The sequence below is a fragment of the Vigna unguiculata genome, chromosome 9 (assembly GCF_037176805.1).
Source record: "Vigna unguiculata cultivar grain cowpea cultivar isolate G323 ecotype 2 chromosome 9, ASM3717680v1, whole genome shotgun sequence".
In the NCBI taxonomy this organism is placed as follows: Eukaryota; Viridiplantae; Streptophyta; class Magnoliopsida; order Fabales; family Fabaceae; genus Vigna; species Vigna unguiculata.
In genome coordinates this window covers 30,440,249-30,584,427 of record NC_140800.1, presented here as the reverse complement: position 1 = coordinate 30,584,427, position 144,179 = coordinate 30,440,249, and the positions used below count along the sequence as shown (strand labels likewise).

Sequence of the window (144,179 nt, the reverse complement as noted above, 5' to 3'; positions counted from 1 at the left end):
TATAAGTAATTCAAATAGTATTTCAATTTTTTTAAATTGTTAAAATCCTAAATCTAAACTATGTCCGACCATGTAATTCCAGAAATATTATCTAAAAAAATACATATACATAATCTCAACAAATTATTTTAAAAAACAATTTTTTTTTTCTATTTGATTCTTTTCACACTTTTAAATGGATGAGTTAAATCTAGACTTAAAAAAATACGAATTTAATAAATATTTAAATTTTCAATAATGATAAATTTATGAAATATTAAGTTGAAGTATAAAAAAGGTATATAGTTTTAAAAATCTATAATACTTATTTATTTATTTGAAACATGAAAAACCAAGTTGATAAAATGCATAAAACTTAAAAAGACATTTTTTTTCCGAAGGGTATTTAGATGGAAGTGAATAGAAAGAAAAAAAAATAGTGGAAAGAGTAGCAAAAGTAGTATATCTCTTTTATTAATTAAATGTTATAAAAAAGGTTTAAATATACATTTGATCCCTATCTTTATTGTTTTCATTTGATTTGGTTCCTATTTTTGTTTATGTGTTTAATTAGGTCCTCATTTTCGTTAAATTGTAATCAATTTGGTCATTTTCACTAATGATATTTAAATAGTTAACGTTTTTAACAGTACATGCCACGTGTCAGCTCCTGGTTTTTTTGATTTTTTTTTTAAATTTTTAATTTTTTTTAAATTTTTTTTATTTCAAAAAATTTGTCCACGTGTCAAATCACAATTGTGCCACGTGTCAATGCTAGTGCCACGTGTCAGTTTGTGGTAGTATTATTATTTTTTGTTCAATTTAGTTCATATATTCATTATTTTTGTTCAATTTAGTCCCAATTTTTGTTATAATAAATTAATTTTGTCCCTTTCAAATATATACTAAATTTAATATCTTTTATACAAATTATATTAATATTTTTTTTAAAATTGACATTTGAATTTATTATTTTTTAAATTCAATTATAAATTATTAAATGTATTTATAAATTGAATAATTATTTAAAATATTATAAGAATATAGTTATTAAATTTTTCTTCTTCTAATATTTATATTCTAAATACTTTTAAAATTGATATATAAAAATATTTTAAATATTCAAAATATTTTAGAAAAGTAAATTAATATTTGTAAAATTAACATTTAAATATAAAATATTTTAGACTTTAATATCTAAAATACAATAAAAATATTAAATATTTTAAATTTGAATGTGAATTTTACAAATGTTAATATATATATATATATATATATATATATATATATATATATATATATATTTAAAATTTTAATAATTATACTTTAATAATATTTAAATAATTATATTCTATTTAACAATTGAATCTAAGAATTATATTCAATTTATAATTAAATATTATAATTTATAATTAAATTTAAAAAATAACTAATAATAATGTCAATTTTAAAAATTAAATGGTTCTATTTTAACAAAATTTGGGACTAAATTAAATAAAAATAACGAATATAGGGACTGAATTAAACAAAAATAATGAATATCGAGACTAAATTAAACAAAAAAATAATACAACCACAAACTAACACGTGTCACTAGCATTGATACGTGACACAATTATGACTTGACACGTGGACAATTTTTTTGAAATTAAAAAAATTTAATAAAATTAAAAAAATTTAAAAAAAATTAAAAAAATTTAAAAAATAAAAAAATAAAAAAAACCACGAACTGACACGTGACATGTACTGTTTGAAAACATTAACTATTTAAATACCGTTAGTGAAAATGACCAAATTGACCATAATTTGATGAAAATGAAGACCTAATTGAACACAAAACGAAAATAAAGACTAAATTAAATAAAAATAACAAAAATAAGAACCAAATGTATATTTAAGCATATAAAAAATTATAAAACCCAGACAAGAGATTAAGTAAATAAGTTTGAGATACATTATATTTTGTAACTTTTTTAATACATTTTAATTAATACAAATATGTTAAAAAGGTACTATGAAAGTAATTTAATCTCTTTCTAAATGAAATTTTTAAGGAAAAAAATAGACATATAAATCTCTTTCTAAATGAAATTTTTAAGGAGAAAAAATAGATATATGTCTTTTTCTTACAAAAATAAAATAGATGAGTTATATGTTATGATGCTCTCCAATTAAATTTATCGTTTGAGAGAAATATAATGTGATAACATTTTAGAAAACTCTTTTGTTACAAAGATTACCAAATTAATACTTGAATTAAGTATAACTGGATAATAGCAAAATAAAACCCACTTAAATTACTCCTTTTAAGTATCGTGTATTTTTAAACTGCATTTCTGAAAGAAAATGGTCCACACTCCCCTTAATGTAACGACCACTTGGTACAGTATATTTAATATTGAGAGAATAGTTCATAAAATTAAAGGTAAGAAAGTAAAAATAGAAAAATAAAAATCAAATCCCGCAGATATTTGCAGAGGAAAGAGAAGCCAAGCGAAGCTCATTTTCTTTCTCTCGCAGCTTAGACATAGCACAATCACAAGCTCCACTCTAGGGTTTCGCTCTTTACGTTCTCTTCACCACTAACTCGTGAGTTTTCTCTCAACCTTACTATGCTTTTACCTTTACGCTTCTTATTTAGGGTTTAATTCGTCTCCTGTAATTTCAATTTGGAGCTTGCTTGAAACCTAATTTATGTTGTTTTTCTTTGTTTTTCGAGCCTCAGTGCTTGAATTTGCATGTGTGATGTTCGATCTTATTTTTCTTTTCTTTTTTATATATATATTATGATTAATAGTGTTATCAATGTCGTTTACGCGAAAACTACCGGTTAGTAAAACAGAAACGGAAGCTAGAAAATGGAATTGTACTTGCGTAGCCTTTATTTAATATGAAGTATGATACCTGCCAGAGAAATAACTATTGCCAGTTAGGGAAAGAAACACTAGGAAAGAGAGAAAATACGGAGAAGAGTACTCATGATAACTCGGCTCTCCTTCTCGCTCTTACAATACTATTAATCACTCTTCTTGTATTGGAGTAAATAACTTCCTCATGTGGTTATTTTTGCGCTAGCCTCTGTGGTCAATCGTTGTGAGGCAATATGACAGTATCCTAGTTAGCGACTCACCCTTTGGCATTGAAAGAATTTTGGAGACATGAGAATGGGGAATCATTATAGTTACGCTGATAGTGTATTCTTAAATCTTAATAGGTAATCTTTTCTTAGTGGGGAATAACTAAAGCTATGCTTTGGTTCAGACTAACAATGCATAAGAAAGGCCTTTTTATCATTGCATCTTCTTGTGTTGAACTATCTGCTTGGTTGTCTCTGTTCCATTTTATAATGAGCATTCTGGTGCTTGATTTTGGATAAGATTTACTTGGTTTTAGTATTGAGCTGGGCCTTGATCGTGGTATTTGTTTTCTATTTTAGCATTGTGTCCTTGCCTCCACTATAGTGTGAAATTAATTTCGTATGCTACACTTGCCTAAAACATGTTTAACTGATATTATTGGAAAGAAACTTATTTGGTCACTCCTACATGTTGCTGTACCATTACATCTTTAGACCCTTTTTTTATCCCTGAAGCAGGAGTCTTTTTTAGGCGTTCACCCATAGAACTAGCTGGATTACATAGATCCGAGACATTAGGTGGTTGTGTAGTTGGGTTGGGAGTCTCCTCTGTGCTTTAGTTCTGTGTCTCAGTAAGAGTACATTATTCCAAGTGCTAATATTAGATACAATTTTTCTGCAGTAATTTGATGTGACCAATGCGTGGAGGTGTTACCAAGTTCAGTCAAACTGTCAAAGTAGCTGGTGTAAATGGGTTTCCAATGGCATTTGATCCTTCCACAGGAGCAATATGAGATATTTAGCACACTAATAATCAATTCCATATTGAATAGTTTTGAAGTGGAGGAATTTTCAATATATTCTGGGATAGCAGAGGAATAAGTAAACCATTGACTAGTTCAAGAAAGGGAAAGGATGTTCCACCTCATGTATTGTGTTTTACTAGATACACCAGTGCCCATTTGACATCAAGAACAAATATTGAAGAAAATCAATGCAATACACACTGTAGCTTTGATCTACTTTTTGAGTGGCCAATGGTTGAGTGTTTTGAAATATTTATGAGATGAACTAAATCTTATAAATTTGGTTATATTTCTAGTCAGTGTGGGATTTCCAAGAGTTGTAAAGATGCTATACGATTTCCATCTTCATGGCTTTTGGAGAATAGACATAGCCTCTGGAAGATTCTTTGGAAGAGCAAGAGTCTTATATTTGCTTATTTGAAGATTGAAATCTGTTGAAATAGATTTGACATCAATTTTAAGGCCTTGGCAGATGTTCTCCCTAATTATTGAACCAGTTAGTTACAGATGACCAAGTAGACTATCTCTAAAAGATTACTGGATCATTAACAAATGGTCAGGAGGCTGTATCTGACATATTACACAAGGAAAACTTGATGGTATAAGCAAACATTATAGAGCCTTACTAGGTGTTTGTCACATCTAAGTGATAGTTAGTCGAACATGGTTGAAATTTTTTTCTCAATGCAACCATATAAGTGTATCTTTTCCTTAGAATTTTGACATAACCCAATAGGTAATTCATTTAACCTCGATGCAACTTCCACACCATCAATTATCCTGATATCATTGCTTCTTGACTTTGACCACCACTGTGAATGTTTGATCTTTAAATTTTTCGTTATCGTTAATTTTGTGTCACTGGGTAGGCTTACACTTTCGAGTTACAGGACTGCAGTTAAAAGGTTACTTTCAAGTATTTGTGACCCTCTTCAGTGGAAGAAGTTTGCCCCACCTTCTATTAATTTTTATATAATCATTGGGTTATTTTAATTTCAATTTTCTAAGTATATTTGAATGATTATTTAAAATGATTTTGGGAATTACAGAGGCAACTATTATACCACATACCAAGTAGCCTATTTGCATTGTAATATATATAGTAAATAGGGTTAGCATTATTGATTGATTATACTATTAAGCCTTATCTTATCAGCAGGCGTTATACCCAATTGGCATTTAGTCATAATCAAATCTTTTCATGGACCTAAAATAGTTTTTATGTTTGCGTGTGGATATGTTGAGTCAGTAAATTTTTCTCTATTTATGATTACAAGTCCAGCTGGTTCTTGCTTTGAAAAAGGTGGTATATCTCCCAATTTTTGATTTTATCTTTGGAACTCACCTGAAATGAACTTGGTAAATAAAATGTGAAAGTTGTGAGAACGAGTGAAAGGTTGAAATTTTAATTTTCGCATTGCTAGTCAGAGAAGATGGACAACCAAAGGAGCTTCAATTTACTAGTGCTTATTAGGTTGAAATTCAAAAGGACTCGAAATATCTACAACTTGTCTCCATTTATTATAATTTTTAAAGCAAAACATGAAGGTGTAAACAAAACTTATTTTTCCCATCTTTTTTAATATAATTTGTTTTTTTTATAGAAATGGATTAGTTCTAACTCAATTCCTTAATGTGGGGCTTAGGAGCGGAGTATCACGTTAGGTTTACAGGGACTTTTTGGCTTGGTACGAGACATGTTCTGTTTTGATTGGCTAAACTACATGAGACAACACAACACCAAATTACTTGTTACCCGTTTGGTTTAAAAAATTCGTGAGATGGCACAATCCAGGGATTGAGGACAGAACAAAATTATTAAAAGTTATAACTCACTAAACCAATAGAAAACTATTTGTTCAGTGGATAACTAAACTTCTGCATGAGATGATCTTAACAAAATCTTTATGTGGTTTTGTAATAATATTCTATTTGTAATCGTGATTACCATTGATAATGATTTGGACCATTGGCATTACATTTACATCAAAACAATACCTGAGTTTTTATATGAAACTGAAGGTGATAAAATGCTTGGAACTACTGTACCTCTTGACCAAGATATCATATATTGATTCATCCTCTGAAAAAATTCTAATAAAGTCATTTTCAACCCTTACCTTTCATATATACCAAGCACATGTTACTATGTGATTTGAAAAACACCTATACCTTCATTTTTGGTGCTGGTAAAAAATGGTTTGGCTGTTCCTTTGGTTTATTAATCTAATCTGGGTATGGCACTTTGGAGGTCTTGGTCCAAAGCTTAACAGATAATACCTTACATCCTCGAAAATGATATGCTGTTTTTTGTAATCTTTATTTAGAAGATAGAAAGAAAATATCAGAGCAACTTGTGGGGAATTTCCAATTCCATGTCAGATCAAGTGGGTTTGACTATACAACTGAATTGTTTCTGTAGTCAATTATATCCAGATGAAGGGCTGGAATTTTCAGCAAGTGGTTTCTGTCTCACTCTTTGGGATAAATAATTTTGCTTTTCTTTGATTGATGCTTCTTACGTTTCCTTTTTCCATGTTTGTTGGAGGATTTGGATCCTCTCGTCTTATACTCCTCTTCTCTATTGATTCATTTCTGTTGAAAATGGTCACTTATACATGTCTTGAACGGTTTATTTGAAGTTAGATTAAGACTCTTATTAACTCTTCCACCACTTAGATGGACCTATGGAAACCCCCTTAAGGGGCCTGGGGCAGATGGAGGAGAGTTAGATTAGGACTCTCATTAACTCTTCCAACTGAACACGTTGGTACAATATATGCTTTGTCAACTGAAGTCACATGCTCTAGCTTGATACTTACTGTTTTACATGCAATGGAAGTCTTTCATTTACTTTATAATTTCTGTCTTTCATGTCTCCTAGCATGTTGTAGTACTTTAATGAAGACAAACATAGTAGAAGATTGAGGATATAATCTTAGGACTCTCGTGATTTATATGTTTTGTTAATTCAGAGAACACTGCATTTGTCAAAGTGAAGCATTACAGTTTTGGCACGTGAAATGAGTGGAAGTGGCAAAAAGCGGTCTTCAAAGTGGGATTTGAGAGTTGATCCTGAATTTTCACCTGATGATAGTAAGCAATTACGGCCTGGGTGGTCCTCTGCAGATGTTGCTGGTAGCAATAGTTCGAAGTGGTCCTATTTGGAAGGAAGTGATAAATTAAAGCCTGATATGGGATTTTCATCCAAGGAACCTTTTTCTGGAGGCAGAGGTTCACATAAGGATGATGTTATGAATAAAGACTATGGAGGTTTGGATGCAACAATGGAATGGGATGAGGATGGTTACAGCAAGAAAATTTCCCCTGGATCTGAGGAATGGAAACCTAAGAGACACAGTCAATCTCCTAAAAATGGTTGGAGCAGGTCAGTCAGGTTTGTTTCTCTTGGCTTGTCTGTGCTGATTTGCTGAATATTGTTTGAAACATTATATTTAAGTGTTCATATGACGTTTTGTAAAGAGCATACTGTAAATAACCTTGTTTGTGCATACTATAAGTTGCACATATTCAAAAGGTCCTACAGTATATGTTTGTTGTGTCCTCTGAAGCGCTGTGCTTTAATGTAGGAGCTGTATACACAGAGGAGAAAGCTGTGACACCTCTGAGCCCTCCTCGGCAATGTTGTCGGGACAATAATATTTCTGTACTTAGCTATCTAAGATATTCTATATTGTCTTAATACTTGAAAATTTTTCCCTGATACTCTGTTATATTTGTTAGACACATTGTGAAAGACATCATGGTCACTTGGTTTCACATTATTGGCCGTTTTATGACATCTAGTTTTTCTTTAATCCCAACCATTTATATGTAATATCTAATAGCCTTTTATCTATTTATTTTCTCATCAACTAATGTTCGGAAGGGGCAGTTTTAAGATTTTGTAGAAGAGCTTTTTGTACTAAAGTCACTCTTTCCTTGTTCTTATACCATTTTCTGTTCCTTTCTTTAAGATGGGGCCAATGTTTGTATTTCTGAAGAGCCTTGTTTCTTATTATTTGCTTTAAGTTAAAGCATCCTAGAACTTTCTGATTGCGTTATATTTTAGATCTTTACCAAAAAAGTAGTCTTTATTTTCAAATGTTCACACTTTCCCTAATAAATTTCATGTTAAAAGATATTAGTGATAATACCATGGGCATTGTTTTGGTGGAGCATAATATTTCTAGCTGTTGTTTGTTTTGTTAATTGTCTACATTTGGATTATACCAATTACTAGGAGTCGAAGCAGGAGCCCTCCTCATGGTTTTAGGTGGGATTCAGGAATCAATGACAGAAATAGAATGCGGGCTGGAGGATCAACACAACCATGTAGAGACTTTGCTGCTGGTAAATGCAGAAGGGGTAGCCATTGCCACTTTCTTCATGATAGTCAAAATCATGAGGATAGTTGGGAAAATAAGAGTAGGGAAGATGGAGCTCCTAGATATTCTGTTCCCCAAGAGGGTAGAGACTATTCTCTTAAGAGTGGCAGATCTAATGAAGCTTGTACTAATTTTGCAAAGGGAAGGTGTAGAATGGGAGCATCATGCAAGTTTGGGCATCATGACAATTCTGATGGACATGGTAAAGTTTCTGTGGATGAATTAAATAGAGAGAGGGAAATTGATAGAAGGCACAGAGATAGTTCTTTTGAGCAGGGAGGCGGACATGGACCAAACCGTAGTAGTGATACTCTTTGCAAGTTTTTTGCCAATGGAAATTGTCGTAATGGTAAATATTGTAGGTTTTCTCATGATAGGCAAGCATGTAGGAGCCCTAATAGAAGATTAAGAGATGATAGGTGGCCAAGCAATCCTGGGGGAGATCACCATAGGATGGATAGACCAAAATTGAGTGATTCAGATAGTCCTAATAGAAGGCCAAGGGATGATAGGTGGGGTTCAGATGGTAACAAGGCTGATGCAGATAAAATTTGGGACAGTCCAAAGTGGAATGATACAGTTGCTGTCTCTGATTCAGCAAAGCTGGTTGAGGGCAAAAGTGAAAATGTTGGTGCCACAGAGCCAGGATTCACATCGTTACCTACAAGTTATGGATGGAGTCATAGTTTGGATAAGAGCCGAGTGCATGGCGAGCAGCCTTTTTCAAGTGATAAGAAGGAAGTTAACAGTTGGGTATCAGGAAGTACTGCCACCAACATTCATGCTTCCCAGTCAATAGGTACAGACATTTGGTTGGGTGATACAAAAATGTCTCCTGATTGGCATTACAGGGTGGGATCTTCCAACACCATTGAAGAAAAGCATGAGCAAAATAAGCGTGGGATAAAACAAGGTGGTACGTATTTAGCCACCTCTGAACGTGACAGAGTACAAATTGCTGCAGGTACTCATCTATTTGATGTTCATTTGATTGTCATTCCTTGTAAATTGAAAAATCTTTTATCCTGCCAGTGAAACCCAAAATATAAAATTGTATGATGTTATTTCATTGATAAACAAATCTACTGGTTCATGCATATATTTAAACTTTTCAACTTATGTTTCTTTCAGGACAAGGCACTAATCAGAATGCAGAGAGTTTGAATCCTTTGCATTCTTCAGGCTTGCAAGCGGTTGGACAAAGTCAGGTCCCAGTTCCTATTCTACCTTCAAAGGGAGGAATTGTCGATGGTATGCCAAACCAGGAAGTCTCCATTGAGAAAAAATACACTGCTGAACCAAATATCATGGATGCTGGCTTATCACAAGTTAGTTCAAGAAATCCTCCTCCCACTGAGAATCTGGTAGGCCAAGAACAGCTTGCTCAGCTTACCAATCTCTCAGCCTCTCTGGCCCATATCCTTGGGACAGGGCAACAGCTACCGGAACTTTATGCTGCTTTAAATTCTCACTATGCCAAGGACACATCCTCCCTAGCAAAGGCTGAGGTGTCTGCTGTGCCTGTTTCCAATACATTCATCCGCTCTGATCTTGCTGTGCCTGTTTCCAATACATTCATCCACCCTGATCCTGCTGTTGGACTCCCGAAGCAGTACGATCCAATGAGTGATAGTGTTGAGCCAAAGAGTGCTGTTGCAAGTGGGGTATCCTCATCCATTCCTCCTCCAAGTAAAAGAGTTGCAGAAGATGTACTTGAAATTCCATCACAGTTGTCCAACACATCAAGACAAAATCATGGTGATTCTTCCAAGGCTGCTGGTCCAGAAGAACTAGTAAAGAGTGATCCTCTAGTTCAGTTGCAGCCAGGTCAAAACACTGAAGTTGGTAAAGATGATAACAAGGAAATGTTACCCGAGGAAAGACACAAATCTCGAGATGATCCTAAAAGTACCAAAGAGAATGGTCCTTTGGAAAACATGGAGCAAACTGGAGGTCCTGATGAGTCCAAGAAAACAAAGGATTTAAAGGGGATTCGTGCATTTAAATTTGCACTGGTTGAGTTTGTTAAGGAGCTTCTGAAACCAACATGGAAAGAAGGTCAAATCACCAAAGATGATTATAAAACAATCGTGAAGAAAGTTGTTGATAAAGTAACTGGTTCCATGCAGGGGGCCAATATTCCTCAGACTCAAGAGAAAATTGACAACTATTTGTCATTTTCAAAACCAAAGCTTAATAAACTTGTACAGGTTAGTGTTGGTTGGCTTGCAGATTCCCTTAATGCTTTGAAGGATTCCAGTCTTCTCCCCCATTTTTCTTCTTTTGATGAAAGCAAATATTGATGAAGCTAATCATTTAATTTTTTTGGTAGGCTTGGATGTTTTTTGGAAGTTGCTAAAAAATTATGGGATTTAAATTTTGCTTCTCGAAAACTTGTGTTGCCAAATTTCATCATTAAGAATACTGTCTAATCTTTAATCAAACTTAGTTTAAGGACCTGTTTTTAAAATTGTTTTTTTTTTTTTCTGTCAATCTAACAAAATTTAATGGTATTCTATTTTTTATACTAAGAATGAACAAGTATTTCAAATAAACCTTTCACGTCTATCCATCAAATTCTTCCTGGATTTATCAGATGGGTACCACTTATTAATTGATCTATGCACGATTCTGAACTCTGATCGTGATTGTTGCTGATGGTCTATTTATGCTATTATGCGAGACGGAGATCTATGTTGGCCTGAGTCTACATCTGCCTCATGTCAATTTGTTTAGCTGTGGCTTTTACAACTGGTCTCACAATTTTTCTCTCTGTTTGCAGGCGTATGTGGAAAAGGTTCAGAAGGCTTAGTGCAACTATTTAAATTTGACTGTCAACTCTTTCGTTTATATTTGACTCAGAATTGTTGTCTGAAATATGTATACTGCTTCTTTACCTCAGGATATTTTGTCTTAGCCATTTGTTTGCTTACTTTAGCTCCTCTGCAGCTCTTCCGTACACAATCTGGGAGCATTTTTTAGGCCTTTAATTTTATTTTGGGGAAAAATTGTTGGGTGTTTGTGCCGTAAGAAGTTGGTTCGTAACTCAATAGTTAGACAGTCATGTGGGATTCAATTTATTTTGCTGGTTTAATGTAATTTACAAGAGACAGTTGTATGCTTTTAAGAACAATAGTGAGAAAGACGAGAACCGTTAGATGCTAAAGTCCAATTGTTGATTAATTCAACCTGGACTATGAAGGTTTCAACTGCTCAACCATTTTGAACTAAAACTTCTGATTTATGTAGTTTGCGTCAAAATTATAACGAAAACAATTAGGTAGTCAAAGTTTTTATGAAGATAAATTGGGGGATTTTGTCTCTACCAAACTGATGTCATTTGCAAATCTGGATTATTCTCATTTACTGCGGTAACATTGCTTAAGTTTGATGTAAATATACAGTTGAATTAAATGTAATAACTATCATTCATGATTCACAGATCAAACAATTCACTTGTGCAAGGTCCTTTTAATTTGTGCTAGATCCTAACAATCCAAGGAGAGATTGTTTTTACTGGTGGAAGTGTTTTTTCTTCTTCACATTTATCTCTCATAAGGGTAGGTAGCCACATGTTAGTCTCAATCATTTAGGAGTAGAAAAAATGGGTTGGACTTGAAGGTTATTCTATTAGTCCATGTTAAAAGGGACAGTCTATTAGTCCATGTTAAAAAGGATAGATTGAGATGAAAATTTTAATTTCTTAAGTTATTCTATTTTGGTTAATTTAGTTTGTCAATTTAATGGACCAAATTGGATCGACATGTTGGTCTATATTTTTTTTTGAATTAAACATTAAAATAAAAATTTATTTTTTATAATATATATTTAAAAAATGTGAGTATATAATTGTATTGTAATTTAAATCATTAATACTTACAAATTAAATTTCAAATTAGTTATAATAGAGTAATATAAAATATAAATGTAATAGTTATTTTATTTAATTAAAAATATTAATTAATCAATTAAAAATTTAAAAAATATTTTATATGATTAAATTTCCTTTTAATATTACTTTATATGTATATATGAACAAATTTAAAAATAAAAAAATTAAAAAACTTGAAAACAAATTAAAAAAAAAGTTGACGAGCCGGCCTAACCCCGTCCTTAGCCCGTCCTATATGGGACAGGTAGACATGTCAAAGTGAGCTAGTCTGACTCACACGGGTTGACTCATCATGAGTTGGGTTGAAAATGAGTGAACCTAACTTGGTTTACTTTATGGTGAATCAGAAATTTTGTAGTCCGGCTCAATCCATCACAAGTTGGTGGATTAAGTGAGATGGTTCACCAACCCACATAAAAAAATATTTATTTATTTATTTTTAAGTATTCAAATATTTAAATAATTTTTTAAGCAACCCATGGAATGACAATCACAGTAAATTAAGAACCAATGTCTTCATCATGCTTACCACCAATATATGATGAATTATTTTCAAGAAAGTATCCATATAGTCTAAGAAAACATGGTTAATAATACACATTTTCTGTCATGCTATTCAACAAAATATAAATAAAAAAATTACACATTTTTGTCATGCGAATTTAGAAAGATTTGTTTATAAGACGATTGCTTAGTAATTTACTATAAAGGTTATAGTTAAAGATTAAAGTATTAGAGTATATAACTTGACAATCAAATTAATTAAACATTCAAACTATTCTAATATTATTGAGCAACATTCTAGCATTTAAAAATATGAAATTGTGAACCTATATAATTAGGAGTAGTAAATAATTATTAAAAAAATTTAGAAAAATGTAAAAAAATGTTGGTGGGTTAAGTGCGTCAACCCACCTTCAACCCGGCTCTAGTGGCAGAGCCACGATGGGGCAGGCGGGGGGCACGACCTCCCCTAAACTTTTTAAAAATTATATATATTTTAAAATTTTAAATTATATATATTTTAAATTTTTTAAATTATAATTATCACTTTAAATTAGATAATAGTACACCAAAAATTAAATTAGGTATTTTTTATTTCTTTTATAAAGTACAACATTTAATATTAATAAATAATACAATATAAAATTGAATATAATAAAATAAAATTGTTAAGATAATTTTTATTTTCTCTTCACATTATTTTTTGAGTTTTTTTACGTGCTGTACTCATCTCTCATCCTTACATGATTTCTTTTGTTATTGAATAAAAAAAAGTTAAACAGAAACTCATTATTTCTGTCCTCATTTTTTTTCATATCTTCTCTCATTCTTAAAGAAAACAAAATTATCTTGTCTCACTTGGTAGTGCAATAATTGTTTAATATTTAGCCTTATTTTTTTATATCTCATTACCCTTTTGTATATTCATTTTTTATGAATATAGAAGAGCAAGTAACGTATTATGTGATTTTTTATAGAGGATTTTTAATTGTAACTCGATTATCATACTTTTTTTTAGTAATTATGTCTCTCAAATTTTGATTATATTATAATAAAAAAAATTTGGTCTTAAACTTGTTTTATAGATAGGTATATTGACAAAAAAAAAAGAATAAATTCATTTTTTAAAATTGATGAAAAAGAATGGAAGATGAGAACAAGACAATAAGGTTGCTCATTGCATAAGCATAACAATGATGAAATGAAAGTTTGTGATGACTTTTGAATTGATATGTGCACATTAGTAAAATGGAAAATGAATTTTTTTACATATAATATGATTATTTACATTGAACAAAAAATAGCTGAAAAATTTAGTTATGATTCAATTATTTGATAAGTTTAAGAATATGAAAAAACGAATGACAATCATTTAGATATGTGCATTTTCTGTTATAGTTATAACTATATTAAATTATGTATTAATTTTAAGTGAATGAGTGACAAAAATGTTAAATATATAAATTTTAAGTATATTATTTTGGCTCCGCCAAAAATCTTAGTCAAGATTCGCCACTGCCCGGCTCGAACCCGTTTAACGCGTGGGTTAAGTGAGCCGGGTTGAGTTCAATCCACTTTCGAAAAACCTGAATTTTTCTCAACCCAACCCGGCTCGAACCCGTGGTGAGCCGGGTTGTCTTACGTGTTGAAACCCATTTTAACATCTCTAGGGACAAATTACCCGGCTCGAACTCGTTTAACGCGTGGGTTAAGTGAGCCGGGTTGAGTTCAATCCACTTTCGAAAAACCTGAATTTTTCTCAACCCAACCCGGCTCGAACCCGTGGTGAGCCGGGTTGGCTTACGGGTTGAAACCCATTTTAACATCTCTAGGCACAAATTACCTTTATTGACCCGTTTTTATTGACGGGCCAACCCAGTCTAACCTATTTTTAATGGGCCACGGGCGGGTCAGGCCAAAATAGACAAGACTGTCCCGTTTTGCCATCTTTACAATCATTTCACTTGGACTTATTCCTGTCTACAAGGTTTGACCCTAGCCTATATAGGTTGAAGTAAAAAGAGTCCACAAGATCAAAAGATTAACATAATGAAAAGTTTAAAGGGTGCAAATAGGAATAAAAGTTTTATGGGCCACAATAAACCTATGGATCAGTTTGTACGAGTTAATATCAAGTCATGATATAGTAGGTTGGGTTGAGTTCAACTCAAGTAAATCTTTTGGATTAGATCTCGATTAAGATACGTTTAGGTCAGGCCAAGTTGATAGAGTCTACATTATGATGAGTTGAATTGAGTCTATATTATGATGAGTTGAATTGAGTCTACATTGGACAACGTTGAGACTAACCTATGTTTGGCAGACAAAGTTGGACACATAAAAGATTGAGTTGAGTAGGGTTAACTCAAGCCCAATCAAGTCAAGTCAAGTAGGACCAATGTCAAACTTAATAGAGTTGGGTCCACATTAAGCAAAATAGAGTTGGATTGAGTCAAGCTAAGCCACATTAAGCCCATGTCAAGCTATGCGTTCACCTTAGGCTTTGTTTAGTCAGGTATATCTCCACCCAAGTCAATTTGGGTCCACTTCTAGCACAATTGAGTTGGGCACACCTCCAACCAAGTCGAGTCAGGCCCACCTTGAGCTGAGGCAAGTCGGGTTCACGTTGGGTCGAGTTGACTCAAATCAAGTTAGACATATGTCTGGCTGAGTCGTGCCAAAGCCATATTGAGTTGTATAGAGTCAGGCCCACCTTTAGTTAAGTCGACTTGGGACCACCTCGAGCCTACATCGAGATGAGTTGAGTCAGGCCTACCTCGAGCCAAGTTAGGTCAGACCAACCTGGAGTATAAATGGTTTGGCTTCACCTTGGACTGAATCGATTTGACCCCACCTCGGGCTAAATCGGTTCAACCCCACCTTTTGGCTTAGTAGAGTCCGACCCACCCCAGGTATAATCAAGTTAGGTTCACCTTGGCCAAGTCAAGTTAAGCTCACCTTTAACCAAGTTGGGTTGGGCCTAACTCGATCAAGTCAAGTTAAGTTCAACCTCGAGCTGGATCGAGTCATATTCATCTCGAATTGGATCGAGTTAGATCTACCTCGAGCTAGATTGAGTTAGATCCACCTCATGCAAAGTAAAGTCAGGCTCATTTTTGGTCGAGTCATGTCAACCCTACCTCTGATCATGTCATGTCAAGCCCACATTTAACTAAGTCAAGTTGAGTTAGGTCCACCTCATGCTAAGTTGAGTCAGGCTTTAGCCCACCTCTAATCAAATTGATTGAGCCTCTCATTGGGCCTAGGTTTTTCAGGACATTGTCAAATTAAATGGAGTTATGTTCATGTTAGGCCGATTAGAGTTTGGCCACATCAGATTGAATCACTCAGGTCGTTGTTGGGTCAAGCCTAGTGGCTCGCATAATACTGAGTAGATTCGGCCCATTTAAGTCAAGTTGAGTTGGACTCACCTTTTGTTGAGTCAAGTCAAATTGACCCTTTGGCTGAGTCTAGTCGGCCACATCAAGTCAAGTTGAGCCAGGTTAACATTAGGTTGAGTTGATTTGGACCCATGTCGAGTATATGGCAAGCCATGTTTAGACCATACCATACTAATTCAAGTGGAAACAAGCTTGAAAAAATTCGGACCCATGTCAGACAATGTTAAATCTGGCCAAACCTAGGTTGGGTTTGTTTGGCCTAGTTGGATAAGTTAGTTAGGTTCGACCCTAACTTTCCCGTTGAGTTGCAAATAGTAAAGATTAAATAAGAATCAATATATAAATAATGTCAAAATAGTCGAGGATCAACTTAAAATTTAATATATTTTAAAGACTCGTGCTATTATAAAAAATATTTAGAAGCTAACTAAAGTGATATATTGAAATCAAACTCACTTTGACCACGATCATAACCACTTTAAGATGACATTTTGGAAGTTGAGGCTTTTTTGACCCATTCATTTAATAGGCCAATAAAAGAAGAACTTATTTAAAAATAGATTAAACTAACCCAAAAACCATTGATAAATTAACATCTTTAATTTCAGCTAATAGACATGCTCAACATCAAATGAACATCTCTAATTTTAGCTAATAGAAATGCTAGAAAAAAGAGATTTAAATATAAAAAAAAAGGATAATAACAACTGATTTAACTTATAGCATAAGTTAGTAGTATGTAAATTTTCCCTGTCCTCGTCAAATACTTGTTCTCTTTTTATTTATTTAGGTTGTATTTGCTTCTACAAATTTACTGTTTACGAGCATGGATAAGCGGGAGGCATTTGTGCTTGATTCCAATAATTTGCAACAATTTGCAAGAGAAGAAATGTTAGAGATTAGTATAAAAGGGTAGGATGCATGCATGCAAATTAATTAAAATTATTTTAATTTTAATATTTAACTTAAATTATTCTCAACCAATGACATTTTATTTTCAAATTAATTACACCTATTATATTTTTTATTAAAATACTAAACATTCACTTTATTTTAAATTAATTTTAACTAAATAAATTTTATTTTATATTTATTTTAATCATAAGGAAAACATTTTAATCTTATATTTTAATCCATTAAAATATTTTTTTTATCTATCACATTCATCACCTCATTCACAAACTAATAAGGAATCTTGAAGTAGTACAAATTTGAGGACAAATTCTCTTTAAGAAGGAGGGTATGACAGAATACTATCTCCTAAACTTTAAGTAATAGGAATTTGAGGACAAATTCTCCTCAAGAAAGAGGGCATGATAAAGGTTTATCTCCCGATCCAATACAAAGGAGAAGGAATCTTCAAGTGGTATAAATTTGAGGACAAATTCTCTTTAAGAAGGAGGATATGATAGATGACTATCTCCTGATTCAATACAAGAAGGACTTGAGAAGGAGCCTTTGCAATTCAAAAGACATGAAGACATTAAGATCATGGCTTGAAACACAATTATAGAATAAATTTTAAGCATTTAAAGTGGCTGTAATTTGTTTTATTTTTGTAAGTTTGTTGGGCAAACAGTTCGTTTCTGTTTTTAATTTTCATGTTATTTTGGACCTAATACCTTTGGGCTTTCTCCTAGAAATTAGTTTATGTTTCTATGTTTTTGGGCTTTGGGCTTTCTTTTACGGTTTCTAGGTTTTCTTAAACTTATGTGCCTATATATAGATGTACCAAAAGTTGATGTAGAAATTTTTGAGTCATATTATTTACATTTACATTCTTTGAGAGAGAATTCTCTTAGTTATTGGATTAAAATTCTAATTCTTATCAAAGATTAACATTTTTGTAGTGATCTTTACTTGACTTACCAATTTCCCAGATTGTGGCGTCCCCTATCCCTATCTTATTCCACATTCTTCTAGAATATTTTGTTGTGCCTATTGAGGATTAAATTCAGAAATGATCATACTCTTTTCTAGATAGGATCATACCATGTAGTATTAGAACAAGGTTCTAGTTTGAATTCCCTTTTTTATCTTATCTTTTTGTCATATGAAAAAAAAAGCCTAATTTTTTTAATGTCTGTGTTATGTGCCTTGTTTTGAAATTTTGTTTGGTTCATTATTATTAGACTTTTGTAAGGAGTAAAACCCCTAAGGTTTTATCTAATTTCGTTGAGTTTTTGATTTATCGTGTTTTTCATGTTCTTCATTTAAATTGTGTATTTCTACATTTTAATTCATGAAAATTATTTGTTTTTGTGTTTTTCTGTTAGTTATAGTCTCAATTAACCGTTTCCAAGTGCAATTACATATATTTACATAAGTTTTGGGGCTTGAAGGCAACATGTTTAGTTTTATTTGTTTGTGTGTTGTGTTGCAAAATTGAAAAGAAAAAAAAGGAATAGTGTATCCAAGTAAAAGAAACAAATATATAATGAAATAAAAATAAAAGAAAAGTAAGGATCAAAGAGCGAAAAAAAGAAGAAAAGAGTTCAATACAAATTTTTGCTACAATTTATTTTTTGTGGTTTATTGATCTATTGAATTGCAATCAATCTTCTTCGTTGAGTTTCCGTGTTGTCTCCTTTAACTCCTTTTGGTAGTCTTATTATTTTCTAATTTTATTGTTTTGCATCTTTTAAAATTCCTTAAAGTTTTGTATTTTCTTTGACCTCTTGACTCAAGTTTAGATCTAGTAACATTTTTCGCATTGTTTGTTCACTTTTTGCTTACACTATTTCATTTCTTTGCTAAGTACTAAAGGGAATTTGAGTGGTAAAACACAAGAGAGTTCATTTAAGAAAAGAAAAACTATAAGTGTGATGCACGCGTGGCCTTTTGAGTGAAACACTTAGACGAGCGGTGAGGATCTAAATATATTTTGTTATTTTGTATTTCTAACCTCTTGTAGGATTTATCAATATTGAACAATGCAACATGTTCCCACAGAGGCATCCTTCTGGAATTTATATGTTCGTGAGGCCTTGGTGGAAAATGTCAATCTCTTGGAGTCCATAATTGTAAAGTTGAATGGCAAAATTGCTAGTATTAAAAGGAAGCACAAGCATGGCAAAAATATTTTGCCAAAGGGTTAAATCAAGTGCTATAAAATGTTCGAAATATGAAGGCTATGGACATGAAACTCATTAGTGTCCTAATTAGAATGCAAGTCCCATGACTAATGAAGACCTAAAAAACTACATTCTATATTTGAACAAGGAAGAAGAAAGGACATTGCAAAAATTAGATGTGTTGAAAAGAAGAAAAGAACAAAAGCTTAAAGGAGCATAAGAGAAAGAAACACTTATAGAAATGGAAGAAAGAGAAAATACAGAGAAATAAAAGAAGGAAAAGAGAGCGAGAGAAGAGAAAGAAAATAAAGAAAGAAAGGAAAGAAAGGAAATAGAGAGAAGAGAAAGAAGAAAAAGAGAGAAAAGAGAAAGAAAGAAGGGAAAGAAAAGAGAGAAAAAGAGAAAGAAAGAAGATAACATCCTGATTTGTCATTAAAAGAAAATACTAACTGACCTCTTTTTGTTTTGTTGTGTAGGGAAGATTTGTTTATCAATGAACAATGACATCAACAATGGAAGGAAGACATGATGACAGAAAAGGAAGACATAAACTCTAAACTCAAAGAACTTGTATTTGATAACCTGTTAGCTTGTATGTAGGGTGGCAATGTAGGTTGACCCGACCCATTTAAGCCTGCCCAACACTTGGCCCAAAAAATGTGAACCGGGATGGCCCACCTCGCTTGTAAAAGTGGGCTCAATATGATGGCCCGCCCTGCATCCTTCATGGCCTACAAGCTTGCGGGCTGACTCGCATCACTTTGGCAAAATGCAGACCCTTCTTTCTATGTTACATTCTCCTTTAACTCCACACCTTCCAAACTTCACACCGAGGCCAAAGTTCCTTTATTTTTTTATTTCTTTCTTTATTGGTTATTCTTTAAACTCTTGATTTTTCTTGATTGCAATGCACTGATGATTGTGTATTAGGTTCTAAAAGTACATCCATTTTCAACAACAGTTGTGGGAAGTTTGCAAAAGGGGAAAAAACTTGTAATGTCAATTTATTTTTGGTGGATGTGAAAAGGCTGAGTGCGAGATGAAAAAGAAGAGTCAGATTCTAAACAATGAAATCTCATTTATGTACACAGCTGAGAAAGTAAAGCACTTTCCTCATCACAAACATAAAAAAAGAACATAAAAAAATTTCCTTAAGATTCTTGCTTGATCAATAGTGAACAAAAAATATCCACTATCTATGGTAGAAACAAAAAACCAAGTACAATAAATTGCACATCAACACCAAACTCACCTAAAAAAAATCTTTTGCACCACTTCCACTAAAAATAACAAATCAAATAGAATCTTAAAGCCCTAAATGATTTTTCAGGTAATGAAGTCAAATCACCCAAAAGCAATTTAGTAAACACCCAGTTGAACAAATCGCCAATAAAATGATAAAAAGAGAGAAACCTAGATCGAGAGATAGAAAGAGAAAGAAAGAAGAGACTCATCGAGAAGAGAAACTCTCTTTGGTGGTGGGGGATGCAAGTGAAAGAAGAAAGAAAAAGGCTCTACGACTACGAGAAAGATGAATGAGAACAAAGGAAATAAGCTAAGTGAGGTTACTTTATGTTGAAAAAAAAAGGTTTCAAATGTGGAGATTGATTGCAAGCCAGTGGGCTTAGGATCTAAGCCCACCCCACACGTTTCACTACGGGTGAGCCTGCCTGGATCGTCCCGTATTGTCACCCCTACTTTTATGTTAATTCATTTGGATATTCAAAGTCATTCTTTTAGTATGAAACAAGCTTAGAATTATATGCACGAGTTAGCTTGTTTGACCATTTCTAAGCAACTTACAGATAATCAAAGTCATAGTTATAATTTGATTGTTTACTTTGGCTTTTGATTTTCTTTAAGCATTTCATATTTAATATAAAATTGTTTGATGAGTTTCACAGGTCGGTATTTGAGCCTGGAGGCATACCTCCAAACCTTTTATAATAAGAGATTAACATCTTCTAGGATCCAAATATCATTTTAGTAGAATTTATATTTTTTGATTATTTTAGATTTATGTCTTTGATTTATGTTTGTATTTGTGCGTAAGATGTTCTAGAATTCGAGTCAAATTCTCTCAAAATAGGGGAGAATGATAAGGAATCTTCAAATGGTACAAATTTGAGGACAAATTCTTTTTCAAGAAGGATGGTATGATAGAGGACTATCTCTTGAACTTTAAGTGGTACGAATTGGAGGACAAATTCTCTTCAAGAATGAGTGTATGATAAAGGTCTATCTCCTGATCCAGTACAAAGGAGAAGGAATCTTCAAGTGGTATGAATTTGAGAAGGAGGGTATAATATAGGACTATCTACTGGTTCAATACAAGAAGAACTTTGGATGAGCCTTTGCAATTCAAAGGACATGAAGACATGATGATCATGACTTAAAACACATAGAATAAGTCCGCCAGGCGAACAATTAGTTTATGTTTTTAATTTTCAAGTTATTTTGGTACCAATATCTTTGGACTTTCTCAAAGAAATTGCTTTATGTTTCTATGTTTTTGAGTTTTTGGCTTTCTTTTAGGGTTTCTAGGTTTTCTTAAACTTATGTGGCTATATATAGAGGTTTTGAGTCATATTATATGCATTTGCATTCTTTGAGAGATGATTCTTGGTTCTTGGATTAAAATGCTGATTATTATTAAAGATTAACATCTTTGTCGCGAATTTTCACTTGACTTATCAATCTGCTAGATTGTGGCGTCTCTCATCCTTGGTTTATTCCGCTTTCATATTTGATTTAATATTTTGTTGTGCCTCTTACGAATTCAAATTTAGAAACGATTATAATTTTTCTTTGATAGGATCATATCACAAACTTTAACAATTTATTTTTTCAAATATCTTCACTTTCACTTCTCTGTCCTTAAAAAAAACAATACCACTAATTCTCCCTCAAATATATCCTTCTAAACAAATTTGTGAAAAAACAAAGTCTTACTAATTTTAAGGGCTGCCCATTTATTTTTATGGATACATTTGATAAACACGATTGTAACATTTTAAAAAAATTATATATAAATTTTAATTAGGGATGGTAAAGCGGGCCAGCCCGACCTGTTTTGACCCATCCTGCATTTTGGCCCACAAAATGCGGGTCGGGTTGGCCCGCCCTGCAATTTAATATCGGGTTCACTTTTCTGGCCCGCCTCGCCCCGTGGACTGGCTCGCATTTATGATGAGCGTTTTTTTTTTGTGTTGAGGAAAATAAAAACTTTTTATATTTTTTCATAATAATTGATATTCATTTTTTATCAAAATAATTCCAATTAGTTTACCTAATCAAAGATAAGAAAAATAACAACGAAGATTATAGCTAAAGTACAATAGCAACATGTCACCTTACAAGACATGTATCTAAAAATACATAAAAAGATATTCCATATTCAAGAACTAAAATCATTATCTTATATACAATGATTATACATAAACATAATAATAATGTAAAAATAAAAATAAAAGGAACTTAAAGAAACAACATGATGAATGATGTGAGAACTAAAAAAATATAATTTTGTGAATGGCTCAGTCTGCCCTGCCTCGTCTTTAACCCGCGCGGGCTGTAAACCTATGCAGAGCGGACCATTGTGGGCCAGTAGGTTCAACATTCTAGCCCACCCCACGTTTTTCTTGTGCAGGCCAAGCAGGTTGGCTTGCCCGAATTACCATCCCTAATTTGAATTATTCATTGTAAATCTAAAAGATGATTATGTATTTAAAGATATTTATTATAACTTTTATTTATAATGTAATTTATACATTAAATGGTAGTCACTTGTTATAGTTTTTAATTATGTAAAATAAATAGTTATCTTTCAATAAGATCTTTTCTTGTTATTATTGAGTAAAAAGAGGTCGTCTCGCTTATCAACTAACGTTTCAAAGATAACATTTTTTGTGTGACAATTTAATTAGTACGAAGTATTTTAGTTCAAAATTATGTTCCTATCTATCTGTACTTTTATTATACTAAAATGATAAGTTTAAAAAATTAATTTTGTAAGAAGAATTAAAATATTCTGTGATATTATGTATGTTTTAAGGGGAAATTTATGCAATTAATTTCAAGTGAAAAAGTTGTAAGTACCAATTGTATTAAATAAATATTTATTTTTATTCATTAAAAAAATAAATTGTGTAATAGAAAATAAATTAAAAATAGTTAAAGAGATACGTGTTTATAATTATGATGATATATATTCATAATGTTCGAATGTCAAACCTTAACACCAAGCACTAATTAATTTTATTTATACCATAAACTAATTACTATCTGTTTAACAAATGTTATATATATATATATATATATATATATATATATATATATATATATATATATATATATATATATATATATCTAAGTCATTATTGCTTGATAATCCTAGACATTTGGCCAGCTACTCCACAACTTACAACACTTAGCTTATCTATAAATAAATATGCTTCAAACAGATATATGTAAGTTTGATTCCTAATATGTTGAATGGCAACTTTCCTCTGAAGATGGATGGATATATATAGAGCAAAGGTGGATGATAGGCTTCCTTTCTCCATTTAGGCATTTAAATATTAAAAAATATTATTTTATGCAGATTAATAATCTATTTTTAGGAATGTTTTAATCATTAAAATAAGTTAACTTTTATATTTATAAAAAGGAACGAAATTGGAAGATAAAATAATAGATATAAAATATGTAAAAGAATTTATTGAGTGTCAAAATAATAGTAGTCTTAACTATTGTCCTTATATATTAATAGTGGTGATATTATATGTTACATATTTTTAATTTTGAATAAAATAATTTTACTTACTGTTATTTTGGGTAAAATATTTTAAAGGAACAGGTGAATTTAGAATCCCAACGCAAAGCATGTAAGTATCGAAAAGCTGAAGAAAAAATGTTGGGAGCTTTCGAGTGGCCATTGTAAGATCCAACACGAGTAGAAACACTTTCCCCCCACTTTTACTGGAAATGGAAGTTTGGAATTCGTCACTGTTGTCCTGACTCTGAGGAGTTGAATTGATGACATCCTTTTAACTCTCTTTAGCATGGTGGTGGGAAAGTGAATGCATGTGTTCGTGTCAGATCTCACCCAATATTATCCTCCTCGTAAATGTATTCTTCACTCCTATTACTAAATTCAATTCAGTTTAAGTAATTAAGATAAGATGAAAAGTTAAGTATCGTGTCTATAAGAAAACTCAGATCTATTATGTTGAAGTTTTAGGTCGAAGATGGTATTCATCTTTTATATTGATTTGATTCATATCTTATTGATATTTTTCTTCTGATAAATTATTTCTCAAAAAATTTATATGTGATGTAAAAGTCGAAGATTTATCATCGACTTAGACGAATCTTTATATCAAAATTTTTATTGAAAAATAATAAAGTGTGTATGATTTTACGGACAACTTAAATAAAAAAAATAAATTTATGAATTATCTTTGGTATTCAAATATTTCATTTCTAATAAATTTGAGACTTAAACTAACACTCATAAATCTAGTTACAAATAAACATGAAGCATCACTTATAGATTTTCTTCAAATATTATTTTTCTCCCCCTACATGTATCTCATATAGGCAGCTATAGTCTAAACTTCCCTAATAGTTCATTATAAGAAGATGAATAAAATTGTTTGACGTGTATGGTAGGTTCAATGTCATTGTAGTGTTTTAGTTTTTCATATTCACAAGAGTGTACGTCAATGGATATATTGGTATTTGTTCCAATTTATCCTACCACGGTGGAACTGCATGAATCTATCTTCAATTCTTACAGATAAAAAAAAAAAAAAACTTATCATTGTGAAATTGTTTCATGGGATCAAAATGCGTCATATGATTGTGTAATGTGTAATGATGAAGGAAAGTATGCATGAATTTTATTGGTGGTGGCTATCGACTTATCTTTTTTAATATGGTTTGCTTCATATTACAAGCGTGACTAATCAAATTTAAATTGTGAAATATTACTTCTATACTCCCATAATATTTATCTTAATGTTTGGTTTACATTATGATTTGTTTTTTTTTACTTTCGACTTTAACTATTTGTCATGGATGATGAAATATCTATTCTTTTTATTAGTAGTAATTCATTTATGTATTTACTAATCGAGTCTCTTTGACTAATTATCTTAATATTTGTTTCGGGTATAGGGGTCAAGTACATATTTCCAACACTCGAATAATCCTTAAATCTTTTTGTTTCACGTTCTTTTCCACTAGCTTGTTCAATTCTTTATCATGTTCAATGTCTTTTGTTCTCCCGCTCGGTAGATCGGGCGATCAGGGTACTAGTCTAAAAGGTTTCGATACTTGAGTCAGTTCAAGTTCGATCGGGAGATAGCAATAAATGCTGTAATAAATGCGAGTTAAAGATCCTTACCAACTTACCTTAGGCCTCTATTTCTAGTTTTTGGTATGGGTCTGTGATTAAGGTTTCTTAATCATGGCCCAATTGCTTTTTAACTTGATTACTGACTTGCTTTACTTTAATTCACTTTTAACTTACTGGTCTAGTTTTGGTGTGACCGCCCGACCGGCGAGCCGTGCGTCCTGTCGGATGTCTTTTCAGATGAAGATGTCTCCAAAGAGGTGGAGACAAAGTTCAAATAGAAATGAACGCAGATGGTGTTTGGTCGTGAGCTCCCTTAAAGCACTTCGGAGAGATTGTCACCTCAATGTCCCAAGGAAAGGTCTGCCTGTAGCGGACGGTCTGCGACCGCTTGTCCTTGGTTCGCCTGACCGATGGTCCGACGATGGGTCATTCAGTATAATATTAGAGATTGTGGCGAGTTGTAACTAATTTACGATAATTTGTTTGGTTAAGTAATAGATCAAGTATTTTAAGTTTATTTAACACTATTTCTTTTGGTTGAGGTATTTTTTTTCTCCTAGATATGTTAAAGGGTTTTCGATGAACCTAACAATTAAACGCTTTCTAAAAATTATCGAGCCCATACAATTTGATTGGAATGCTTCGATATTGACATGTTGCAACTGGGAAGGATATATGATATTGGAATGATAACATATAAATAATCTCGATCTCAATTAATGTGATATATAAAGAAACAACTTAAGAAACTAAGCAGATATTTTTTCTATAAATATTTTAACTACTTTTATATTCTTATCATATCATATTGATCTTAATGGTAGGTTTAACTTTTATACTATTGACTTTAATGGTTGGTTATGGATGAAGTATTTAGGGTTAAATGTGTTTTTAATTTCTAAACTATAACATGAAAATAGATTTTGTTTATATCTCAAACTTTAATATAGTTTGATATCCAAATTTTAAAAATAAATAGATATAGTTTTTGTTACTAAACCACGTTAAACATTTGTTGATGTGACAACAACGTTCGATATATTCACGTGTTGACACTTGTATATTCATGTTACCACTTTGACACACATGTGACAATAATGATTGTCATATCAGTAAATCTTTAATATTATTTAGTCATGAGGACTATATCAATTTACTAATAAAGTATGGGGATGAAAATGATCCAAAATTTGGGACATAGGTGAAATCCAATTTTACATAAAAAAATAAAGAACTAAAATCATATTTAACTTTTTATAATTGAAAAGAAAGATATATATGTTTCATAATTAATGTTAGATAATTTTGATTTGACTAGCAAAAATATTGTACACATATTTTATATATATATATATATATATATATATATATATATATATATATATATATATATATATATATATATATATATATATATATATATATATATATATATATATATATATATATATATATATATATATATATTCTACATATGTAATGTAGAAATATAAATTGAAAAAGTTGTAACAAATAGTTTATTTCTTATAAGAACATAGAATAAAACTAAAAATGTAAATATTTACAATTTTATTATATTTTCTTTTAACTTTGATAATTCAGTTATGCGAACAATTCAAAACCCATCAATCATTTAGCATCACATGAAAATGTATTAAAACAAATAAAAAATAAATACAAAACATGGGGGACCACAACAATCCCATACTAAAAATTACAATTCACGAAACAAATTATACTTATTATGAAAAAAAATCTAAATAAATACCAATAGGTAAAGCATTAAACCACTTATATTGATCTTTATAAATCAAAGTTATATCAGCTAACTTATGAGCAAAAATGATTACTTTCATAAAAATACCCGAGGAACTTTAAACGCCATATGCTTACAAAAATGTGTAAGCATCGACGCCATCTCTCTTTAAGACTCAAAGGAACCCGTCGTCAATCCAAAAAACTATTACACAGTAAAGAAAAATCACTCTCCAACTTAAGAAGTATGTTTCTTAACTTTTATATATATATATATATATATATATATATATATATATATATATATATATATATATATATATATATATATATTATTTCTTTTATATTGTTATACAATTTAAGTGTTTCTACTAGGGGTGACAATAAGGACTTGGCTTGGCAGGCCGACCCACAGGCCCGCCAAAAATGTGCGAGGCGTGCTGAGATATTGAACTGTAGACCCGTTAAAGCCTGACCTGCATAGCCTGCGTGGGTCGCAGGCTGACCCGTATAAAAAAAACACTTGCACTTGTGTATATCGATTACTTTCCTTCTAGACTCTTGCATGACGTTTCAAATTCTTATATGAATGGAAAAGACAAATATTATCTAGTTTTGAATGTGTTAAAATTTGAAGAATACACTGTGTATGTCAAAATACGAATATGAATATAATGAAAATATAATTATCAATTTATCATCAAACTCTCTAGAGTCTTTACGTAATTTTGTAAAATTGTTAATATTTCCAAATTTGTTGAATATTGAAAATTTTATCATAAAAATAAAAAAAAATAAAAAATAAAAAACTAAAAAAAGTGTTGTCATCCCTAGTTTCTATGTACAAAGTACCGTTACATTTTTCATGAACTATTTCTATGAAAAAATGTCTTTAAATTTAAAATTTAGCGTTATTTATATTTTGATACAGGATAAAAAAAAGGAAAAAAGAGAGCAATAAATAAATTATATTTTGAATAAAAAATTCTATTAATTTTTTTATTATGATTTTATTTCATTTAATTTTGCTATTTCTATTTCATAATTTTTACTATGCAAAATATAAAGTAAGATTACGAAGTCATGGCTCTTCGAAGAACAATTATAGGGTCAATATTTTGACATCTTTTATGTCTTCACGAAGCAGCCAGTTAGATGATTTTAGTTGCACTTCAATCAAAGAATAATATAATATTAAAAGTTATTTTATAATCAACTAACAAAAAATTTGTACTAATACACTATTTTACAGTTAAGTGGTAAACATATATCTATTATATATATATATATATATATATATATATATATATATATATATATATATATAATTTTATTTCATTTATTGAATTTAAATTTAATTTTTGTAATAATTTTTATTATTTTATATTTTAATATGTACATTACTAATTATTTTATTTGATCCTTAACTATTATTTATGATATTTAAATTTTGATAGTTATTTCAAAAAAATATAAGACAGGTTATTTTTTATATATATTAAAAAGTAAAATATTTATAGTTCTTTTAAAAGGTTAAATATATTTTTAGTTATTTAATTTTCATGTGAAATTGTATTTCGCTCATATCTTAAACTTTGAATTATTTTCATCTCCAAATTTTATTAATGAATGGTTATAGTCATTGTGACAAAAAACATTAAAGATTTGTCAATGTGGCAACGTTGTCATGTGTGCTCACGTGCTGATGTGAACACACACATATCAACACGTGGACACACAAATATGTGACAACATTGCTTGTCACATCAACAAATCTTTAGTGAAATTGGTGATAAAGATTACAACCATTCATTTCTGAAGTTTGAGAACCAAACTATATAAAAGTTTTAGATAAGAATGAAATTAGTTTTGCGTTATAGTTTAAGCACTCAAAATATATTTAACCTATTCTTTTTATTAGTAACGATTGATTTATGTATTTAAAATGTTAGTCTCTTTGTCTAACCATATGGAGGATTGTGTATTCCAAGTGGGTTGTGACCAATTTACAATAATTTATTTGGTTAACTAGTCGACAAATTTCAAACTTGTTTAGCATGATTTTTTGTTGAAATCTTTTTCATCCTTTTGAATTGGTCAAAGGGTGTTATCTATGAACCTAACACTTCACTTTCTAAACATTATGGAGCCTCGTCATATTCAATTGGAATTTTTAGATATTGGCCTCGTGATAATTGGAAAGAGTATATGGTATTAGAATGATAATATATAAAACAATTTGATTATGTGATATATTAAGAAACAACTAAATGAAAAATAGGAGAGACATTTTCTAAATAAATAACTTTTGAACTATAAGGATAAAGACAAATACACTAGAGTGCTTTAGCCTAGTTCTAAGATATGAGAAGAACATTTTGACACTCACCCTCAAGAACACAAAAACTTATCCTACCTCCACATGCTATAAAAAATGACGACAAATTAACTTAACATAACTGAGCAAGAGAAAGATAGTGACACCTCTCTCTTACAACAAATTATGAACATAACATAGATCACAACAGGGTCAACAATCAAATCAAACATGCTAGTACAATAGAAGCTTCTACGTGTGACCATCAACGTGAATGGAATCCTAATAAAAGGGAGACTCACAACCAAAAGCAACCTAATAAATTATATTAACCTTAAACTATTAGGTGATTGACATTAAATTTTGATCATACTATATTGAATGTATCAAAAAGGGAGATTTTGAAGGATGTCAATATGACGAAATTGTTTCATTATCTCATATGAGCAAACAAAATTATCAAATACAAATATTGTGCATGGTGCAAATTTTATCAAGCTTACCGCCATGGCACGAAAAAATATTATGCACTGGTGAAACAAATTAGAAAGATAGTCAAAGAAGGATTCATGAATCATTACAAAAAGGAGTAATTAGATATGGGGCACCTTTAAGCTGAGATCTGTTAGGAATACAAGTGTGAGTCTAAGTCCCACATTGACCAGAAATGAGAAAGTAGAGCACTATATAAGAATAAAGACCCATAAACCCATTGCCTTAAGGTTTTGGGTTGAGAGTGGTGTCAGTGTCTTATGTGGTTAGGCTCAGATCTCATTAGTGTTGTTCTCCCCAGTGAAACCCCCTCTGTAAAACCTGACAAGTGGTATCAGAGCCGATGGTTAATACCAGCTCAGACGAGTGCAGTACCAGTATGGTCCTAGTATCGAAAGTCTTCCTGGCAAGAGTCGTGTCCCGTTAAGAATAACGGCGATACAGAAAAGGGCAGAAAAGGAGTACTCGTGGTTGGGCAGCTTCCGCTGGAGGGGGGTGTATAAGAATAAAGACCCATAAACCCATTGCCTTAAGGTTTTGGGTTGAGAGTGGTGTTAGTGTCTTATGTGGTTAGGCTCAGATCTCATTGGTGTTGTTCTCCCTAGTGAAACCCCCTCTGTAAAACCTGACAAGATCTAATATGGTGACAAACACCATGAAATTCTAGTTCTAGAAAAATTTAATAGTATCTTAAAGGGATTTATTGGCAAAGGATCAAAAGGTTTGGGTCGCAAGAGATTTGCAATGTTAGTCTTGTCCTTATCTATGTCTGAGGGAAAATGCTCACAAGCACATATTATGTTTTCAATTATTTATATGTATGATGTGGCTCAACATGGGGATGATCTAATTATCATCTTAGTAGTAATGATGGGTCCAAATGTCTATTGAGTGTTAGAGGACCAAGTAAGCTTGATCAAATCCATGCTTTGGAACACATTTGTAGGTTTTAAATTCTACACAACCATTTAATGTCTTCTGACTAAGTGTTGGTCTGTTTCTTAGACAAACACATTAAGCTTAAGGGATATGTCAAATTGAGAACTACTTTCACATACAAAAGCATGGTGAGCACGATGTCGGTAAAGTGTTGTTATGAATGCTTCATCCTCGTATAATCTTTTGTTTGGTAGACAATTACTAAATAAGCTAGGGGTAGTAATATTCACTATTGACTTGAAGGTCGAGTTTCATGTGCATAACAAGTAGCTTGGTATTTAAGGATTGATTCAAATATTGCTAAAAATGTTACAAAGGTAGTTTGTGTAGCCAACGTCACACATATGTTGACATTTAATTTGATCAAGTCCACATCCTAAACATTGATCCTTCTTTGATATTTGAAGAACAAAGGCCTTGATAAGGAAAGTGAAGAAAGTCGAGATTCTCAATGGAAATATGATCAAGATAAAAATCAATCTGGATACCTAATTGGAAAAAGAATATTTTTAGTTGATTAAATAAATGTACATTTATTTTCCAAATTGATGTTCAACATGCCAAGCATCAATCAAAATTCTTTGTGCAACAAATTGACTACATGTGTAAAATTAGTGATACAAAAGAAAAGAAAGTTTAACGAAGATAAGAGAAAAAGAGAACAACTATGATGGAAGAACAAAAAACTCATTTTGCCTTCCATATCCAAGAAATAAATATTCAATTTGGTTGATAAATGTGGTAATAATGAAGAAACCAAACAAGAAAGGGTATATGTGAATAATTTTACTGATTTGAACAATGCTAACTCAAAAGATTTATAAATGTTGCCAAACATAGAAAGTTTGATGGATGTTGTGAGCCCCTAAAGATTGATGCATGAAGGCCTTCGATATATCAATTTTGAATACATTTAGAAGATGAAGACAAGACTGCACTCAAGGTGAAAATAACCATGTATTGTTATTGGGTGATACCTTTTAATTTAAAGAACGTTGAAGTAACTTACCAATAATTGATTGACATGATTTTGAAACCCAAGTTGGGAAGAAACATTGTGAGGGTAAAGGTGAAAAAATTCTTAGTTTCGAGCTCACACAACAAAGAATGAAAGTGAATCCAAATAAATATGTGATCATAATCAACATGTGAAGTTTGACTAGTGTTAATGGGATTAAAAAAATCAGTAGTTGAATATCCTCCTTATCTCATTTCCTTTAAAGGGGAGACAAAAGAATTTTGTATTTCTAATGTATTAAGAAAAATTAACAATTTGTGTGGTTGAATGAATGTGAGAGTGTCTTTGTGAAACTCAATGAACATCCTAACTAAACTAGTGAAGTTTGAACTATTACAACTTTATATTATTATAATCAATCGAGCCATCAACTTGACATTGATTCAATAAATATAATCTATTTTTTGAGTTAGGTTCTTTAGGGTTTGAATTGCAAACAAATAGAATGGACAACTTTTGTTGTTTAAGTGAAGATAATACATTTGTGTTATTATTTTTAAAGTCACAACATCATTATCAAGGTTAATCTCCTATTTAATGAGGTTTTGTATAAACTCGATGTTGATGGGTGAATAATGAAGTAGTCAATTGAGTTGTCAAAATATAACTTCAATTGTCAACTATGAGGAGCTATCAAGGCACAAAATACTAGCATATTTCGTGGTTGAGCTCACTCCAGTCCCTAGTTTTAAATAAAAGGAGGCCTCCACGTGGATAATATTATTAGATGGTGCATCCAACCTCAAAGAAAATGAAGTGAGAATAATTTTAAAAGGTCCTGATGAAGTCCACATTGAATAGTTCCTTCAGTTTTGAGTTTAAATGCAACATCATGCTAAATTTGAAGTCTTAATACTTGGAAAGCTCCTTGCAATGGAAATAGAAATTTGGCCCCTCGTGGTAATAAGTGATTTACAAGTTATCATTGTTGTATTTCTATAATTTTATTATATAAAAAATTATTATTCTCTATTTTGTTATTATTATGAATTAACATTAATCAATAAATTATATTATTTGATAGTATCAATTATATTGCACATTGTTATTAATTTTATGGATAATACATAATTTTGGGTTTCTGAGAAATGGTATGTGATGGGTTGGACTGTTCAGTGAACGTCTATAATGAACTTGATTGTTCAGTAACTTGTTGAGAGGTTCATGATCTCTACTGGTAAGTATATAAAACTGATGTCTCATTAATGAGTTTTAGATAGAGGAAATAAAACAAATAGTGAGATACGTTCTTTGTTTGAGCATTCAGTCTTTTGGCATACCCTACCAAAAAGAGAGCAATATTGTCTTACATGCGTTTTAGGAAGGACAAAAAGATGAGTCATTCATTAATATCAGGTAGACAATTCTTCCTACGTAGTTATCAACTTATTAATTTTATCCTTTAAGTAACTTTTTTTATATTTTAATCGTTTATTTCAATATGACTATTTTTTTAAAACTTAACCATGTTTAATTATAAAACTAACTACAAAATAAATAAAAACTATTTTATACTAAAATTATAAAAATTCTTTATATTTGATTTATAGTTACATCAATAATAATAATTTTATTATTTTTTATTATCATAAAAATATATAAACACTAGTTATTTATAAATTAAATTACTGACAACTTTATAAAAGTTATAAAGATTTTCTATTTAGCTTGAATACTTAAATCTTGACCTTGGAATATCAAAAGAAAAAAGTGTATATGAATACACCAGTGCAGTAAGGGCTTTCTGTCCCGGTTATTTTCCACATTTTGCCTCGGGTCTGGAACCGAGGCATATTGGGACGAGACCAAAATGTGCACCTTTTGGCCTCGGTTATCACCCGAAGTCATAGACCCAGTTTTATGCCTCGGTTGTTTTGAAACCGATGCCATATACACAACTTTCTGCCTCGGGTCAGTTAGGACCGAGCCCATAGGTGATAAATATTTTTTTTAATTCAAATTTTCGCAGGCCACCAATTTTCGCAGGCTACCATTTTCCATGTAGTCATACACCAACAAGAAACTCCCAACATCTTTCTTGCACCAACCTCTCAATCCCACCAAATTCCTTTGCTTCAGTCTCCCAAGGCTTGAAACTTCAGCAAGAAATTCTCACATGCCATCGTTTTCATGAGAGATGCGCTTCACAGCAATCTCCACCCCTCCTCTTACAACACCCTTGTAGACTTTCCCATTCCCACCAACCCCAATCACATTCTCCTCAAAGAACCCCTTTGTTGCTGCCTCAATTTCCTCGTACACCATTCTGTGTGGCCAATACTCCAACTCCCAATCTTCCATTTCCTGCCTCTTCCTTTCTCTCAAACGCTTCCTATGAATCAAAACCAGTGCTAACAAAACCAAGACACAAATAACTAAGAAAGCTCCTATAGTAAAACCTGCAACAAACCCCTTGGACTTAAAAATTGAATCCTTTGGAAGAATGAAAGACGGTAACTCGGTAGTAATAAGTTCATCACTCAACGAAATATTCTCATTACTAAAACTCCACCCAAAATCTTGTGACTCTCAACTAATTGACCGGTGGCACTAGTAAACCCAACGAACATTTCATCCAGGCCATTATCAGCGTCTTATTCTTCCACCGCCTTAGCCTCTCCAACCTCAACCCTCTCCACACGCTTCCACCGCCGCCACCATGACCCCCGTGTCAGTGACCACCACCATGCCCACCACCGTGTCCTCCGAAGGATCCGCAGACAAAAGCTCCTATTGTGGAGCACAGAGGGAAAAAGCGATCCGCGGTGGCGCGGGATGCGGCCGGTGAAGGAGGAAGAAAGGGAAAGTGAAGGAAGGGCTCGTGCTCGCGGAGAGAGAGATAGTGGAATTGCAGAGGCGATGGCGTTGGGAGGAAGAAGGGTTCGCGAATTTTGAACCCTAAATAAACCCTATGGCTTCGGTTGTTAGAGGAACTGAAGCCATTGACCCCCTTTTGGCACCAGGTCTCCTTGGACCGAGGCCTATACCCCTGATTTCCAGCCACTTTTTGGCTTCGGGTCCTACTGGACCGAGGCCTATACCCCTCTTTGGCACCGGTTTTGAGCGAACCGGGGCCTATACCCCTCTTTGGCTTCGAGTATTTGGAGAACCGAGACCTAAAACTTGGTTCTAATTGCAAAAATGCCACCGCGCCATTATATGCTTCGGTTTCTAGCCAACCGAGACATATAAGGCGAGGTAAAATGAAAATTCTGCACTAGTGAGATGATAATAAATAAATGGACTTGATTATGAGAATATAAAGAAAAAAATAAAAGAGGGAGAGATATACCTCTTGAATTATTTAATCCATTACCAAGAAATTATAATAGAAAAGTTTTGAATTTTTGGCCTATCTTTCACGAATAACAATGAGTTTTTTTCTGTGTGTTTTTTTTTTTTTTCACAATGTGACGTATGTCAGTGAAATTTTTGTTTGCATAGTGTTTTTTTACTGTGACGTACTAAGTTATGAATTTTTCCTTGTATTGGGCGTTTCCCATACTGGAATTTTGGTTATTTTTTGCATATATCCTACTTTGCTCAATATTATTATTTGGTGCATGGAAAATAATTGGAGCCTATACTTTTAACTATAGAGAGGAAGACGATATTAATTTTGCTTCCACTTTTCAATGTTATTATTTCTTAACTTTCCCAACAAAATCTCAATGTTCTATTCCTTTAATCGTTTATTAGGTACATTTTAACGAAGAATCTTTTTCAATTTATTGTATTTTGACGCCCCCATTTCTTATTGTTGCTCATTGTTTATGATCTTGACTTGATTATTGGCTGTAAATTATGATGATGATCAGAGAGAAAGTGATAATTTTTATTTTTCAAAGAATTATTCATGCAACTAATTTTCTTTACACCAAATTCTTAATTTGTTGCGGTTTGTTTATGATTATAATTTGATTCTATATACATGATTTTCTTGCTTTTATGGAAAAATTATCACTTTTTCTCATGTTCGATGTTTCTAATCTTTCTTTTCTCATCTCCTCTATTATACTGAAACGTGGTATGCTACTGTTTCTTTTTTAAGAAGACAATAAAAGTTTGCTAATAAACGTGGTATACTTTCAATTTTGAATATGTACAACGCTTTTTGAAATTTGAAAAATGTCTCCCAAATGATTTTTTTTTTGTTAATTTTTAGATTTATTTACTTCTTTTTATTACCTGTTTGAAGAAAAAAAACTTATTTGCTCTTTTTAAAACGAAGAATAATCTCTAATTTTCAATTATGTCCTTAATTACGAGAGAATAAATCGATATACAAAATTTCAAACTAATAAAAAAGAGAGATAAACAACTTAGCAAAAGGTTATAAGCCATTTTAATAAAAAGAAAAGATCATTTATTATGATTCTAAATAATGTAGATAAAAGAAACGGAAAAATAATATTAAATAGTGGCAAGGTTACCATGTTTTTGTTCCCATAAGATAACAGGATCAAAATAGATAGAATTTTTATTTTTGTACCAGACCAACTTTAACAGTATGCTATATTGTTATTTGTATTCTAATGTTATAGATGTTGAAGAGATTGTTGTCATTCAAAGTTTCACTAGATTTTTTTTTTCCACATAAGATGCTTAAAAGTTTGTTGAAAGTTGAAAATTAATTAATATTAAAATTAGTAGTTTATCGGTAAAAGTTATTAAGCTAAGTCAAGTATAAACTTTTGACAAAATTTTGGGTAAAGTAATGAATAGAATTTACATAGATTTCCGTAGGACCTGTTGGAGTTATTTTCTAATTGAAATTAAAGTTTTATCTTAATAATTATATTTATATTTAACAAAAATAATTTATTATACATTATAGATAAACACCAATTCTGACTAAGGATGTCAAAAAAATTTGTACCCGCAAATAAAACCTGTAACGGGTAAAAAATGAATACTGTAAATGGATACCCGCAGGTAACGGATCCGGATATTTTTAATACCCATATGTTAACGGACGAGTATTTTTAATACCCGCATGTTAACGGGCGTGTACGGGTATCATAGTATCCATACCCAAGGATACCCGTACCCGCTATACTATAATTTAAATTTTAAAAAAATAAAAAAACATGATTAAAATATTAACATATTGATTTTGAATGAGTTATTTTTTATCAATTAGTTTAAAAAAAAATTATTTGTAAACTATCATTCAACACTATTTAAATGGGTTATTTGGACTTTGTTTAAAATTTATAAATGTTATATATTGTTTTCTATTTGAATTTACGATTAAAATATGTTGTTAAATATTTATTTTTATTTTTTGTAAATACCCGCGGGTTTCCGTAGATATCCGTAAATATTAAAAAATTATGCGGATACCCAATGGATATAGGTACTAGTACGTGACAAATATTTATTCAATGGGTAGGATACATGGGATCTACTACCTGTAGCCTACCTGTCCCGTTCACGTCCCTAATTTTGTCTCATTTAATCTAAGTGAAAATGGATATTCTAGATCAAGAGTGTTAATTTTTGTTGTCTTTGAAAAGAAAAAAAAAAGAGAAAACTTGTTGGTATATTCAACAAATCACATCATTATAATTATGGTAGCAAATCACATCATTATAATTATGGTTTTTACTTCGTTCACAATTGGATTGGATTAAAATTTTGATAACAAGTTTGCACCATGTGGTTTTATCATTTTGACCAATGGGATTGTAAATTGGAGGTATGTGGTTAAATAAATCAATTTCACAATGTTGCTCTGTTTTAGGTTTCTCTTTCTTTGTTCTTTATATTTTACAACATTATTATTTTGATGTATTGGCTAGTTGTAGGTCCTTGTTTGTGCTTTTAATATAAATCTCTTGTACATATATATGTTCTTAGTAGAACTTGATTGACTTATTTGTGTCAATGAGTTTTTACTTCTCACATTTAGAAGGTTTGTCAATGTTAAAAATATTGGTGTTCTCTTTTTGTGATATATCTATCATTTTCTGTGGTTGTTGCTCCTCACAGATTCTTCCAAGTTTGAGATAATTTTTTCTACTACATATTTAGGTATTTTTGGTTGTTTTGTTGTTTCCTCCATCAAGTGGTATCATAGCTCTTCAATTTGAGACTGTTTACTTGCTTGGATTATAGAGGCAAATAAAAAGATGGTTGCTTTAAATGGTACAATATTTTTTAATTTGTGGAAGGACAAGATGAAAGACTTGTTGTTTGTGAAGAAGTTGCATTTTCCCATCTTTGCAATGCAGAAATTGAATTCTATGTTTAATGTAGAATGAGGCTTTGAGCACAAACAATTGTGTGATATTATTCAATAATATGTAGAAAATAATGTTTATAATCACATTGTTAATGAGACAATGTTATAATTTTGTGGGAGAATATTGAGTCCTTGTAAGCTTTTAACTCAGGAAATAATAAATTGTATTTGTTGAATCACGTGATGAATATGAGGTACAAGGAGAGTTCTTCCATTTCAATTGTGGAAAATGTGTATCCACTTTGATGATGAAATTTTGGTACTATGGATACTAAATATTCTACTAGTGCCTTGTGAGATATTTTGGGTTTCAATTACAAACTCATATCATAACGGTATTATTTATTTCTAAATGGCAAAGATTGGTGCTCTTAATTAAAAGGTGAGAAGGAAGACAAATGGTTTTCATCTTGTGGGAGAATATTGAGTCCTTGTATGCTTTTAACTCAGAAAATAATAAATTGTATTTGTTGAATCACGTGATGAATATGAGGTACAAGGAGAGTTCTTCCATTTTAATTGTGGAAAATGTGTATCAACTTTGATGATGAAATTTTGGTACTATGGATGATAAATATTCTAGTAGTGTCCTATGAGAAATTTTAGGTTTCAATTACAAACTCATATCATAATGGTATTGTTTATTTCTAAATGGCAAATAGTGGTGCTCTTAATTAAAAGGTGAGAAGGAAGGCACATGGTTTTCATCTCAGTTTGAGGTGTTTGTGATAAAAAATAGGGGGAGAAATTAGAAAAAGAAGCTGAAGGGTGGTAGGAAGAATAACAAGAGAAAATACAAGTTAAGATACAAGAGTATGGAGTGCCATTATTGTAATAAACTTGGGGACATCAAAATATACTATTTTAAGTGGATAAAGGAGAACAAAGGAAAGAGGGCACAACCGAAAGAGAATGATCATGATGATGATGTGTTTCTACTACTATTTGTGATGGTCTTATTCTTCTTTGTGATTATGAATATGTTAATCTTGTATCATATGAGAGCATGTGAACAATTGATAATGGTATTGCATTACACGTTACACCTAGGAAGAAGTTCTTCACAACTTACACTTATAGTGATTTTAGAGTGTTGAATATAGGTAATTATAGTGTGTCAAAGGGCTTTAGTGGTGTTTGCTAGAAAACGAACATGGGAGTTCAATTATTACTTAGAGGAGTCCAACATGCTCTAAATGTTCATTTTAACCTAATCTCTGTGTATTTGCTTGATTATAGGGTTTGTGATAATCAATTTGATTCCAATAAATGAAAGCTTACTAAAGATAACTTGGTTAAGACTAGAGGTGAGAAAATTCTAAATTTTATTGGACTAAATCATTGGTTGAAAAGTCATGTTTTGTATATGAAGACATCTTTGTAGTACTGAAGGCTTGGTCATATATAAGTGACAAATGGAATAATTGGTTAACTAAAAAATGATGTGCCTTTAGTATTGAATAGGGCAAAGTTGGAGAAATGTTCTTACTGCATGGTTGCTAAACAAACTAGAGTATTCTTTAAGAAACATCCTTTCTCAAGGAAGTCAAAGTTGCTTGAATTGGTGTGTTATGATGTTTATGGCCCATTGAAGGTAAAATCATTTAATGGTCAAATTTGATTGTTGTCGTTATTGCAATCAAATAGATGTCATGTGTCTAATGCATCACAGTAATCATCTAATACAATCATCTACTACATTGACAATGAACAAAAATTAATTTTAGAAATGGTTAAGCTACCCCAAGTTCTTTCCCAAATCTAATTAAGAACTTCATCACTTAGAATAATATTTATTTGAATTTGTAGAAATTGTTAGAACATAAAAAAAAACGAAATAAAATGAGTTTTAAAACAATATATGATAAAAAAAATATAAAAGACATGTTGATTCTCCAGCTTTCTCATGGTTGGATTCTTCATTAGTTATGTTAACTCCAGATGATACAAAACACTTATTAGACAAAAGCCCTAAGCGATTTTGATAATAGCAAAACACTATATATATAAAAAAATCTTTGGTTAATGACAATAAACTCAATAAAAAAAAGGATATATGTGGTTATTCATATAATGTGGTTAATCTTTCTAAGAAAAGAATAACATGTTAATTTGATGTTTATCCTACATTTACAAAAGACTAGACGATTACAAGTTGGAATGTTATAAAGATGGAATATTAGTTTCTTTTGATAAATTCACTAAATATGAAATTGATGATATGTGCTAAAACGTGTTCATATAAATTAAAGTATTTAGATAATTACATCTAAATTAAAGTATATATATATATATATATATATATATATATATATATATATATATAATTACATCTAATTTAAAATATTTCATGATAGAAGTTATATCTTTAAATTGACATTGCTTTAAATGTCAAATGATCATTTTATCTATGAATAATCTATTTACTCTGCTATATGACTGGTATTATTTGATTTGATATGATTCCATATCTAAATTTATTACTCATAATCTATTTTGAAAAGTTTCCGTAGAATTTCTAAATACTGAAGAAAAGACAACATCAACTTTTTCTACATCAAGCAATTTTGGGATGAACATAAGAATAAAACAATAAAGAGAATATATCTCTTTGTCAACATATTTCAAGGATGAATAACTCAAATATTTTTCAAGATTATATCCGAATGGATGTTGAAAGCCAAGGATAAAGATGTTGTCATACATAAATCATTCAACGGTTATATGCCTTAACAGATGAAAAAAGTCATTATTTATGAAGAAGACCACTTATCAAAATACAAGATCAAAGTGCTACAATGGACCTCAAAATTTATGACTAAAAGAAAGAAAGAAGAATGGAAATCTATAACAAGAAAGAAAAAGTCTATCAAGGGAGAAATTAACACAAAGCTCTAAAGATTATATCAAGAGAATAATGAACAAATAAAGTTGAATGTTCATTATGATCAAGTTCCATTAGTCAATATTGCAAACTATCAAAATATTAAAAGATCCAAGGAACTTAAAACAAACATTCCAACATCTCTTAATTGCGAGCATATCTACTATAAAATTCTTTATTATCTGAAGTATATCGTGTGAACTTTGATTGTACTCTTTATGTTTGAGAGTATTTCTCATCATATCTTTGAGTGTTCTTGATCTCAAAGGAAGAGTAAGTAGTGATAGCTAGATAGGTTATATTTGTTGTGTTTGGAGAGATTGAACTCGTGATACTGGAGAGGTTGATACTCGTGACCTGAAGAGGTTTGTGTACTCAATGTAATCAAATTGGTAGATTTGATAAATGAAACGTCTTAAGCGTAGTGCTTAAGAGACTAAGCATAGCCATAATGTTTAGGATGAACTAGTATAAATTCTTTGTGTGTATATTCTCTTTACATTTTTGTTTTGTTTCATTCTCTATATTTATGCAAAGCGTATAAAAATTTCTATAGGCTTTATTAACCCTCCTTCTTGAGTCCAATCGCACCTTTAGGTTATTATGAAATTATCATTTAATTAATTTCCAAATAGACCTTAAATTAACTAAATAAACATTTAAATAATTAGTCAAGTTTCCTATGTATTATGTTGTATACAACTAAACCCTTTTTAGACTTCACATATTCCATCGTATACATGTGTAGTATATCGATTCTTTTATCTCTTTTATCAAATAAACAAGTATACAAGTTTGAGTTAAGAAATTAGTTACTTCACTTAATCTCCTTCTTGTTCCATCGTATACAAATAAGACATTATTTGCCCTTCACTCATATCTCATCGTATATGAATAAAGTGCAATTTAGATTTCACATGTTTCCATCATATACCTGTGTAGTACTTACTTTTTCACCTAAACAAGAGATTATAAAAAATATAATAAGAAATCCAATAAAAGATATAAGATTGAATAATAAACAATCATTCTAAAACAATCTTAAGAACATAAATTAGAATGAAAAAAATAATAATTTCTTACAAGAATTTAAAGAATAATACATTTATTGCATATAGCCTTTGAATCCATTATTAGATTATAGAAGAATCAACCCAAAAAACACAGTCTTCCCATAGGGAAAACCATACAAGTCATAATGTAAAAGAAAATGAAATGGTGATGAGATGATTGAAGGTGGAAGTGATGATGGAAGTTCTCAGTGTTATCTTCTTTTTATAATAGTTTCTATATAACATTAATTGTTGTTGTGATTCACACTTGCCCATACTTTTGTTGGTGGTTGTACAGTAACCATATTTGATTGGAAAAGGTTTTAAGTTCTCATCACATGTTTCTCGTTTATACATTATCATATATGACCTAGATTTTCATGCATATCTGATGTAGAAACTTATAGGCTTTAGTTCATAAAATCCTAGGTTTATCTCCAAGGTTATGTTTGAGATTATCTTCAAGGTTATCTTCAAGGGAGAATGTCCCTTGAATCTCACACAAAATAAACCTTAATCAACAACTTTATCTTTGTAAAAAATACAAATCAACAACTAGTCCAATGATTCCTCTACACCTCATATCATAGTTGGAGACACGGTTCTCCAAATGAAACCGTCAAATGAAATCATCAGGCGAGTTCATCATATCATATCATATAGGAGTCACCTAGACGAGTTTATTAGATGATATCGGTAGTTCTCATCACCCATTAGTCGATATCATCAAACGAGTCTGGTGAAACACTAAGTAGATGAGTCTGGCGAAGCATGTTAGACGAATCCAAAGATGTAGTGGCTAGACTAGGATGACATTAGGTCGAGTATTGATAATGCCTATCCACTACTCACAATGTTACATATCGAGTATCCGTTAAAGAATACTTGCGTGTATTTTTTTTTAAGTTCCCGCGCGTATCCATGATAAAATTATTTAAAAATAAATCTTTAAAATATAAATTTAGGTATAAAAAAATAATTTTTAAGTTCAATTCAAATAAAATTAATCAATAAAAATATTAATCCAAATAATTTGGTCTTTCTAAAAAGCAAGTTTAAATGAGTTGCACCAAAAGATAAATTTTAAAAAATTAATCTTTTATAAAATAATTTCAATTTCATAGGTTAATATAAAAAAAAAGAAATATATGAAGTCAAATTTTAAATAATTCTTACATGATTAATATTTCTTTCACTAATAATTTTATTTTGACCACTTGAGTTTTAAAAAAAATAGTAAAAGAATTTTTAGCATAGAGTGAGTACCCACAGGTCGGATACCATGATATTCGTATATACCCCCAACAAGTGGCAATTAAATAATCGTACCCATTATTTGAGGGTATCCATTAATGATATCAATTTAGTATTCGTCATAAATTTTACCCATGGATATTTGCATATATGAATTTTATTGCCATTCCTAAGGTAAACGGTTTCACTAATGGACGAATCATATGATACCTAGACTAGACAACTTAAGCAATACATTGCCTAAAGGAGTTATCCTATATCATCTTCTCTTTTACATTTTTAATAGCACTTTATTTTCTTCATTGATCTTGTAACCATAGCTTTTCCTTGGCCACTGGAAATTCTCCAAAGTTGCATCATCTATTGGGTCATTCATCATTAGATGAATCATCCTTGTACCATTTATAGACAATTTATGAGCTTGATTTCACTTCAACTACATAAAAACACACGTCAAAACGTCCCACCAACATATGTGTAATTATATAACATCATCAAAACTCAACTCATAGATTATTTATCAAGTTATCTAATGGATTAAACATGCTAGTCTCTCTTACTAGACTTTTCTAATTAGAACGTCTAGCACATATTGTTTGCCTAGTACAACTAAAAATAGTCATTTTATCGCATTTGAAAAAATACCTATAAAAACAATGGATTAGGACAAATAAAGTTCAAGAAAGCTAAGATTAGGTTTTCTAAAAGTGCGTAAAAATGCATTCATCAATTATGCACTTTACTCTGTTACTTTTATTGATTATTTTTCTAATAAGTTATGAGTCTATGAACTTTAGAGAAAGGATAAAGTAATTGAAAAGTTCAAAGAATTTCATGCTTTTGTTGAGAGGTAATCATTAGTTGGAGATGGAGTATAAGTTCCAGTTGATGATGCTCAATAGGAGCATGATATGTTACTTAGTGATGATCTTGGTGATACATCTGAATTAACAAAAGTCCCTACAAAGAGGTCCCATAGGTTGATAAGCCATTTTTCATGAATTCTTCTTATGAGTAAGTAACTTTGATTGATGTTGGAGAAATTATGTGTTTTGAATAAGTCTTGGAAAGTGAAGAAAAACAACAATGGTTGGATGCAATGCATAATGAGATGAAATATTTTCATGATAACCACACTTACGACTTAGTAACTTGCCTAAGGGCAAAAATGCGTTAAAGAACAGGTGGATTTTTAGTGTGAAGCAAGAGGTTAATTCTAAATCTCCAAGGTACAAATCCATATTAGTGGTGAAAGATGTTAATTTCAATGAGATTTTCTCGCAATGGTGAAAATATAATCCTTCCGAAATATGTTGTTTAATTGTTATCATTGATTTGGAGGTTGAGCAGGTGAGTGTGAAGATAACTTTCCTTCTTATGATATTTGGAGAAAAATATTTACGTGAAGCAACTTGAAGGTTTTCTTATTAAAGGCAAGATTATATGTGTAGACTCACAAAGAGTCTATACAGTTTGAAGCAAGTTCCAAGACAATGTTACAAGAATTTTAAGTATCTTATCCATGATTAAGATTACAAAATGGCTACTTTTGACCATTCTGTGTTTGTTAGAAAAAAATTTTATGATGACTTTATCATCATGTTGTTATATGTTGATGACATACTTACTATGATAAAGAAAAGATATTTCCACAATTAATAGGTGAAAAAAGACATTAGGCGAGTCATTTGCCATTAAAGACATAGGAGTTGATAAAATATTTTTGCCATAAGTATCTCATGTGATAGAACACAAATGAAAATTTGGCTATCGCATGAGCACTACATTAAGGTGTTATTGAGATTCCAATTGGAAAATGCTAAAGTCGTGAAAATGTCTGTTGCTACTCATTTTAAGTTGAGTGTTAAATAGAGTTATGCAAATGAAGCTAAGAAGACATATATGAGTAAACTTCCTTATGCATATGCAATAGGTAGTTTGATGTATGTAATGATATTGTGCTAGACTAGATATTGTACAAGTTGGTGGTGTAATTAGTTGGTTTTTGTCAAATATAGATAGAAAGCACTAGAACAATGTGATATGAATTTGAGGTATCTTCAAGGTACTAGTGATTTGAGGCTTTTTTTTTTAAAGGTGATAAACCTACCTTTGATGGGTTACACAGACTCAGATGTGACTAGAGACATTGATTCTAGAAGACCACTTTGAGCTATTTGATAAAGTATGCAGGGGAAGCTATGATTTGACAATAAAGACTGTGGAGGTGCGTAACATTGTCTACTACAAAGGCAAAGTTCATTGCCATTACAAAAGCATACAAGGAGTTTCTATGGTTGAATAAATATTCATTATGCATATAAGGAGTTCATGGCACAAGCTTAGTTTTGTGTAGAACAAATATTAATTACTTTTGGACAATTAAAGTGTTGGTAAGAACTCAACTTTCTATTCTAGGTTCAAACATATTGATATGAGATATCATTGGATGTTGATGCTTTTGATGCTAAGTTGTTGGAGTTGGATAAAGTTCATACTGATAACAATGTTGTTTATATGATGACTAAGGCACTATCAAGGAAAAGCTTAAAAATTATGAAATTGCAAGAGTGGTTGCCTTCAAATGAGGAGGGAGATACGTTGGGTTGGTCTCCCAACTATGTTTCTAAAAGGTTTAAACTATTTAAGCACATTTTTTTTTCACTTAACATAAGTGTAAATGGGTCTTCTAGCTCAAGAGATCAGAGAGAAAATTGGTTGGCATATTCACCAAGATGCAAAAGAAAAATTCTTATTCCTTCTTTGTTCACTATTGGATTGGGTTAAAATTGACAATAGGTTTGTGTTACATGGTTCTTCGATTTGATTATTAGGATTGTCAATTGAAAGTATGTGGTTAGAGAAATAATGTTTACATTGTTGCTCTATTTTATGTTTCTCGTTCTTTGTTCTCATATTTAAGATTATTAATTTGATATATTATTGGTTGGTTGTAGGCACTTGCTTATGCTTTTAATACAACTCTCTTGTACCCATATTTAATTTTGGTAGAACTTAATTGACTTACTTGTGTTTGTGGGCTTTTACATCTCATACTGAGAGAGTTTCCTCACATTAAAAATATTGATGTTCTCTTCTGTAATTATTAATCCTCACACATTCTTGCAAGTTTGAAAAAATTATGTCCTCTACATATTTTTTAATTTTTGATTATTATGGTAATATTGTTCTTCCTATCATGAATAAGATAAGAATAAAATAGAAATAAACATAACAAATGAAAGCTAAATATAAACATTTAAAAAATCGTTATACTTAGTACCATTTCAAAAAATATATGTTAGTAAAAGAATCTCATTTACTAAATATTATTAATAAAAAATAAATATTATTAACAAAAATAAATATCAAAGTGATTATTTCTTTTCGGTAATGATCATGTGATAAAAAGACCAATCATCTTCAAATTTATTATTAAGTCAAAGGATGAAGATCATATAATGTGTTCATATTAATATTAGTGTATTAGAAGAATATCTTTATATATTTATATAAATATCTTATTTAAACTACCTACATTCAATTTCTTAGTTTATTTTTTGTTTTTTTTAATACATAAAATAAAAAATAATAAGAGTAAATAATTTTGAAATATGGGCAAATGTTAAGAAAACCCGTGTTTGGGTAGCAAGGAGTAGTGCATATAAGAATAAATTAGAAAGAGAAAGATGTAGGCTGGTAAAATAATTATTTTAATTTTGAAAAAATTAAATTTAAATTAAGGGTCATATAAAAGGTAAAAATGAAAATGAAATTATTTTAATTTAAAATAACACTTACTTAAAAGATAAAATTGAAAAGAAAATATATAGACAAGATAAATCCCCTTTATATATAGATATAAATTATTATTATTATTATTATTATTATTATTATTATTATATAGCTTAATTATTCGTTTGGTTCTTGGTTGAAAAGTTTAAAGTTGTTTCCCATTTACATTTTTGTTTCAATTGCTTCCTAGTTTCTGAAAAAACAGATTCAATTAGGGCTTTTTTAATAAAAATTACTAATGATGTTAATGACATACCACATGTGAAATTGTGATTAGTTTTTTTAATTATTTTTTTGCAAAATATTTGTTATTCACGTGTCAGATCATGTGATTTGACACATGACATTGTTAGTATCACATAACAAAACAAAAAACAAAGTCATAAGTTAGTGTTAGTGTCAAATATTATTATCTTGTACTCAATTTAGTTTCGATTTCTTAGTTTATTTATTGTTCTTTTAAATACATAAAATAAAAATAATAAGAAGAAATAATTTTGATAAATGGTCAAATATTAAGCAAACCCTTGTTTCGGTAGCAAGGATTAGTGTACATAAGAACAAATTAGAAAGAGAAAGATGTAGGGGTGTTAAAATAATTATATTAATTTTGAAAAAAATAAATTTAAATTAAAGGTCATATGAAACGTAAAAATGAAAATGAATTTATTTTAACTTAAAATAACACTTACTTAAAAGATAAAATTGAAAAGAAAATATGTAGACAAGATAAATCCCCTTTATATATAGATATAAATTATTATTATTATTATTATTATTATATAGCTTAATTATTCGTTTGGTTCTTGGTTGAAAAGTTTAAAGTTGTTTCCCATTTACATTTTTGTTTCAATTGCTTCCTAGTTTCTGAAAAAACAGATTCAATTAGGGCTTTTTTTAATAAAAATTACTAATGATGTTAATGACATGCCTCATGTGAAATTGTGGTTAGTTTTTTTAATTATTTTTTTTGCAAAATATTTGTTATTCACGTGTCAGATCATGTGATTTGACACATGATATTGTTAGTATCACATGACAAAACAAAAAACAAAGTCATGAGTTAGTGTTAGTGTCAAGTATTATTATCTTGTACTTAATTTTGTTCCGATTTCTTAGTTTATTTATTGTTCTTTTAAATACATAAAATAAAAATAATAAGAGAAAATAAATTTAATATATTTGCAAATTTTAAGCAAACCCTTGTTTCAGTAGCAAGGATTAGTGCACATAAGAACAAATTAGAAAGAGAAAGATGTAGGGATGGTAAAATAATTATTTTAATTTTGAAAAATTAAATTTAAATTAATGGTTATATAAAAGGTAAAAATAAAAATGTAATTATTTTAACTTAAAATAACTGTTTGTTAAAAGATAAAATTGAAAATAAAATATGTAGACAAGATAAATCCTCTTTATATATAGGTATAAATTATTATTATTATTATTATTATTTTATAGCTTAATTATTCGTTTAGTTCCTACTTTGGTTGAAAAATTTCAAGTTTTTCTCCATTTACGTTTTTGTTTAAATTGTTTCCTAGTTTTTGAAAAATTGATTCAATTAAGTCTTTTTTTTTAAAAAACACTAATGATGTTAATGACATGTCACGTGTCAATTTGTGTTTTTTTTTAATTTTGTATTTTTGCAAAAATATTTGTTATCCACCTGATCATGTGATGTGATGCATGACATTGTCAGTGTCATAGGACAAGACAATGTCATGTATTAGTATTAGTGTCAAGTATTATTATCTTGTTTCCAATTTAGTTCCAATATATATCTCTTTGATTCCATTATGTTCCAATCTTTTTCAAAATGGAGCAATATTGTTCCTCTTTAAATCGAGAAAAAAATTATTATTTGTATAAATATTATATTCATATTTTTATTAAAAATAAATTTTTAACATACTACATTATTGTACATTATTAATCCATATTTTTTTATAAGATTAAAACTAATTAAGAATAAATGTTTTTACAAAAAGAGTAAGTATTTAAAACTAATATATTGCTAATCTTTGTTTTGTAAGATTAAAACTCATTTATACAAATGATAAATTTAATCCTAATTAAAAAAAGTGCGACAACATTGTTCCATTTTAAATAAAAATAAGACTAAACTGAATCAAAGAGAAATTTATAGAGATTAAATTGAGTAAAAGACCGTGACACTTACACTGACGTCGACACGTGACACTATCTTACCACATAACATTGACATGTAACACTGTCTTGTCACATGACAGTGTTGTCATGTGACATTGACCGTGTTACGTATCACACCACATAACTTTGACCTCAATAAATTTTGCAAAAAAAAAATAAAAAAAATCACAAATTGACACACGTTAACTTATCCTTAATATTTTTTCAATTGAAGGAAAAAACAAAACGAAAAGTAAGTAACTGTTGAACGAAATTAAGGAAGAAACAAGTAAGTAATTAAGTGTATTATTAATTGTTATTGTTGTTATTATTACTCGTCTATCCTCTTGTTTTTGCAATACTATTGTATGTTATGAGTGCGGGAGGAGAAAAGAAGAAGCTACCAAGTTAAGTCATTAACTACAAAGCTTGATTGTTACAAACAGCTAGCACCCTTTTATGCGGCGAGATATCGTTAGCTTATTTATAACTACTGTACTTTTCTACCCATTTTCTCATTCTTTTTTAAACCCTTTTAGACTTTTACTCCTCTTAACCTTAAAAACACCAACACAACACATTGTGCATGCCCACATGGATACCAACCTCAACACTACATTCACAAACGTTAACACCACTTACAATCACGAGACCATGACCACAGATCAAAACAACATCATCCTCCACGATCATCATCATCATCATCATCATCATCAACAAATTCCAATGGGTGTTGGAATTTGGTCCAATCACCACCACCACCACCACCCTTTTCACACACAACCCTCTTCCTCCTCTTCAACTAATTTCCTAACCGACGTCTTGGGAATCCAGTTTGAAGAAGATGAAGAGGAAGAGCTCGGAGCCATGAAGGAGATGATGTACCAGATGGCGGCGATGCAACCGGTCGACATAGACCCCGCCACCGTCAGAAAACCAAAGCGGCGAAACGTCCGCATCAGTGATGACCCTCAGAGTGTCGCTGCACGCCACAGAAGAGAGAAGATCAGTGAGAAAATCCGCATCCTTCAACGACTTGTCCCTGGTGGAACCAAAATGGACACTGCTTCCATGCTTGACGAAGCCATTCGCTATGTCAAGTTCTTGAAGCGACAAATCAGGTTCCTTCAATCAACACCACAGGTTGATTGCGTTAATGCCACTGCTTCTGCCTCCGATTGCCATTTTGCACCACCTACATTGCACGCTTCCGCCTCCGTCAACGTGCCTCTTGGAATCGAATTCAACGCCGGAATTCATGACCATGCCGCTCATTCCCTTCACCTTCAACATTCATCAGGTAATTACTGATTAAGAAACTTTTATAAGCGGTACGTGCATGATGTTATGCGTGTTAATGGTTATTAATGTACCAGGGGACAATGAAAATGAGGAAAGGATTCCAGTGTAAGAGCCTGATGCACTGTTATATGCACCTTCAATATATTAAAGTTTTTTTTTTTTTTTTTTACAAGAAAAAGGTACCTTCTTCAAGTGTAACCAAAGAGACTCATATGGAATCTGTGTAGTAAAAAGATATTTTCCGTTTTCCAATGTCGTAAAAAAGTCTTGTGTTGTTTCAGTTACATTCAACGTTATTTCCCACTCGTTATTTTTCTTCATTTCATTTCTGTTTCTTTATATAACATTTTTATTTTTGAGAACAGAGTCCTTTTTTTTTTCTACAAATTGCTATCCACAATTTTTTTTAATTTTATATCAATTATTTTAAAAACTATACTTAAATAGAAACGTGCGTTAATAGAGCAAAAATACCAACATTAGTTACTGAAGTCATGTAGTGTCAAAAGTCAAATGTTTTACTTGGATTCATGCTATAAAAATAACTTCGATATTAATACATTCACACGTACATATATATCAATAAATATTGAGTAGTGCGTAATATTTTCGCAACAAGATTTTAAATATTCTTTAGTTTTAAAAAAGTATCTGTACTTTATAGCTGTATTTATTGCTGAATACGGAGTATGTTGTTTGTATTGATGCAGTTTAAGTAAAATACAAGTCAAAATACTATTCAAGTCGTAGAGAGAAGCATAGTTTATATTTTCCTATAGAATTTGAATTGCTGATACATAATAAATAATTATGTCTTTAAAATATAGTTTAATTAACAGTGAAAATAATGTAATTTATGTTGAAAACTTTGCATGTGAATACAAAGTGCATTCATTTGGCTGTTTTGATATGTAATTAAATTGTATGACGTTGAATCCATTCAGTAAACTAGTGAATCACATGGCCAGCCACAGACAATAGTTTGAGTCATTGACGCATTTTGTACAATGCTTCATTAATTAGTACATAAATACAAAAGTGGCTGTTACAGGTTATCAGGTACTTCTTTATCAGGTTATAGAGGTTACAGGAAAGAGAGGAGAGTCGTGTATTCGATCATTTATATTAGAATTTGAAAAAATAAGATTATTTCGGTAGGTTCAGAAGATATGATAATTCTTTGCTAATAATTTGAAAAAATAAAAGTAGTTTGGTGGATTTAGAAAAAAGAATAAGAAAGGTTATATATTTAATTTTCACTAACAAAAACTATGCAGTCTTTCAATTATTGTCTATATGTGTAGACTTCCAATAATATTAGTTACGGTAATAAAAAAAATAGGATTAAATATATTTTTGTTCCTTAATTATTTAGTAAAAATTGAAATTGGTTCATATTTAAAATTTTGGTCTAATTTAGTCTTTCACATTTTAGAATTGTATGAATTTAATCATTTTAATCATTAATTTAGTCATTTTAACCAAATTTTAATAAGTTTATTTAACGTTTCAGATATATTTTTAGCTAACATTAAGACAAAACTGGATAAAATTATATAAAAATATCAAATGCTATCATGAAATACATTTGAAACGTCTGATAAACTTAACAAAATTTGGTTAAAATGACTAAATTCAAACATTTATAAAGTAAATGTCTAAATTCGATGAAAGTTTTGAGAAAAAACTAATTCTAATATTTACTTAGGACAAATACATATTTAACACAAAAAAAATACTATAAAGTTGCATGTGCTTGCAGTCTTTCAATTAGCGTGTTTACGTATTTATAGACTTCCAATGATATTAGTTACGGTATAATGAACTCAATTAATAGGTAGGACGTTTAAATTTTTAGCTAACTCAAAACTAGTGTTTCAAAGGAATGGGACACTAGATTGTTCACAGATTTTCTGCTTTAATTGAAAATCAACAATCAAAATTGCAAAATATCAATAATGTAATCTTAAAGAATTATAAAATAAGAAATAGTTCAATGAAATTAAAGAAAGATAAAGATTTACAAGAGTTTGCAAAAGATTATATTTATCCATTTTGTATAACATCCAAGAACCACACAGAAAGAAAGCAAGAGCAATTTCATCCTTAATTTTGTAATCCTCTTTGGACTTCCCAAATCTTACATAATCAGCAAATAGAATAATTGTGAAAAAAATCAATGAGCAAAGCGATATGAATTATCTTTTACGATGAGTTTTTCAATGTAGAATCATTCATAGAACAAAAGCCCTTAATATATACACCAAAAACAGCTGACTTTCAAATTTTTGGGTTTCATGCAAAGTATTTGAAAGTTTTTCACTTGCACTTAATGATTGTACATCAAAATATATAGTTCGTGTAACCAAAAAGAATAAATTTCGGCGCATTGTTCTAGTCTTGAAAAATAATAAATATTACAGCTAAAAAATTACATTAAAGTAAGACAAAATCCAAGAAAAATATACTATATGTTATTATCAAAGTTATTTGTACTTTTGTAATAAATACTACATATATATCTTTTTAATAAATGTATAATTTTAGGTTTGTAAAAAAAGGTTAGAATATTTTAAATACTTCTTATAATTAATAATATATTATTTATTACTGATAAAAAAAACAAGGAGCGAGAATAATTTAAAAAGATAACTATAAAGCACATCATATTTTTTAACAATATAAAAAAATATTTACTATCAAAGAAAATTATAATATCTTTTGTGTAAAAATTACTATTTATATAAACTAAAAGTAAAACATTTAATTTTAATTTGGAGTAAAACATGAGAATTAAATTATTAAATGCCAAAAATAATTCTTACAATATTCCATATTTGATCAAATTATACCTCCATCATAATTTGTTTGACATTGTTTGTGAAACTCGTACCCCCTTTCTTTTCTCTTCCTTTCTTCTTTCATTTTCAAATTTTGGAACAGCAAGATATCAGGGAAGATGTAATGGGGTCGAACAACAACAGAACAAAAAAAAATATAATCAAATGATTGAATTAGTTCTCTTTGTATTATTTACGTAATGTGGAATTTTTTTTATAAAAGAGAAGAAGTTGCTATAAGAAATTACAAAGAAGAAATGCAGAACAAAAACCCTCTACCCTTTTTTTGGCCATTATGACCCTATTTACTTGAGGCTCCACACGAAATCTTGCAAACGTGAATTCGTTATTCTCTCACTCTTACGGGTCCTCTACCCTCCTTACGGTTGTTGTCCCACTTTCTCAACAAACTTTTTAGACGTCATTTTTTCCAATTTTGCCCTTGTCTCATTATTTGATATAACATTGGTGCCCCCATTAAAAAATAACCTTGTCCTCAAGGTTAATATCCTAATACACTTCTTTAACTGATAGCCAATCTTCTCAAGTAGCATGCATCTCTTCCAAACCTTCCCACTTAATTAACACATGTTGCACTTCTTTTCCTCCTTTAATACTATTTTGTAGGTTGTAGGACTGGACGAACTTCATTAGTGATCATGGTCAAAGGAATATATGGATTGATATGTTCACCAGAGCATGGCTTCAACTAAGAATAGTGAAATACATGATGAGTTTTTACATGATAAGGCGGCAACAACTTATAAGCAATAGGGCCCACCTTTTTTATGATTGGGAATGGTCCAAAGTACCTCATTCTCAGCTTCTGGTTTCTTCTTAATGCCACTGAGTTCTGTCTATAAGGCTGAAGCTTGACTAACACCATATCCCCTTTGTTGAACTCAATATCCATTCTCTTTCTATCAGCATTCTTCTTCATTTGTTGTTGAGCTTTCATTAAATTGTTTTTCAATTGAGGCAGAACCAAATCTCTTGGTTGCAACATCTCCTTAAGTTCCAAAGGATCCTTGTTGTCGAAAACATATTTATCCACTTGAGGTGCTTCTCTCCCATACACAACTTGAAAAGGAGTCAATCATGTGTTGAGATGATACGATGTATTGTACCAAAATTCAACCCATGCTTAAAACTTTGACTAAGCTTTTGGATTATTTTATGTAAAGCAACGCAGATAAATCTCTAAACAACGGTTTACAGGTTCCAATTGACCATCTGTTTACGTTTACGGGTGATAGGTCATGCTCATAGCTAGTGTGGTGCCACTCAACTTGAAAAACTACTTCCAAAGCTGACTAATAAATACTTTATCTTTGTCAAAAACTATGGTTCGAGGAAAACCATATAATTTAGCCACATTTTTCATGAAAGCATCTGCAACTTTCACACTAGAATAGCTTTCCTTTAATGCTACAAAATGAGCATATTTTTAATATATATATATATATATATATATATATATATATATATATATATAACCACATATATTATTGTAAAGCCAAAGGATGGTGCTAACCCCATGATAAAATCCATAGCTATGTCCTCCTATATTTGGTTTGGGATTGGTAAAGGTTGCAATTAGAGATGTCAAAATGAGTTTCAACTCGTGAGCCAATCCAGCTCACCACGGGTTCGAGACGGGTTAGGTTGAGAAAAATTCAGTTTTTTTAGAAGTGGGTTGAACTCAACCCAGCTCATTTAATCCACGGGTTAAACAGGTTCGAGCCGGGTTGAAGATGGGTTGGCCCACTTAACCCACCAACATTTTTTTTTACATTTTGTTGTAATAATTATTTACTACTCCTAAATTACATATGTTCACAATTTCATTTTTTTAAATGCTAGAATGTTGCTCAATAATTTTTGAATAGTTTGAATGTTTAATTAATTTGATTGTCAAGTTATATACGACGTTGATACTTTAATCTTTAACTATAATCTTTATGTAAATTATCCAAACAACCGTCTTATAAACAAAATTTTCTAAATTAGTATGATAAAAATGTGCAGTTTTTTATTTATATTTTGTTGAATAGCATGACAAAAAATGTGTAATATTAGCCATGTTTTTATATGATCAAAGTTTTGCTCAAATATCATCGTCATAAATAGAATTTCTCTGTATTTTTGGAATGTTACATTGTCAATTGATAAGCAATACCATGGCATAACAACATAATCGTAATGTGTAAAAAGTGTTCATTAAATAAGCAAAAAAGTGAATACAAAATTTTATGTTGAAAATTACATTAGAAGAATGGAAAAAATTGTGTTTGTTTCTGGTACACCTAATAGTCTCATATCTCTTAAGAGTCGAGACCAAGGACAATTTAAATACACCTTCCTTCCACTCTGTAAGACGTTTTTAAAGGACAAAATTGTGACGGAGTCCTAAACTTTAGAGCAAACAATACCTCAGATGTGGTGATTGAACCTAACGATGTTACTATACGAACTTGGGATTGGAACATTGGTGTCGTTTGTAGGGATGAAAACTCCCCAAGCCCTTGATTGTGAGACTTGTTCCGATACATTCAATAGTCTCACATCGCTTACCCGTCGAAGCCAAAAGTAGTTTAAATACACTTTCCTTCTTCCACTCTCTAAATTTTTAAGGATAGAACGATGAAGTACTAGACTCCAAAGCAGACAATATCTCAAATTTAGTTATTGACCCTAACAATGTCACTCTATATAGACTTAGAATCGGAACAATGTGGATGCAATTATGAAGCTTTTATGAGTAATTACCTAACAACCAGAGTTACATAAGAGTGGTCACCAACATGTTTGATTCTATATATTTTACTAAAAGGTTATGTATCAATTATAGATTGATTTAGTTTGATTTTAATTTAAGATAAAATTTGAACTAAATTAAATCAATGTTTTCTCTTAGACTTTGATTGATTTTAGCATTTTTCTTTTTGTAATAAAATTACTAAAAAATTGTTTTACAAAAATTGATAATTATTTTATAATAAGAATTGTTAAAGAAAGATATATTCTTTAATTTTTTAACAAGGTTATCATATTCATAACTTTAATTTATCTATACTTATAATACGATTTTATCATTATGTAATTTTTTATTAAAATACTATCAATTATTAATCATTTATCTTGAATTTATTTCTAGAAATATAAGTTTTAATTTTTCTATTTACATAAAAAAAATTCAACTACCTATATTTTCAAATCAATATTAATTTTCTTTTCTCTTTTTCTAAATCTAAGTTCCTTATATTTTGACTTATTTGTTTCAATAAATTAATTATAACTTTAGGCTCCCTTTAATTTTGTATCTGTAATTGCAAACCATAAAATACTAGGCATATGCTTGCATTATGCGGAAGGGTAAATTCTAATAATTCTAGGCCATAAAACATTGTTGCAAAATCATTCAGAACATTCATTATCATTACTCCCTATATATGAAATATAATATGCTGAAGGGTAGTGTTGTGTCAAAACAACTGTATGATTTATTCCTGAGCCACTTTAATGAAGAATATCCTAACAAACCTTTTCCCCGCATGCTACACTGCATCAATAGAAACAAATATATGGTTACAATTGTATAATTAGCTATGAAACGTGCACTATAATATGTTACCAAGTCTCATAATTAAAATATACACATTATATATTCGTTTTATATAACGATAATTATCACCATCTGTGATAATAATTATCATATGAAGTTATATGGCAAACTTCACGTGCTAATCGGTGCATTCGGGATTTAGCTGCATGTTTTGGTATTTTAGACAAAGTCAAAGTGAAAATGTGATAGTTTTTAGCTTTTTTTTACGTGTAAACATCTATTTATACTGAAGTTATGAATGTCATTTATGCTTTTGAGCATATTTAAAGGGAAGACTTTCAAAGCCTTTAGTTGAAAAGTGATTCTACTTTGATTGTTAGGATTTTTTGGATTAAGGTGTGGTTCTTTACAATCTTAGAAAAAGATGGCATTGATACTTGCATTTTTTGAATCATATGTAGTTCAAAATTTATCATGTTTTTCATGAGAAAAATTATTGTGTTGATAAATTAGAGAAGATGACATTGATACTTGTATTTTTGAAAACATATGCAATTCAAAGTTTATCATGTTTTTCATGAAAAAAATCATTATGCTGATAAGTTAGCTAATTTTAATTTTATTCATATATATATATATATATATATATATTGTAAGTCTCAATTATTTTCTGCTCTTATTTTTAAGGGTTATCCCTAATCAGTTAGGTCTAAAGGCTGACCCATAGGGTGACAAGGCCCCTAAAGCAGTTAAGGTCCCTCATTCTGTACTCACTTGTCAAAATCAGTGCTCTCGCTTTTCTCTTTTCTTTCCACAGAAGCTTTGCTAAGGTTTGGGTCTTACCCTTCCTTGTGTTAACTCAACCCCATTCTTCAATCCATGTAAGTTGATTCTCCATCGTACCTTCTTCATTCCCAGCTTTGTCATCATGATTCTAACTAGGGTTCACCATGGTAACCCATTTTGAATCTATTTCACTGTTTTACAGATCATGAATCAGCTCCGTGGTCGGTAGTACTCACTTGCTTGGGTGTCGGGATATTCTGCTAGCATTTTTCAGGTAAGGAAAGCTAGGATTTATGAATTTAAAGTTATTTTACCGATTTTTGGTCTGTTTGTATGGTTCTGATGCTTGAATGAGGCTGTTGGTCGAATAAAAATGTATGATGTGCGAGTATGTTTGATTGATGTGGCGCTACTCTTTTTCTGCATTGCACAATTTTCGTAAAATGAAGATTCCTACTGCGTTAACCGTTGGATCGAGCTGCAATTTTAACCGCTGATCCTTAACACAAAATTATTGACTTTGACCGGTGGGATCTTTAATCGGAGATATGTAGTGAGAGCAGTTATTATCACAAGGTCACTGTAGTTTGGTTGTTGACAACACTGCACACTTTTTGTAAAATGAAAGTTACTACTTCGTTAACCGTTGGATCGAGCTGATATTTTAACAGATGACCCTTAACACATAGTTTATGACTTTTACTGGTCCGATCTTGAATCAAAGTTCTGTAGTGAGAGCAGTTTTTATCGCAAGATGAGTGAATAATGTGATGAGTGAATATGCATGAGTAAATATGGTTTATGGTGGTGAATGATGAGTTTGGCATGATCTTGGTATGGAATATACATGAATGGTTGGTTATATATGTTGTCATGAATTTGGTATGAGCAATAATGTTTCATTGATGGTTGGAATCATGGTTTTGGTTGGGTTAGGACATAATTCCATGATAGTTTCGTGGTGGTGCCTCATTGGTTAGGACGTAATTTCATGAGCCTCTAGGTGAGACCTCATGGTGGTGCCTCAGTTGGTCAAGACGTAATTTCATGACCCCTGTTAGTGGGAGTTCATGGTGGTGCCCCATCTATATAATTTAGTAAGGATTCAAGGTAAGGTTGCATCCTGACACTCTAAGGAGTCAGTTAGTCTCACACAGAGCGGACTAACTCTTATGGTGAGAGTAGCAGGAGGCCTGAAACCCATTAAGGGCTAACCTTGTGTGTGGGGGTTGAGACATTGTAACACTTAGCTCGGGGGAGAGTAGCTTAGTAGAGTAGGGTAATCCACCACAAGTGTAAGCATCTGCTGAATCCGACTAATTATATATATTCGGATGAGTCATGTCTGAGCCCTAGTGTGTTGTGTGCAAATCATATCATGATTGGTTGACCTGAGCATCTTGGACTATGAAATTATATGTAATTGTATCTTAAATCATTTTCTGCTCTAGCTTACCCTTTGTTTGTTTGATTGTTATGTGTGTGGTTTTCTCTTTTTGTGATGATCATCAATTTATTGATGTGAGCAGATGCGAGAACTCCCCATGGTCATCAGGGTGATGGAGGTTCTGCTGCTTAGTCCGTGTTGGGACATATCTCGCTTTTCAGAGTTTACTTTAGGGCTATGGCCCATGTATTATCTGCTCTCTAAGTATTTATTTTAAACACTGTCGAACTATTTTCTTTGTCTAGTTATATGCATCGTGGTGTGTCCTAGTATTTCATTTTTAAGTACCTTGGATATTTGTAAGGAGTGACTTGATACTTCGCAAATTGGCCCTCTATGTTATCCTGTGTAATATTCCATTTGATCATGTTAATATTTAAATGGGGTGTTACATTTATGGTATCAGAGCAGTTCGTCCTTAGGATGACTTGAGGTTGTGGGTTTGTCATGCCTTGCAGGCGTAAGTTGTCAAGTCTAGTCGAGTTTGTTAGTGAAACCAAAAGTTTTAAGAACAAAAAACGTCTTGATAAAGTGATGAGGGTGAACATTCATGACTAGATCAAAGGTTGTTTTTCCTTTCTTAATTCTAATGGTTTAGGGAAGGAAGGGAGACAGACAAAAGGTTTAGTTGTCTGTAGATGATGGAGTTTTGCCTTGTATGTTCTAGGCTGTCCTGTTATGCCTAAGTGTTTTATGTTTGGTGTTTGTACCGATGAGGGAATTCAGATTCAAGCTCAACTTGACCTACTCACCCTTACAAGGACTGGTAGGGCCTATGAGACAATCTCTAGTCTCCAAGATGTGAAGATGTAGAGGGTTGTATATCAATGGATGATGAAAGTTGAGTCTTGGTTTATAAGGTTGAGAAATGATGTTGGAAGTTAAGAAGCAACGCTTTGGGCCGAGGGAGCAACAAGATCGAGTTCTAAGATCGTATACCACAAGTTTTAAATGAAGAGTTGAGTTCAGAGATTAGTATAAAAAGATATCGGTGTGTGCTCGTGAAGCAAGGTTTGAGGAATCAACATGGCTTTACGTCGTGACAATGTCTGAGGTTTGAAGTGGAACAGTGTGGAAGGTTTGAGGTTAAGGGTGGAGGCCATGAAGTGTATAGGAAAGCAGATGTGTAGTTGGAAGCTTATGGGAGGTAGAGCTTTGAAGATCAGCCAAGTATGATGATGTTATAGGAGAAGGAAGTATATTTAGAATTACATACCACATCAATTCAGTAGTTGGGTCTTCTCAGCAATAGTAGTTACCCAAGTTAAGAGTATAAGGGATGTTCTAAGTAAAATGGCCCATAAAAGAGGAAGGTTTAACATTGGATATGAGATGGAAGATTTCAAGTATCAGAAGGAAAAGCACATAGTTAAGTTCGTTCTTATAGGGAAGGACAATTAGTAATGTCACAACACATGGAAAGAGGAAAGGAAAACAAAAGTTTTGAGTAGCTATGAGAGTATTTGCGATGATTGGTACTAAAGTGGTCAGCACAGGTGATCTAATTTAAAAGATATATGTTACAAAGGTGGTGATTGAATTATGGGTTTTGGCTTCCTTTAGGGTCGTGCACTCTTTGATGTCGCCAGTATGGTAAAGGAGTCATGGTTGTCTGCAAGAAGGAGTTGAGTTTGAGATTGTGGTTTTTGCTATAGTAGCGACCAAGTGAAGATTCACTCGGGTGTGTGGTGACTTCGTGGTGAACAAAGTATTTAAATTCAAACCCGATTTGAATTGTTTCCTTTGCAAGTTTGGGACATAGTCTCAAGGGTGAATTGGTTGTTTTCTCAATCGTATTCTGATGAGTTGGGACAACCAACGAGGTGGTGTACCTTGATTAAAAAGGGATAAGTCAATGATTGCGTATGAAGTACGGATCAAGCTAAATAGTGGGGGTAGAGTGTCACGTGAATTAGAGTCACCTAACAAAGGAAAGTGAATAATAGACGCAAAGGATATCAGTAGTCGAAGAGTTTGTAGACGTGTTCTGAAGCAAGTACTAGAATTTTAACCTTTGGTGTGGTGGAGTTCACTTTTGCATTGGTGTCTCAAGGAGGACTTGTGCCAATAGTTCCTAATTGGATGGTTCCTACCGAGAATTTGAAGTAAATACGGAAGTGGGGGAGATGTTGGAGAAGTAATGGCTTATACTAAGTATAACCACAAGGATGACTGCAAGTTTGGTGAATCTTAAAGGAGAGGTAGTGGGAGGATATAATGTTCAAAGGTAAACGTTGGATAAGGGAGGATAGAATTTTTGGGTCTATGATTTTAAAGGGTGGAAACATGATGACGGTAAGGAATTTGAAACAAGTTAGCTGTATCATCAAGGTTTAGCAGCGAGTTTTCCAAGTGTGAAGAGAGTCTTTAGAATGTTTAAGATGAGTATTGACAAAGGTTGGAGTGACTAATAGGACATATGGTTTAAAAAAGGTGGATACAATGTTGAGAAAATAAGATGTTAAGACTACAAAAAGGGGAGTCCAAACGGTTTTGCAAGTTCCATAGAAGTTTTGGAGAAATATTTCTCAGCGATGATTGTTTCCTTGTCACGGCAGACATGAAAGGAGCATCATTTTGAGTAAACAAATAAGTGACCTTGTGTGGTGATCAGAGTAGCGTAGCGGGATGATGGCAAGTGATACTTATGAAAGGTAAAGGTGCGTGAAAAGAACTATCTTACTTATGACCTAGTGGTTACTACGACAATCAGTTCTTTATAAACAACAAATATGTCGTTCTATGAGTATCAGTTAAGGATATTCAGTGACCAGTTAGAGTTAGAATTATGGAGTTGTTCAAAAAAAGTTGTACAAGAGAAGTAAGAGATGGTTTGAGTTATGATTTCAAGTTAGGGTGCCAACTTGGAAGTGAGAAAGTGAGAGTAGATGTTTATCCAGAGAAGGGAATTTAAGATCCTTGATTTGATGAGGTAAGAGTGAGAGTTGGTTGAGAAACATAAGTGTTTGGTTTGGGAAGAGAATGTGTGAAGAGATTTCATTAGTCTAGTCATCTGACTAGCACTAGTGAGTCTCTTAACAAGGTTGAGAAAAGGCAAATCAAAAAATCTTAGTTTGAGGTGTATCGTGGAGCTGCGTGGTACGAACGAGACTAGAAATTTGAAGTCAATGGAAGTTATGGTTCTGAGGTTTTGAGGAATGTTGCCTATAAGTTAGGGGATTAAAGATGAAGATGGGATGCCAAGACGATATGGTGAAAGAAGCAGTTGAAGGTTTAAATGGGAAATGGAACAACTCGGTAGTGAACTTTGTTGCCTTGGTTGAAGCCAACAAAGGAAGCAAGATGTAAGAGTCTCGTTATACATAAAAGTGGTCAAAAGTGTTGATGGTGTGGCAGTAGGCCAGCACTCAAGAGTGATCAAGTCAGTGGAATGATGCATAAAGGAGTGAACAAGGTGATGTGAAGTGATAACGAACATGCTTTAGTTGGAGACTTAAGATCATTTGAGACTTTGATAAAAACCTACAAGAGGTAGTGGAGAGCATATGGTAGGTGAGTCAGTATATCAGATATAAGTTAGTTAGGCAGGTATGAAGGAGCATTCCAATTTTAAGATTGCAAGTTGGAAGTTACTTCGAGTGTAGTGATTAAGCCAATCTACACAACTGAACACATATCGCTTAGCATAAAGGCAAAGTTTCCAGTGACTATATATAGGTGTTGGAGTCATTTTATCAGTCCTGTCTAAGTGGCGGTTGTTGGAAAAAATGAGGAAAACATAGTTTTCTTCTTATTCCATCAGTAAATTTTCGAGGACGGAAATTTTTTTGTTGGGGAGAATGTAAGGCTCAATTATTTTTTGCTCTTATTTTTAAGGGTTGCCCCTAATCAGTTGGGTCTAAAGGTTGGCCCATAGGGTGAGAAGGCCCCTAAAGCAGCCAAGATCCCTCATTTTGCACTCACTTGCCAAAATCAGTGCTCTCGCTCTTCCCTTTTCTCTCCATAGAAGTTTTGCTAGGGTTTGGGTCTTACCCTTCTTTGCGTTAACTCAACCACATTCTACAAACCATGTAAGTTGATTTTCCACTGTACCTTTTTCATTCCCAGCTCTGTCATCATGATTCTAACTATGGTTCACCATGGTAACCCATTTTAAATCTATTCCACTGTTTTACAAATCGTGAATCTGCTCCGTGGTCGGTAGTACTCACTTGCTTGGGTGTCGGAATATTCTGCTAGCTTTTTCCAAGTAAGGGAAGCTAGGGTTTATATATTTAAAGTTATTTTACTGATTTTTGGTCTGTTTGTATGGCTGTGATGCTTGAATGAGGCTGTTGGTCAAATAAAAATGTATGGTGTGCGAGTATGTTTGATTGATGTGGCGCTACTCTTTTTCTACATTGCACACTCTTCGTAAAATGAAGATTCCTAACCGCTGATCCTTAACACAAAATTCTTGACTTTGACCGGTCGGCTCCTTAATCGGAGCTCTATACTGAGAGAATTTTTTATCACAAGGTCACTGTAGTTTGGTTGTTGACAACACTGCACACTTTTCGTAAAATGAAAGTTACTACTTTGTTAACCGTTGGATCGAGCTGATATTTTAACAGCTATTCCTTAACACATTTTTTGACTTTGACCGGTTCGATCTTGAATCAGAGCACAGTAGTGAGAGCAGTTTTTATCGCAAGATTACTGTAGTTTGGTTGTTGACAACATTGACCTTTGTTGCTTATTTAGTGTACAACTTTCTTTATAGTTATTCAATTAAGTTGGTTCTTGTTTCATTTAGTTCTTGATTCAATCATATTTAATTTGAATATAAATACAAAAATTTTCTGAGCTTCACATAAGTTGCAGTTTTATTTCTAAAATCCCAAAATCGTTTGCATAATGTGACGTTAAGTTGGATTGCTATGTTAAAGCATGAGATGAGTGAATATGCATGAGTAAAGATGGTTTATGGGTGGTGAATGATGAGTTTGGCATAATCTTGATATAGAATATAAATGAATGGTTGGTTATATATGTGGTCATGAATTTGGTATGAGCAGTAATGTTACATTGATGGTTGGAATCATGGTGTTGGTTGGGTTAGGACGTAATTCTATGATAGTTTCGTGGTGGTGCCTCATTGGTTAGAACATAATTCCATGAGCCTCTAGGTGAGATCTCATGGTGGTGCCTTAGTTGGTCGAGAAGTAATTTCATGACCCCTGTTAGTGGGAGTTCATGGTAGTGCCACATCTATATAATTTTGTAAGGATTCAAGGTAAGGTTGCATCCCGACACTCTAAGGAGTCAGTTAGTCTCACATAGAACGGACTGACTCTTGTGGTGAGAGTAGCAGGAGGCTTGAAACCCATTAAGGGCTAACCTTGTGTGTGGGGGTTGAGACATTGTAACACTTAGCTCGGGGGAGAGCAGCTCAGTAGAGCAGGGTAATCCACCACAAGTGTAAGCATCCGCTGAATCCGACTAATTATATATATCTAGATGAGTCGTTTCTGAGCCCTAGTGTTTTGTGTGCAAGTCATAACATGATTGGTTGACATGAGCATCTTGGACTATGAAATTGGCCCTTTATGTTATCTTGTGTAATATTACATTTGATTATGTTAATATTTAAATGGGGTGTTATATATATATATATATATATATATATATATATATATATATTTAAAATAATAAGTTGATTAATGTTTTATAAATATATTTCTTTATATTTTTTTCAAAATAAGTATAATTTTGCTTATATTTTGTGAAGTGTTATTTTATTATGAGTTTAGAGTGGTCCCTCGTGTTTTTTATTCTTTTATTTTTTATTTTAGTAAAATTTTATGTAATGACAAATGGTAGATGGATGAGATGTAAGTCAAGATGTCAAAGTTCATAATAATATATAACATGATAATAATTATCATACTATTGTATAAGAATAGTGATCACTTAAATTGTAACCAAATATATTTTTCCTTATTGTAAATGTATTAGACCTTATTATAATGTAAATAGTGTGATTATTACAATAGTCCGTAATTGCAAATGTATTAGCTAAAATGTTCATAACACATGATAAGTTAATAAAAAGACAAAACTTGTAATATTATGCAACAAGGTAACAAATATCACATGTAAGTCAAAATATATCCGAGTAATAATATACTGTGACATTAGGAGGGTGATAATATAATGTGATAAACATTCCGAGGATTACAATGTTTTAGAAAATTTTATTATAAATTATCTTAATTAAAATAATATCTGAAATAATATTATTGTTTAAATGAAATATGGATACGTTTTCTCTTGATTAAAAAAAATGTTAACAACACTTTATTTGGGATTTTGGGAGGGGAAAATCCAAGAAAGTATAACTTTTGGCAAAATGTGATAATAAAGATCAAGAAGGCTAGATGGAAAATAGAGTATTCATTCCTATTGGGAATATTAATATATTATAATAAGATTTGTAATCACAATTTTGCTCCTGATTTACCTATCTTCTTCAAATTGTCGTCTCATGTAAAAAAGAAAAAAAAATACAAAAAAGAATTTCTCTGGAAATGGGAAATGGTAGAAAGATAAAATTGATCAATGGAAAAACATGTGCAACCAAAAAGTTAGGATGGGTTAGGGGTCAGAGATATTTTGAAGTTATTTAATATTTTCTACTATAACCCAGTGAAAAGGGAGGCTGGGAAGGAAAAGACTATGATTGTGGAAGGATATACTATATGGAACATATATGTGAAATAGGTATATACTATATGAAAATATATATACGGAACTAAATTTTATCTAAAGTTATTAGAAAGAAATGACGAAAGACCTTTCATCAAAAAATAAACTTAATTTAGTAGACACAATACTCATTAGTGGAGACAATATAAGTTATATAGACACATTTTTGAAACAAATCCACATTACGTGGGTTGTATGGGTCATCCATCCCACTCTATTGTTTACGTATAGAGATTGTGGATTATACAGATGGACCTAAAAACGTTAATGAATCGAAACATTCAATTTAGTGATTTGTCTTGTATTTATTTTTGTAAAATTTGCAAGTCGACCACATGATCTACCTGCATTGTCATCCTTACGATTGACAAACAAGTCTTTCATATAAACATTCTATATATTAAGATTTGTTGTAATTTTACAATGAGGAGTACAAGGTCAATTTATAGGCCTTTAGACATGGCCCTTCAACTACATCCATTAAATAAAATCACTATCTAAACCACAATTAATGAACTATATTGCATGCTTAATCAATACTAGAAACACTCTTAACCTTTTGCAATCTCTTAGACAATTAATATAACCATTTTCAACTACCTACATTTAAGTTTACCCAATAAAATCCCCCTATAAACTTAAATGTTTCTTCTATCTTTCATCCTTTTTCTCTTCATCTCGACTTCGCCATGTGCAACCCACACCGTGCTTGTCCTTTTCATTAATAGTTGGGTTTTTCACTGACTTCATAGTTGACTTGCTTTTCTCTTTCACCGAATTGCTCTTTGCTTTGGTTGACTTCTTCCTAACCTTATCTGACTTGTCCTTTGTTAGGTTCTATATTGTCTCCATGGCCGACTTGACAGTAAATGGGTTCCTCCTAATAGGTCAAGCTTTTTTTAAGATATCTAACAATTCCCATGCCTTCTTCACACCAAACTCATCATCCATTTCAAGTCGTAACTTCTCATCTTGCACCTCCAGTGCAACTCTAAAATCCTTCTCGGCAAGCAACTGCTCTTGCAAACTTAACACTTCTTGTTCATGTTTCAGACGCCGCTTATGCAAAACCAATTTTATTCTCTAAGCTTACTTGTAATTTTGCATTACCTCTATCTTCTTTTTCAATTTTTTGTTGCAAAATGCCTTTTGCAAGCACTAACCTTTGAAGGACAAACTCGTCTTCTTCAAGATTCGAGCTATCCACACTCCACGCTGAGCTATTCGAGCTATATAGACGCTCTACTGAGCTTTCTAGGCTCCCTACTAAGCTTTCTGAGATGTTCACTTACTCCCCCCCAAACAATCTAGGCACTCCATTTGCTCCATCAACTTAATCAAGCTATTTGAACTTCCCACCGAGCTAACTGAGCTAGCCTCATGCTCCACCACACTCTCTGCCAAGCTTTCTAAGCTACCTACACATCTTGACGACCTCTCCATGCTACTCGACTGACTTATAATGCTCGGCCTTCTTGCCGAATTCTCCAATTGCTTGTGGTCGACTCCTAAACTACATCCTATCATCAACAACACTATTTCTTCTTCAACTTTTTTGGCAAGATTGGTTGCGTCTTCTCTTTCATTTTCAGACCGACAATCTTTTGCGAAATGCCCGACCTTCCCACAACTATAACATTTAACTGATTTGCATTCCTTTGCAAAATGGCCATACTTGCCACACTTGAAGCACTTAACTCCTAAGTTGCTTGACTAGCCTCCTCTCCACGAACCTGGACCTCTTTCGCACCAATTTTGTTGGTTGGACTGCTCTTTTTCCTCTTCCTATCCACGACTTCTACCATCAGGATCTCATTGGCCTCGAATGTTCTGAGTATAAGATACCTTCTTTTCCTTTATGATTGTCTTAGCTTGAAGTGCTTGATCGAGAAACTCCTCATCCTTCTTCCTTCTCCGTTGCTCATGCGCTTCAAGTGACAGGGCAAGCTCTTCCACCAAGAGCATTGACAAGTCCTTGCGCATACAATATTCTCAAAGTTGTCAGTTAACGATCTTAAGATTTTCTCCACTACTTGGCAAATGGATAACGTCTCTTCATTTCTTCCGAGCTTATTCACCACACGAGAGATGTACTCAACAACTCATTCGGCCTCTTTCACCCTCATGCTTTCAAGCTCACATCTGAAAGTTTGAAGTCTGACTTGCTTCACACGATTATCCCATTTGTATATCTTCTCTAGTATATTTCATGCTTCTTTTGAATATTTAGCATTTGCTATCTTCTCAAAGTTGAACTCATTAGTAGCTCGATACAACACGTACAAAGTCGTTTTGTCCTTTACCCGAGTTGCTCTAATGTAGCAAGTTGGGCAATCGTCTGTTCTTCGATATCCTCTGGTTCCTGGTGCCCATTTTCGACCACATCCCATACTTCTTGGGAACCAAGAAGAGCCTTCATCTACAGACTCCATTTATCATAACTGATGTCTTTCGATAACTTCGACAGGGGCATGTTGTTAGCTAAGTTAGTCATCTTGATATAACTCTCTAACTCTCAAACACTTTCTCTAACACGCTCAGACACTCAGTCTCTCTAGCTCTGATACCAATTTGTTGACAAACAAGTCTTTCGGATAAATACTCTATATAAGACTTGCTATAATTTTACAATAAATAGTACAAGGTCAATTTATAGACATTTAGACATGGTCCTTCAATTACATTCATTAAATATAATCACTATTTAAACCACAATTAATAAACTCTATTGAATGCTTAGTAATTAGTAAATATTAGAAACACTATCCAATTACCTTACCATTATATATTATTCATTGAGGTGGAGAGGGGTATGTGGGGATGGTGAGCCCAATATGGTATGACGAAATGGTTTTGCGAATTAGAATCTGACGCAAGAATAAACTTTTGGAAATATAAGTGGATAGGATTCTTGAGATTATATGCAATTTCTAATCTTAAGACGATAATAATAGATGCTTAGGTGGTTTAGAGTGGAGGAGAGATCAGGCTGAATGGGAAAGAACTCAGGTAGCCATGTTCAGGAAAAACCCTAAACAGGGAAGAAGATGATGAATGAGTGTGAAGGAATGAGGAACACTACATACACTATTAAATCAAGATACAGTAAACTACAATCACGTTACAGGGGAAGAATATGACATGCATGATCTCTTTTGACAAATTAAGACATTACGACCAACTCAACATTTTACTTGGACGGTGCATTGTAGAAAGAACACAAACTTGAATTTAAATTTAAGGTAAGTAATTTTGAGAAGGGAAAGTGTAATTTACCTGACTCTTTGTCCAAGTTTTGGAATGCCCATGCGTGGGCTTCACGATACGCCGCCTCCTCCTCCGGCGTGTAATCGCTGACGATGCCGAAGAAATCCCGCGCAAACTCAGCGGTCTTGTCCTTGAGGAAGTCTGCAATTGCCCTGGAGATCACATCCATTAAATCACTCATGTTGAGATAGTTAGCAGTGAGTAACAGTTCCTTCATCTGGTCAGGGGTCAGCATCGACATGAACTTTGCGTCGAATTTTCTCAATGTCTGCGGGTCACTGCCAACACGGCTTCGCTTCGCTCGGAACTCCAGGATCCTCCCCAGTTCAGAGCATGTTAGGTTCTGCAGAGGAATGGCGGCGTCGGGGGCCACTCCTACGTCGTCGATCACAGCCTGCACCGTTTCCATCAGCTTCACGACCGAAGCTTCCACCTCGAAGATGATGCCGTCCGAAGTTTTCAGCTTAATCGTCGGTTCTTCTTCTTCTTCTTCTTTGATTGTAAGCTTCTTCACTTCTTCAATGGGAACCTCACTCGTTTCTCCTTTCGCCCTTTCCTGAGTTTTCAATTCCTCAGCGGGCTTCACCGCTGCCGTCTTCGATGATTCCGCTTTTTCCGCCATTGTTACAGAGAAAAGCAAAGGTTAGAATGATCTTATTTCTAGGAATTCAGAGTATAAGAAAGCGACAATTATTTTCTTCTGAAACTGGGCGGAAGAGATGCACTTTTACAGGAGGAGAAACCGGTCACACTATTCATTCAATTTAATTTAAACTTTATTTAATCATTTAATGCTACAATTAATTTACTTTAAAAGTTTTAATTTATGAGTTACAAGTTCCTTTAATTATTTATTTATTAAGTTTTCTTTTATTTTATTTTTTTTGAGTTACATGTTACTTTAATTATTTATTTATTAAAAATTTAAGTATATAAATTGAAGTAACCAATAAATTCTCCACTAACAATTAATTTTAATTATAATTAGTCTGTCTCTAAAAGTTAATTCTATCAAAATGATTAATTTATAAATTAGTTACTAAATATTAATTATTGATTATCAAAACAATTAATTTTTAAATTAGTATTTAATTAATTAATAATCAATTTAAGTGTCAATTATTATTTTTTATTCATAATATATAGTAATTAATAATTTTTTATTTCACAAATTATATCGAAAATAGTTATTATAATAAATAACAATTTTTTTATTGGAACTAACAATTTTTTATTATTGAAATTAATTATTATTTAAAAGTTTTATTATAGTACAATATTTCATATATTAATAAAATTTATATAAAAGAATTAATATAAAATTTTTTAAATTGATAACTAAAAAATAATTTATAAAGATAAGTAAAAATTAAATTTTATTAAATACTCATTAAATTAACTAGTTTAGATAAAAGGATTAATTTGAATAAAAAAACATATACAAGTTTTAAAAAATATATAAAAAATTTTTAAAAGGGATTTAATTACTTTTAAAAGGTAAAAATTAGGCTAATCAAATTTTAAATATCTTATATAATTGAGTTTCTATTAAAAGAATTTAATATATTGCGTACCAAAATCTTTATATTGTTTAACTGAATTCATCTATAACAATAATAAAGGGGATTTCCTCATTTGTGTCCACATTTTTTAATTCCTATTCTATCCTTTTTAATATAATAAATTATTTATTATTTTAAAAATAATTTAACATATAACCGTTATTTTACCGTTTGTTTTTTCTCTGCAACAACATCATTTTATTATTATTCCTTTCGTGAAGTTGTCATGCCTTGCTTGTTGATGCTATTTATCTTTATTGGATTAAACAAAAATGTATTTTTTATTGTTCCTTTTCATTTATGATTATCCGGTGTGTATGCTTACTATTGAATAATGTCCAATTATCCAATCTATGATTAGTCGCTTTTCATATTTTTGTATTGTTTCTTATGTTTCAATTTTTTTTTTCGTGTCAACGATGAAAAATGAAATTTAAATCTTTTATAATCTCACCATTAATTTTGTGTGCACATCTTCTTTACATTGTTTTATGATAGATTTCGTTTAAGGAGGTGGAGAATTTTGTTGTGAGATGAGAGTTTTTTTATTGTTAGGGTTTGCTTATTGTTAGGATATTGAAGATTAATGTGCAATTTGCACAGTGTTCACACAGTTTGGACGCAGTAGACGGTAGCAAGGAAAGTCACAGTACGCGAAAAGCAATAGAATTCAAAGAGAAAGAGTGTGTTCTTCTGTCTCTGCGATTTGATTATTTTAATCTTCAATATCTATATATATACGCAAAGTTCAAATTTGTAATCTTTCGCGTAATGGTTTCTAAATATCTTTCGCATATTGGTTTACGACATATTTATTTCACCAATGGCACGAACAAAGCAAACTGCAAGCAAATCCACCGGAGGACTCTTAGGAAGCAACTAGCCACAAAGCCACAAAGACTGCCATAAAATCTGTTCCAGCAATTACATTTCAATGTTGTTTTTAGAGCTTAGCAATTTTTTATTCAATGTTTCTTTAGAACTTAGCAATTTTTTAACATGCTATATTATTTTAAAATTGACAAATTATTATTTTTTAATTACAAATCTTTTTTTTTTCTTCAGTCACTTGCTAACTAGCCTGTCATCATCTGTATTTGTTATTCTTTATTGTTACATCAAATCAAATTTTGTACTCTTTCTACTCACACATTTAGGTACTTCTTCCTATATTATTATCTTCTTTTAGTTTTATTTGTTGTACATATTATGTACTACTTTCATTGTCCTTCTTTTCATTCATTACTTTCTTCCAAGTAATACATTTTTAAATTTATATTAATTTTGGATTTATTATTTATTGTTTTTGGTTTAAATAGACAACATACCTAAATGGAAAATATTCCTTCTAACAAATCAACATCAGAACAACAAAGACAAAGATGGAGAATAAATACCGCAAATAGAAGACGTAGAATGATCCCTCAACAAAAGACTTATTGAACAATCTAAAAGAAGGAAAAATAATCCTGAAAACACAACCAACATTGTCCAAATGTCAAACAGAGCTCCCCAATTGAGAATGACATCTATTCGACAAAGGGCTCGATCAGTAACTATGCAGGTAACACCACATTTTTCCTCATCATTACTGTATGTCATTAACCGAGAATGTCCTTTCGAGTATCCTCACATTCTTTTTTGTTATTTCCTGTAAACTATATATTTGATTTAAATAAAATTTAACTTATTTTTTAAATATTAGATTATGGTTTGGTCCCACAAAGATTTGCAGAACGTAATGATAATAAAACAGGACCAAGTAATACACACATTACTGACACTCAACATGGTCAGTCAATTTTATTCATCAATACTTAATCCATGTTATTTACTTACCATTTTATGAAATATTTACATATTTTTATTTATTATGCTCCATGCTTTCACATAACAGGTTCTACTCATGCACCACAAAGGTTTGAAGAATATAATGTATATAAAGCATTGTCAAGTACTTCACCTATCAGTAACATAGATTGTGGTCAGTACACTATATCCTTTGTATTATGTACAACAATAAAAAAACGTACATAAACAATAATGTATTCTAACAATCTTAAAAATACTTCATAAATAATTATATTTACTTGTGCTTAAACCAAAAACTTATATATAACTCTATACAAAAAAGTAGAATACAACTTCTTTGTTTAGGTTTAAACCCACCTCATCACTACTCTATGTCATTAGCCGAGAAAATCCTTCCGAGTATGCTTACATTCTTTTTAGTCCTTTCCTGTACAGTATATATTTGATTCAAATATAATTTATCTTAGTTTTTAAATATTAGGTTATGGTTTTGTCCCACAAAGGTTTCCAGGACGTAATGACAATAAAGCATGACCAAGTAATACGCACATTACTGACATTGAACATTGTTAGTCAACTTTATTCATCAATAGTTAAATTGTCATCGATTATTCTTAACAACAAGCAATCTATGTATAATAGAAAATAATATAATAGAAATAAGTTACAAATTCCCTTTCTAAACGTCAGTTTCAGGTATATTTATGGACAACTACCATTGACTTTATCACATATAGCTCATTAACCCCAAATCTTGATCAAATGTATTAAATATTAATTGATACACAATCTTATAAATTAGTAATTTACTGCTTTTTTTTTTCAACCAATCTACATATATCCATCATAAATTGTCATCGATTATTCATAATATTATACATATAGATACATAAAAAAAAAAGCGAATACACATGCGTGGCAGCGCCTGTGTTTTCGCTAGTATAACTTAAATTTTTTAAGACATAGTTGTTATTATCACATGTTAATAAAGTTGTAAAGATAATATAAAATAAAAATTATAATCAATTTTTTATATTTTTATTAAGAACGTATTAGATAACAAGTGACGAAGACGGTCTCTTGATCGTTATATAGATGATAAAATGTCATCGGGGAGCATCACCATATAGTTATCAAAAATATGTTTTTTTTCTTTCTAGAGCTTGATGTGTGGACACCAAGTGTCATATGCATAGTAACCAAGTAAATACGTGTGGTTAAAAGTAAGTAACAAGTTCGATAGGGGCTAAACCAAGCATCTATGTAAAAAAATTAATAATAAATAAATAAATAGTGCATATGGCCACTGTCGGTGGCTATGAGGTTCGTAGACAAGGAACATCATAACACTTTTCCTCTTCTCCAACTTCCCCAATAACTACAGAGAAATTGATAAGCAGAAAATCTTTCAAAGGTGGAGAAGTGTAGTGGAGGGATTTTTTTTCACAGATAGCACAATTCCCTTTTTTAATTACCATGTGTATAATAACCATATAATATTTACACAGAAAGCATGTTTTGTAAAACAGGTTAGAATTAGGTTTCCAAAGACCTGAATTCTGATCTTGGTTGATTTTTTTTTTCTTTCTCAAGTGGAATTTGATTTTTATGGGATTGAATTCTGATCTTGGCTGATTGTTTTTTTTTTTCTTTCCCAGGTTGAATTTGATTTCTGGGGACTAAATTCTGAACTTTTTTTTTTTCATTTTTTTAAAAGTGGAAAAATTAGATATGAAAAAAATATTTTAATAATAGATTTAGTATTATCTATTAAATTATATTAGGTATTATTTGGAAATATGAAAGTAAATTTATTTTAAAGTTTATTTGTTAATTTGTGTAGTATTATTTTTTTAATATATATTTGGAAATAAAATTGTATGAATTATAATAAAAGTAACAAAAGTAAAAATAATTATGGTATAAATATTGAAATTTTAGTTTCTTTTTTTTAATTTTTGATACACCAGTGCAGGAAGGGCCTTTGGCAGCGGTTGTTTATCATATTCTGCACCGGTTCGGGAACCGAAGCATATTGGGGCGAGGCCAAAAGAGCACAGCTTTTGGCCTCGGTTAAAAACCGAAGCCATAGAGTGCCCTTCTGCCTCGGTTCAGATGAACCCGAGGCCATAGAGCCCCCCTTTTGGCCTCGGTTTTCTGTGCCACCCGAGGCCATATGAGCTTCCTTTTTTTTTTAAATTCGATACCCTTTTGGCCTCGGTTTTGGGTGCACCCGAGGCCATATGGGCTTTTTTTTTTCTAAATTCGATACCCTTTTTGGCCTCGGTTTTGGTTGCACCCGAGGCCAAAAGTTTGCTTTTTGCTTCGGTTCTGGTATGAACCGAGGCCTAATACGTTGTTTTTTTTTTAATGCAGTTTCTGATTTGGTGTTATTCCCACATTTGAACCTGCAAATTTTATTCAGCACCCAGCACAGACCAAATAGACCAGAACAGAATATTTTAAAACACATCTACAATTCAAATTCATTTAAAAGACAATTACAAATCTTTTGTAATCAACATACATGTTCTAATCAATACTATGGTACATTTCAATTATATATTTGGCACATGCTATCCTACCAAACTTGATGGACTTTGCGGGAATTGCTGCAAGACTCTTGAATGTCTACAAAATAATAGATTAAGTTAAGTTAGTATATAAAAAGGAAATATTGCAAAGTATTCATTTTAATTGAAATATATATTACCGTTTCCCAATTTGTTGTAATACGAGCACGCACAGTGGTTGTCATCCATTGCATTATATAGTAACCGCACTCATATGAGCCGGTTTGTCTATTACACTACATTATATTAACAACGTTACAATTAATTAATGAAGAAAATCAAGCAAACAATCATGAAGATATGGATAGAAATATCAAACCTGGAGAGAACACCATACAAGACCTTTTGCCTTAGCCGTTGATCTCCCTAACAACATGTTATGTGTAGCAATTGAACTATGATATAGGGAATAAGTTAGGATATTTTTATATAACATGTCATATTCATAAGATTGATATTGAGGTTCTTACCAATCTATCACTTGTCTAAGATGGTTGGGGGGAGGGCGATGCAAAGAGCAAAACCACACAGCAAGGTTCTCCCTTAGGGAAACCACAAGTAACTGCCAATGACGCCTGATAAGAAAATAAATTCATTGTTATGCATTAAAATGACTTATTATATTCATAAGTTAACAAAAATGACTTACCCAGCAACATAAGGGACAAAATAAATTTCTTTTCCACGTTGAAAGCATTTGGTCACATATGCTTGAATGTCATCAAACTTGTTGCCTTCATGGGTGAGTTGGGGGTCTATAAACCCATATACATCATTCAGCCCCATAGTTTCAGTGACACCAGACAGATACCTAAACCAAAAATTGATTTGATATAAGTAAATACATAAATATATCAAATAACTATATATAATGACTAAAAGACTTACATCATCCATAATTGAATAATGGTAATATTGAGTTCTTCTTGTCCTCGTGCAAGCTCCAAGACATCTTGGGAATGCAAGTAAAGTGGGATGTCAAGATCTCTCCCAAAAATGTTAGCATCCCAAGGAACCTGCATCGGCTTATCAGCTATGATTTCTGCAAGTTGGAGCAATGCACCAAGAGGATCATCCAAAGAGAGAAGAATCTTCTTTGATTGAGGTTTTTCCTATATTGATGCAATTTCAGTTAAAATGGAATATCAATTATATTGGAATATAATAAACATGTAAACTTAAAAATGTAGTATATTTGTGGGTTTAAGAGTTTGTACCGGGGGGTCAGTATCAACCAAATCTCTAGGCCAGGCGAGGAAACACTGGAATGCTTGTGCCACAGTATACACCTCATCTGTTGGCACAGGAACTAAAGCATACGGCATGAGAACCTCCTCTACCGTGACCTTAACCTCATCCTCTGATAACTCCATGCCATGAAGAACTGTGGCTGCCTCAAATACTTTTCCACGAGCCACTAGTGTCTTCTCTGTACCATCCCAAATATATAGCTGACATGGATGAGTGTCATCCATGTCATCCCCGGATGGAGCTGAACAACTCCCCTTTCCGCTTCTACCTGTTAGAGCCAACGATTTATTAATGTTATTCAATTACTTTATTAAATATCATTTATTCAATTCATAACTTATAGAAAACAAATTTACCCGTGGGAGGCACAAATGGGTCTAGTTCTGGCGGATGATCCACTGGCGAACGAATGCCATAATGCTCAAATTGGCGCATTAGTTCTTCTCTCACTTGCGCCGTGATCATTTCCTTTAGTCTTTGTTCATAATCAGCACCATGACTGCATGAAGATTGACGAGAGGAGAAACCAAAAAATTGGCGTATGCCGACTCCTGATCCAGCACCACGCACACGTCCAGGGTGCTCAGGTCGTCCAATTGCAGCAGCAAGTATGTCATGACGACCTTCTGGAATGAATCCTCCTTGGGAGGTCTGCTCAACCAACGAATCCTACAAGGTAACAAAAAATTTATAAATCAAAATACAATATAAAACATGAACGTGCAATTTAGATAAGAATTGTATCTTACAATTTTCTCAGAGATTTCTCGTGCAGAGTCAGAAGTGTAGTTGCCCGATAAGCGTAAACGGGCTAACTTCCACTTGTGATGACGTGATGGTGGTGAAGGAGGCTCAGTATCTTCACCCTCAGAAGGTGGGGGCCTAGATTTTTTCTTTTCTGTCATTATCTTCTCTTCAAGTTTTCTATACCCACCACGAGATAATATGTGCGAGTTTTTATTTTGAGCACTTATGCTTTGAGCCTTTTTCCTCTTGACCTGTAACATATAAAACCCATTTTATGAATTAGTTAAAATTTTGCATAATTATCAATTGTGCTATTGATGATTTCAAATAAACATACCTGCCATCCCTCAGATGTCCGAAGCTCAAGAAACTGACGCCATGTGTCTTCATCAATCCAAGTGTATTTCAACAATGGATTTTCATTCTTTTTATGTCCAAAGACATACCTTGACGTCAACTTGGTCTTAAAACCACGAAATTTCTCAGCCACCGATGACAAACATTTTTGTCTTAAGGTCGGCACATTTGGAATATCAAATGTTAGCTGCAATATAGAAAATGTCATCAACAATATTTATCATATTATCAACAAAGTCAAAGTATAACTTTAATAACATTAATATTAGTTACCAATAAATCTTGCCATATCATTTCCCGATCAACTTCAGTGACATGATCAAAAGATGGCGTAAGGATTGATATTCTCTCTCGTGCCAACATTCCTAAATAGCTTTTGAAGACGTCCCCATAACGACCACTAGGTTCACCAGTGTCGACGTTAATATCAACATGTGTTTTCTGACCTTTAGCTCTTCTAATTAAGAGCTCTCTCAACCTAGTGGCTCCTCTAGTGGGTCTCTTAGTAGGTGCTTCATCCTCTGATGAAGTATGTTCAGCCATGTATCTGTGAAATGAAAACATAAAAAAACATTAATAAGCAACTGACAAATTAATATATAAAACATTATTTAACAAAACACCTAAATGTTAACAAGAATATGAAATTCATACATAAAGTTATTGATTGGTCATATGTATATTCCTTCATCGTGATCTTCTCGAATTGCATGTACATCATCAACTAGATGGATTTCATCAACATTTATCGTTCTTCTAAATGGGTGGGTGACAACAATATTAAGATCACTCATATTCTCTTCATTAGGATCAATTTGTTTTTTTCCATCAAGAGCGACAAACCAATGTTCAGACGCAGGATCTTTAACATAGAAAACCTGAGATGCTTGTTGTGCCATGATAAATGGCTCGTCTCGATAACCCACCTTTCGAAAATCCACTAGAGTCATTCTTGATTCATCTATTTTGACACCACTCTTATTGTCAATCCACTTACATTTGAACAGTGGAATAGTAAACATGGTATAATCAACCTCCCATATCTCTTGTATTACACCATAGTATGTCATTGATCCTACTACGGGATTTTGATCTTTAGATGTAGAAAATTGTAGCGACTCGGCTTCAAGACTGACTCCACTATTTTGTATTGTGCTTTTATCATCAAGAGACTTTGTATAGAATGTGCAATTATTGATTTCATAACCTGTACAACAGATGACATCAAATTTCAACCCATTTGCTAACCACATCAAAGTCTCAGAGCATTGCGCATCTTTCAAAACCTCAGATTTAAACCAAGGCATGAATGTTCTATTATGTTCCATCAAATGCCATTTCTCTGATTGTCTTGGATTGTTCTCTTTCACAATGACTTTGTGTGCAGATAAGTAAGGCATTACCTCATTTGTGTTGTTCAAAATGTATAGGTGTGCTTGCATCAACTCTTCGCGATTTTTGGTAACCACACTCACACCTCGTATGCTATTACTTATAGAACACCTGTTCAACCATGATCTGTGAGGAACTCCTATCGGTTTTGCTTTTGCCATGTAATCTGAACAGAACTCGACACTTTCTTCAGCAATATATCTTTCGATCATTGAAGCTTCTGGACGATATTGATTTTTCACATACCCTTTCAAAATCTTCATGTAACGTTCAATGGGATACATCCATCTTAAGTATACTGGTCCACAAAACTTGATTTCTCTCACCACATGAACAAGTAAATGTACCATGATGTCAAAAAATGATGGAGAGAAAAACATCTCTAGCTGACACAAGATGATAACAATTTCGGCTTGAAGTTCATCTAACTTTAAAGGATCAATGACTTTGCTACAAATTGAAGAGAAGAATGCACATAAATGCGTTATAGTTTGTCTAACATTTTTGGGTAAAATTCCACGAATAGCTACAGGTAACAATTGTTGCATTAAGATGTGGCAATCATGAGACTTGAGGCCAACAAGCTTCAAGTCTTGCATGGACACTAAACTCTGAATATTTGAAGAGTATCCTTGAGGTACCTTGACACTCTTTAAACATAAGCAAAAACTTATCTTCTCTTGTCTGGACATAGTGTAACATGCAGGGGGCAAATAAGTGCGCCTACCAACCTCCCTTGGTGCCAAGTCTTCTCGGATCTTCATTTCAACCAAATCCAAACGAGCATTTACTCCATCTTTTGTCTTTCCCTGAATGTTGAGTAGTGTACCAATCAAGCTATCACACACATTCTTCTCTACATGCATGACATCTATGCAATGCCTAACTTCTAACTTCGACCAATATGGAAGGTCAAAGAATATTGATTTTTTCTTCCAAGGGCTCGATGCAGATGACTTCTTGGACGTTTTACCAAATACATGATGTACTTTATTAACTTTTTCATGAATTTCAATGCCAGTTAATGGAGTTGGTGCTTTGTCATTCTCTTGATGTCCATTGAATGCTTTCTTTAACCTTCGATAAGGATGATTAGCTTGTAAAAACCTTCGATGGCGCAGATACACAGTCTTCCTTCCATTTTTCAATTGATGAGATGCAGTGTTTTCTTCACATATAGGACATGCTTTATGACCCTTGACATTGTACCCTGACAAATTACCATAAGCTGGAAAGTCATTAATGGTGCAAAATAACATTGCATGCATCATGAAAGTTTCAGAAGCAACAACATCAAATACTTCAACACCATCAACCCACAACACCTTCAAGTCTTCAACTAGAGGATTGAGATATACATCTATGTCATTTCCAGGCTGCTTTGGACCAGATATCATCATAGACAACATCATGTATTTTCTCTTCATGCAGAGTCCAGGAGATAAGTTGTAAATGAATAATATAACAGGCCAACAACTGTGATTTGTACTTAAATTACCAAATGGATTCATTCCATCGGTAGCTAAGCCAAAACGAATATTTCTACATTCTTCACCGAACTTGGGAAATTCCTGATCAATATTTTTCCATTGCATTGAATCAGCTGGATGACGAAGGAGTCCGTCACATCTTCTCTCAGTTGCATGCCATCTAAGGTTTTTAGCGTCTTTAGGATTTGCAAACAAACGCTTAAGTCTAGGCACGATTGGAAGGTACCAGACTACTTTCAAAGCAGATCCTTCCTTCTCTATTTGACCATTATCTTCACTGTTTCTTTTCTGCTTGTACCGTGATGACCCACACTTTGGACATTTTTTCAAATCTTCAAATTCTTTTCTGTATAATATGCAATCATTAGGACATGCGTGTATCCTTTTATACTCCATACCCATCGGACAAAGAATTTTCTTGGCATCATAGTTTCGAGTGGGTAGAGTATTTCCTTCGGGAAGAATTTCATTCAAGAGCACGAGCAATTCTGTGAAGCTTTTATCTGTCCAACCATTGGTTGCTTTCAAATTCATAAGTCTTAAAACCGCTGATAATCGCGTGAACTTAGTTGAACCAACATACAACGGAGTTTCCGCATCAGCAGACATCGTCTCATACACATGCGCTTGTGCAAAAGCTTCTGCGCCAACATCCCGTATCATGTCCTCTATATTGTCTTCTTCTACTCGCTCTTCACATCGCTCTTCCCGTCGCTCTTCTCGTCGCTCTTTCATGGATGAATTGGCAAGATATTCAGATCGAGAAATAGTAGGAATGTGTATTAATTCGCCGTGCCATGTCCATATTGTATAACTTTTAAGGAAACCATCACAAATAAGATGTTCCCTAACTTGAGTTGCATTCAATTTTCTTCCATTCAAACAGTTGACACACGAACATCTGAACTTCACCTCATCATCACTTCTCCCCTCATAATGTTGCGCAAATTTTATAAATTCTTCTACTCCATTCTCATACTCAGCGCTAATACGTGTTAAATTAATCCAATCTCGATCCATACTGAAATTGCGTGAACAATTTCAGTAATCTTTGAATCAATGCTCACGTCGTAATCAAGGTGTGACCCTATCCCATTTAAGAAGATTCACTTTCCTTATTTTATTGGTACATATTACTTTTAAAATACATATCTTAAATTTCACGAAATTTTGCCAGCATTTCGCATTGGCCTTCAGGATACACGAAATGAAAGTGATTATAAACCACAATCAAATATGCACCCGAAGATCAATACAAAACACAATTGACAAATATTCATGAATTTTAAGATATGTATTTTAAATATATATGCACTAATAAATTACTAGAAAGTGATTAATCTTCTTAAACTGTCCAATCGGACAATTCAAGATTCAATACATTTAAATTATTAGTATTGTATCCCCTTATATCTAATTTTAAAAAAATGTAATTTTTTCAAAATGAAAACTCGGGGACAATACATAATTTACGTATTGAATCTCAAACGGGAAACTAAGGCTCACTCACATATAAGAAAAACAAACAACATGTTTTAACAAATAATTAATAAAATATATAAAGCAAACAACAGATTGGCATCATAGGAAAATATTAGAATTAGGAACCTGGGAGCGCGTAAAAAGAGCAGATGACACTGGAAGATGATGCAATTCAATACGTTCGAAAGCTACAAGAGATAACAAAAAACACAAGAGAAAGTCATAAGTAACAAATAAAAGCAAAAACAACAATTTCCTTAACATCATATATTACCTATTTAATTATAGTGTTTTTACAATTCTCTTAAATTAAATTCAGACTTAATGCTCTACGTCTGAAGACACAATGCTCTTAAATTGAGACTCAATCCTTTCACAAAATTAATCAAAACACTCCAAACAATTTCTATCTCAATCCAAATTAACACTCACAATAACTAAAATTTAAAATTAACATACACAAAAACAGAAAATCAAACATACACAAAAACAGAAAATCAAACAAAAACGCGTTGAAAATTTACCTTAAAAAAAACCGCGGCGCGACAATTGCGGCAAAAAAATCAAAATGTTCGCGTGGTGGTGGAGGGACGTCGGAACACTTGCAAAGAGACAGAGAGAGCGACCACTGCCGGAGCAGCGTGGCCGGAGGCGAGACGACACGGCGGCAGGGGCTGGCGTCGTTTCCTCGCCGGAAGTCACAGAGAGAGAAGGAGAGACAGCGGCGGCTCGCGTGCTCGCGTGCTCGCGTGCTCGCGTGGTCTTCTCGATGGGGTGGCAGTGGTGGAGGAGAGAAATGGAGGAGGAGCAGCGCGTGGTGGCCGGAATTGCAGAGAGAAATGGAGGAGAGAAATGGAGGAGCTGCGCGCGCGAGGAAGAAAGGGGCTGCAGTTTTGAGCCCTAATTAAACAATATGGCCTCGGTTCAATTTAGAACCGAGGCATATAACACCTTTTGGCCTCAGGTCCCCACCACCCGAGGCCTAAAACCACTTTTGGCACCGGCTATTCTCACAACCGAGGCCTATAAGTCAAAACGCGAATGGCATTTTTGAAATTCTGGGCATCCTTTTTGGCTTCGGGCCTTCTTAACCGAGGCCTAACAGAGCTTTTGGCTTCGGGTTTTTTACAACCGAGGTCTATAACTGATTTTGGCTTCGGGTTTGAGGTGAACCGAGGCATAAACGTTGCCTATAATTGAAAAATTGCCACCGCGCCATTATAGGCTTCGGGTCCTGGCCAACCGAGGCCTATAAGGCGAGGTAGTAATCCAATTCTGCACTAGTGATAATTTTTAAAAAATGTATATTAAAAGGTTACAAAAATTAATTTGATTTGTTTACTTTGTTTTTTTTTATATGGTAAGAATTTTTGTTGTAGTAATTTGTAATGTAGAAATGTTTTTTTAAAACAAATAAATTCTAAAATATGGATTGATTAAAAAATTCTTAAACAATATTGTTTTGAGAATGAAATTGATGAATATTGACTATTTATTAACCAAAGGTACAAAACCAAAAATTTAGCATTATATTGAAAACAATTTAATAAAAAAATTAAGGTTAAATTATTCTTTTGGTCCTTCTATTTGTCATGAAATTTCATTATGGTCCTCAAGTTTTTCGTTGTCTCAATTAGGTCCTCATTTTCTTAAAAATGACTCAATTTGATCCTCACTGTTAACTTTGACCAAACGGTGTTAAAGTCAATGTCACGTGTCAATTTCTGGTTTTTTTGACTTTTTTTTTAATTTGTTTAAATTTTTATTTTTTTTAAATTTTTTTTATTTTTGACACGTGTCACTTCACAATTGTGCCACGTGTCAAAGTGACTCAATTTGGTCCCTATATTTATTTTTAGTTTCAATTTAGTCCTAGTTTTTGTAAAAATGAAGCAATATTGTCCTTCCTTAAATTGTTACTAAATTCACTTTTTTATAAATTTTATGGTGATATTCTTACTAAAATTAATGTTTTTATTAAATATTTCTATAAATATTTTAAATTAACTTTAAATTCTACACAAAATATTAGACTTTGATTTTGTTTTGAACTTGAAATTTAGTTCCTAAACTTATGTGTGACAAGTTATTTGATTTTTAATTTTTACTAAGTTTGTATAATATGATACACTTGATGCCTTTATATATGATGACAAAATTGTTAACTTTTGAAATTAAGTTTGGGGTTTAACTTTGTTTAATAATAAAACTAAAAAAAAAACTTATTTAAAAATATTTCTACAAATATTTAATAAAAATGTCAATTTTATTAAGAATATCATCATAAATTGTATACAAAGATTAAATTGAGTCTCAATCTAAGGAGGACAATATTGCTTCATTTTTACAAAAATTGGAACTAAATTGAAACTAAAAACAAATATAGGGACCAAATTGAGTCACTTTGACATGTGGTACAACTGTGAAGTGACACGTGTCAAAAATAAAAAAAAACAATTAAAAAAATATTTAAAAATTAAAAAAAAAAATATTTAAAAAAATATTAAAAAAATATTAAAAAAATTCAAAAAAAAACAGAAATTGACACGTGGCGTTGACTTAATACCGTCTGGTCAAAGTTAACGGTGAGGACCAAATTGAGTCATTTTTAAAAAAAATGAGGACCAAATTGAGACAACTAAAAACTTGAGGACCAAAATGAAATTTCATAACAAATAGAGAGACTAAAAGAGTAAGTATATTTAATAAAGTATAATTATGTGAAAGAAGTAAAAAAGAAACCATTGCAAATTTGTAAAAAATAATTAAAAAAAGATGAAAATTACTAAAATAATTAAAAATCATTGCATTATACTATTTTTAATTTTTTTTTTTGTTTTGTTTTTGGTTTAGGTAAAATAAGTAATTGTGACATGGGTACACTCAAAGGTAATAATAAAATATGTACCATTAAATTGAATGAAGGCTAAATTGATTGAATACAATTAAAGCTACAACATAAACTTAATGGTTAGATGTAGTTCATCTAAGTCCAAGGTTGTTAGGACAATGATTTCTTGTGTGTCCCTCTGTTCTATAGTAGGAACAATTTCGTGATTGTCGTCATTTCCTAATGTCCATCTCAGTCCTAATTCTACTTGATTTAGGATGACCCCTCTCGCTCCCTTTTGTGGCAGGATGAGGCCAAATTTGTGGCCCTTGGTATGATGATCAATATTCTTCATGTCTTAACTCGTCAAACAAATTATCAGATACTTTCATGACGACATCTAGCCTATAATAGGGACTAATGTACATGATGAAGTCGTGATGTGCATGTTTGGAAGCTGCTATGACATAAGAACATGGTAGATGGATTTTTTGAAACTTTCCATAATCGCACCACCTTTCATCTAATCTAACTACAAATTTTGCTGCAAGACGTACTTCTCTCGGATTCACCATCTCCTCTTCTCTGAATCTTGTGGTATTTCTATCAAATTCAACGACTTGATGGGTGTTTGACTTGGAGTCCACATCTTGTAGGAACTTGGTCGCATATTTAGAGTACACATGACTAGCACTCACCATTGTAGTTATTTGCTTTCGTGAAGTAGGTGTTGCACTTGGTGTACGTGGCCAATTTATTGCTTCAAGACAAAATATATTGCTTTAGCCAGATTTGTTGTTAAGTGACCACACCTTCTTCCTTGATCATATGCAAGACACCACTTCTCCCTTGGAATTTGGTCAACCATTGTTGTTGCTTCTAGATTGTCTTCCCTAATGATGTTGTAGTAGTAGTTGCAGCGTGGCTTGGTCATTGCGTACGCTACAAATACAATCTTAAAAATAAATTAGTTAGTAATAATGGGGGTGAATAATTAACAACACAAAATACGAAAAAAAAACAAATATTTACATGTAATGACTTACCCATGTTGATGAGGTTCTTTAGGACGCGGAAGGAAGCATTGTGTCGTCTTATTGTCACTCCATTCCTGAACCACATCCAAGTATTGTTCTAGTAATAGAGGAGGCAAGGTTTGGTGGTGTGGCTAAATTGAGACATTTAAAGGTTGATCATGGTGTAGTTAGTACCTTGGTAGAAAGGTGAAGGCTTGAAACACACATTTTTCATTTGCTAACTGGAGAATGCACCATAACCTTGCAAGATGTGTCACTCCATTTAGGGCTTCGTGTTGATGGACCCCCGATCATTGGACCAACTATGTTAGATTGGGATGAGATGTGTGATACCTTATTAGGTATAACACCAATTAAGGGGGAATCTATTATGAGTTCTATGGTTAAACTAAAATGGTTGAGGGAAAATTTGTTGCATACAGATGAAAATTCCAATATTAAGGTCATTTATGCACAAGCCAGAGCTTATGTATAAGAATTGATTGGAGGGGTTTAAATGTCCGATAAGACTAAGAATAAAGTACTTTTAATGTACTTGAACTATTTGAGTAATCTTCGAAGAACCAAGAGATATAGTTGGGGTTCTACTTGTTTGGTTGTCTTGTATAGGGAGATGTGCAGAGCAACAGATCGACGTGTGAAGACTATGGGTGGATGTGCTTCGTTGTTACAATCATGGATATGGTTTCGGATGCCTTTATTGCACCCATTTCAAGAGTTCGACCAACTTTTCTGCTAGTTTGCCAATAAAGCGGTGGTCGAGTACTACAATACGAGAATGTCCCCCACAATGATTTAGTCAAATACCGCATAAGGATAGACCACGTACAGCACAGCCAAGTAACATTTTAAATTTGTTTAGCGAATTCGAAAAGCTAAATAAGTGACTAACTTTTAGAATTATTGATGTAGTTTATTTAGGTTCCTTATAAGGGTTTGGACTCTATAATTGACGTTGAAGCATATTGGGACCAAGCAATATGTCCATAATCCATATGTAGAAGTGTCATTTTCTACTGCACATGATGGTCATGAAGCTGTAAAGGTTTAGGAACCACAACCTTTACACTAAGAACGATCTAGACCTGAAGAGAGAAGGAGGAACCCCACTAGAAACAAGCATCAACCATGGTGTGGATATGAGGATTAAATGGAGAACAATGTAGTTTAATGTTTTATTACATGTGAATTAGGCAGTTTTTTTTTTGGATTAAATATGTTTTTGGTCTTTCAACTTTTAGTGAAAATTGGAATTAGTTCCTCTTGAAAACCTTGAACTAATTTAGTCTCCCATCTTTAGAAATGTATGGATTTAATCCTTTAAACCAAATTTTTTAAATTTATTTGACGGTTCAAACGCGTTTCTCAACTAATATTGAAGAGAAAATATGTCAAACAGTGTAAACAAACTAAAATACTATAATGAAATGTGTTTGAAACGTCAAATAAACTTAATAAAATTTAGTTAAAAGGACTAAATCCACGCATTTATAGAATTGAGGGAATAAATTGGTTCAAGATTTTCAAGAGTGACTAATTCCAATTTTCACTTAAAGTTGAACGACCAATAACATATTGAACCTTTTTTTTTGTAAGAACCGCTTTTTAGCACAATTTCGAAGATGGGTAATGGTAAAACTTAATCATTCTAAATGTTTCATTGGCTATAAACATGACAAAAATTAACTTTACCAACATTTTTTAACAAAACCTAAGCGAGTTAAATGATCTTAATGACCATATTAAAACTAAAAAATAAAGCCAAAAAGAAACAAAGTTGTCACACTTCTTAACCTTCATGAAGTTAACATAAAAAGATATTGTTGTCGTAGGGACCATCATTGAGTGTCACAGATATCCCATTTGGTTATGGGCTATACTTTATATCAAACGCTACTGTGACGATGTCAACCCCCCACAATTTCACCTTTGATGAGCTTCTACAGAAAATAATGCAAAGAATACATTGTGAGACCCATTGTGTAGTAACTCATATTGACTACCTTCGTCCCTTAAGGGTACTTAACAACCAACTTATCCATGACACGACTGAAATCAAAATAGATAGTGATGTTGCACAAATGATATGATCAAGCGTAGAAAGAAGTTCAACGTTTGGACCTGTTTATGGCACGTCCCGACACTTGGTAATATATTGAATTGTTCATCCAAACAACATATATACGTCTACCTAATGGAGATGAAATGAGGCAAGAACTAAATCTTTGGTTCAATATAGATCCATGTTGTGTGAAATTTAAAAATCCATTCCATCAGTACTAGTTTAAATAATTTTATTTTTAATTATGTCAATTAGGGTACTTGTAATGATTTTCATTAAATAAATATATTTTTTGTTTAATTATACTTTATAAATTTCAATTAAAAAACACATATATTAAATATATATTTCAAGTTACAAGAAAACTAATTAATTTCAACCAATTTTTTAATCGTTTATTTTTTTGCATATTTAAAAAAAAATAAATTTTAAGTTTATATTTAAAGTTAATAGCTACTATTTTATTTCACAATATAACTATCAATTTTACATTATTTATTTGTGTCCAAACAAAAGCACTTTATCAATTAAATTCTTAAAGAATAAATTTTAACTTCCACTTACTTATTTTATTTTAAATATTTAATAAACATAAAAAAATAAATAGTATAACACCACCTTAAACATTATACAATAATTATTTTTATTTTTGTTACCACTATTATAATTCATAAAAAAAAATTCCCAAATTGCTATTATCAAAAAATAATACTCAACAAATTCAAAAAAAAAAGATTTACTTTCATATTTTCAATTAACACCTAAAATAACTTAATATACAATACTAAATTTATTATTAAAATAATTTTTTCAAATTTAATTCTTCCAATTTTTTCAAAAACAAAAAAGAAAAAAACTCAATTCAGAATTCAATTCCCTAAGAACCGAATTCCAACTAGGAAAGCAAAAAAAAATGGACTAACCAAAATCATGCTATCTGTGTAAATATTATACACAGTGTGCTACGGGGTAATTAAAGAAGGAAACAATGTTATTTGTAAAAAAAATTGTGGCGGAGGTCTTTATTGCAAGAAGGCTAAACAAGGGGGAGAAGATATAGGTTTGTCTGGTTCGCTAATGTCCAGAATGTAAAGAAACTAGAAAAAGAATTGGACACTATAAGAATAGACGCTATGAAGCTACATGTGAATAGCCTGCGATATTGGAGGTCTGATCAAAAGCATATACAACAGGACACTAAAAAGGTAGTGCAATGGTAGTGAAGAAACCATCGCCTAAGGTATACTGGAGAAAGAAAACTAACCAGTGTACTTATGCACAAGTTATCCAAGCAACAAACAAAAATACAAGTGTGAATGATGGATGGGAAAGAATCTAATTTGAAGCAAAGGAGTACAATAAAAGGTGGTTGAATGAAAGCTTTATTGGAAGGCTAATAGATAACATAAAAGCATATTCATCAATGAAGAAATGGAAATTGTAAGAATTAGATATCTTGGGAATAATATGGTATTGTTGTCAAGGAAAAAAAAAGAGAAGACATTGGCAAGATAGTAATTCCCTGTCCAAAAGGGAAGTCCCTAGAAATAAGATAGTATGTGTTAGATGCAGACTACTACCACTATCCTTATGGACTAAATAGTGTCTTAGGAAAGTAATAGGTACGCTAGGCTTAATGGTATCAAACAATATCAATTGACCAAGATACATTATCATGGGGAAAGATCGGAATTTGCGACCTAAGAGCATATTTGACCTTTACCAGGGACAATTGTGCAACCCGTAACAATCTGTCTTAACAATTGCCCATCGGGAATCGAACTCATAACCTTGGCTCTCATACCAATTTTTAGGATTGAGCACTTACCATTAGGTCAAAAGTTATATCCATTAGTTAGGGTGCAACTTTTTTTACTTAAGAGCATAACAACCCAAGCGCCACTTTCGATTATGACTCAACCCATTTGACCTCCTCTACCACAGGACAATTGATGTCACATGCAACATTTTGTATCTGAGAATAGCTCATTAATTGGTTCCATGGACAAGTGTTGTTCACAATCAAAATGCTTGAAGAAGGATACAAGGGAAGAAGCCATCAATTTTCCATGGTTTGAAGAATTGACTATACAATCTCCGACAAATGTTGAAGACCGTTAATCACGACGAAAGACGGACGAGAACGCGTTAGATGTGGAAAGCAAATTCAAGCAAGGGGAAGGGTGCAAAAATCGTAGGAATTAATGTTGATCAAATGCAAGAAGTCAATAAACAAAAGACAAATTTGATACGTCTATAGTGCACGAGACAATGTTGGAAAAAGCAAAGCACAAATTTGGGGATGAGTCATACCACAAATAATGGTAAACGCCTCAGCCATGACTATAAGGATACAAGAATATTGAACTTCACCCTGAGAAGACACAAGTTGATGTTTATCTAGGCTAAAGAAAATGTAAAGTCCTAGTTTATGATTCTTTTATAAATATTAGAATAGATATTTTGGGCCTTATATATTATAATGAGTCAAGTAGTATAAGATTTTGTTTAGATATTGTATTTAGGACATAAGGACTTGGGTCTAATAGTTTAGTTTGGACCTAAAAGAAGATAAGCCTAGTTTTGCACCAACATATGTGCACCTAAAATTAGAGTTTCTTAAATCATGTTTATTACATGTTTTCTAATTATTTATTACATGTTTATTATCCGTTTCACTTCGAGTCAGTGAATCTTACATCACTGTTCTATCAAATGTAGTGCAAGGACAAATAATTGACGAGGTAAAAAAAATTGTCCTTCCTAATTGTTGTAATTATTTCTAATTATTAGATCTTTTCTAGAAAATAAAATAAAAAATTGGGGGAAACATTTTCAAGATAGCTACCTATGAGTAATATATAAAAATGGCTTAAAATAAGAAATTGACAGATTGATGTAAAATTTTACAATCAAATTAGCACAAAAATTATCTTTACCCAATAAAGAGGCATTAAATCAAAAGCAACAAACTGCATCATCCTGATATTTAACCAAAATTTCCTTTAAATGTTAAACTTAAAAATGTTTAAAGGAAATTACTATAACAAATTACTGTCTTGTGTAAACATGTTAACTACCATCCACAGAGAACAAAAATTCCAAATTACAGGAGTTGTTGGTGTTGGTGACGTAGGTATATTGAAGTCTACTTTTGTTATGCATGATAAAGGCAACAAACTTTTAGCATACTATTTAACAATGTTTATTGATTGAGGATGTCACTAACAAATCATGTTAGAGGGACTAATTAGTGTACAACTTTAAAGACTGTTTTGCATGTTTTAAAAACCTAGTTGACAATCTCTCACACTTTCATAAATCAATTCCATGGTTTTCTTAACATATCATTCTAAGCATAGGTAAAAGACAAATTGAGCTAAAATAAATAAATTCAATTTTTAATAAATATTTCAATCAACTTTGTTTAAGATATTTAGATTCTTTATAAGGAGAATAGAGGACAAATGATATCTATTGTGATACAGTAACTTTGAAACAATGATTAAACCTTTTTCATAATTTCTTTAGTTGACTATGACCTATATGCACACAATGATCTCTCAAATAATTCATACACTTTCATTAGTGGGAGATGAATTATTTGAACAATCCTTATCCACCTTTTTGGCAGCACTAAATAGCTGTACCCAAACAAATGAACAAACGCTAGCATGCAAAATTAACACAATGGCTTTATCTATTATAAATAGTAAATAAAAGTTGAGGCATGGATTTTTTATATGTTACCAAAATTTTTTAACTTTTATCAATTTTACAGATAACTAAATTTTATATATTTTAACTCTTTAGTTGAATGTGTTCTTTTAGCATTCCTTTTAACAGTGCTATAATCAACAACTTCAACAACTCCTAACTTTATTTAATAGCCTTTACTTTGTCACCATTATTACAATAAAACATATTAACTTTTAAATAACTTAAAAAACCAGAATTTAGTACGTTTATATTATTACTTTTAAAGCGTTAAATCATAATTAAAATATGTATGGCTTTTAAGATAATAACTACAAAAACTAAAGAATTTAACATATATAGCAATTAGTGATGAAATAATAACACTTTTTATATTATTAATACATATACTATTTCCTCTAAAAATATATGAAAATAAAAGTTTCAAGAAGATTAATAGAAATCATGCGTAATTGAAGAAGATCTTCTAAAAGTTGTGATTAGGGATTACAAAAATACCCGTGTCCGTGAGTATTTGCGGATAAAATCCGTGATAGATAGTTGGTATCCGCAGGTAGCAGGTAGCGAGTATTTTAATATCTGTTTATAAATGAGTCAGATGCGGGTATCATATTATTCGTACCTTCGTACCTGCGGATACCCATTACCCATAAAAAAATTAAAATTAAAATTAAATTTATGTTTTATTAAGATAAATTTAATTAAAATTAAATTTTAATTTATATTTTTATTAAATTAAATTAAATTTATATTTAATTTTACATTTTTTTGTAGTTTTATTTAATTTTAATTTTAAATATTTATAAAATATATTTTTTTAAATATTTGTGGATATCTGCAGATTTTAAAATACTCGCCAGTATTTTTTAAACGGATACCCGTGCAAGTAATGGAGTAGATAACGTGTGAATTTTTTTGTTGCGATCAAGTTGCAGGTAAGCATTATCCATCTCTAATCCGACATGTTTCTTTCCTAATTGTGATGCCTCTTTTATACTGTAAATATTTCCGGACACTGAAGTTGAAGTTTACAACATTTATTTAAATTTTATTATAGTATTTTTAGAGTACAATGATGATTGGTCAAGTAATTAATACATAAAACCATACTGAAGACATCAGTTTCGAGTACAAACATTCATAATTGTTTTTTTTAAATCTGTCACGTACTTCTATTAAAATATGTACAATTTATAATAGGGTTTAGATGTAAATATTTGTATAAAAGACAATATTAATTTAGGACTTTTTTTAAGTCAACTAGAATGAATGAAACATATTAGAAATGTAGTGTGAGATCCTTTATTTCTTTTTGAAAATGATATTCTAACATTAAAGTCAAAGAGAAAAGTTTTGTGCTTTCTGGTTATTTAAATTATTTATTCATTGATTAATTAAATTTTATTTAATTTCACTTGAGTCTCAATTTCTTTTTATCACAAAAACATATCAAACAATCCACTAACTATGATGTTTTTTTAATTGAGATCTAAAGGACACTACTATTAATTTTGCATGAGTGTGTGAGAAGTGAGATATGTATTATAACTCATGTTGAATATATAATTATTGCGTGTAAAGTTTTCAATTTTCTATATTTCGTTTTAAAAACGGATTGAGAAAAAAGTTTATAACCTTACCTAGTACAAGAAAGCCAAAAATAATCAGATGAGGACAATATAAATAGATTTCATATGGTGTAACTTCTAACTTTTATCTTGTATTGTGTCTTGTATACATCAACTGTCAAATCTTCAACATACACAACCGTTTGATTTGAAAGAACTTGAGATTCTGATTGCACATTCCATTTTCAAGTATGGAAAAAAGTTATTTTGACTAAATATATGCGGATACTGTTTTACTCTTATCAAGATATACATATGTAAATAAAATATATGATGCTGATAATTTGTATATAAAATTTATAAAATATTATTTTGTTTGTAAACATGTGTGCATTGCAACTGTTTTGATACTAAAAGAATGTTAAACTTTACTTTCTCAAATTTTGTTGATCCATAAATAAATACGTTAAGATGGTTAGTTAAATTCAAATAAAACTAGTCCTTTTATGTCTAATTATATATTATACCAAGAACATAACAAGATACGAAGTTGACAAACTTAACAACAGAGATATAATATAACTAAGATGGTTTGCAGAAGAAAGTGGAAGGTAGAGTGAAATGTATAAACCTACCAATCAAGATTATCTATAATCCCCATTGCCACATCACAGATATGCTTCAAACCATCTTCTCTGAGAGCAAGATCTAGAGGATAACTCAAAGCAGGGTACCGTTTGAAAGCATTGTGACAAGCATTTGGGTAATCTTTGGCAGCAGTTATGTGCATGTAAGCATAGTCATAAGCCTCATTCACCAAATCCTGCACTGAAGCTTGGAGAGCATCACCAGCATATGTGTACTTATCTGCACACTCCTTGATGACCCTTTTCAAGGTTGTGTTGTTGGAGGGACTAAGCAACTTGGAGGACAAGTAGGAAGAAGTGGAGGTGGCATTGCTCATTCCAATTCCGATCATAATCACTGCTAGGCCCTTAGGATCTGCGTTTGGACTACTTGGATCCGATTTCAGGGAAGAGAAGCATAGATTATAGAACTTGGTGTTCTTGCAAGTTCTCTTGATCAAAGTGGCATCTCCATTCACACAAGCATGTTGATGAGGGTATGCCAGAAAGAGGAGAAACAGGAGGAAGAAGATCTTAGAAGCCATTATAGAGTAAGGGAGAGTGTTGGTATCTTGAGATTTTTCTGAGGGGGAGGGGTGAAAAGAGAGAAGACAATTCATATATAGAAAAGTGGGGCAATAAAGTCAAGAAGTAGAGTTATATGATTCCTTTCTTCTTAAGATCTTATTTAGATCTGCTTTGTCTTGTGTTTTCATGATTACATGTATACTTTACTTTAATCTTTGGGTTTGTAAGGGTGAGGGTATTTGAAATTATCACAATATTTTATATATTGACATAACAGATGTACACGGTTTGATCCAGTGTCACGTGATAAGCCCTGTTCATGAAAGAATCTCTTTTACTATGAAATAATTTTCTGCTTTTAAGTATAGTTTTTTGGGGGATAGTCTTAAGTTGTCAAAAAGAGTTGGTTTTTTCTTCTTGTATTTACTATACTCTTGATAGATTCAAGGCTTTATTTGGAAGGTAGAAAGTATGCTACTCATAATGTTATTGTTGTCTGCTAGCAAACATTTCATAGCCTAGAGTCACGGGTCATAAACCAACAAGAATTTAGACTCTAAAACCAATATAAGCATGGTCTGAAATGTTCCTGCTTTGGCAATTCATAGTGGATTGGCCACTGCAGAAGCTTTAGCTTCCAATTATTGGGTTCCTTTTACAGAAGTAAAAAGTAACAAAACTTTTATGCTTAGTGACTCCACTTTATTGAAAGTTAAATTTCCAATCCTGCATTGTTATTAGCATAGAAAGCTGTAATAAACTCATACTAGGTAACATTAAGATTCAAGAGATTTTTAATACACTGTTCCAACTTAAGATTAGCAACTTCAATCCCACTCAACTGTAATGTATAAAATATGTACTTGTCCAAAAATACAGCAATACATGAGTAGTTTGTTTTATTCTGTACAAACACGATATTTACATGAGTACTGAACTTCCCCATGAAATTTAAAGCAAACTTATGAAGACTGTTTCGTTACAATGACAACAGATAAATACATGCTCAATTATAATATATTTATTTGTTTTCCAACATTCAAAGTAGTTGTTTGAATAAATTCTATGCAGTCATTCGGATTATGCAACGCAGGCCCTCCCCTTTGAGCATATATTCAAAGGCTTTGTTGATTTCAGAGAAAGGTACTTCATGGGTGATAAATTTCTCCAGTTCAAGTTCCTGTCACATTTGAAACAATAAAGACGAAAAGAAGTAAGTTTCTGAGTCAGGAGCAGTTGCGAAAGGTTGACATGAAGTATCAGAAGAAAAAGGAAAGGAAGTTTCCCTGAAAAGCTATGAGAAGAGGTTGACAATACATATTTTTGATTGTATAAATCCAACAACAGTGCTATTTAGTCAACGAAATCTACTTTTCACACAGAAGTTGTTCTACACTAGCTATTTTGCCAGCATGTTTTGACTAAAGAAACTCTCATATGTAGTCATCAACCACAATGACAATGTATGAAGAAAAAGTTGAAAAATACCGAGATTGTTCAGGTGACAATGTGACATGTAACGTGTTCACATCATTAAGATGGTTTCCAACCACATGAATCTCAACTAATGTGTGGATGCATGTAAAATACGAGTCACTAGTTCCAAATTCAAACAGTGATCTTATTGATGATGTAACTCACTGACCTTTTTCATGTACATCTCGACCACTGATGGGAGGTCAGAACGTGGTTTATAGTTGCCAAAGAAAGTACCCTTGAGAGTCTTTTCGTTTAGGACATTAATTGGATGAGTTCTGAAAGCATCATCTTTGTTTGGCACACCAACAAGTACAGCTACACCCCATCCCTAAGGAGTTACACAGAGGAAGTCAGAATGAGAATGTAGGACTTAGCATTTGAAGACATCCATTGATATACACTGCAGTTAAAAGAATGGAAAAATCAAATGAATTGAGAAGAATTTGAGGAACATTACATCGTGCACACATTCAAATGCCGAGATCATAGCATTGATACTTCCGGTACACTCAACACTTCGGTCCACTCCCCCGTCAGTCATTTCAACAAGCACCTGAAATGCATTAAAGAGATTCTAGTAAGTGTAAAGGATGTGTATAGTTTCATGACTGGTCAGTTAATAGTAGGTGACAAACCTCTTGAACTGGCTTGTCATAATCTTTTGGATTCACAAACTCAGTAACACCAAACTTCTTAGCTGTAGACAAGAACAAGCACATTCAGAACAGAATCAATGAGAGTTATTTGAACTTGTTGATGTATCAGGGTCCTCAATAGCAAGCTGATTAGGGTGTTTCTGAACATGTTGGGAGAAATAGATAAACCATATATTTAACAAATTCTTATTAAAAGTGAGTCTATATCAAGCTTATCAGAATAAGCTAAAAGGAGATTTAGAAATATGATAAGCATCTTTTCAAACTATTTCACTCACCTTCAGCAAATCTCTTGGAATTCAAGTCAACCCCAATTATCCTGGAAGCACCAGCAAGTCTAGCTCCCTCGGCAGCCTACAGAAAATGTAAAACCAAAAACAGTTACTAAGCAGCGATAGATGCATCAAAGTTTCCTCTTTTTGGGGAAGAGGCAAGGCAACTCACAGCAAGTCCCACAGCTCCCAATCCAAATATAGCTACTGATGAACCTTTTCTTGGTTTTGCAACATTCAATGTAGCACCAAGACCTTCAATGACAAAACCAGTGATATAGTTAATTAAAAGAGAAAGTCTAGAAATGACTAAAAGAGCAGAATGTAGTTATTCCAACCTGTTGAGATTCCACAACTCAGAACACAAACTTTGTCTAGTGGGGCAGTGGGGTTGATCTTGGCAACACAGCCAACATGGACTACAGTGTATTCACTGAAAGTGGAGGTTCCAACAAAGTGGTATATTGGTTCTCCATTGATTGAAAACCTTGACTTGCCATCATTCAGCATCACTCCACGGTCAGTGTTAATCCTTAGGAGGTCACACATGTTACTTTCCTCTGATTTGCAGTGATCACACTCCTTGCACTCCCCTGTGAACACTGGAAGCACATGATCACCAGGCTTCAGATCAGTCACCCCTTCACCAACACTTTCCACGATTCTGAAAGCAAAAAAAGAAAAGAAGGTTTAAAACACAAGATCAAATTTGAGATTAAGAAAGATGCTGTTGTTTTTCAAATGGAAATGGTGCTTGCATACCCTCCTGCTTCGTGACCAAAAATTCGTGGAAACAGAGGTGTCTGTCCCTGTAAAACATATCTAACACTTTCAGCATATGTTCAGTTATACTTAGAATATCACTATTGTTTACAAATTAGAACCATTGATTACCTTGGCTTCCCAGAAGTAGACATCAGTGTGGCAGAGTGAGGTGAACAAGATCTTCAGACGAACTTCATTAGCCTGTGGTGGAGCTACCTCAACTTCCTCTATCACCAGAGGCTTTCCGGCTTCCCATGCCACCGCAGCTGCAATGCAGCATTTTTAATCAATTAATGCATGATCAAGGTTATAAGTTGAAGTCACATCACTTTTTTTTAGGGTTGAGTAGCCTTTTAAAGTAATTTCTTGTACTACTTAATCACTAAAAGTTACAAAAAAGGGTCATATTATGAGTGTTATGAAGATGCAGATAAGACCAATGCATGCAACTCAATTGAAGAAAGTTGATAGTTGCAACAGGTAGAGTTGTATATATGCAACAAAATAAATACCTTTACACTTTATGACCTTTCCAGCAGTAGTTGAAACCATTTTCTTTGCTTTTAAACTCCTTGATTGACTTTTTGATTAGTAATGACTTACACAGAACACACAAATACTCTTCTTTTTCAATGTGCAGAAACGGGTTGGTTTCTGTGGAATATATATAGTGCAGCAATGAAGAAGAATTATCATATACTAGGTTTAAAATTATCAAAACCATGGAATCCACTGGTTTTGGTTCCCTTGGTCTTTCTTTCTAATTCTACGGTCTGGTTTGTTGTAGTTGAACTGTATGTGTAATATAATAACAAACCAATTTGCAGATATTGTACAACTTGTGAAACTTCAATTCTAGAGGTTTAAATTGGATAGGAATTGAACAAGTCAACCAGGTGGGGGCTTAAAAGAATATATATAACATAACATTAGACCCAACTTGTAAGCTTGCTAGTTACAAGTTATAGTTGACTTTACTTTGTGAAATACACAAAACCAATACCACACTAGAATTGGTGATACCACTAATCACAAGATCACTATTTGAAATTGCCTTCAAATGCTCAATTCCTTTCATGGTACGTCAGTGAAAGTTTTGTTGCACTGACTTTAACTCTTCTCTCAGAAAACAGTGTCAGAAAAGAAGTGCGTGAACAGCACATAGATGTAAATGATAAATGAACACCGACATTAGCAACAAGTTACTTTGTATTTTATTCTTACTTTTCTAGTAAGTTTGCCTAGTTGATGGATTCATGGTGTTGATTTAAGTGAAAGTTGTTTGGTAATTTTATAACATTTTAAGTTTAGAAGTTACTTTCAAATTGAAATATATCAGAATAGAAAACTTGAATTTTAAAACTGCCAAAACTTGCATCTTTTTTAATTTTAATCATTTAATAAACGTCTTCTTTAAATTTTCATTTTCTTAAAAGACTATTTAACTGAAATGGTCCTGAAAAGAGCGCAATAAAAACGATGAAACATTAATTTATTAGTAATACTGAAAAAGGCTTCAGAGATTTGAATCCCAATATAAACATATCCTTTGTAAAGAAATTAACAAAGAAATTAACACGTTGACGGACAGTCTTACGCCTCGTAAACGTGACACTAATCAGTCATGAATACAAAACGAATTTAAAATAACTTAATTAAAATCCATCGATAGGATAAAGATATTTTACGGTTCTCGTGTGTTTAGGCAATTTAAGAAGATAATTCATTTATTTAAAAAATTTAAATTTTTTTTATATAAAATAATTTGTTTAGATAAGGATATTAGAAAGAAATTGAAATTGAGTGATTTTAAGAAGGTATTTCAAATCACTAAAATAGTAGAATTTGAAATTCACTCAATAAAGAATGTATTTCAATTATTTTATCCAAATAAAAAATTGAATTATAAGGTATTTCAATTACTCAATCTAAATATATTATTTAAAAAATGAAAAGAATTTCAAATATAATGCATTTCAATTTCTTAAAATTGTTAAAATGCTTTATCAAAATACAAAATAAAGATAATTATTTTTTCATGTTTGAAAATCAGAATAATTTTCACTTACTAAACAGTATAAAGCAAACCATCTTGCAGTGGAACAATCATTAATTCTGCTTCAGCACCCGTTCTAATTCCTATGCTATAAATAATAATAATAATAATAATAACTTAAAACATAATTTTAAAAACAACGTTGTTTTTCTTACTAAGAGTTCTAACAATTAATTCATCTTTAATCGTTAAATTTAATGAAAATAAAAGATGAAGATAGAGTTCTAACTTGATGTTCTTTTATAATTGCTGCTTTTATTAGTAAAAGTATAAATTATTGAGTCCATCCAAACAGTGAATACATCTAGGATTCAGAAATGCATGGCAATAACTCTCCTGAATGGAGTAATACAAAGCTAAAGAGGAGGGGCTGCAAGGTATTGCATGGAATCATGGATGTGTATATAAGGCAATCTTCACAAACCTCAACTCAACAAAGAATAAAATGAATATCAATATCAGGAATTGTTTTATATGAAGGACACTGAATTAATAAAATTAAGAGTACTAATATTGGAACACCACTTTTGGTATACATCACTACACTTTTACATCAGATCAAATGTGGGAGATCTACATGAGCTAACTGTCGTCTGCAGATCAGGGTTGGTGATCCAAAAAATCATGTAAAGGAAAAGTGGTGCCACAATTTTTCCACTTGAATTTGCCATTGAAGAGAACGATTACAAAGTAACTATTGAAACATGAGGGATAATTTAATAAATTTACAATTCTCTCAATAATCCCCGTGAGAAATTACAATGTGGGTAGTAAAGTATTTCACGTAACAGCTCACACTAAAACCCTCAGAGCTCCATCTGTGGCAAAAAAGGTCTCGCGTAAACAAAAATTGAATTATTTGAATATTTTTATTAAGCACCCTTCATCTTGGTCAAGAATATATCAATCTTCCTTTTGATGGTATGCATCCAAGGTTGATATTCATATTGAAAAAGAACTGTGGGCAAGGGCAGCTTCTCAAAGAAAAGGGCCACGAAGTTTTACAGTGCAAATTAGATCAGATGAGAGACAACATGCGTAATTAGTTTGACCCGCTGTTGCTATTTCTGGACATGATTGAATATGTTCTTTTCCCAAATGCATCTGTAAATGACAATTGATGTTTAAATAAAGCATGCTCCAATTGTCACCTTATTCAATTACTCCCCACAACCAAAACCAAAATTATGAACTCTAGAGATAATTGAAGTTGGAATATAACTAAACGCTAACAAACCTGTATGTCAAATTTAAGTTCCTCTCAAAGAAAATGGCTCGCCATTAAAAGTTGTGGCTTTTCCTTCTCCTCTTCGATCACTTTTGTAGCTTCATCTTTAATGTTTTGAACCTTTTTATCCCAGATATCATCTACTAGTTTCCAAGTTTCATCACTAACCATTTGTGTCTACAGTAAAAAGAAGGAAAAATGAAAGAGCACAAATCAGTTGTATGACGAACTATGGCACCTTATATAAAAAAAAAAAGGTTTCGAATTGTACCTCTGTTGGGCGAGGTGCCCCAAAGGTCGAAAATCCAACGTTGCCAGGTGCAAATGTAACCCTTCCAGGAAGACTGATCCCATGGATTCCCCATCGTCCAGCATAAATCAGTGCTCCATATTCATCAACTGGTCTGACAGGAGGCTAAACAAGACTCGGAAAAAATTGAATCTCAAAAGGTTATCATTTATTCAACCAAGAATATTGATATTAAAAAAAGAAAGATCGAGGATAGGGCCTGCCATGCAAAAACTTTGTAATGCGTAGAAAATTCAACACATGACACAAGTAATAAATATCTGCCAAATCACTTGATGAAATGTGAGAATACCTCCAATCATGCATTAAATATAAAAAATGTGTCATTAGGAAATCTCAATCCCACACACAAGCACAAGTATAACAATGTTAATGACCGGCAAATGAAAAAACATGACAACGTGCTGCTCCACTTTAGTTTATGATCTAACCTGAGCTACACGAGGAGCACTCTTATAGATGTCCCAAATCTCCTCAGCTTTGATTTTACCCTTTTCAAGCAAAATATCTGCAAAACAAGTAAGCATGTAGCAATTTTTCCAGTGCACCTCTTCATGCGAAAGTATCAATAATTGCCAAGTAATGCGATACAGTAAAAGTTAATTTCTAAAAGCATGTCTCGATTATCTTGAACTAAATAAATACCAGCAAGAGATGGTTCATTCGTTAACAAAAAAACTCACGAGAGAACCAGACCTGTGATTGTCTCAACTGCCAAATGGTATTCTTTTAGCACCAATGAGCACTTCTCAGTAGCATAACGCATATACTCATCTCTAAGCGCTTCAAGCTTCACTGCAAGCTGTATAAAATGTTCAACATGAGTTGTGATACAACTATACTCCTCAAACATTTCTGTTAAGGGAAAGAAAGCGTATTAAAGCACAAGCCGCTAGTTCCCATTAACATACATTTGGCACAAGATCACTATAGTTTTTGTAATATGCTTTCCCAAAGGCAGTCATTCCTGTCTGCAGAATCAAAAACTCTGCACGCCTTGAAGCTTCTAATGTTGCCTTTGCAGAGATCCAACACATGTTGTCAATCCCAAACATCTCCTCCTCAATTACTCTTGCTACAAACAAATTTTAATATGCAAAAGAGCTCAATAACCAAAGTACCAATCTTAGACAATCATCTTGTGGCTAGCTACAGGAAGTTCTTTGTATTCTTCTGTTAAAGAGTATACGAAATACAAATTTAAGTTTACATTAAGAACCTTGCCTCTGTTGGTTTTCAAGAGCAAAATAATTTATGTACACTGGAGGCTAACATGTTGAACTCACTGCTAGGATCCTTATAAATTCATCAAACCAATCATTTATACAGGAGATAAAAGTTTTTTATATAAATTGAGTGCCACAATAAAAAAGCAAAAGGGCATTCTTAAGCAAAAAAATCTTTCGAATAACAGCAAATGAGTATCACAACACAGCCCCCATACCACTAACTTTCATTTAATCTAGTATAATTATTATTCAAGAAACAGAATATGTAATGTTTTAAACAACAATATCTAAATGATGAAAGTCAAATAAGTCAAAGTACTATCAGATTGCAAATAAGACTTTCCAAAATGACCTGAAACCCAAAACAACTTACGAGCACAAGCACGGACTATGGAGTTTATGTAATCTGATTTCCTTGCAAAAACCTGACCAGAAACTTCAGTATAACGCATATTTGGCTGGCTACGGATAGAACTTATATCAGTCTGCAAAAGATAAACACCCAATAACACAGTTGAAATAATAATGTATCCACAAACACATGGAACTTGCTATAAAACAGAAATGACCTCTAAAAAGGGACGGTGGGGCTCAGGAAAATAACATGCAAGAACAGCAACAGCTGCTTCTCTGTATGCCAATCTCAGTTTTAATTCTTCAGGAATATCAGTACTATCCTCTTGCCCAGTTTCAAATGTTCCTTTTTGCTGCAAATCCATAAGATTTATCACAGCATAAACTTGCACCAAAGATGATTCAAAATGTCATAAGAAATAATATTATTGCCCAGCCAGAACTAAGCTAAGAAACACCAACCCTTTTTAATGCCTCAAGCAGCTCATCTCTTCCAATGTAATCCAAATCCTTCCTAGCTGTCAAAATTCCAGCTTCATTCCTGTCAATTAGTTCAAGATAATATTAGCCGATATTCTCATGATAGACTGGTGCAGCAACATCCCAAAAGATTATTTACAGTATATTTTGTAGCTCTGCCCCGGTAAAATCTTCAGTCAGCTCAGAAATTTCCTTCAGTAATGTATGTTTTTCCTCCTCTGAGCGAAAAAATTTATTCCTAGCATGCACCTAGTGTGCATTATAAAGAAATTAGAAAAAAATGAAATTAAAGATGGTGAGATAGTAGAGGAAAACAAGATCAGAGTAAATAACAGTTGTAGTGGTGAAATACCTTCAAAATAGCATATCTTCCATCCTCTGATGGCAAACCTACTCTGATGATCTTATCAAAACGACCCTTCCTCAATAGGGCAGGATCAAGAATATCCAACCTATTTGTGGCTCCTATCACCAGCACCTGAAATTCCAGTTCAGTATATCATATAACATCTATATGATCCCAGCAACCAATTAAAAACTTACTTGTGCTGTGGAAACTTTGAATCCATCCATCTCAGTCAGTATCTGAAGTAAACCTTGTTCCCTTTCAGCACCTCCCTACATAATGCAATTCCAGATTTTTCATTATAAAAGTCGAGAGAACTAGGGAAGTAAGAAAAGAATAAGCAATGTCCTAGCCTAGAAAAAAATGATGTACAGGTTCTGCCGGGAACATTTAACAACAATCTTGCATCACATAAAATCATAAAAATAGCCCCAAGAAAAGCTCTTCAAATTTCATCAGATGAAATTCCAATGTCACTGTACTTCATAAAGTTGATAGTTAATTGAAAAAAAAAAAAAAAAAACAGTACATTCTAAAGATGTCTATAATCAAAATCCGTTGCACTACAGCCAATAAATGTCACAAATCTGAAGACATGAAAATATGTAGTTTTCTTTGCTTTGTCACTTACCATGTTGATGTCCCGAGACATGGTACATGGTTTCTATACTGTTAGAATACATTGTTAATTTTAACCACCTGTTTAAATGTGTTGTACTGTTGTATTAGTTGTGTTAGAATAGGTATTAAATATAGGTAGGAAATAGATGTATTGGAAAACTAATATATTAGTTGTACCTAGACTATAATAGTTGTACCTATCTTTGTCACAAATCTGAAGACATGAAAATATGTAGTTTTCTTTGCTTTGTCACTTACCATGTTGATGTCCCGAGACATGGTACATGGTTTCTATACTGTTACAATACATTGTTAATTTTAACCACCTGTTTATGTGTTGTACTGTTGTATTAGTTGTGTTAGAATAGGTATTAAATATAGGTAGGGAAATAGATGTATTGAAAAACTAATATATGAGTTGTACCTATCTTTGTACCTAGACTATAGTTTGATTTTTGTTCTTCCTTGTACTCCTTGTATCAAAATTCTACCAATACAAATTTGAAAACATATTAGAGGAGTGATCAGGCTCTCTCAAATTCATTATTCATTCTTTTATATTTTTCTCAAGTTGGTATCAGAGCATATCAATCTTGGTATGCCAGTCTCTGTCCAAATACATTGTCCTCAAGTCACTATTTGCATCGTCAGCAGCCGTGTGCTGCATTCCGCCACTAGAGATTCATCCTCCAACACTTGGGTGTAGTGAGCCTTGAGGAGGGTGAACAAACCCTGGTGGTCGCACATCCTAATTCTGGCTGACACACCACCACACACCATGACTACCGCAGCTGCCCTAGATTCGTGTCTCACACCCCACCTTCTGATGGTCGGAATCTTTCAAGACCACCACCTTTCTGGACCACCACGGATTGACTTGTCGAAGCACTCAAAGCCAATTTCTACCCTTTTTCTTCGTTTCGGTACCATTTGGTGAAGTCTTTTAGAGTTATCACACTTTCTCTCACCTAAAACCCTAGATTTCTCTCTCTTGAAATCCTAGGTTGCATTGTGTTTTCTTTACTGCATTACTGATGGTCTCCCTGTCTCAACCTTACAAAATCAACTTGTAAGATGAGGTTTGCACCCAATTATATATTGTAACATGGCCTTTATCTCTTGTCGATGTGAGACTTTCACACACACCCCTCGTACCGAGATATATACATCTTGAGCGTGAGACTAGACATTAATAAATGGCCCAATAACGGGTGGAACAATAGACCCACAAAACCGGCTTGTAAGGTGAGATTTGCACCCACTTATACATTGTAAATTGGTCTTATCTCTAGACAATGTAGGACTTCCGATGCACCCCCTCACGCCGAGGCATATACATCTCAAGCGTGGGAATAGATATTAATGGGTGGTCTGATAGCGGGTAGAACAATAGACCCAACAAACAACAATGCTCACTAGGATAGGCTATAATAGTCTTATCTCTAGTCGATGTGGGATCTCCAACATAAAAGATCACTTTAAAACAATAATCATGTGATCATAACCCAGTAACCCACAACTGAATGGCATAGTCAAATAGAAAATCAACATCTAGTAGAGATAGCTTATACCTAGCTCTTTCACTTCAACATACCATATTTTCTAGGGTATGCCATATTCACTACATTCTATTTGATCGATTCTATGCCACCACCCATCCTCCAAAACTAGGTGAGCTAATTTCTATTGCTCTCAAAGCAGAACTTCTATTTTCTTCCTCTTTACCTCTCCATATGCACTTTTGTCTATGCCTTAACTCCAATAAAAATAAGAAACTGGCCATGAAATCCAGTGTCATTTCTTGGATAGTCTTAATTTCCAAAAGGTTAGAAGAGCTACTATCAGGACAACACATATATTGATTTTGTTGGTATTAGCATCTTTTAGGCTAGTCCTTTCTTCCGATTCACTTTAGATGTGCTTCATGACACTGATATTATGTTCCTAGTAGGTCACGGTTTCTTTTAAATTATTTCCTCACTTGTCTCATCTCTGAACCCCTTTGTTGTTCACAAATCATACCCACTACTTCTGGCCCAATTCTTTCCATCTTCCTAGAGACTCATCTCCTACACAATCAGACTCTCCCCTTTGCATTGGGATTGTCCATAGCATTACACAAAGGCATCAACATTGCTACGCTCAATACACTGTCCTTTGTATGTATTCCCTTTAATAATCATCATTTTTCCTATTAACTTGCTACACTTTGGTGCATAGGTGGAGAGTTAATTTAGCATTTTATAGTATATGCATTTGGCCTCCATGTAGGAGCACAATATCTTTTAAAACATCCATTTCAAGTACATAAAACGGTTGAATAGTTTTCCTACATTGATGTCTTTTGTTCCTTCCAGGTTGCTTTTCCACTTCTTGTATTTTAACAAGTACTCTTATCCTTCTTTCCATTTGTACTCTCCTTCTGTTATAATTTCTTCTTTTACCCAAAAGGATAAGCCTAAGGAAAATTGATAATATCTTATAGACCACTAGAACTTTGACAATTTTTAGTCAATCCAACATTAGTGCTGCAAAAACAAAAAATCTGGAGTTTGCTTTTTCCACACCAATTTCTATATATAGATTTGGAAGTACAGAAAAAAAAAAAAAATCGATGTAAAAGTAGTTCATATCTTACTCCACCAATATCAGGTCCTCCACGTTTGCTACCAATAGCATCTATCTCATCAATAAAGATTATAGAAGGTGAAAATGATCTTGCATTTCCAAAGAGGTCCTTAACACGTGATGCAGCAACCCCTACAAACATCTGGGAAGAAAAGACATTAAATGAGTCAATCTCATTTAGTTGTAAAGTTCCAAATAAATCAGGTTTAAAAATAATTAGGACAAGCCTTATCAAATGCAACATTTCACATTTCATGGGGACATGCCATCATGAAGTCCATCCATGTAAACAAAAGGAATATTGTGAAGCACATGATGTAGATACAAATAGTTAGCAGTTAGCACACTCTAATTAGAGTCAAATTTATCTCATTATCTGTGTGTAACTGATTGAAAGAGGAATACTAGATTCCATATTATTACCTATTGATTAATAAGTTGATGTCTCCATTTAACCTTGTTATTTAAATAAAAAAAAAATTGGTCATCTAAAGATACAAGTAGCATCAATTTGGTCCTTTAATAATAATACATCAAAATGGTCCTTTAATGTCAACTTTTGATATAATCCAATTTGAAGGACCAAATGATGTAAAAGTAGACACTAAATGACGATTTGACCAAAATTAGAGTTAACCTAAATTTAAGGTTAAATTATACATTTTATACAAATTTAAGGATAAATTATCTTTTAAAAATTCAATTTAGTCATTTATGTCATAAAGTGGTTCAAATGGTTTTTCCATAATGTTAAACCAAATTTGTTGATCTTTAAAATTAACATCTCATTCTATCCTCCATCTTCCTCCTCCACCCTCCTTCTCCTTCCCCCTCCCTCTCCACACCCTATATACACCCACAGCAAACTCTTACTCTTCTATCTTCACCATCCATTCATTCATTCAATTCCCTTTCTTCCTTATTTGTTCTCCCAAAAATAAAAATCAAACATTTGCTTTAAACAGGAATCTCAGCCTGAAATGTCACCCCAACTTTACACTCTTAGATTGAGGTAACCCTTACGGTTCTTGTTCTTGCCAAAATTTGAAAAAGAAAAAGGATACAAGAAAAAAATGATTTTCTTTGTTTGTTTCAAAAATGAAGTTTCTTTTGTTTTTGCTATTAGGGGAGTTTATGTCATTATATATTGTTGAAGAAGGTGTGGGTACAAGTTGGTGGAGGGGGGAAGAGGAAGGGGTTAATTGTTGTTGCAGGTAAGGTAGTTTAGGATGCGGTGGGGTAGGGGGTAGAAGAGATAAGATGTGGTGGGAAAGGGAGGAAGTGCAGTTGAGGAGTGGAGGAAGAAGAGGGGACTGGGAAGAGGGATACGGAGGTTGGAATGGTGGGTTAATTTAAAATGTTAATGGAGTTAAGTTCAGGCTGATGGAAGGACCATTCTAAAAACATACAGGACTAAATTAAAACTTTTAGAAGATAAGGGACTAAACTGAATAAAACATAAAAGATAAAGAATTATTTGTATAATTTAGCCTAAATTTTATCTACAATCCAGTTCATCAAAAATATAATGACTTTGTTAGGATTTAGATATTGAACCAAACAAAATTTTCAAAGTTCTACTTGCAAATTTCAATTAAATGCATATGAACATCTTTGGAGAAGTGGCAGCACCTCTACGAAATCTGTGCCATTGGCTGCAAAGAAAGGCAATCCTGCTTCACCTGCAATGGCTTTGGCCAGAAGGGTTTTACCAGTTCCAGGAGGCCCATGAAGAAGTACACCTTTTGGACAGTAAATTCCTTTGTCTTGAAAATCATCGTCATTCTTCAAAATTCGAACAATCTCTTGTAGTTCTTTCTTTATATATTCCTGGCCAGCAAAATCATCAAATGTAACACCAGTTCTTTCTTCTGCAGATATAAATTTAGCCCTGAGGGGAAACATAACAATTAGATTCTGGGTGTAAACAGATTAGCTGTCAAAATCTAATGCTTTTCTTTTTATTTGAAGAAGTTGCACCAAAAACTTCCCAACAATATTCAGAACTTCACTCATTATCATTAGTCAGACACCACTAAACCACATTTCTTATAACATAAAAGGTTTGCAAATATAGCTGTGTTGGTGTGCATCCCTCAACATGACCTAAATATCATCATAAAGATAAAGGAAAACAAAGACCCAAGAGATGAAATACCAGCAACAGCAGCTGTCCATATATCAAGCGAAAAAGAAATAATAAATAATAATGGTTGGGCAAATACAAGCAACGGATGCACTGGTTTTGCCTCTACGGTTTCCCAATACAAATATCTAAATTAAATTTGATAATGACAAATTCAATCATCAAAATTTCAGTTGCAAAGTAGATCTTGTCCAAGTTCTAAATAATTTATGCAGTGAGTAGAGCTAATACCCACATGTTTACAGTCAAGCAAGTGCAAAGTATTTTGGAAGTAAACAGTAAGTATCATAGTTCCCTTCCCCACAATTTAATTCTAAATCTCAAATAAAACTGCCTAGCCCAAAAGCATTAGCTATTTGATTAAGGTCAAATGATGATAAATATTCTCTAGCAATTATAAGTTGAATGTGACTATAGAGACTTTTGTGGATTCTGGTTAAAATATGTCTCTACCTTGCTTTGTCAAGCTTTTTCTTCTCCTCAAACTATTCAGTGGGTTAATAAAGAAGATGGATTAAGTGTCTTAAAAGATGTGATGCTTTAGACTTTAAGGTTTCTCACATTTATCATGAAGACAATTGTTGTGCTGACGGTCTTGCTAACATTGGGATTGACAATAGACTTGGCTATGTGGGTTAATGATCTTCCTTCTAGTCTTAGTTTAGATATTTTTGTAATAGGTATCAAATTCCAAATTTTGTTTTGCTTAGTTGTATCCTTTGCGGGAGTGTGGTTATTTTTTTCTAAGCATAGGTTTGGTTTGGTCTCTCATGTTTTTGTATATTTTTTCTTCCTTGTATGCAGCTTTCCATGTGATGACATATGACTGTTGAATACTATAATGTCAGCCTATGTAGAATACTAATGTTCATAATGATGGCTAAAATGTGAATCCTATTATTTAAAAAAAAAAAATGAGTGACAAATATCAATGTTATTATTAGAAAATGGACTTTAAGTCTAACTCAACCTCATAAAACTAGTTTAGTAAAGTATGGTTTACACCCAGCACTATTTAATATTTTGGTCATATCCCTAGTCATTGTGATATCTCTAACATATGCTCTCACACCAAGGACATTGAGCGTGGGAATAGAGGTTGTTTGATAGTTGGTAGAATGACATGCCAAACAAATACCATTAAGATAGATTCTCATATGCTCTAATACCATCGTAGAAAGTGGATTTTCAGGATCTCAAGTTGATGTTGGATCTCCAACAGTTACGAACCAGAATTAGGAAAGAAATATTTTATTGAATAGAATAAAAAGGATGAATAAGTGATTAATCTCTCCTCCAAGGGTTTCTTACTCGCAAAGTGCTAATGCTCAATTACAAATGATACCCCAAAGAATGAAATCATTTCCCCATCCTTTGACTTATTTAACTCATTACTAAATAATTGATATCCTAATTGTCTTAACTAACCCCTTTCCCACAGTCCTAACAATCAGCCAGCTAAAAAAGTGAAATTCCAACAACCAACAGGAAACATACAGAAAATTTATCCACTTACCGACTCTGTCCTAGAGATCCAAGTGCACGACTTCTGAGTGGCTGGCTAGTTTTTTGGCTAGGAGTTCCCAAATCGCAAGGTATCAACTTTGCATATATTGGTCTCATCAAATTATCAATCCACACATAAAAACCAACAGCTAGAGCAAGACGCATAGACCATATGACAGCAACTGCAACAGTAGAGTATATTTCAGCAGGCACAGCATCTACATTAATGACATCAACATTTACAATTTGCTGATGTAGCTTTCTCCATACATCATTCCAACTATCAATTGGCATTCGATTGACTGGATGACGCCGAAAAATAATATCATCCGGATTCCCTTCTGTTCCTATCACTGTCCCGTTTTTGTAATAAGGTAGAATAACTGCAGAAACATGAAAACAAATATTGAGCAAAACAACATTTAAACCAGACCTACAGCTTTACATAGCTAGGCTGAAGCAATAGCATGGACCAAAGTGCACCGCACCAATACAATAACTTTTGCAATTGTAAAATACATTGCAATACATATTGTAAAATGATAAAATGCCAGATCAGCTTGAAGGACAATTGATATTATTATGCCATTCTGCAGTTTATTCTGCTGACACTTCCCTGTTCTACCTTCTTTTCCTTTTTTTTTCTTTTATTTGGCAAATGTATTTTATTAGTGACGGGATTTGACCCACGACCTATCCTTCTCTCCCTGCAGCTTTTACCATCAAACCAACCTTATATCTCCACCTTTTGCACCTTCTTTTTCTTTTCAGGAGTAGAAATACAAAAAATGGTATCCCTATATCTTCATTACTTAATTTGCAATAAACAAAACAAGATTGTCTCAAACAAACAGCACAAACGGCAATAAACACAAACTAATTTCATCAATCAGCTAACATGTTCAACCCAACAGTGAGAACTTCACATAATGCACCAAATTAAACTCAGAAGCAACAAAAATGCAAAGACAATATATAAAACAGAGTCTTCTCTGATCTCTCAGCTAAACTTCTAAACTCCTAAACTCAGAGTCACATTATCTGCATTAACTCTCATAACATCCTCATACAACATATTCAAATCACCAAGCCATAAATCAAACTAATGATACCCAGTAAACATCTTACTCACAACTAGCAACTTAGTTTCGTGTCCAGCATAACATATAGACTCTATTAAAGACAAATTTCTCTACAAGCACTCATGAGAAAAGAAAATATAAAGTTTAACAAACCTAGCTGCTCATAAAGTTAAAATAAACTATGCACTTAACTTTAAGAAACTTTTTTCATTTAACTACTTTTTTCTACTCCTGAAAAAGGAAAGGAAAAGGAAAATTCTCCACCTGATATTGTTTGACCGTAATTAGCGTACTCCATAAACTGTACATTATTAGAGTCAAGAAGTCTCAAAAAATCGCTGAACTCTATTCCGTGTGAGTTCTCAGGATCCCACTCAGTCCCCTTGAGTTTTCCTCGCAAAGTCAACAGAACTCTGCTCCACGAAGAAGCCATCACAAGCTGTCTCTCTAACTGCACGTTCGCCTTCTTGTCAAACTCTTCCAACTCATCCATTCTCTTCCTTTCCGCCTCCTTTAGTTTCTGTGCACAGTTCACTGTTCTCATCAATCACACAAGTTCCAACCGAAATATGCAGAGGTGCATAAATATCAAAAATTGCATATTTGCATTGCACTATCAAGAAAAAACAATAAATCAAAACTGCTCACAATACAGATAATACCGAATTCTTAGTTTCCAGAATTTCCTAAAATTGTTCCCTTTTTTCCTTTTGTGACTAACCTCGAATAGTTGCGCGGATTCAGCGTCTTGTTCTTGCTCTTTGTTGGGTGTGTCGAAAACAGAATTGGAAGCCTTGATTCTGAGTTTGCATCGATTTGTGAAGTTGCGAGGGGGAAATGCATTAGTGAGAAAGTGGGGCGAATAGATGGAAAATTGGGAGAAATGGGTTTTCTGAGGGAAGAAGGGCTTTGGGAGTTGAAGCCAATCAATGGTGTTTACAATTGAAGAATTCATGTTCTGCGATAATCACAGAAGCACAGCGAGTTTCAGCTTTTGGTCAAGTTCATATCTTCTTACCACCACACTTCACTTCGTTTCACCACATTCAAGAGTGTCTCCAAATTGCAGTGTAGTTATCACCTTTCTGCATTTTGAAGTTCATGTTGGGGTTTAGGGGATAGAGATAATTGTTTTATTTATTATTATTTTTTTTTAAATATGAATGTAAGTAATAATAATATAATATTATTAAGTTAATATATAAAATAAATTTATATATATTAAAAATAAATAAAATTAATTAATTAATTAATTATAGATAAATAAAAAATAAAAAACAAATTATTTAATAAAAAATAAATAAAAATAACTATTAATTTTAAAAAGTTTAATAAATAATTATATTATAAAAGTAGAATTAGAATTATGGTAATAAACATAAAAAATAAAATTCTTTATATATTACTAGCTTAACACAGCCGTTGTGTATATATATTTTTTAAATATATGTGATATTATATTAGTAGGTGATAATATTATAATGTTATTAAGTTAATATATATATATATATATATATTAAAATTAAAGTGAAATATATCAGAACAGATAAAAGAATAATTATTGATAAATAAAGAAAAAGAGAAAAAACAAAAACATCTGATTTTATAAAAAATTTATGAAAGTAACGGTCAATTTTTAAAAATTTAATAAATTATTATATTTAAAAGATAAAATCAATATTTTCAAAAGTGGACAAAAAAAGAAAATTCCCTTTTATATATTGTTATAGATTATAAATAATATTTTTTTATTGAAACGAAAAAAATATTAATATTCTTTTTATATCTTTTTCTTGTCTTTTATTAAAACAAGTGTTTACCTTTACGAAGTGTCTAGAAAATTTTATTTAGTATGTATATATTATGTACATCATAAACTCAATATTATTCTGTTTAATTTACTATCTTTACCCATTATAATTTTAGTTCTGTAAATTGAATTATTTTGACTTTTGGTTATTGTAAAAGAATAATATGATTTTTTGTCCTTTTAAAATTAAAAGTTATTTTTAAATTTTTTATATTCTACAAAATTCATTATTTATATACATTTTACTTTTACGGAAAGATGTTGTACATTGCTTGGTATGTGGTTATAATTTCAATTAGCTGAACAAATGGGCAAGAATATGCAATGAACTCTGAAAAAGTCATTGTCATCAAAGGGTTATATTCCAAATTACAAGAATATAAGACTTTTATTATGCAAATATAAGAGAGGTTAACTAACCAGTTTTGAGATATTTGAATACTATTTAAACTGTGTAGTTCTTAGCTATGTTATTTAATTTCACATCAAATAAAATATATAAAAATTATTTTTTATAATGCATAAAACTGTCATGAAAATTTATATTTAATTTAAATTAATATATTTAAAATACTATGATACAATAATTCAATATTTTAAATTTTATATATAATATAATGCACAATGAACTCTCTTTATATATAGATATGTCTATATATAAATTTATGAGAAAGTTATACATAATTTAATTGATATGTATAAAAAAATATTTATTATATATAATTGAACTTTCTTTTATTTCAATAATTTCCTTTATTGTTATTATTTTTTAACTATTTTAATTTTATAGTTCTTAATTATTATATTTAAATTTCATACAAATAAAATATATAAAAATTATTTTTTATAATGTATAAAACTGTCATTTTAATTTATGAAAATTTATATTTGACTTTACTACAATAAAATAATTCAATTTTTATAACTTGTTTTACAATATATTGCACAAATATGAATTGTCTTTACTTTATTTATATATATATATATATATATATATATATATATATATATATATATATATATATATATATAATAAGTCTGTCTAATATAAGTGATTTATAAAAACGTATTTACTATATATCATATTTTTTATTTCAATTTTTTGTATTGTTCTTCATTTTTTTAACTACTTCTAATTCTATAGTTCTTAAATATTTTATTGAATTTTCATATAAAAATTATTTTTTGTAATGTTTAAAACTATAATTTAATTTATGGAGATTTATATTGACTTAAATAATTGTATTTAAAATAATATGATACAATAATTCAATTGTTATCATAGTATTTAAATTTATTTCTACAAATTTTTCTTATCATGTATTATGAATGCAATCATAGACTATATATTAGTGATCTTTCTCAAAGTATAATTCCATCATAAATTTATTTATATATATATATATATATATATGAGTGTTTATTTATTTTATTGAATAAAACACAAATTAACAAGCTTTAATCAATCCTAAACTAATGAAATAGCAAAATTAAAAAATTTCAAACTTTCATCGATCGGGTCCAACTTGGTCCACTAAAAAATCATTTTATAAAGTCTATTTCCTATTTTTTATCCATATTTTATATATTTTTTAGATCAGATTTTTATTTTATTTATATATTTTTTTAAAGATGAGACCAATTTTTAAAATTAGATCACACTTGTATTCAGATCCATCTGAACTGCAAACATCCCAAATTCTCTATTTCAAAATTTCAGTACTTTGAACCCTAAATCTCTTCTCTCTTCTTTTTTATGGTTGATTGATCCAAAATAATACAAACGATGTTTCTCGTTTCTCCTCTCGTTCATTTCTTCTAGTTTTAAGTTGTTTTTTGTTGGATTTTGTTTAAGCAGAACGTACGATGGGTTGTTTGTGAGATTGTGATCATCTTTTGATTCATTCATTTATTTGATTTTGTTTTAGAGAATGAACGAATTATTGCACTAGTTGATGTATTTAAGAATTCTTGCAAAATAAGATCAACACCAATTGCGTATCGGAAAACTCGGTATATTTCATTCATGTAACTGCACTAGTGGATGTATTTAGAGATTTTTATGTGTTGTCTTATTATAATAAAATAATGAGACTTCATTAATCGGTAACTAAATTTTTGTGTACTTTGACTTGTTATATGCTTCACAATATTTGATATTTCATCGATCATTAGTTTACTAGTCGACTAAGTAAACTATATTCACCATTTTTAACAAGTTACATGCATACTTTTCTTGAAAAATTGTTATGTAACCATAACATCGTACCAATTACATCTAATCTAATGTTGTCAAGTGAAATATATATATATATATATATATATATATATATATATATATATATATATATATATATATATATATATATATATATATATATAAATAAAATAGAATAATGTTTACCCAAATCACATTACTAGAATTCTTGTATCAGATAAATATGTTAATTTTACCACCACTTGCATATTCTATTTTGTAAAGTGACAGAATAAGTTTTATAATTTTATTAAAATGACAAAATATGAAGAAACCCGATTTATTTTCAAAAATTTTTATATAGTTTTAATTTTATAATTCTTATCGAAAAAATTATATATAAATATAGAAGTATTCCAAGATACATATACATTTTTGTATATAATACAAAGAAATACATTAAAGATTAAAACTAGAGAACAATATTGGATCACTTCTAAAGTTCTTACCTTACTCTAGTGATGCTATACTATAGATATCCTTACCCAAAAAAAACTCTTTCAAACAACTAATTTAATTTTGTTATACGTATTATTCTTATTTTTCTATAATTCAATCCACAGTGATATACTTGAGACTATTTTTATACAAATATCAAAATGACCACTACAAGAAAAAATATTTTTAACGGAGGTTTATTTTTACATTACCCAGGGTTAAAACCTCTACTAAGTTCTTTACCTGGGATTTCGATTTCCCCCGCTAAACCATCCCTGGAGAATGTGTTAGTCGGGGGTTTTATGAACCCCAGGAAGCACCAATCAATAACGGAGGTTTTTTATCCTCTTGTATTTAACATAGGTTTTAAAACCTTAGTTAAGTTTTGTGGGTTTAAAACCCCGGTTAATTACCATGAATTTTGAAACCTTCATAAAATATCGTGGATTTTGAAACCTCCATAAAATACTATGGGTTTTAGAACCTTCATAAAATAACATAGGTTTCAGAACCCCCATAAAATACTCTGGGTTTTCAAAACCTCCGTAAAATACTATAGGTTTCAAAACCTCCGTAAAGTACCATAGATTTTTAAATTATTATTATTATATTTTTTTAATCATATCATTTATATATTCATATATATTTTTTCAATCATAATTATTTACATTTATTCTATTTTTTTAATCTATATTTAATGAAATTATACCTAAATAGATATAAACTCATCAAATTGACAAATTATTTATAAATGACTAAATGTATATCAAAGTACAACAAATATACGAATTCAAATTCAAATTCAAGTACAATATTAGTCAGCAAAAACTATCATGAAGTATTGTAATGGTTCTCAAAACATTAAATGATTCAATTAACTTCCACATTATATTATATTCTTCAACTATCACATATGATTTTCATCATGTCCAGAACTTGTTGTATTAGTTGGCACACTTCCTTGATCAGAAACCTACAATATAAATGTGAATCATAATTACAAATATAAACTCTGAAAAATAAAAGAAGTTATGCAGTCTTAAAAATTACCGGTGCAGGATTAAACATAGTCAACTCAGGAGGCAATTGACCTTGATAATTTTGAGAAAAGAAGTTCATGATTGCATCAAGTCTTTTGTCACGTTCTTCATTTCGTTTATTTTGTTCATCCAATTGTGACTTTAATGCAGTGACCTATATTAGAACACAATCTATTATTAAAATCGTAAAAAACACATAAACATTATAAATGGTTTCACTTCTTGTTTTTCACTTCTTGGTCAAGATTAAAAGTACATGCTTGCCTCATAAGTGAATGTACCAGACATAAAATATTACAGCTTACTCTTAATGGCTATTGCAAAAACAAAAAAAATGGAAAAACCCTGCTTAGCTCTGTCACATTGCAGAAGTTACAAGATTAAAAAGATGGTTACCTCCAAATTCTTTGTCCTTTTGCCGTCTGTAAGGCTGATTGTTCAAACCATTGTAAGCATCAGTTATTAGAACAGCAGGCCACACAAAAGAACCAAGAGCAGTTCCATTCAAATGCCTAGAAAAAAAAATATATTGATGAGAAGATTCCTTGTTGCTCTCTAAAGGTATAAAAGGTATATCAGAATTAGAGAGGAATTGTAAAAAATATTAAACAATACTGGTCGAGAAGGTTATATGCAAGGTTTGGGAGACTACAGATTTCTTTCAAGTGTGGACAACTTTTTGTCTCACCAAAAAGCTTTATTTTTATGAATTGATAATGCATGCTTTAATTTCACATCACTAATTAATGTACACTTTTATATCATAACTTCTACAGCACGGATAAATATTTCACATGGTGAAAATATGTAAAGTGTTACCAAAAAAAAGTATTAACTTCTGAAAATAAGGTGTATTCACAGATAAACTAAACTTTCAAATCAAATTTTTCTAGTTAACAAAAATCTTCCATTGCTCATGCAAATAATTGTAGACACTAGAGACTGGAAACATGTGAACTTGTTATCGTTCAGGCCTCTTCTATTTGCCAAATAACCATGAGTCACATAAAAATATATTTTCACTGTATAGCATGACAAACATAAAAAATTAGGTGAACACCTTCAGCATTGACCATTGATCCTTTAAAAGGCTATACTACGTGACATAAACTTTGGCCATTTAGCCCCACTAAATATTTCAACATGAGGCAAATATATCTTTTTAACTTAGCCCAAAACAAAGCGATTTTCATCTTTGACTCCTTTGTGAGAAATATCCTTAGCTTCAAGAGACCTGTTGCCAAGACAAAGGGTTCCAGTTTGGAGGGAACTTTGGATTTCCTAATGGTCTTTAATTTCATGAAATAAATAAAGGTTTGAATGGGATTATGGTCCAGATACTAACCTATATTATATACAAATGGTAGTTGAATCAGGATTCAAATAATGAATCATGAGGGTTCAAAGTTGAACCGTATATTGAAGATTAATAATAAAACATCCTCTCACATTCACAAACTAAGAAAACAAATTTAAGCACATATTCATGATCAGTAACAAAAAAATAAATCTAGGAGCATGAATTCTGTTAAAATATGTTATAATAGAATAATATTAATATTCAAAATAAATATTCTGCTATCATAATTATTACACATTAGAATATAACATTGATATATATATATATATATATATATATATATATATATATATATATATATATATATATATATATATATATATATATATATATATATATATATATATATATATATATATATATATATCAAGTCTGAGAATGAGAAACATTACAGGCTTCGAATGAACTCTATTACCATGAACTCCCTTCAACTACAACGAGACTCCAATGGAAGTGATAAGCTTTCTGACAAAACCATTGTCATTCCCAACAAACTCACGACAATAGCTGATAGCTTCAAAGGAGAACATTCATGGTACAGCTGCAAAATACCAATTTTTTTATGGATTAGACAGATAAAAATTCTGCAGTAACATGTTTTGAGTGAACCCTTTATGTGCTGGTTTTCTTTTTGTTTCTTTTTCTGAGTTGGTCTTGTGCAGGTTCATTGCTCCTCAAATCCCAACAGACTTTTCAATTCAAGTACAGGAAACCACTTATAATGTTCACAAGGTATAAATGCTTTCGCATATTTAAAGCCCTGTGAGTGCAGAAAATTATTTACTTCTTCTTAATTGGTTTAGTAACATGTTTCCAAATAGAGTAATCAGCTGTGTATATAGAGCTCATGAAATATGATAATTTCAGTTAAAAAATGGTTAAAAAAATTTAACAAGTCAATTTGGTATCTATTTGATCAATTTTGAATATTTTTTAACAGCTTTAATTATACTAGCATAAAAGTTACATATTCCTTTTCTTTGTGAGTGCGGTTCTATTTATCTTTTTTTGGATAGGGTAAAAAAAGTTCCTCCAGATAGCAGAAAAACAAGATAATAGAGACGGATTAACAATCCTGAAAACAGAACAGCACAAAACACGGGAAAGCAACAATATATATAAGTATCCATGCATCATAATTTACATCTAATTAATTTGATCATAATTGTAATCAATAGCGAAATTAATTTACCGGATTCCCATTTACTAGATCATTACTAAGCATACTCAAGTCCGCATCACTAATCAAATTGAAGTCAACACCCTCATTCTGAAAATAGTAGGGTGGAAGAAGAGTGGGTGCTGCTGAAGCCGATATGCTTATATCAGACATCAAGGCATTGCAGTAGGGATACTTCTCAACCTACATCACCAAAACTTTTATATTGTTTTTTTTCAGTAAAGAAAAATATAATAAATGCATATGGTGCTAACCTTGTAGTTTGAGAATATAACTGGCTTTTGTCTCTTGGTGTCGAAAGTTGGGATTACAACATTAGAAAGTGTTTGACTAAGTCGTGTGTCCTTAAACAGTTCACGAGTTATGTTGTGTAAAAACTCCTCGTCAAATTGCGTATCTTTTCCATGTTTGCATGTTGGTTGTTTCAATATCACAAACACAAAACGAAAGCATGTTATTATGATTTGTGGTTAATTGTTAATATTGATGATGTTCTGAGAATATTAATGGTGTTATTATACCTAGATGAATTGAATACATGAGGGCCATTTTGTTTGTAGAAGTCTACAATTTGTGCAGGAGTAAAGGCAGCACGAGTAGGATCATGAGGGCTTGGTGTGGCTAACAAAGCTGTTATGAGTGCACTAGTGCCACTCCCTCCTATCACATCAAAGAAATGTGCTAAATCTGCATTTGGATCCCTAGCCTGCAACTCAACCATATTCAAATACCTAAATATAAGAAGCATACCATAATAATGGTAATAATAAAGATAATAGATCACACTGACTTATATTTTAAACGCTAACCTCAAATCGTTTTGTATCATGTGCTCCAACAGGCTTTGAGAGATCTTGAAATATAGATGACTTCTTAAAATCAAGAACCTCTGATGAGTGGTCAGCCAAGACCCAAGGAAAAACGGGATATTGGGTCAAATCATTGTAAGATCTTCTAGCAAGTGTATTTAGAATCATTAAATACTCAAAATTTGTTACATCCCTCCTCCTCCAGTTTTCTTTGGCAGTTTCTGTCATTTCTTGTGCCACTAGCCGATCAACAAAACTAATAGATCCACTCTTATCCCTTCCACTTCCCTTAGGAAATGAATATTCGTTTCTTGTAGTAACTATCAAGTTTCCTATATCTATTGCATCCTTTATGGATGCGAAGTTTAAAAACACTGGGCAACTGAATCACTAGATCAAACTGACGAAAGATATATTTACTAGCATATTGATATATCAGGGAATAATGTGCTAAATGTACGAATTAACTTCAAATAATGTGCTAAAGATATATAACAAATATACGAATTCAAATTCAAATTCAAGTACAATATTAGTCAGCAAAAACTATCATGAAGTACTACAATAGTTCTCAAAACATAAAATGATTCAATTAACTTCCACATTATATTATATTCTCCAACTATCACATATGATTTTCCTCATGTCCAGAACTTGTTGTATTAGTTGGCACACTTCCTTGATTAGAAACCTATAATATAAATGTGAATCATAATTACAAATGTAAACTCTAAAAAATAAAAGAAGTTATGCAATCTTAAACATTACCGGTGCAGGATTGAACATAGTCAACTCAGGAGGCAATTGACCTTGATAATTTTGAGAAAAGAAGTTCATGATTGCATCAAGTCTTTTGTCACGTTCTTCATTTCGTTTATTTTGTTCATCCAATTGTGACTTTAATGCAGTGACCTATATTAGAACACAATCTATTATTAAAATCGTAAAAAACACATAAACATTATAAAACACTCAACGTATCAACAAAAAATATACTACATTTCTTACTCCTACTTATAGAAAACAATCCAAAGCAACACAACAACAACATTAACAGTGTCCAATAATATTCAACATAACAACATTTACAACCTTGGCATGACAATCCAAAGCAAACAACATCATATTGCTACACATGACAATCCAAATCAATAACCTGATTTTGCAATTCTAAATAAGAAGGACAAGATGAGGATCTCCCAAAATGAAAATTCCTAGTATATCCAAACACACGAGAAGGGCAAGGTCCCAATCCCATTCCTCGGACACGACCACAATGTTCTTTACTTCCTAGAACATGAGCTAGTGAATCTTCAATTGATATATCTTGTGAAAGGGAAGATGTATTTGTCTCATATGCTTTAATTTTTTCCTACAAATAATACAAAATGTTATCAATGAAGGTAACATTCAATTTGATTCAGTATTTGTCTTTAGAAAACTTATACTTACTCCAATCTCTCTTGCTCCATCATTCACAAATTCCCCATTAGCATGTTTATGTGTTGCTATCCAAACTTCTCCCCTACTAACTTTGCGACCAAGCTCTTGCTCCTATAAAACTTAAGAAAATCATGAATCATATATGATATAATTAAAATGATTGATGAATAAAGTTACCATCTCATTCTTCTTCCGTGCAATGCTCTTCGATCCACCTGTGTGAGGAACTGTTTGCTTCTTTCTATTATCCTTATTTTTTTGGGCAATGTCCTAAGCATATATGTAGAAAATTACTAAAAATAAGTAAAGTAACACTTAAAAGAATAGAAAAGATAGTTTTTATTACCTTAGTCCTTGAATTTAAACGGTAGTCAACAAAAGAAGCCCATTGGTCTCTATTCATTCCTTCTGGACACATTGTAATAATTTCATCTCTATTGCGTGTTCCATCATCTCTTTGTTGCCATAGTTGTTGTCTATACTCACTCCATTTTATGTTAAGTGATTTGAATATATATGTCACATGAGCATCAAATTCCACTAGAAACTTAGCCTTCAAAATTATTACACAACTAGTTTAACAACAATTGACATATAACAAGAATCAAAACATATAAAAGAAATTATAGGTCAATTACTTGAATGGTTTTCTTAAGTATATCTTCTTTGTAATCATTGGGAATCTTCCTCCAACTTTGATAGCTGATTGGAAAGGCATTAACATTTCTTGCAACACGACCTAAAAACCTATTCAACAACGCTCCGCTATCATCAATTGGTTGGTTGTCACTATTCCATTTCACAAGAATCCTTTCATTGGAAGATAAAAACCAAACATCATTCAATGTTAATTGTTTTCTAACTTGTGTGCCTTCATCATCTGTCAAAATACATATGAAATATATTGTTGGTTTAAGATAAACATAAAACACAAATACTATATGGCTTGGACAATTACACATAAAAATCAATAAATTAACAATCTTACCAATGACATCAACAAGCCATGACCTTTTACATGATACATGCTTTGATTGATTACTTTGCATCTCAATATCCACATTTTCTTCCCCTCCACTATCAGATTGTAACCTTGGTGTTGATTTAGATGTAGAATCATGCACAAACTCATTTCTCAGTTGATTGTTAAATTCAAATTCAAATTCATGTGCAGAATTGGTCTTGCTAGTGGAGAACAACCTCTTCTTCAAACATTCTACAAATTAACTCAAGTCACTAAATACATAGATAATACATGAAATTTAAAAGTACCAAAATGATATGCAAATGAGACATCTTACTAGATTTAGATGTTGAAAGCATTGAATTCATGTGAGGTGGGGGAGGAGGTTGCTCATTATTATTCTCTATAGGATGAGAATTCATGTGACCTGCTGCATAATAATTAGATTAATACACAAGAAAAAGCAAGATACTTTTTAACATAGAAATATAAGCATCATACCGAATTGAGATGCAAATTGAGGTGTTATGCTGGATTGTGGCGGAAACGAAAGTTGAGGTGGATTACTAGGCCCTGGAGTATAAGTAGGTGAAATTTTTCAATTCTTACTGTAGGTGAAACCCGTGGTGAAACTTAGTCAACTTACTTGGGCAAGATGGATGAGGCACAGGTGGACACATTGTAGATGATGGTTGGCCACTTCTATTTTGGGTAGGGATTGAAACTTGGTCATTAGTCTTCTTCATGCATATTTTCTTCATCATCAAGAATTCTATAAACAATAACATTAATACAAGTCAATTCACATTCATTAAATTATGATTATCTAATATAATGCATGTATAAGTAATATGGATGATAATTTAAACAAAAACTAATATAGAATTGTTCAATTTCTCTATGACCTTGTTAATGGTATATTCCCTTCTCCATCTGGAAATAAAGTTTCCAAATTTTGTTGTTCAAATGGTTCATATTCATGGAAAGTGACATCATTATCTCCACCAATGTCATATAAGTCTCGTGGCTTTAGATGCACAGGAATGCTCCAATTTTTATCTGATTCATCCACTACATAATAAACCATTTGAGCTTCTACAGCCTGAATGTATGGTTCGTCATCATCATTATCACCAATGTGTATTAAACGTGTAAAGTTTACTAATCTAAATCCCAAGTCATCTGTTATAATCCCTCTAGAAGTAGTTGTATCAGCCCACATACATTTGAACAAAGTAACAGAGAATCGACCGTTATAGTTGATCTCAATTATATCTACCAATTTTCCATAATAAGGCACATCCCCAAATTGCATTTGATTGTCAATGCTACTTGCATAGCTCCTTGTCCCAAAAGTACCAAATATTCCACTATTTTGTGTTTTAAGTCCATGATCTCTCTCTAACGTACGAAACTTGAAGCCATTAACATTGTAAGCATTGTAGCGTTTTGCACAATCAATTGGGCCCATAGCTAAGAACTTTAAATCATCTGAGTAAGGTCCATTTAAGTCATTCTTTATCTAAAAAAAAAGAAAAATATGATCAACATAATTGGATATCTTTAATATTATCAAATTTAAGAATGTAAATTAGACATACCCGACGAGAAAACCATTCCACAAATTCTCTATGAACCCTCTTATCTATCATAGAGGATGATCGTGTACGACTTCTTAATTGTCTTCGTACAATTTCTCTAAATTCTCTAATTTAAATAAATGAAATAATTACATGATTAGTCCTCAATGTAGATGAATTATAAAAAGTTGTAAAGATAAAGTACTTACTGAAGAAAAGGGTTAACTTGGGCACAATTAGTCAATACATGACGATGTGCTTGTAACTTTTCCTTTGTTGATAAAGAGAAGTAAGTAAAACCCCCAACTGGTTTTTCAACTGGTGGAAACAAACCACTTACACTAGATGCCATGGTGTCAGGTTCGTCATCAACACGCCTTATTCGATTAAATATAGTCTCAATTCCATCTAAATATCTAGAACAAAAGGTTAAGGACTCTTCAGCTAGGTAGCCTTCAGCTATTGAGCCTTCTGGTTGAGCCTTGTTACGCACATAAGACTTCAATTTTCCCAAATATCTCTCAATGGGATACATCCACCTATATTGGACAGGTCCTCCAATCTTGGCATCTTCCACCAAATGCACAATCAAATGAACCATGACTGTAAAAAATGCAGGAGGAAACAACATCTCCATGTGACATAATGTAAGAACAACTCTATTTTGCAATTGGTTAAGTTCATCCACTTTTAAAACTTTATTGCACAAGTGCTTAAAAAAGGAACACAGATCAATCAAAACAGAGCACACTTCTTTAGGGAGCGTCTTCCTCATTGCCAAAGGTAAAAGTTGCTCCATTAAAACATGAGAATCATGACTTTTCAATCCTGCAAGCTTAAATTGTTTGACATCAACACATCTACTAATGTTACTTGAGTAGCCATCTGGAACAGTGATGTTCTTCAATGTTTTCAGAAATATATGTTTATTTTCTTTTGTCAATGTATATATAGCCGGAAGATATCTGTTATTTGCATCAGGCCAAAGATCAGGTCTAACACCCCAATCTTTTAAGTCATTTCGTGCCTTTAGGTTGTCCTTTGACTTTTTACCTTGGTTCAACAATGTATAGACTACATTATCACATACATTTTTTTCAATGTGCATAACATCTAGATTGTGGTGCAATAAATTGTTCACCCAATAAGGAAGTTCAAAAAATATACTCTTTTTTCTCCATTGTAGAGGGCCATCAATAGGGTGGTGACCTTTCCGTTGTCTTTTCCCCCGTTCCTCAATTTCTGGTTCTTTCCCAAATACAATATTAAGATTCTGAATTTGTTGTAAGACATTTGTTCCTGATATTCTCAAAGGAGGATTTCTAGTTTCCACACTTCCATCAAAACGATTGCGGCATAATCTAAATTTGTGCCCTGCATTTAACCAACGTCGATGATTCATGAAACAAAATTTACCCTGAATCTTCTTAGGAGTTGTGTCAAAATTACACCTAGGGCAAGCCAACCCAGTATGTGTGTTCCACCCAGATAAGGTTCCAAGACCGGGAAAATCACTAATAGTCCATAATATAGCTGCATGCATATGAAACACTTCTTTCTTATGTGAATCAAAAGTTTCAACCCCAGTGTTCCATAACTCTTTTAATTCTTCTATTAATGGCCTTAAATATACATCAATATCATTTCCTGGTGCTCTTTTACCAGGAATGATCATGGAAAGAATGAACGAACTTTGCTTCATACACATCCAAGGAGGAAGATTGTAAGGTATAAGTACAATAGGCCAAGTGCTATGACATGTACTCAAATCACCAAATGGATTGAACCCATCAGTAGCCAAACCAAGTCTGACATTTCGAGGGTCTGAAGCAAATTGAGGATTCATTAGATCAAAGTTCTTCCATGCTTCAGAATCACTTGGATGCCTTAATATGCCTTCATGTGTACTTCTTGATGCATGCCATTGCATATGCTCAGCTATTTTAGAAGACATAAACATTCGTTGTAAGCGTGGCTTCAATGGAAAATACCTTAAAACTTTAGCTGGAACTTTCTTTTGTCTTTTAGTAACACCAACAATACTATTGCTCTTCTTTGTTTTCTTCCATCTAGATTCATTGCATTTCATACAAAATTCCCTATCTTTATCTTCTCCATAGTATAACATGCAATCATTTGGGCAAGCATCAATTTTGGTGTAATGAAGGCCAAGCTTATTAATGATTTTCTTAGCTTCATAGAATGAAGATGGGATTTTAGCATAATCAAAAGCATCTGCTAACAACTCCAGTATCATTGACATTGCTTTGTCAGTCATTCTGCATAGACATTTGATATGGTACAATTTGAGCAAGAAAGAAAGTTTAGAATATTTGTCACATCCTTCATACAAACTTTGTTGTCCCTCATGCATAAACTTCATATACTGAGCAATTTCATCAGGCATCATGTGGCTTGATTCAGGTCACATATTCTCATGATTATTTACAAAATTCCCGAATGCATCATTAACCATGCCACATATGGGATCATTAGCAAAACTTGTATCCTCATTCGATTGGAAAATTGGAGGTGTTGAAATCGTATGTTGTACATAATTTGTCTCACCATGTAGAAGCCAAAATGTATACCCTTTTGGAAAAGGATGAAGAATTAAGTGTTCATATGTTGCTCCTCGAGTTTGCCATTTGTTAAGATTGCATTTCGGACATGGACAAATTATCTTACCCTCCACGCTCTTATTAGCAAATGCAAAGTCCAAAAATTTATTCAATCCATCCATGTATTGTTGTGTATTTCGAGGCAAATCAATCCAAGACTTATCCAAATCCATTAAGAATAGTCTGTTAATGATAACAAAAATAAATTTAATAAAGAAAAAAAATGTAACTAATGATATAAGAATAGAAAAATTTAATAAAGAAAAATCCAAATCCAAGACTTGTATCAATTCTAGTCAGAGGACAAATGTGAAGGGAAAAAAGTATTGTCATAAGGTATAGATGATATCATTATCTATTGCAGATTTTGATTATCTATCGTTGATTGATGTTGCTTAGGATTTGTTATAGATTGTATTTTAGTAGGTTCTGGGACAGAAAAATATAACTTCATACTTTTCTACAACATTTACCACACTTTATAGTAGTTTGTGCTGTAAATTTAAACAATATTGTTGCAATTATACAAAATGACTCACAAACAATTAAGATTATATATTGAGATTAAATTAATTCAGACCACTTTAAATTGAGGTAGTTATTTTAGTTTATTTTAAAATACGTAATTAGAATTAATGAAAATATCAATTTCTAATAATTATTTTAACCATCTGGAGTTATTATATAATCAATTACTTCCATTCAAAAATAACTACTTATTTTATTCTTCAGAGATGAAAACATGTGACTATATTAATTTAATTAACTACAGTCAACATATACTTTGAATTAAATTAGTTAAATTAACTGAGGCCAAAATTCATATTTGAATTGATAAAATTAAAGTAATCTCCAATAATATAATTAAATAATTACTTGTAATTATTATATGATTATTTGAATTGAAATGCAGTTGAATTTGTTGATTTTCATTAATAAAGAAACAATATTTATGTGAACTAAAATAACCAAGACTAAGATATATGCGATTTTTTTATCAATAGTGTCATTATGATTTTTTAGGGATGTTGGCTTCAGAAAACAATTTTCAGACACAGTGAATGTATTGTTATATATAAGGCTTATCTTCATTTTCAATGAAAATGGTGCTCTTAGTATTAGGAAAGCACAATATGAGATAGGGTGATTTTTATTGCTATGTTTCATTTTAGTTATCTCTATTTTTTATTTAAAATAGTTTTATATGATTTTGGTTAAAAATATGAGAACCAAGATTTTATTATATACAGTCACTCATTGGTGCACACCACTTTGAGTGATTTACTTTGTTGGTTATAGATAGAGATGAATTTTGTGTTTTACATTACAGATGTATATGTATGTCCCTCACCCAAACAAAAAGTAGTCAAAAAGGGTTTTGGACCCCACTTCCTCTCTCCTTTTTAGTAATCTTTCTATTTTACTACTACCATTTCTTTACATTAAAAAAAATTTAAAAAAAAAACGTTTCTTATGTGCTAAACAGCTCAACTTTTTCTGTCATCTCATGTTTTAAACGCACCCAATTAACAACTACTTCTACCCCTAAACTCCAATCAACAACTACTTCCACCCCTAAACCTAATATTCTATCACACTTCAATTTTTCAGTATGATAATCACTTTTAAATTCAACCCCTTTTTTTATCTTTTAAATTCAAGTATATATATTTTGAGTGTTTATGGTAGGAATAAAAAATGATAGGGTGTGTGAAATGGAATATAGAATATGTTTGTTATTGTAACCTGAGGATGCCTAAATAGAGGCTAACTGTTATGAATAAGAAAGCGCCAAATGAGTAAGGAGAAATTGACAGAATAATTAAAAAGGTGGATGAGATGAGAGGGAGTAGTAATAAAGAAATGGAAAATGAAAGTGGTGAGGAAATTTCAAAGAGGAGAAAATGGTCAAAGAATGAGTATAGATATGAAAACAAATCGCATCTCAAGAGTCATAGTAGTTAGACCCTCACACCCACCAACTATACAAAACCCCACTTTCCTGGAAGTACCCTTTCCCTCTACATTCTACATCTTCCGTTATAACTCACGCTGCTGCATGCATCTTTTCACTCTCTCACTATATAAGCACAACCAACACAACAACAACACCCCCTCATTTCTCCCTTGGCAACATGGAAGCTATCAACACAACCTCCTCCACCACCACCTCTTCTTCCTCCGACTCCTCCTCTTCCGACTCCAACCACAACAACCCCCACAGAATCAAAGGTGTACACATTACAACACCCTCCTTCAATTTCCACACATACTTTTTCTTTTATTCATCACTCTCTTTTCTCGAAGCTCTAGCAGCATGGTCCATAACCACCTAGGTCAGTGAAAAGTAAGAACCCTCTTAGCTAGCTTTGTAGCATATGGCAATTACCAAAAGTTGGTACATACAGTGACACGAAGATCAGAACTTTTGTGTGTTAAAATCTTGAGAAAATGGCAATGGGACATATAGTACATACATAGGTAAAAACGAAACTTCAGTGGATACTCTGTTGTGGTATATAAGTGCATGTAGTATATATATATATATATATATATATATATATATATATATATATATATATATATATATATACATCTACATATACATCAGTGGATAGAAACCGTGGGAGAATGAAGACCGTCCAAACATGATGACCTAGATGGTGGGGCCAGAGATTGTCCCGTGAGGTGCCCAGTTGACGAAAGTCAGAAATGAATTAAAAATAAATAAAAATGGCAGTGTCCAATCACCTCTTGCTACAACTTTCTCCTCTCTAAGGCTCCTCCTATTTATTTCATTCCCTGTCATGCTGCCATTTTATTTTCTCATTTTGCTTCTCTCACCATAATAATAACCCTCTTATGTTTAACTCAAACCTTCATAACTCTTCCCCTCACTCCACCAAAACACCCTTTACTTTCCTCGCCATTCATTCTTCCTCCACGTAGGTTTCCACAAAAACCATTGTTGGATTCAACACTTTCTTAATCACCTACACATGGGAAGACACTCTTGTTGCTACAAACAGAAGTTACGGAAAGGCCTTTGGTCTCCAGAGGAAGATGAGAAGCTTCTGGATTACATCACCAAACATGGTCATGGATGTTGGAGCTCAGTCCCCAAACTTGTTAGTATATCTATATCTATTATCTATATATATATATATATGCACATACACATACTATATCGTTTCATTGATGCAGCGTGCACAATGAAGGAGTGGAGTCACTTCATTCTAATCTTAATTCTGCATGCCAGGTTTGCAGAGATGTGGGAAGAGTTGTAAGTTTAGGAGTGGGTCTTATTACTTTATTTATCTCATGTTCTTCAACACTCTCTTCCTCTTTACCCTTATTATTACCTCCTTATACTACCCAAAGACAAAAAGAAAAAAAAAACAAATCTTGTACACATCGGAAACATAAACCGTTAATACAATGTTTCACTGATCATTAAACAATCATTAAACAAAAGAAATAGAAAAAGTCATTCCTATTACTACAAAAAAAGTCATATCCTAAAAGGCCTAACATATCATCGTATAATCAATTACATTTGTCTAATGTGATGTTCATAAAAATCTACTTAAAAGTGAAGATAGTTTATCTATGATATAAAGTTTATAAATAGAAAAAATAATTATTCAAGTTTTATTCGTAAAAGAAAATTAATATCCCTCTAAACTTTTGTCTCTTTTATTTTTTTTTTCTAACTTATTTCTAAGATTTTAAGAGATCTGTTCATTACCTTTTAATTATCAAAATCTATCATAGATATTTGGCATAGAGTAGAGAGATCCAAGTATTGAATGCATTGAATGCATGAGTTTTACAAGAAGTTCTAGTTGATTCTTATATAGAAGTTTGTCCATCAGTAGATTGGTTTAGTCCCCAGGTGAAAAAGATCTCACAATTTTCTGTCTGCTATGTAAGAATGCATGTGTTTGGGAATGCATTATACCATATCACACTTGTTTAGATTAAAAATTAGGCAACTTTGTCCAAAAAATTGTTGCTGATATCTTGTTGAATTCTTTTATGCAGATATGCTATTTTTTCTATAAAAACATTGCATTTGGACTTACCTTGTTTTGGTTTGAGGCATACGCTTCTTTATCTGGTCAAGCTGCTTACAATGATGGGTACATGTCATTTTACAATGTCTTCTTCACTTCACTTCCAGTAATCGCTCTAGGTGTTTTTGATCAGGATGTTTCTGCCAAACTTTGCCTAAAGGTACTATATTGTCTTTTTTATTTTTTTTATTAAATTTGCTTTTGTATGTATTAAAGAATATTGAAGAACCAGAAGATAGACATACGATTCTCCTTATAAGACAGGAACTATATACTTTTTTGCTCTATGAGATCTTTATATTACCAGTTTATCTTGGAGCTTTTGAGTTGAATACATAATTTTTAATTAGTATATGTTCACACTAGAGTTTATATTCATTATTTAATTTTGTAGAAGTCTTGGCTCTGCCTTTAGGCGATGGAAAAAGGAGTTTGCTAGCAGTGATGTTCCTACATTCACTCAAAATATGCCATTACTGATTTGGATGCTTTTTGACATTTTTAAAGATGTTTTTCTCTAGTTTCTCTGTGTCTGAATACATCTGCTTTGATTGTAGAGTTCTTCCTAAAGTGTTATCAACTTAACTCTGATGTAAAAGTTCACCTAAGTACTCTGAATGCCTTGGATTTTCTCTTATCTAAGTGTTTTAATTACTACATCTTCTATTTAACTATACTAGCCTAAAGTAATACATTTATAATTTTCTTATGCAGTCTCTTTTCCCCTCCCTCTCGTTGCATGGTTGCAGTGATTATGAGATTTTAGACTTTGAAAGTGTTTGTTGATAATAACAAAGGAAAAGTTACGACAATCCGAGGGCCATTTTTAAAGCAAACCAACCCAAAGCCACTCCTATACTATGCTAAGCAAACCAAACCTTCTTTTATTCTATTGTCATGTCTGCAAAACATCACAACTCCATTTTCACTCCTTAAAATGTGAAAAACAATTTTCATTTCTCCACTGGAACAATAACACAAACATCTAATCTACTTCAACTCTTTCACTGTGCATACAGAACACAATCACCACCCCCTCCTGCATTGTTCGTCACCATGGATTCCGATTCACACAATTTGAGTAACAGTTATAGTAGAAATAAAAGTGGTTGTATTTATTGTTCTAAGAGAGAAGAATTGTACCCGTCCACGTCCACGCAATGGAGATGCAAAGTCACTGAACGAGCAACGGAGACGCACTTTAGATTTCAGAAAACGTGGTACCTATAATTGAATCTCTGAACAAAAACAAGCATCAAGGATTTCAAAGTCCGAAATTAACCACAAAAACGAAAAAATTTGAAAACCTAAAGAAAAGAAAGGGAACATCGTTACCGTTTGGAAGCAAGGTGAAATTCGAACGAAATCGTGAGCAAATCGTTCGGAAGCAAGGAAGCAACTGCAACTGGTTTAACTGAGATTGAGATTGAGAGTGAGAGTGAGATCGAGAGTGAGATTGAGAGTGAAATCGAGGAAAACGTAGCTTGATGAAGTATGAGGAAAGTGGATTTCGAAACAAAGTGAATTAGGTAAGTTTTCGAACATTGGTATACTATGTCTGTGTCTACTTTTTAGTACTGTGTCTGCTTTTCGAACGTACAAAGTGATAAAAAGATTTTTAAAAAAAATATATAAAAAGGATATGGAAAAAAAATGTGGAGGGAATTTTTCCTGGGGTTCATCATAAAACTTCTAGTATTTATGAGAGGTTTAGAAAACCTTTACTATGTGTAAAAATTACCAGAGGTTTTATAACCTCCGTTACCAAATCTCCATTAAAATTAATTTTTTTTGTAGTGGACCCAAATATTTTATATTTTATATAATTTTTTACTATAAAAGATTACCACAAAAAATATTAATATTTGGTCAAGCAAATTGATAGAAACTTAAAGAAAAGAAAAGCAGAGAGAAAGAGACTATTGAATCTTTGTAAGTAAAAATAGATGAACAACTTTGAAGAAACATTATTACTGGGTGTGGTGTGGTCCTCTAACTTTTTTCCTCTTTTGCTTTTTTAATAAATTTTTTATGTAATAGTAGTGATGTGTAATATGAACCTATTTAGAGAGTCTCCAAGAAATTATAGGGAAAGAAGTATTTATGTTCTAAGGAATACATTTGTGAATTTTTATGTTTACTCTCGTTGTAGAAATATAATATATATATATATATATATATATATATATATATATATATATATATATATATATATTAGTTTTGAAAATAATTGTTATCAAATAAGTGCATATAAGATATTTTTTATGTTAAAAAAGTATTATGTTATCTGTTTGGTTAAGAAGAACTTTATCAAAGTAATTCTAAGTATTACAAAATAAACACTTGTTTTTGTAAAAATAGAAATTTGATTGATGATTTGTGTTCTTACAATGCCTAATATACACTACAAAGACTTCTTAATATGATTCTATCTAGAAAAGAGTATCATGGTTTCAGAATTTGAATCCTCAATAGACATAAACAAAAATAAATGAAAGAAGAACGCAAAATAAGACAGAGATGGAGACAACAGAAGTGGAGACGCCACAATCTAGGATATTCATCACTCAGAGAAGATTCGCACAGGGCCGGCTCAAGGGTAAAGCAAGTAAAGCACTCCCTTTAGGCCTCCAATAAAAGAAGGTCTAAAAAAATTTTACTATTAATATTTCTTTATTAAATTAATTATAAAATTATATTTAAGAAGAAAAGACCTCAAAAATATTTTTTCGTATTATAATTTTATTAAATTAATTATAAAATTGTGCTTAAAAAAAGGCCTCCAAAAAAATATTTTACTATTAATATAACTCTATTAATTTAATTTTAAGTTTATGTTTGAGAATAAAATTTAATTAAATTATTATTAATGTCTATTAACTTTTATTGGTATTAAAAATGATATTTAATGAGTTATAATCTTTTTTTAGTAAATTATAATTTTGTTTACAAAAGAAAGAATGATTAGTTATCTCTATTATCTTATAATTAATCTGCATTCTATTTTCTTCTTTGATCTATATGTGACTTCTCTTACCTCTTGTTACTTTATTTATTATTATTTTTTTGCATATAATTCACGAGGAACTAAAATTTTTCTGCAAAACTATTAATTAGACTAAGGTTAGTGCATTGGTGAAGCTATTGAACAATTAAAATGTCTTTTCATTTTTTTTGTGACAAGTATAGTGAAAATAGACTTGAAAATGCATTGATTTCTACCAAGAAAATTGCTTTTGAAATGAATATAGAACCTAAGTTTTGTTAAAAAAGTATTAGACGCAAAAAGAAACAATTTGATGGAAATTTTGATAATGAAATTGTAAAATGCCTTCAAGAATCATTTAGAATTAATGAGTTTGTTTTATATTATAGATAAAGCAATTACCACATTTAATAGTAGATTTAAATAATTTAAAATATATGAAGACATTTTTTATTTTTGATTTAGTGTTAAAAATTAAAGTCACTAGATTATGCATTTTTAAAACATGATAATTTGTTGGATATTGATGGATTTTATTTATTTTCAAAATTAAATATCTTTAGAAAAATTACAGGTTTGAAAAATGATAAACCAATTGATATTTTTAGTTATATAAAAAGAATATATTCTTTTTCCAAATGCATATATAGCTTATAGAATAATGTTAACAATTTCATTGTCAATTGCTTCCATCGACAGGAGTCTCTCAAAGCTAAAGAAAATAAAAACTTATTTAAGATCAACAATGTCTCAAGAAAGATTAAATTGATTAGTCTTTATTATCTATTGAAAAAGAAATGCTAAATAAAATTAATTATAACAATTTAATAAATAACTTTGCATTAAAAAAAGCTCAAAAAATAAATGTTAAATAAAAAGACCTTTTTAGGTTTCCTTTAGGTCTTCCAAACTCTTGATCCTCCCCTGAATTCGCAACAAAGATTATCACAAAGATTTTCATCTTTGATAAGAACAAGAGTTGGAGACGCCACAATCTAACAAATTGATAAGTCAATGAAGATTCACCACAAAGAATTCAATCTTTAATAAGAACCTGAGTTCTAATCCAAGAACCAAGAAAATTCTCTCAATGAAAAACCAATTTCGGAATAATTACCATCCAAGATGTCTACAAGTGTATTTGATGCCCTAAATATACTAAGAAATGTTAAAAGAAAGCTCAAAGACATCGGACCCAAAAATAACTGGAAATTTCAAAAACAAAAACAAATTGTTCCCCCAGTGAAACACCCCAATGAGGTCACATCACTCTACACACCTAAAATTATAAAATTGTCATTCTTAGCTTCAAAATTATAAAATTGTCATTAGTATTGTTGACGTGGAAAAATGGCTGATATGGGACAAATGATGTGGCAAAGCTTTATGAGCCCAAGATGAGGTCTCCAAGCCACAAATTGCTCCATAAAAACTCAGACCTTGTGTTTGGATGAAGCATTCCAACAATGTTGAGAAGTTGAAATGCATTGTATTTGAATTGCTTACAATTAAATTCTCTTCATTTTCTAAATAACCTGTTAGGATAGAGAAATTGAAATACCTCACATTTCAATTTCATGTTTGGATAAAGGAATTGGATTTGATAAAGAAATTGAAATACCTTATATTTCAGTTTCATGTTTGCATAAAATAATTGTATTTTTTATGAGATAAATTTCATTTTAACAATACTTATTTTAATGTATAAAATTTTTAATCGATTATGCAACTTACTTAATCGATTAAAATGCACTGTCACACTTTTTTTTTCAATTTTTTCCCTTTCTTTTGGCATTTATTATTTTCTTTTCAATTTTCTAGAGGGGAGGCAACTCAAAACCAAAATGCAACAACTAATGCATGATATTTTGATTGAACTTTAAATCTCATGTATTCAAAGGCAAAGGACAAACTATGATGAAAGAGCAACACAGGAACCAAGTTAATCTCAAAAAATATCAAGGAAACATAATAGAAACCTAATAGTAAAAAAATTGTAACTGATCTAAGCACAAATATGAACACAAATATGTACTACAAAATTGCACACTCTCAACAAAGCACAAGATATTTTGTAGCTTTAAGATTTCAATCATGTAAAACAAAATTTAAAAGTTTAAACTAAGAAATAATGACAATTTAGACTAAACATGATATTAGACAAAACATTCATATCACAAAACTTGAAAAAGAAAATGAAAAAAATAGAGATGTTGCACGAATTGATCAATTAAAATTTAAATTAATGGATTAAAATGACTCAACACACAACAAAAAAACAAAAACTGAATAAATTAATTGATTAATTTGGCATTCAATTGATTAAATGGCAACCTACATCACACTATGTTGGTTTAAGAAGAACAAATGAATTTGAACAAAAATTCAAAGACAAGACGAAATGAAAGTATCACTCAATACAAACACATATAAACATGTAAGGAAAGTAGTAAACAAAACGGAAGTGGATCAAGATCACTTATCTCATGAAGAACCATGGCTCACAATGCCAAATGATGGAAGTGGCTCCATGAACTTGAAGCTCCTACATGTTGAACTTACAAAATGATGATGAATGAGATTGATGGAAGCAAAAGCGACTTGGGTGAATGTTGATATGTGTTTGGAGAATGGATTGGAGTGTGTTTCTTGAGAGAGGTTCGACCAACTCTCAAAGAAAGGTCTAGGAAGATAGTCTAGAAGAAAGACAATCCCAATGAACTTGAAACAAGAGAGCTACAAAATTTGCAGAGTTTCTCCATATAAATTTCAAGTTAATTTAACATGGTTGAGCACTCATATTTATAGGTTTAGGAGATGACCAAATGCTTAGTAAAAATAAAGGGAGAAAATTTGAAATCCAAATGGCTCCAAACTAGACATGTTTCAAGTGTTACTAACTAGCTTGGCAAGTTCATACTTTCCACATTGCCACATGTGCAAAATGCAAGCTAAAACTCTCTAAGAATGTGTTCTAGGGTTCCTTAGAGCCCAAGCTAGCCCAAATAAACCCTAATCTGTTGCTAAGGCCTGGTCATGGAAGAACTTATGCTAAAAAACCCAAACTGCGCACTTTGTAAAATGTTGCTTAATTTAATCGATTATGCTACTTACATAACCAATTAAATTAAGGTTGTTACACTAAAATGGCCAAAATACACATTCCAAAAGAAGTGTATGCTTAGCCACAATACAAGGCCTAAAGAAATGACTTATTCTAATATAGAGTCTTCCTCCATTAGGCTTCATCTTCTTCAACCTTCTTAGCCATGGTTTTGGTGGTTGGAATGTTTTCCATCATTTCGTACACGAGGTTTCCCTTTTTAATGGGTTTGCTTTGTGGCTCAAGCGTGAACTCTACCATTTTGTATCAATTTTGTCAAGAATTGCTTGAATTTCATCCATTTTCTTTATTTTTTCACTTTGACTCTTCGCTTGCTTAAGGCCCTGGTACAGGGCTCCTCCATATTATCCAAGGCATTTGTGCAATTGGCCTTGATATAAGCTTTAGTAATTGGGAGCCATAGCTTCTTCCTTGGGTGGTCACAAGCACTCCTTGCATCTTGCATAGTCTCGTGATTAAGCTTGGGAAGCTTAACAGTTTTATTATTCTTCTAATTGTGGGTTGCGAGATGGCTATCTTAAAAATCTCCTTAATAATTATATATGCAATGTTCATAATATAGCCTCTCATTATGCAATATAGCAATGGTGTTTTCTCAAAGGTTATGCCAGAAAAATATGACTTTGGAAAAATGTTGGAAAGCAGGAAGGTCATCTAAATTTGAGTGATTGCTTTAATGAATCACCTACATTAAGATCTGTACTTTATAACCAACTAAAACCTTAGGTTTTATTCCGAGCATCTAAAAGCATGATAAGAATTAGTTGGAGCATAACTTGGAACTAGTTTCCACTCAATCATAAGCCAGTGAAATAAAATGAGTGATTAGTTCATACAACAAGAAGCATAAACTAATTCACAAACATGTAATAAAAACATACTTTGGTAAACATAAGAGTACCAGTACAAGAGATTTCCAAAAGGTTACAACTTAGCTTCAACACTAAAGAGGTTTAGCTCCTCATAATAGATGAAAACAATACACTATATTTAAGATCTATACACGCTTATGCCCTCTAATAATGCTCATTTAAATATATATAGGAAAAATGTTTACAAGAGGCCTCTAAAAGTATCTCAAAAGAACTCTCCAAAAAAATCTACTAAAATAGGGGTACAACTCTACTTTTATAAGTTATCTAGGGTAGTGCTCATCAATGCACTTGTGGCTTCAACTACAGAGGTTTTCTTCCTACTTGGGTTTTTCTTTATGGTCCAAGCCTCATGCTTTGTTGCTTCAGCTCCTAAGATAACTTCTTTGGGATGGAGTTTAGTCATAATACTTACATAATATAGGAAATGCTTCAAGATGGGATAATAACCCTTTTTCTCTTCCTCAATCCTCCTAATAAAGAAAAATAATGGCACATGGCGTTTCTGTGTTCACTATAGATCACTTAATGTTTTCACTCTCAAAGATAGATTTGTCATTCCCACCATTGATGAGCTACTAGATGAATTGATCATAACTATTATTATCTCTAAGATGGATCTACGCTCTAGGTACCACCAAATTCGTGTGGTTCTCGAAGACACACTCAAAATGATATTTAGAACACCAAATGATCAATCACTATGAGTTCCTAATCATACCCTTGGGTCTCTATAATGCTCTCTTTACATTCTAGTCTACATTGAATGACTTGTTTAACCTTATTTATGCAAATTTATATTAGTTCTATTTGATGATATTACTTTTATTCTCATGTTTTACGCTTAGACTTATTTAAACTTACTGTCTTTTGACTAGGTTTTTGCCAAATTTTTTAAGTGTAATTTCACAGTATATACAATGAACTACCCACATATTATTTCTATAGATGGAATTGCTCTGATAATGATAAAAGAGAACTATCCTACAATGGCTGAAACCATTTACTCTCATGGCTCTCTAAGGATTTCTTGACCTGCTAGATTTTACATAATTTTGTGCAAAATTATGCCACTCTTGTTGCTCATATCACCAATCTCTTGTGTTTCAATCATTTTTCATGGTCTACAAAGACAACTTGCCTTTACAAATTTACAACAACACATAGCTAAGCTTCTTACCCTTGCTATGCCCAATTTTAACAAACCTTTTGTCTTAGAGACAAAGGCGTATGGTGTTGCCATTGGTGCAGTTATGAGTCAAGATAGTGTCCCACTCACATTCTTCATTAGAAAAATGTGTCCCCGACTCCAAAGCTCCTTAATTTATGTTCGAGAGATGTACGCCATTAACAAGAATGTCAAAAGATGGAGACAATACTTATTAGGACATCCATTCTATATTTACACAAATCAAAAGATCTTGAGGTCACTTTTAACTCAAACCATTTAGACACCAAAACAACAAAAATCGATAGCAAAATTACAAGGATTTCAGTTTGAGATTTTCTATCGACCTAGATCCAACTTCATTACTAGGGATGTCAAAAATTACACGCGGGTATCCATGGATAAAACCCACAACAAGTAGGAAATGGATATTAAAAATGGATACCCGCAGGTAACAAGTACGAGTATTTTTATACCCGCATGTTAACGGGACGGGTACGGGTATCATAGTATCCGTATTCGTGGATACCCGTACCCGTTATACTCTAATTTAAATTAAAAATAAATAAAAATGATTAAAACATTAACACATTGATTTTGAATGTGTTATTTTTTATCAATTGGTTTTAAAAAAATCTTCATTTATTTGTAAATGGTCATTCAACACTATTTAAATGAGTTATTTACACTTTATTTGAACTTTATAAATGTTATGCATTGTATTTTTATTTGAATTTATGGTTAAAATTTATTTTTAAATATTAAATTTTTCTTTCATAAATTCTCGTGTGTACCCATGGATATCCATGGATATTAAAAAAATATGCGGGTACTCGCATAATGATACCAGCACGGATATGAGTACGGGTACGAGGCAAATATTTATCCAGCGGATAGGGTACGAGGGAGCTATTATTCGTACCCTACCCGCCCGTTGACATCCCTAACCATTACAGACGTCGTCTTTCGCAAGTCCCAATACCCCATTTTTGCCTTGTAAGACCCATAAAATTTAATTAATTAAATAATTAATTAATAAATGTGGGTAGTGAGAGCCTTTATGTGATTAAATGTTGATTTTTGTGATGTGGAAAAGTACTTGCTCAAGTGGTTGAGAGTACTTGGTTATGGTGAGGGGACTTGGATTCGAGTCTTATGTATGTTAATTAAGTGTTATTTAATTGATTATTATTTTAATAATATGCTTGATCATTGGTTGAATGGTTGTGCATTGATTTGACATTAGCATAATTATGGGTTCAAACCTTGGTAGACCCAAATTAAACTTTCTTTTTGCCAAATTTCTTTTTGGCATGAATGTGAAAGGGCAGAAGAAACCTTAGCTGTTGAAGGGAGGTAGCCAAGAGGGTTGGAAAACCATCATAAAACAATAATTCAATGAGCATTAAGTGGGTGTAATGTTAATTTTCGTTTTAGCCATTAAACCAATTAAAAGTGGAATTGAAATTGGGATTAAGAGCAAAACTAGTGAGAGAGAAGCCTTCTAGAGTTAGAACAACAAATTGTGCCGAAATTTTAGTGTGAGGGTGAATTTGGAGGCCAATTGGAGAGGATTAGAGCTAATCAAAGGAAGTCAAGTGCTACCATCAACAAGGAACTTTAGCATTGTCTTTTAAGCAAGGAAACCAGGTTAGGGGAGCTGAACCCAAAATTTTATGTTATTATGTTATTACATGATGTATAATATAAGATTGAATGCTTCCTTTCAAATCAACTCGAAATTCTGGGTTTCTGGAAAATTCTCAAAAACCGCCTAGCGGTCCTTCAAAGCCGCTAGGCGACTCATGCCAAAAATAGAGTAATTCTGGGTTCCTGCGATGAATCGCCTGGCGGTGCGTAATGTGCCGCCAAGCGACACATGTGTGCCAACTAAGGATGGCAAAAATACCCGCGCTCGCAGAATCCGCGGATAAAATTCGTGGGGGATAGTTACTATCTGTGGGTATTTATTACCTACGGGTAGCGAGTATTTTAATACCCGCTTATAAACGGGTCAGGTACGAGTATCATACTATCTGTACCTGCGGGTACCCGTTACTTGCAAAAAAATTAAAATTAAAATTTAATTTATATTTTATTAAGTTAAATTTAATTAAAATTAAAATTAATAGTATATTTTATTATGTCAAATTTAATTATAATTTAATTTAATTTAATTTATAATTTATTTTTATAATTTTATATTAAAAAATTTATAAAATATATATTTTTTTAAATATTTGCGGGTATCGGGTATCCACAGGTACCCGCGGGTTTTAAAAATATCTACAGGTATTTTTTAAACGGATACCCAGTAGATAAACAGGCAGGTAACAGGCGATTTTTTTTTTTTACAGGTCGAGTTGCGGGTAGGCACTATCCGTGCCCGACCCAACCCGTTGTCATCTCTAGTGCTAACCCATTTTTTGGGTTTTTTTGATGAATGGTCTAGCGGTGATGAACACCCGCCAGGCGATGCGAGCGAGATTGGCTCGATTTAGGTTCTTTTGTTGTTCTGGGCTATTATGATTGGAGAGCATGAATTTTACATGATAATGTAGTTGTGGATTATTATTAATGGTCGCGTTATGTGGGAAATCGAATTAATTGGAGGAGAAATTGCATGAACAAATCTTAGGGTTGGAATATTGAGAAACATTGGAATAATTGATACAAGAATCACATTAGGGTTTTGAATATTCAAATTAATCTGATATTAAGTAAATTCTGGATTAATTTGCTTGTGAAACTGGGAAGATGAAGTGGGAAGCATGTTTGTGAGTTGGAGACTTCGTAGGTGCAGAAATTTCTGGGTTGTAACCAAGTTTCTATACACCGCCTAGCGGCACCGTGGTGGCCGCCAGGCGCCAGTGCAAAGTGGGTAGTTTGCGTGGCTGTGAGGCATAGTGCTGGGTTTGGGTATTTTTGACGTCATGTAGTTTTGGAAATAGGATTTTGGGAAGTTATCTAGAGGCTTAGTATGAATTAATTTGAGGGTACATTTGGATTGGAGGAATTGGAATTCTTAGAACCTTGCAGTTAGTTCCTCAACTAGAATTATGATGGAGGTTAGTTGTAGGAAAGAAAGGGAATTAGGCATTGTGATTGGGTGCCTAAGTAGACTAGAGAATAATTATTGCGTCTAAGTGTGGAATAAGGAGACATGAGATTTCAAAGAATAAATGTGTAATGACATACCCAATTTATATTAAGGATTAAGGCTAAAAGTACTATGAGTTGATTGTGGCACATCATGGATGAGCAAGGTTGATCTTAAGTGAATTTAATTGGGGTAGTTTAAGATTGGTGGATTTACGCGGAAATAGGAATTTTAGGTAACAAATTGAGGAGTGTGGGAATAAAGAATGACTGATGAGTTGGGAGTAACTTAGTAAAAGTTATTGTATATGTAATGCCTGAATTAAGGATACCAACAAAGTTGTTGTGCCAAAATCAGTAATGCACATGTACCGGTGTAGCGTTTGGCGGTGGTGGTTAACCCGCCAGGCGATTGCTATGCAAATAGAGAAAACTTGGAACGCCTGGCACCTGGCGGTAGAGATCGTCCCGCCAAGCGACACTTGCAGACAAGGGCATCATAGGTGCTTGGCGCCTAGCGGTACATGTCCCCCGCCAGGTGATTTGGAAGCGTGAAGCGCCTGGTGACTCGTGAGCAGTGTCTGGCGACTCGTGAGCAGCGCCTAGCGACTTGTGAGCAACGCCAGGCGATATTGCTGCAGCAGAAATGGTGTTGCTTATTTTGGATGTGCGTGGTATACAAGGCTTTGGTGATACTTCAAAGGTCGGCTTGCTGGTGTTCCTTTAGTTGTGGCTAAGAACATATCTCTTGAGTTGTGGCTCAGGATAGGGGTTAAGCACGTGGCATTCCTTGAGTTATGACTCGGAATGACATCTCTTGAGTTGTGGCTTAGGATGGCGGATGAACACGAGGAACTCTTGAGTTGTGACTCGTGTTGAAGAGTGTTATCGGTGTGAGTGTGCGTGTTGTGGCGCGTACAGATGGGTCCGGTTAGATTGCCCTCCTTAGTATTGAGTTGACGAGTTTAGTAGTCTTGGGACGTTACAAATGTTATTCGTATTGGGAACTCCATCTGGTGTTACGGAGTGTGGTCCATAGCATGGTTTCCCGCACGTGCTCTACTAGTTATGGTTGGTAGGTGTGGCAGCAAGACATCTTTAGGTACTCATCAGAAGACGTAGAACACGGGTAACATGGTGGTGGCCATGTGACATGAAATCAAAGGATGGAATTCCTTTGGTGTGCTTGTGTTGATATATATATATATATATATATATATATATATATATATATATATATATATATATATATATATATATATATATATATATACATATATATATATGTTTAATTGTTAGCTCACCTTATCTGCTTGTGTTTGGCGATGATCGTGTACGCAATACACGGGAGAAAATGATGTTGCAGGTGGATCTGGTGAGGCGTAGAGCCGGAGCGGGACTAGTTTAAAAGAAAAGAGTTTTCAGAGTTTTATGTTTTTAAATAAATTGTAACATTTTGTATTACTAGACTTTGATAATTGTAATAGAGTTTATAATTATGGTTTTAAAGTTTATTTTATGATGAATTAAAGTTTTAAATTTCTCGCATTTTTGGAAAATGAACTTAAATAAATTAGGTATTATTATGCTTCTTTTTCTTATTTAAAATCCGTAATATCCGGACGGGATTTTACATGCCTCCATATCTTCTTTAGTTCCACAGTTGTTCAACACACTCCGCCCATTTTATACGTCCACAATAGAGGGTCAAAACTTGGTTTCCAAGACAACACAACAAAATTCCATGCAAAAAAAAAAAAATCCTTATGGGTTGTTATATTTCGAGGACAAATATTCAAACCCGATGATACAGATCTTCACATGCTCTTATTATCTAAGTTCTACTCAACCTTCATCGAT

At 32.0% G+C, this 144,179-nt stretch overlaps 10 protein-coding genes and 1 pseudogene across 15 annotated transcripts; 2 read left to right on the top strand and 9 right to left on the bottom strand.

The window, feature by feature from the left end:
- The first annotated feature begins 2,384 nt into the window (after positions 1–2,384).
- LOC114164139 (zinc finger CCCH domain-containing protein 38-like) lies at positions 2,385–11,415 on the top strand. 4 transcript variants are annotated; one of them, XM_028048682.2, is made up of 6 exons: positions 2,395–2,568; positions 3,738–4,460; positions 6,837–7,258; positions 8,105–9,213; positions 9,381–10,459; positions 11,032–11,415. In XM_028048682.2, the coding sequence occupies exons 3-6, from the start codon at positions 6,885–6,887 to the stop codon at positions 11,059–11,061; spliced, it is 2,592 nt and encodes an 863-aa protein (XP_027904483.2). In that variant the 5' UTR covers positions 2,395–2,568; positions 3,738–4,460; positions 6,837–6,884; the 3' UTR covers positions 11,062–11,415. The 4 variants fall into 4 exon arrangements, with proteins under 4 accessions (XP_027904484.2, XP_027904483.2, XP_085522504.1 ...); XM_028048683.2 differs by lacking the exon at positions 3,738–4,460 and having other exon boundaries at positions 2,385–2,568; XM_085666378.1 differs by having other exon boundaries at positions 3,738–7,249.
- A 22,537-nt stretch (positions 11,416–33,952) lies between these two features.
- On the bottom strand, positions 33,953–34,690 carry LOC146883885 (L-type lectin-domain containing receptor kinase VII.1 pseudogene; annotated as a pseudogene).
- Positions 34,691–49,843: 15,153 nt separating this feature from the next.
- On the top strand, positions 49,844–51,294 carry LOC114164852 (uncharacterized). The gene is made up of 2 exons (XM_028049624.2): positions 49,844–50,685; positions 50,762–51,294. Exons 1-2 carry the CDS (start codon positions 49,845–49,847, stop codon positions 50,794–50,796), a joined length of 876 nt encoding a protein of 291 aa, XP_027905425.2. The 5' UTR covers position 49,844; the 3' UTR covers positions 50,797–51,294.
- Positions 51,295–56,890: 5,596 nt separating this feature from the next.
- On the bottom strand, positions 56,891–70,011 carry LOC114164819 (SKP1-like protein 14). The gene is made up of 2 exons (XM_028049592.2): positions 69,310–70,011; positions 56,891–57,089 (listed from the first exon to the last, which is right to left on the bottom strand). The coding sequence occupies exons 1-2, from the start codon at positions 69,920–69,922 to the stop codon at positions 57,085–57,087; spliced, it is 618 nt and encodes a 205-aa protein (XP_027905393.1). The 5' UTR covers positions 69,923–70,011; the 3' UTR covers positions 56,891–57,084.
- Positions 70,012–78,273: 8,262 nt separating this feature from the next.
- On the bottom strand, positions 78,274–81,092 carry LOC146883884 (uncharacterized). Its single transcript, XM_085666135.1, has one exon. It carries the CDS (start codon positions 81,016–81,018, stop codon positions 78,274–78,276), a length of 2,745 nt encoding a protein of 914 aa, XP_085522261.1. The 5' UTR covers positions 81,019–81,092.
- A 12,567-nt stretch (positions 81,093–93,659) lies between these two features.
- LOC114164788 (cell wall / vacuolar inhibitor of fructosidase 2) lies at positions 93,660–94,542 on the bottom strand. The gene has a single exon (XM_028049551.2). The coding sequence runs from the start codon at positions 94,424–94,426 to the stop codon at positions 93,812–93,814; it is 615 nt and encodes a 204-aa protein (XP_027905352.2). The 5' UTR covers positions 94,427–94,542; the 3' UTR covers positions 93,660–93,811.
- A 604-nt stretch (positions 94,543–95,146) lies between these two features.
- LOC114164787 (alcohol dehydrogenase) lies at positions 95,147–98,178 on the bottom strand. Its single transcript, XM_028049550.2, has 10 exons — positions 98,019–98,178; positions 97,636–97,772; positions 97,504–97,550; positions 97,080–97,405; positions 96,914–96,996; positions 96,748–96,823; positions 96,449–96,510; positions 96,271–96,366; positions 95,980–96,141; positions 95,147–95,514 (listed from the first exon to the last, which is right to left on the bottom strand). Exons 1-10 carry the CDS (start codon positions 98,056–98,058, stop codon positions 95,398–95,400), a joined length of 1,146 nt encoding a protein of 381 aa, XP_027905351.1. The 5' UTR covers positions 98,059–98,178; the 3' UTR covers positions 95,147–95,397.
- A 1,814-nt stretch (positions 98,179–99,992) lies between these two features.
- On the bottom strand, positions 99,993–112,589 carry EMB3144 (AAA-type ATPase family protein). Of its 2 annotated transcripts, none has more exons than XM_028048333.2 (17): positions 112,214–112,589; positions 111,757–112,012; positions 110,421–110,793; positions 108,391–108,649; positions 106,769–106,900; positions 103,707–103,781; positions 103,516–103,641; positions 103,303–103,412; positions 103,146–103,224; positions 102,899–103,036; positions 102,703–102,814; positions 102,012–102,175; positions 101,797–101,902; positions 101,532–101,608; positions 101,062–101,205; positions 100,800–100,967; positions 99,993–100,666 (listed from the first exon to the last, which is right to left on the bottom strand). In XM_028048333.2, the coding sequence occupies exons 1-16, from the start codon at positions 112,445–112,447 to the stop codon at positions 100,824–100,826; spliced, it is 2,529 nt and encodes an 842-aa protein (XP_027904134.1). In that variant the 5' UTR covers positions 112,448–112,589; the 3' UTR covers positions 99,993–100,666; positions 100,800–100,823. The 2 variants fall into 2 exon arrangements, with proteins under 2 accessions (XP_027904134.1, XP_085523002.1); XM_085666876.1 differs by having other exon boundaries at positions 111,757–112,026; positions 112,214–112,346.
- A 4,170-nt stretch (positions 112,590–116,759) lies between these two features.
- On the bottom strand, positions 116,760–122,247 carry LOC114163627 (uncharacterized). 2 transcript variants are annotated; one of them, XM_028047930.2, is made up of 6 exons: positions 122,176–122,247; positions 122,007–122,099; positions 121,839–121,940; positions 121,543–121,758; positions 121,155–121,298; positions 116,760–116,970 (listed from the first exon to the last, which is right to left on the bottom strand). In XM_028047930.2, exons 1-6 carry the CDS (start codon positions 122,245–122,247, stop codon positions 116,905–116,907), a joined length of 693 nt encoding a protein of 230 aa, XP_027903731.2. In that variant the 3' UTR covers positions 116,760–116,904. The 2 variants fall into 2 exon arrangements, 1 of the variants encoding a protein (XP_027903731.2); XR_003606615.2 differs by lacking the exons at positions 121,155–121,298; positions 121,543–121,758; positions 121,839–121,940; positions 122,007–122,099; positions 122,176–122,247 and adding exons at positions 117,048–117,191; positions 117,434–117,549; positions 118,813–118,936 and having other exon boundaries at positions 116,765–116,970.
- LOC114164640 (patatin-like protein 1) lies at positions 118,813–120,565 on the bottom strand. Its single transcript, XM_028049377.2, has 5 exons — positions 120,387–120,565; positions 120,099–120,283; positions 119,832–119,974; positions 119,590–119,760; positions 118,813–118,938 (listed from the first exon to the last, which is right to left on the bottom strand). The coding sequence occupies exons 2-5, from the start codon at positions 120,124–120,126 to the stop codon at positions 118,825–118,827; spliced, it is 456 nt and encodes a 151-aa protein (XP_027905178.2). The 5' UTR covers positions 120,127–120,283; positions 120,387–120,565; the 3' UTR covers positions 118,813–118,824.
- Positions 122,248–123,525: 1,278 nt separating the features above from the next.
- LOC114163626 (uncharacterized) lies at positions 123,526–126,666 on the bottom strand. Its single transcript, XM_085666164.1, has 4 exons — positions 124,583–126,666; positions 124,395–124,500; positions 123,699–124,315; positions 123,526–123,565 (listed from the first exon to the last, which is right to left on the bottom strand). The coding sequence occupies exons 1-4, from the start codon at positions 126,649–126,651 to the stop codon at positions 123,526–123,528; spliced, it is 2,832 nt and encodes a 943-aa protein (XP_085522290.1). The 5' UTR covers positions 126,652–126,666.
- Positions 126,667–144,179: the final 17,513 nt, after the last annotated feature.

What these genes read in the sequence shown, in the direction of transcription:
- LOC114164640 (XM_028049377.2), bottom strand. Translation starts at nt 120,126, where the DNA reads ATGGCCCTCATGTATTCAATTCATCTAG. An exon ending in CATGTATTCAATTCATCTAG is followed by an intron (nt 119,975 to 120,098) that starts GTATAATAACAC and finishes AACATGGAAAAG; the next exon opens with ATACGCAATTTGACGAGGAG. An exon ending in ATCTAGTAAATGGGAATCCG is followed by an intron (nt 118,939 to 119,589) that starts GTAAATTAATTT and finishes GGTATTTTGCAG; the next exon opens with CTGTACCATGAATGTTCTCC.
- LOC114163626 (XM_085666164.1), bottom strand. Translation starts at nt 126,651, where the DNA reads ATGACTGACAAAGCAATGTCAATGATACTGGAGTTGTTAGCAGATGCT. An exon ending in CAAGTTAACCCTTTTCTTCA is followed by an intron (nt 124,501 to 124,582) that starts GTAAGTACTTTA and finishes TATTTAAATTAG; the next exon opens with AGAATTTAGAGAAATTGTAC. An exon ending in TGGAATGGTTTTCTCGTCGG is followed by an intron (nt 124,316 to 124,394) that starts GTATGTCTAATT and finishes CTTTTTTTTTAG; the next exon opens with ATAAAGAATGACTTAAATGG.
- EMB3144 (XM_028048333.2), bottom strand. Translation starts at nt 112,447, where the DNA reads ATGAATTCTTCAATTGTAAACACCATTGATTGGCTTCAACTCCCAAAG. An exon ending in AATCCGCGCAACTATTCGAG is followed by an intron (nt 112,013 to 112,213) that starts GTTAGTCACAAA and finishes AACTGTGCACAG; the next exon opens with AAACTAAAGGAGGCGGAAAG. An exon ending in TGCTTGAGGCATTAAAAAGG is followed by an intron (nt 103,037 to 103,145) that starts GTTGGTGTTTCT and finishes ATGGATTTGCAG; the next exon opens with CAAAAAGGAACATTTGAAAC.
- LOC114164819 (XM_028049592.2), bottom strand. Translation starts at nt 69,922, where the DNA reads ATGGCGGAAAAAGCGGAATCATCGAAGACGGCAGCGGTGAAGCCCGCT.
- LOC114164787 (XM_028049550.2), bottom strand. Translation starts at nt 98,058, where the DNA reads ATGGTTTCAACTACTGCTGGAAAGGTCATAAAGTGTAAAG. An exon ending in AAAGGTCATAAAGTGTAAAG is followed by an intron (nt 97,773 to 98,018) that starts GTATTTATTTTG and finishes GCTGCATTGCAG; the next exon opens with CTGCGGTGGCATGGGAAGCC. An exon ending in GAGTTGTGGAATCTCAACAG is followed by an intron (nt 96,997 to 97,079) that starts GTTGGAATAACT and finishes TTGTCATTGAAG; the next exon opens with GTCTTGGTGCTACATTGAAT.
- LOC114164788 (XM_028049551.2), bottom strand. Translation starts at nt 94,426, where the DNA reads ATGAATTGTCTTCTCTCTTTTCACCCCTCCCCCTCAGAAAAATCTCAA.
- LOC146883884 (XM_085666135.1), bottom strand. Translation starts at nt 81,018, where the DNA reads ATGAATTTGAAAGCAACCAATGGTTGGACAGATAAAAGCTTCACAGAA.
- LOC114164139 (XM_028048683.2), top strand. Translation starts at nt 6,885, where the DNA reads ATGAGTGGAAGTGGCAAAAAGCGGTCTTCAAAGTGGGATTTGAGAGTT. An exon ending in GGTTGGAGCAGGTCAGTCAG is followed by an intron (nt 7,259 to 8,104) that starts GTTTGTTTCTCT and finishes ACCAATTACTAG; the next exon opens with GAGTCGAAGCAGGAGCCCTC. An exon ending in AGCTTAATAAACTTGTACAG is followed by an intron (nt 10,460 to 11,031) that starts GTTAGTGTTGGT and finishes CTCTGTTTGCAG; the next exon opens with GCGTATGTGGAAAAGGTTCA.
- LOC114164852 (XM_028049624.2), top strand. Translation starts at nt 49,845, where the DNA reads ATGCGGCGAGATATCGTTAGCTTATTTATAACTACTGTACTTTTCTAC. An exon ending in TCACCTTCAACATTCATCAG is followed by an intron (nt 50,686 to 50,761) that starts GTAATTACTGAT and finishes TTAATGTACCAG; the next exon opens with GGGACAATGAAAATGAGGAA.
- LOC114163627 (XM_028047930.2), bottom strand. Translation starts at nt 122,247, where the DNA reads ATGTGTCCAGAAGGAATGAATAGAGACCAATGGGCTTCTTTTGTTGAC. An exon ending in ATGGAGCAAGAGAGATTGGA is followed by an intron (nt 121,759 to 121,838) that starts GTAAGTATAAGT and finishes TATTATTTGTAG; the next exon opens with GAAAAAATTAAAGCATATGA. An exon ending in CTATGTTCAATCCTGCACCG is followed by an intron (nt 116,971 to 121,154) that starts GTAATGTTTAAG and finishes TTTATATTGTAG; the next exon opens with GTTTCTGATCAAGGAAGTGT.